General features: G+C 38.7%; 1 protein-coding gene across 1 annotated transcript; it reads right to left on the bottom strand.

The window, feature by feature from the left end:
* Positions 1-39731: 39731 nt before the first annotated feature.
* Positions 39732-110891, bottom strand: LOC150090471 (uncharacterized). The gene is made up of 4 exons (XM_090369146.1): positions 110778-110891; positions 64775-64891; positions 53571-53734; positions 39732-40235 (listed from the first exon to the last, which is right to left on the bottom strand). The coding sequence occupies exons 2-4, from the start codon at positions 64832-64834 to the stop codon at positions 39782-39784; spliced, it is 678 nt and encodes a 225-aa protein (XP_090225272.1). The 5' UTR covers positions 64835-64891; positions 110778-110891; the 3' UTR covers positions 39732-39781.
* Positions 110892-144179: the final 33288 nt, after the last annotated feature.

The raw sequence follows: 144179 nt of genomic DNA, 5'->3' as shown, positions 1-144179 counted from the left end.
ACTTTAATCCGTTATTTCTTAACGACGATTTCAAAGATTCATATATTTCTTCTGCATTGAGTTCGATTATGTCAAGAAAAGTTACCACAAATCGATTCTCGAATAGTACCGTATTACAATTCCCAACATTTTTATAACACTAATGTCATTACGAACTTTCATCGATAATTTAACTGAAGTTTCCATTTCCTAAATCAGGTTTTAAATTATCCACGAAATGTGGTGCTGTAGCATTTTGTTCTTCGCAGTTTGAAATCCTTACTTACCCTACTGTCCGAAAAACGAAAAAACGAAATTCACAAATGTCACTCAAATGATGAACTCCGCAATGCACAGTGCACGGCTGTGATTGATCAACTACCCAATGATCAACTATGATCAATTACCCAATGCACAGCTATGAAAAATGCTACGCTGCTTTCTGCCTTTGCACCATCTGTATCGCAATTTTCTCGAAGGCACTACTTACTCTCTTATGCTGAAAACTAAAGGCGCTTCGTCTTTCTCGCGATTAATTTGCAATTACGATGCCTTTCAATATCCCTTAATTTGGCTGTGAGCGTGCGTGTACAATATTTACAAAAAAACATTTTAAATAATCACCATCTAATTTTCAGAGTCGGTTCTTATATTTATCATCTCTGAGCCATTGATCGCAAAAGTTTCAGAGAAAGGAAGTTGAAGAGTTCTGAGTGATTGGTGCAAATTTATATTATATTTTTTAACGTTATAATCTTTCTCCGATCTGTAAATGATCCACCAACAAATTTTCAGTAAAAGAAATACTGATATCGGAGTAATAAAATTACAAATCAGTCTGTCAAATTGTAACAAAATGCAAAGAATAGTAAAAAAAATATATGATATTAGGGTCCTCCGTAAATGATTACATCCACATATTTATTTTATCTGTAAATTGTGTGTATTCTCTGGTCGATTTGTCTGTTTGCTGGAAGAAAACTCAACACTTTCTGGGAAATAAACTTTGCTATCTACGCTTGAAACGGACAAACTCAGCCACGGAGTGAAAAAGGCCCATTAAAGTTCCTCGCGCCATTGACGGGATTCGAACTGAGGCCTTTTCCACCCGGTGTGCGGAAAGGGAGGTGGCGATACCATTGTGCTTCCCGCGCAGACAAAGAATAGATAAAAAAAATAAAATAAATCTACAGCAATGAGTAACATATTAACCCCAGGGGGCTCACTTCTGGTGAGTATGGGCACATCCAGGGTCCTGAGCTAGATATCCTTCTTCTCTTTCTTGGTGATTCCTTTCTACTTCTCTCTCTCTCTCTCTCTCTCTCTCTCTCTCTCTCAGGGTAACTCGGGTTTTTTTTTTTTTTTTTTTGGCTTGTACAGCATAAGCCTCAGGCTTCCTTGCACCATATGGCTAATAATAATAAACTAAAACTAAAAAAAAAAACTATTATATATTAGGCCACCCGAATATTTAAATTCATCTCCCGTGCATTGTATATTATGTCTGTAAATTGCGTGTGTTCTATGGTCTATTTGCCTGTTTTGCTGGACAAAAACAGTCCAGTTTCTGTGGAGGGAGGGAACCTCGCTATCTACTCCTGGCACCGACTATGACACCCAGCTAATAATAATAATAATACTTATTATTATTATTATTGCTCTTATATTATTTCTCCCGGATTGGGGGATTGCACTCCGTGACGGGTACTGCTACCGAGTACACAGGGTGGTTGTAATGTTTGTTGTTACTGTCGGTCGTGGAAATCTCTGACTATCCTACAGGTGTTGAGGATTGCGACTTTCTGGAGTTCCTTGTAGGTGTTCTCAGGGAGACCTTTTGCTGCTAGGCTGCTATGTAGAGTCTTTGGCACAATACCGGTGGTTGACACGATGATCGGGATGGTTGATACTTCTTGCATATGCCACATCTCCTTGATCTCACGTCTCAGGTTCGTGTACTTCCTAATTTTTCCCTCATGTGTTTTCTGGGCATTTCTAGTGTTAGGCACAGCTATGCCAATCAGATAGGTAGCCTTTTCCTTCTTGTCCACAAGGGTTATGTCCGATCTGTTGTGCGGAATGGTCTTATCCGTTATTATGGCGCAGTCCCAGTACAGCTTGTGGGTTCGGGTCTCTAGTACTGTCTAGGGTTCGTACTTGTAGTATGGTACACTTTCATTGGTCAACTGGTATTTCCCCACTAGCTTCTGATGTATTATCCTGACTATCTGGTGATGCCTATGAGTGTGCTCAGTCTGGGTGATCACCTTGTACCCCGAGGTGATGTGTTGGATCGTTTCTGAGGCCAGATGGCATCGTCGACATGTGTCATCTGACATTCCGGGCTCCTTTGCGATGTATTTTCTATTTTCTTGTGTTGATTTCCTGGTCTTGGATGGCCAGAATAAATCCTTCAGTCTCAGGGAAGGGCGTCCAGCTTGTGGGTCGTGCATTGGAAGCAATGGTGTCGATGTGATCTTGATGGAGGTCATTGTAGTGTCTGCCATGTCTTCTTTGCCCATCTTTCTAACTTTGTTTCTTGTACTGTCTGGGCGGAGGGGTTTCCTCGCTTAGGTTGCGTGGAGTATATCACTTATTTATCTTTTATCTTCCTTATGGCCTGGTGAAGTGATATTTTCTAATCGGCAGAAGAATATCACGATTTGCCGCATTCATCAACTGTAGTAAAAGATGACTTATAGAGGTTACACAAAAGCAGGCGAACACCCTAAATATAGAGGACATACTAAGGAAGCTATCCAGTAAAATCCATTTGCTGGATTTACTAATAGAAATGTACCAATAAAGAAGTTAATGGAAGACCTGAAGACAGAATCAGAAGATATCAAGAAATCAATTTCATTTGTCTCAGATTCCTTTGACAAAGTGCATAAAATCATAAGTAAACTGCAGGACTCCAACACTGCAATCAGCAAAATAATTGTGGATGTGGAAGCTTCATTCAAGCAAAATGAGGAAAATTCCAAGTTACTTAACTTAAGGATTGACTCGACAGAACAACAGTTGTTAGCAAATAATGTAGAAATAGCAGGATTAACTGGATGAGCGGGTCAAGATCTAGAGCTTGTTACACAGCAGCTAGGGCTTGCATTGAAGCTACAGCAGAATAAAGAAGAAGTAGTACACTATTATATACCTAACAATAAGAAAAAAAAATGACAAGCCTACACTAATTGTGACATTTTCAAATCGTGTGGTAAAGGAAAATGGATTAGAAAGCCAAAGGAGGTCTGACTGACTGCAAATGATGTCTATCAGAACAATAGCAATAATCCAATCTTTATAAATGACTACTTAAATCACCTTAGGCAGTGGTTTAGGGGAACTAAACAATTAGTAAAAACTCAGTTACAAATTTTTATGGTTGAAACATGGAAGGATTTATGTGAAGAAGAATGAATCTTCAAGAGCAGTGAGAATTTTGAGTTCAAAGGATCTGCAATATATAAAATAGACTCTTTTATTGTGCATAATTGAAATTTCTTGAAATCGAGACCTAAGTTAAAATTAAGACATCAGGTATGCTTTATGAGGAATCACAGATTTTCAATTCACCTTTACATTTTTTAAATAATCCGAATATTCAAGCTCTTATAATTGATAAAAATCAGTTCTTTCTGGTAACTCTAAATATCAGGTCATTAATAAAAAAATTGGTTTAACTTCTTGCAATATATAAATGCAACGAAAGAATTTATTTCATGTATAGTTTTAACAGAGGTTAACATAAAAAGGGATGAAATTTCTAATTATAACATCAAAGGTTATGACAAGGTCTACATGTATATTGTTTGGTTGATCTAACTTATGCCCTGATTGGATTAAGTGTCAAAATTAATGTGTAATCATTAATGTCTGCTTTCTTATGAACTTTCATTCTGGAAGACATAAGTAAGACTTTTATTTGCAACTTTCACTTCTGGAAGTTGCAAGTCGACTGTGAAGATTCAGTTTTAAATTCCTGGGTATTAGTTGGAGGTTGATGTAGTTCCTCTGCTGTCACTTAATCCTGAGTCAATCATTCTTTGGTTTAGTAACTTATTCGGCTGGTAATGGCACTGTTATTATTACTGTAGCCTTATACCTTTTGTGTAAGGTTTGAGTGTGGTATTTGCATACTTAAACTAATTAATGGTACGGTATATGCTTTTATAATGTATTTGACGGTTATGTTTAATTAGCTTTGATGTTCTGATGTCTAATCACACTGATAGTGTTTTGATAAAGTTGTTATCAAGATTTGAGTAATATATTCTATTTTTAACTTCTTGCTCTGCCTTGTGTTCGACCTGAAGATGTATTGAAATATATTTTAGCCATTCTACTGGCCATCTGGTTAGTTAAGTTGTTTGCTTAAGATGATCTTTAATTTTGAATGTTAACCTGTTTGAATTTGTATATAGAACTACAGATATTGTTGATTGTTCTGTAGATAATTTTGTGTAGTTACTCTTCTCTCTCCACATGATGTTAAACGGCGGATAATGGGAGAAACCCTGGGGTCCGCTAATCAATAAATAAAAAAAAAAAAAAAGAAAAAAAAAGAAATGTTCTCACACCCACCTGTTAAGCAGGCTAAATATAAGAAGCTTTATAGTTTAATGAATGATGGAGTTCCACATTTGATCGCTGATAAAGTACAAAGTGCAGTTATTTTATAAATTTCGTTATTCTACAACCAGTAAGTTGAAACAAAACATGCATGAAAATTTTTTTCTAATCTTCTGTTGCCTTATAATTTCTTTTTAGAATGTAAAAGAAGAATAAAAGCACACAAAGCAGCCACGTTAAAAGGAAAAGGAAAAGAGAGTCCCAGAAGCACTGGCAAAAGAATTTTTCTAGTGCAGTGCAATTATGCTGTTATTCTTGATTGTACACCCGATATCGGCCGTCGGGAACAGGGCCAGATTAAGGTATTCCTGCCCAGGGCAAAAAAGATTATTTCGGCGCCCTTTGCGTATCAAAAAAAAAAAAAAAAAAGAAAAGAAAAAAACCCAAACTATTATATTTAGGCCACCCGAATAATTAAATTCATTTGCCGTGCTCTGTCTTATGTCTATTAATTGCGTGTGTTCTATGGTCGATTTGTCTGTTTGCTGGACGAAAAACCCCAGTTTCTGGGGGAAAAACCTTGCTATCTACTCCTGAGACCGATTAACTCAGCCACGGAGTGAAAAAAGCCCATTAAAGTTCCTCGCGTCATCGACGGGATTTGAACCAGGGCCTTTTCCACCCGGTGTAGGGAGGATGGTGACGTTACCATGTGCTACACGCGCAGTCGTCCTTTGCGTATCCTAGAAATCTGGGTAAAGGCGCCAACTACGAGCTATAATTAGCTTCTATAATATCTGTTAGAAATGATGTAATTGTTATAGTGTAAATATTGTATTGTGTCTGCGCGTGTAGTGGCACAGTGGTATCGCCACTGTCCTCCCCCACACCCGATGGAAAAGGCCCAGGTTTGAATCCTGTTGATGATGCGAGGAACTTGAATGGGGTTTTTCACTCCGTGGCTGAGTTAGTCAGTCTCAGGCGTAGATCGCGAGGTATTCTCCCCAGAAACTGGGGTTTTTCGTTCAGCAACAACAGGCAAATCGACCAGAGAACATACGCAATTTACACGCACAAAAACACATGGGTAGATGTAATCAACTACGGGAGACCTTAATAATTTTTTTAATGAAATCCTTGTAAGAATGACGCCCCGGGCGACTACCCTGTTAGCTTGTGCCTTAATCCGGCACTGATCAGAAACAAACGTTCCGGACAATTCATAAAATTTTATGACAGTTCATGAACGGTTCATAAAATTTATCAATGTAAAGAGCAGTACTGGAAAAAATTTTTGTGCAATGTGCTCAAACAGGAACTCGAAATATTAGGATTAGACAGCACTAATATCCGAGGGCGAGGTTATGGCAATGGAGCTAATATGAAAGGACAAGTTTCAGGCGTTCAGGCAGGACTTTTACAGGAAAATTCTTTTAGAACAATCTAGTTCTAGGAGATATTGCCAAAACCAGTCCTGATGCAATGACCCTTTTTGGGACACTTCAACGTCTGTACATGCTCTTTTCAGCATCAACAAAGAAATGATCATTTCCGAAATGATGTAAAGGGTCTTTCTGTAAATCCTCTCTGTGAAACAAGGTGGGAGTGTGGAATGCAGTGTAAGGTATCAAGTAGGTGATTTCGATGATGCGCTTTTGGCAATAGCGTCAGAAGATGCCCCAGCAAGAAGTGAAGCTGAATCACTAGCTAACCAGATCAAGGAATACAAGTTTCTTGTTTCTTTAGTATTTTGGCATGTTTTTTTTTTTTTTTTTTTTTTTTGTTTAATGTAAGTAAAGAACTGCAAAGTAATTCTACAGATCTTGCTCTTTCTTCTTTCATTTAAAAGGCTCTTTTTTCTTAACTTAAAAACCTTCTGCACTGGATGTCAAAGTACAGAGAGACTGGCTTTAAACGAATCTTAGTTGCTGCCACAAAAAAATTTATTATTATTACCTGTAATTGATTACATAAACCCATATTTGTGTCTGTAAATTGTATGTTCTCTGGTCGATTTGCCTGTTTTTCTGAAAGAAAAAAAACCCCAGTTGCTGGGGGAAAAACCTTGCTATCTACGCCTGAGACTGACAAACACAGCCACCATGAAAAATCCAATTAAAGTTCCTCGCATCATCGGCGGAATGTGAACCCGGGTCTTTTCCATCCGGTATGGGGAGGACGGTGACGATACCACTGTGCTACCGATGCAGACTGGTTGGTGCCATAGAACTTGCAACAGAATTGGAATTCTTCTCTTACAACTGATACATTGTGGAGGGGCCTCCTTGTGAGGGCACTCAGCGAAAACATGACCTCCGTTAGCACAGTGACCACAAGAAACAGTCTTATGTGAACATGACTGCCACCATGTTCAAAACCCAGACATTTAAATCAGTTGTCCACCACCATGAATTTCCGAAACCTATGGGAACCGAATCCAAGAAAAATTCTTTCATTATGAAACAAGTATTTATATAAACGAGGGCTGAAACCAATGATCCAATTAGTTACTTTAGTTCCACATCCAGAATTAAATCTGAATGTTACTTTTTCTTTTGCCTCATTCTGGGGGTAAATTCATAATATTTAAAATTTTTATAGTATAAATCCTTCAGGATTTCGTCCTTTCAAAACTATTTGGGCACTCCACATACAAGCACTGTTGGATCTGACATTTTAGGCCTCTATATCGATAGAACAGTCTCCTTTATAGCTGAAACTTTCCGTATCGTAGTTGCATCTTCTGAGTTTGTGGTTTCTAATAAAAGCCCTTTATTCCTCAGGAGACGAATATTTTTAATCTTCATATTCTTATAATCCTTCTTAATTGCATCTGCCACCGAATTCCTGATGTCTTAGCTCGAAGCCAAAGTAGAATCCTCTGTAGGTCTGAGTATAACAATGTTTTTAGGGTCCGAAATATCCCTAGGACTAACCAGGGAGACAGGCACAACCTTATCTGCAGCTGCAACACCCATTACGCCCCTCACAGTAGCATCCCTAACAATAGTATCACCATCAGAATTCTCGCAAACCAGATTCTGCCTGACTGCATCAGCTAATAATCTGTGAGGAGCTGCTCGCTTCTCCATTAGCTGATCAAAATGATTTGTCCGAATTTCTAGTTCCGCTGATTTAGCTTTTAATTGCTCATTGTCAATCAATAAAACTGTTGTGACTGCCTCCAAATCTGCGCACAAACTACGGATGCAATTTGAGGCCAACTTTGATATTTCTTTTGAATCAGCCGACATAAACTCTCCCAAAGCCTTTCGAATTTTGGCTACCGTTGCATACACAGCAGAAGCCCCAAGGGACCCTCCAAGGTACAAACCCTCCATAAATGACGAATCCTGAACCACATCATTTTCTTTAGAACTATGGCCTTAGTTGCTAATGCTCCTAAAAACCAAACAACAAATCTTTACAATCTATTGACTGCGCAATTGTTAAAGGTGCGTCATTATTCAAGTCTAGAAATTTTTATTAATGGAAAATAAGACATAATTTTAACGAAATCGAATCACAAGTTAAAGAACTAACGGATAAAACATTTGAAGATGATCGCGAGCGAACATGTACAGAAAATCAAAAGGAATTTTTTTACATAATATACTGCACGTAATATGCGATCGCATCCCCCCCCCCTTCCCCCATACTTCACCTTCAACCCATGCACGGTACTAAGTACTATAGGTTTTGATACCTTTCGTGTTTGGGGTGTTCATAATAGCAGAACTGAACAGACGCGGAAAAATCATTGAAAATACAGTATTATAAGTAATTTTAAGAGTTTTTTTCATGTTTACATTGTGTGTAGAAGAAAAGAAAAAATGTTAATTTAATAGAAATGTATAAAGATGTCCTTGATTCGAGTAAATTTAAAGATGAGTTGGAACAGTTTTTAATCTTTTTAGATGAAGAAGACAAGAGATCAATTAATAATATATACAAAAAAGCATTAGATGTGAAAGCAACTTTTCCAAATGTGGAAATTATTTTGAAAATTTTGTTAACCGTGCCAATTTCAAAAGCATCGGGGGCACGCTCATTTTCTTGCCTAAAAAGAGTAAAAAATTATCTAAGAAATTCAATTTCAGAGAAAAGACTAAATAATATGGCTATTTTATATATAGAGAGCGATTTACTTAAAATTATTGATTGTGATGTTAATAAGTTTGCAAAACGAAAAGCAAGAAAAAAAATTTATTTAAATATTTTCACATTTGTAATTTTAATTTCAAGTAAAATTCTATGATTTTTTTGTTCAAATTTCTGATTGTTACTCCTATTATGTATACTATCATTAATTATAATTATACCTTTACATATGTTCAACTATTAGTTCAAAACTTTGTGATTATTATTATACATATATTATATTCAAATTTTATAGGAAATAAAATAGTACATATTTTTTATTTATTTAAAAAAATGGTTAGCATGTATTTTTGTTTTTCCTCTCTCTCTTTTTTTAAGGGGTCCAATATTTTCTTCTGCCCCAGGCCTCAACCGACCTTAATCCGCTTCTGCCCTGCTCACAAAATTCCTGTACATCATTGACAAGACCACATGACCTACTCTGGCAGCCTGTCAGCACTGCTCAGAAATCTTCATATCTGACTGCACAGTTACCCCAGGTTTCTTTCATTCTCCACTAACCTGGATGCAACACCACCCAATTATGGCTAATGGTTTGCTAACTTCCATTGCCACATCCTTTAATATAACTGGATATATCCCACTACCCCAGGAATTTCTCCTCCACTTTGCTCAGATATTACAAAATCATTTAACTTTGTTAGATTTTGATAAACATCTGGCCCTCTCCTTGAATAACTCTTGTGTGAATGTAAATGCAAAATACTCATTATTTTGGCAGCAGTCTAGGAATAATCACCTACAGTCAAACCATTGATATCAAGTGAACCAATCTGATTCATCCCCTTCCTTTTAGAGTTTATATAAGTAAAGTAGTCTTTGCTGTTTTTTTTGCATCCTTTGCCAAAGATTTCTCATAACCTGCCTAACCTCCTGTGACTTGTACCCTTATATGTAATACTTCTCTTTGTCACACACACACATATACAGGAATTTGCATTTTTCTCTAGAAAAGGTTTAGCTGATAAATTTGTATTGAGAGCAACATAAGCAAAAAAAAAAAATAAATAATAATCAAGACATAAGGTAGAACAGTTTTTTATTTTGTTTTTAACATAAGCAATCAAAAAGAAGTTGCTCATTAAATGACATATATTGGTAAATACATATTAGCAAATGCAGCATTACTGAATTCAAGAATTACTCTTATACAATAAAAACAGCCACTACATAGAGAAATGCACAAAAAATAAATGCACTGTCATAAGGAATCTGCAGTACAGTTTCATAAGACAAAACATTTTACATGATGACCTTATAGAGCATTGAATGAAGCATGCAAGCTGAGAGCCATCCATTTCTCTTTAGATTTTTATTTGTAACAAATGGTATAGTTACTTTTAACTGCAATTCAAACTCACAGCACACTTCCTATACTTAATCACTGAAAATGAATTATTGCATTCCCTAAAGTTCTGCATATCTGAATACCAGGTACACACCACAGCACAATTATCGAGATACCATGAAAAATGCATAAATCCAATATTTTCTATGCAGACATACAGCATCAGTTCCAATTTTAGTTTATCAATATATTTTCCTCCTTTCCTTACATGCTATTTTTTTGTCCACAAAATATACAGTATAGAAAATATGCAAATGTGGTATGAAATTGTTATTGGCACAAAGTAACAGAATAGACTTTGGCAAAAGAGAACCACTGTTTTATTAACACAATTCATACAAAAAGTCCAGAAATGAATGAATGCTATATCAATTTATACTGACTTCTCTTACTGTCGAAATCCAAAAGTATATATATTTTTTATTACACGGTGCTGCCACTTCATTAAAGGAAAGTTCCAAAAACTTTTTTTTTTTTTTTTTCACTTTACAAGGTACTAATGAACTCATGCGACCAACAAGTATATCTCTAATCATATAACTTTCCAGAAACTAGACTGTCACCCATAACAATGAAATTAAAGCAATGAACAGCAGCTCAAATCAATTCAAATATGCAACTGTGAAGGTTTCAAATAAGAAATCACACAAGAAAAGTCTAAAAATACGTGACCATTAACAGTATTTACAAATACTATATGTGAATACAAGTCTTGCTTCAGTTCTTTACTTTTTAGGATTTTATTAATTCATTCATTTATTATAAGGAATAACATTCTCTACTAGATTCTTATCAGTGTGATACCACATTTCTGCATAAAAAATGTATGCATAGATACATTTTTTTTTTTTTTTACACATTTGATAGCCTTCATCGCTCACCTGCTCTCTTCCCAACAGAAAAATTCTCTATGGGAAAGGGACATTTGCTTCTAAATTTCACAAATATTAGTCCATATTCACTGCTTATTTTTCACTTGCAAAATTTCTTAATTTTAACAAAAACTGCACAAGGGGGAAAAATATGTAACTAAATATGGATTAATAGTTGTGGAGTTTAGAAGCATATGTTTCGATTTTAGTTCCTATAAAACTAACAATTATTAAAATTGTTTTGCATAACATATTTGAAACTGTATAAAAAAATAATAAATAAAATAAAACGTCTGTTGGTCTCTAGCATGGGTGTACAGATTTACCTTACTGTTAACTCAATGACATAATCAGTCATAACTACAAATATAACTTAAATCCTTTGATTCCCCAAACACAAACTAGAATTTCTATACATTGTTGTATTGATTTGTTTAATCAGACATACTGAGTCAGCTGCGAACAAGTTTAGAAAAATTGATTCAGCAATGTTGTTCCTGAATAGAATTTCTTTCATTGCAGTTTATAAGATTAACAAAAGGAGGAGGATATTGCAAAACTTTTGATGCCTCTTTGATGTTGATAAAGTTATGGAAAAAGACAAGGTTGTACAATTATCACAAACTAGTCTGACAAAACAGCTCACAGGATTCTGTAACCAGGGCTGTTCCAAGCCATTTTAGTACCTGAGGCAAGAATGAAAAATTGCACCCTTGGCATAGCTTTGCTGTTAACGATATACAGCAATTTTGCCAGCAGGAAAGAGGAGGTAATTATCCCATTTGTATAACGCTGCTTCTTGAGTACTACATACAGGTCTGGAAACTTCATTTTAGGAAAGATGTGAATTTATTTAAACTGGTACAGAGAGGAGCAACAAGATTAATCAGGGGTCCAAAAGGGTACTCTTACCAAGAGACACCTCAGTTCTGCAAATTGCAATATCTGGAAAACAGGCAATTGTGAGAAGATCTGATTGAAGTGTTTAAGACTCTAAATTGAAACGAGCAAACTTAGTTGATGGCATCCTTGCTCTTTCTTGGATGATGTGCAAATTTAAACTGAAAAAGGATGGCTGAAAGACAGAATGCAAAAAAACTGATTTCAGTCAGAGTAACTGACTGCTTGAACTAAACTTCCATCTGATGTTGGAAGTGGATAGGTTTAAATATTTTTTTTGGCCGACACTGTTTACCATTACTACTACTAATACAAACAAAACACAATGACGAAAACACTGATGAAGAAAAAAGTAGTAGCAGCGACATGCTTATTCCTTCCACACTATAGAAGCTATGTGGTGCTTTATTGCCACAGACAAATGCAGTTACTGCTGTGTCAGTTCCAAATAACAAAAAGTAATTTACATTAAACTCAAACATTCATATTATAAGTATACCAACACAAGCTGTATATATCATCTTTAGCTTAGTTTGCTTCACATGCTGTGTTAATGAGTATAAGTCGAAAAATTTTGGACATTTTCAAAATAGAAGGCATGGTGTTGCTTTATATATTGGTCATGTCAGGTTGGAGAAAAATTAACAGGTTTAAAAGCAATAGATCCAGTAGATGACTTCAGATGCAGCAAATTTAACAGTCAGATTTACCTGTTGATTATTATATGTATTTTTAAAATGCTGTGTTACTAATGCTATGGGTTTTTGCTTTCGTAAAGGTGACTACAGTGGAGTGAGATAGTATTTAAATTCTATACAGTGGGACCAACTGATGATTTTACCAACAGCAAATTCAAAATGGAAAGCATTCAAATAAATAATCTTGGAAGCTATTAGAATTTTTGTACCAACTAAGAAATGTTAAGATTTAGGCCTAAATGGATTTCACATGAACTAATTAGACATGTGGCACAGAAGCCTATGATAGATATAAGCTGGTCTGCAACCAAGTCACAGAACCGAAGCAGGCAAAAGCAGATTACGAGAAATCTTTGGCAAAAGATGCAAAGAGGTCTTTACTTATGTAAACTCTAGAAGGAAGGGGATGAATCAGATTGGTCCACATGATATCAATAGTTCAACTGTTGATGATCCTGCTCAGGTAGCTAACCAACTAAATGAATATTTCACATCTACATTCACAACATGAGGAGTTATTCAGGGAGGGGAATGCCAGAAGTGTATTAAACTCTGGGTAAGCTAGATAATCTTGTAATAATTGAGAGTAAAGTGGAGGAGAAATTGTTTAAGATAAACATAAGAAAGGCACCTAGGGTGGATGGAATCCATCCAGTTATATTAAAGCAGGCAGCAAAGAAAGAAAGTAAACCCTTAGCCATAATTATGAGAGCTTCCTTGAACTCAGGGGAGGTACCCATGGACTGGAAATGTGCAAATGTGACCCAATTCACAAAGGAGGACCAAAGGGAGTCACAGGTAATTACAGACCTGTTAGTTTAAACTTCTGTTCCAGGGAAATTAATGGAGGCACTGGTTAAAGAAGCATTGCAGGATCATCTAGACAAGACTTCAATCATAGCTTGGAAACAGCATGGGTTTGGTCATGTCTGACAAATTTGATTGGATACTATGATGTAGTCACAAAAGAATTGGAGGCAAAGAATAATTTTGATATCATATATTCGAATCTTAGAAAGGCATTTGATACTGTTGCACAAATTGGAGGCAAATTGCTGCTATAGATAAAGGGATGGTTGAGTGGGAGAAGATTGAGTGGTAATCAATGGACACTGCTCTTTGTGGACTAATGTTATTAGTTGAGTCCCCCAGGGTTCACTGTTGGGTCCATTGTTGTTTTCTGTATTCATTAATGATGGTATATCAGGCTTAATGTCCAAGTTTGCACACGATACGAAGGTCGGCAGGGTTGTTAATGACACTAATGACAGTATGCTGCTGCGACAGGATACAGAAAAGTTGAGCAGATGGGCTGAGAGGTGGCAACTGAAGTTTAACATTGACAAATGTTAAGTACTGCATATGGGAAGCAGTAACCCCACAGTAACATATCAACTGTGTGGTAACACACTGACAGTGGTAGAGAATGAAAAGGATCTGTGGGTAATTGTGCAGGCAAATATGAAGTTTTCTGAGCAGTGCAAACTGTCTGCAAGAGTAGCTCATGGTGTCTTGTCAATGATATACAGGAATTTTTCTAGCAGGGATAAGGAGGTGATTATCCCCTTGTATAAGGCAGTGGTCAGACCACACCTTGAGTACTGTATACAGGTCTGGAGGCCTCATTTTAAGAAGGATGTATAGCTGTTGGAACGAGTACAGAGAAGGGCAACAAGATCAGTGAATGGAACAAAGGGGTGCTCTTACGAAGAATGGCTTAAATTTTGCAAATTACAGTGTCTGGAGACTTGGCACCTATGAGGTGATCTGACTGAGGTGTATAAAGCCTTGAATGATTTCAGCATGCTCAATGCTGATGGGATTCTTCCTCCTGCTCAGAATAATCGCCTGAGAGGGCATAAATTGAAATTGAGGAAAGACAGATGTAGGATAGATGTGCGGATTATATTATTGTGTTTTATGTAGAGTTACTGTTTATCACTTACCTTAATTATTAAATGATTAAACAACTATTTAATATAGTTTGAAAAATAATTTTTTATTAGTTAAAATTTCGAAAATGCAATTTGCGAAAATGCAAAATGCAATGATAGATTTAGCCAGTAGGTGGTTGATTGCTGGAATAAACTTCCATCTGTCATTGTAGAAATTGACAGCTTAAACAGATTCAAGGCAGAACTGGACAAACATTTGGAGCAAGTGAATGGGCGAAATGAGAAGGGGGGGGGGGTGTTTTTTTTTTTTTTTTTGCTGATGCTATATAAGTTTGCTTTCTTGAATCATGTGCCCTTACTAATGCTAATTTTCGTTGCTTTGAATAAAATTGCATTTTCGAAATTTTAACTAATAAAAAATTATTTTTCAAACTATATTAAATAGTTGTTTAATCATTTAATAATTAAGGTAAGTGATAAACAGTAACTCTGATTACATAAAACACAATAATATAAATATTCCATTAATTTACTTAAAAAATGTTTTCGATCAAATAGTTTTGCACATTTAAACTATTTTGCTATGTTGAAATATATAAAATAGGGAGGGCTGTGTCAGCTATGCCCATAAACTAAATTTTCTAATATCGACTTATATATCAGTCAGTATGTTATATGACTTCCAGAAGTATGAAACTAGGTTAACTTGTACTTGAGCATATATGGCAATTTATAATAACTAAACAGAATAATGTAGCAATACAGGTTGGTGTGCATCAGGTGTGTGAAGCAAAGGAGGATATGTAAGTACATGGCATACATGTAAGTACAAACATATTTTGCGCAATACCAAACTGGAATACTTCATGGGGAATCTCAACCTGTACCAGGCACACGAGTGAAAAAGCTTTAAATAGCAGGATTTGAATCCAAGTAGAAAAGCCTTTGTCATGCAAAATTTGAGCATATACATTTCCAAACAAGTAATATGGTTGTCAAATACCCCCAGGGGCTCACATCTGGTGAGTATGGGCTTGGCACACCCAGGTTCCTTAGCTGGATATCATCATTTTTCTCTTTCTCTTTCTTGGTGATTCCCTTCTATTTCTCTCTCTCTCTCTCTCTCTCTCAGGATAACTCAGATTTTTTTTTTTTTTGGCTGGTGCAGCAAAAGCCTCAAGGCTTCCTTGCACTATATGGCTGCTAAAAATAATAATTACACAATTAATGGTATTTAATTATCCTCCCCCATATTATTATGGTCTAGTCTAATTCAGTGTCCATTTACAACATAAATACTTATTTTTATGAATTAATACAATGTATACTACATCTAATGTTAATTTTTAATTCAATGAATGAATAAATTTTTTTTTTTCTCTCCCACCTGGCTGTACCAATACTAATGATATTAGTATCATTCTCTCTTCGAAGTCAGCCTTCAAAGGTAACTTGTTCCAACAGTCAACAACTTTCTGGATAAAAGAAAATTTCCTGTAGGAAGTAATTTAGTCTAAACCCCTTCCCCTGTAATTTGAATTTATGGTCTCTTGTTCTGAATTATTTAAAACAGTGAGAATTATGCCTTCATTCATTTTACTAACCCCTCTCAGAGCCTTATAATCATCAAGCAGGTCCCCCCCCACTCCAAGGTGCCTGGTTGAAAGCTCCGTAGCCTTATATAAAAAAAACCCTACAAAATAAAATTGAATCTCATCCAATGAACACACATGAAAGAAATATGGCATAAACTTGTCCATTACATTACAGTTACTACTAACCCATTTATAGTACCTGTAATGTTGAGATCAATTTGATCCTCAAAAAATTTCTTTTGGAATCAAAAATTTGCATTCAGAGACTGAAAATCTGTAGGCATCTCACATGCAATATATATATAATGTAAATTAAAGTAAGGACAGTAAGATGGAAACCTTATTGTCCTACTTTAATTTATACTATGGTCTAGGCAACAAGTTGGTTACACCAATTAAGCCTCTTATGTTTGCCATTCTCTCTCTTTTTTTTTCCACTTTTATCTCTTTTGCTCTTTATTTTTCTTCCTAACTTATTAATGTAAGCTTTTAGAAAATGAACTTTTGATGCATAAATTACAACTAATAACATATATAAGATGTAAAAAACATAAATAAATAATCAGAAACCACGATCACAGTTCATGGAAGCGCAAGGTATTTCAATTGGCCAGACAAAATTCAGTGCAAGTTCTACAAAAATTTTACTAAAGTATGTTATTTTGAATTGGTAACTTTTTCTATTTTAAATTTTGTACATCTAAACTGAATGGCAGTGGCTTCTGCTATGTGCCATCCTGTTGAAGCCTAACAACACTGTAACATATAACTATGTATAATCTTAATCCTCCAATTTGCAACTCCAGAAGAAGCTACCGCCATTCAGTTTAGATATACAAAATTTAAAACTGAAAAAGCTGCCAATTTAAAATAACATAATTTAGTAAAATCTTGCAGAATTTGCACTAAACTGTCCAGTCAAGTGAAATACTTTGCGCTTCCATAAACTGTGGTCATGTTATGGCTTCTTAAAAGGATAATATGTACCCTGGTTTATGATTAATTACTATTTTTTTTTTTTTTCCCCCACACAATTACTTTCAAGAAGAATAGGCACAACACTTGATGCAGCACAACCCAAAGAGCATGCAGGTTTCATGGCTTAGTACAATGGATCACATCTAAACCGTGCAACAAGTTAATAGAGGGCAGCATGATGAACACAACCTTCCATTATGTATAGCCTTCATCAACTATAAAAAAAAATTCAACTCAGTCACAAAACAAGCAATAATCAATGCCCTAATCAACCACCAAGATGTATACAGAGCTTATGTCAATATTTTCCGAGCAATATACAAAAAGGCAACTGCATCAATATGGGTGAACAATGATAAAGTTCAGATCAACATAGAAAAAAAGGCATCTGACAAAGAGACACAATCTCCCCAAAACTATTCTCTGCTTGTTTAGAAGATATTCTTTGCAAGCTAAATTGGGATAATAAAGTACTTGAGTTAAATGGAGATTACCTGAATCACTTCAAATTTGCAGATGATACCATTCTCTTTGCCAATAATCCAGAATTGCAGCACAAAAGCAAGAAATTCGGTTTGAAGATGAATATCAAGAAAACACAGGTTATGTTCAACAAATTTACCAGGTTAAAGAAAATCAAGGTTGATGGACAAGAACTAGATGTGGAAAGATATGTTTACCTTGGACAAGAATTTTCAACAGATGGAAAGTGTAATATAGCTTACAAGACAAACTTGCTCCTCTGTCTCAAACAAAAAGTTTTTGATCAATGTATCCACCCTGTTCTAACATATGGTTGTGAAACGTAGACACTGAATGCCAAAGCTTTACAAAGACTGAGAATCACACAAGAAGTATGGAGCGCCGATTTTTGAACATGAGAAAGCAATAGAAAAGAATAGAAAGCACAAGACTGTGCTTTCTATTGCCTGCAGTTGCTGGAAACATGTTGAGGAGTCCTGTTCTTGCAGCAGATTGACAATAGCTGAAGAATATGATGATCTAGGCTATTAGTTATAATTTATGCATCAAAAGTGAATTTTCTAAAAGTTTATTTTATTACCACCCTCTGTGCATAGTGCTGGTCGGAGAGTGGGTCCTATATGTTCTACCTATTTGCCAAATTTTCTTACTGATTCCACGCATCAGCCACACATTTATTTTCCCAGTAAAATTTCATAGAAAGCCCTCAAGGCCTTTGCCCACTCCATGGTTCTTCACACCAAGGCAGGTGCACTGGTGTCTCACTGTATTGAAACCCACACTATTTACCCAATCGAGCCAGTAAATTCTAAGAATTCTGATAATTCTAATATAATAGTAATTGTCTGGCTAAGCTTTATATTCAAATTACATAGCCTAACTACATTTCTACAACAACTAAAGTATAATTCCTACACACAATTATTCAATAACCACACATCCATAATGGACTATTGCTGCAGAGCTAACAGTATAAAATGCCAAACAGCTTTGTATGCTAGAGCAGTGGTAATTTGCATGTAATCATGTATGTCAAAGTGATAAAAGTAACAGTCATGGGACATAGTAACGATACCATGGAGTTTCAAAAGAGCATGATTGTGGGAGCTTGTGCGTCAGGTGCTTTCATATTGGAAACAACACGTTTTGTCAGTTGCACATGTGCACTGTGGTTAAGATGTACAATGAATGGTGTCACACAGGATAAACCACCTCCCACTGACAGAAATGTAAAGGATTACACAAGGTGGATGTTCACGGTGAGCAAAGGGTGCAGCATGTTGTACAGGCTCAACAGCAGGTCAATGTGCAAAGTTGACATCACAAAACAATATGGGGAATGCAAGAATAATACCCCAAATGATGATGCACTGCACACAACTTATGGGGTTCCACAGCAGATGACCCAAGGGACATCTCTATCTCTCCTCACCACTGATCATCATCGACAGTGAATGCTGTGGTGTCAACAACATGCTAATCAGACACACTCATTTCCAGATGAGTCCAAACACCTGGTGAAAGAAACTAATGGATGCCCTTGTGTATTGCACAAGCAACACAAGTCCATGGACCCATTATGTATGGTGAGTACTATCCAGGCGGGTGACAGTGGGTTACTTAATATGGGATATGTGTAGCTGGCAAGAACTAGAACCCCTGGTGAGTATGGATCAACGTTTCACTGGTGAGGTATGTGGAAAACATGCAACACCCTGCCATGTTGCATGTTTTCAGGACAGAAACAGGATCTTCCAAAACAATAATGCGGCATGTGATCGGGCCTGCACTGCAATTTTTGGGGAACACAGTGAAGATATCACCCCATCTTGATTGGCCTTCAAATTCAACTGATCTCAATCAATTGAATAATTGTGGGATGTTTCAGAACAAGAAGTGAGACCTATGGACATGCAACCATCATCTATTCCACAACCTGTAGAAAACCCTGAAGACCCCATACAGGTGAAGGAATCTGCAAGTCAATGCCAAGGCAAATAGCAGCATTATCTGTGCAAACAGTGGCCTAACATGGTATTAGGTAGGTGGTCACAATTCAGTGATCATCGAGTATGTATTGTGTGTATATATACAAACACACACATAAATAAAAAAATAAAATAAAATAAAAAACTTGTAAGCAGCAACCAAATATCTAATGATATTAATACCAGGTTAAAAATTTTTAATTCGTGCAGTTTCTAACTTTAGCTCATACAAAAATAAAGACGTATTTATTAATAAGAGTAATAACTAACAAATACAAGTATTAAATGAATGGGGGGGGGGGAAAGTCAAGTTGTACTGATGCTTGACTATACACTGTATAGTAAAGCATCAAACAACGTATGATACATACAGAACGTACAAACCTAGAAAATGAGATTGGGGGAAGGAAATTAACTGAAGAACACACCAAAATTGAAATATAAAAACAACTACCCAAGGATAAGGCAAATATAGCTGGGCAAACAAAACTAGTTAGAAATATGATTTATATCAATACAACAGGTAATTCTGACCTTATATAATTTTTATCTATTTTATTTGTATTATTTTTGTGAGCATGTACACACACACACACTGTGATATCTTTAATTTTTTTTCTCTTTCTCTACTCTCTCCTTACTTATATTTCTTTATTTTCTTTTAGTTATTTTATCTATATAATGAGAGAATTATTTGCTGCTGCCAAGAAGTATATAGGTACATTCACTCTGTCACTCAAAAGACTGCCATTCCATTTGAACAGTACTGTTTAATTAATCAGAAATACCTGAATGGTTATTTCTAATTAATCAGCTCTTAACTACTGAAACAGAGAGATCCTGTTTGAGTACTCAGCATTCTGTTCAATCGCAGCATAACAGCTGTGATTGTGCAGCTGGTGGTCCATTGTATGAAATATTTATGCTATTTACAAAAAAAAAAAAATTGCAGTATTGTTTAAACCAAGCATGAAAGTTTGGTGTGTGGGTGAGAGAAAGGTTCTGCCCAGGGTGGAACAACCACCCCAGGCTGATTGTCATATACAGGGTGATTCACTACCAGTGCGACAAACTTGCAGGAGGTGTAGGGAGCACAAAGACGAATCGGAATCACATAGCATTGCAGTGTCCGAAATGCCTTCGTCATGCGGTAGAGGACATTGAACTGGAGGTTGATTGAATAGCAATCCTGCTGGAAGTCAGCATTTGCGAACCGTTTCTATTGAAGAAACCAAGTAGCAAAAGTCCTCCGGAGTGGATAATCTGTAGGGTCCGATGATTGGACGCGTTGCAGATGTTATGAACTCATTTGGTTTGTTGACAGTATCCTCCATACAGTGGATTGGGAAATACCCAATCATTGGCCTATCGCTCGAGTACTCGTACTCAGATTGCCTTCTGCAAGACATAGGACATTCTCCTCATTGTCTGGCATCCTCGTCGTTCGCTCTCGATTCATGGTACCTCTCGTGAAACAACCATTCTCATGTAACCTTCTGTGCACACATGCAAAAATCTTATGATGAGGAGCACGCCTGTGCGGGAAACGTTCCTGATACAAGTGCAGAGCGGTGCGCCCGTCACAGTCGGCAGTCCATACGCGAGGTGCATGTCGACCAGTTCAACGTTTGAATACTCGTCCATCCTACTGCCTTGGGAACCGGTTCGCAAATGCTGACTTCCAGCGGGATCGCTGTTCACGCGACCTCCCGTTCAACGTCCTCTACCGCATGACGAAGGCATTTCGGACCCTGCAATGCTATGTGATTCCGATTCGTCTTTGTGCCCCCTACACCTCCTGCAAGTTTGTCGCACTGGTAGTGAATCACCCTGTACATGCATCCCTTAATTTGCATGGTAGTTTGGTTCTGCCATACCACTGTGCTGTATGGAAAATGGTGGGAATGGGTTCCTAAAAAAAAAAAAAAAAATGACAGAATTATAATACATATGTAGGAACGTGATTCAAATTCAATTTTGGTTAGGAAATGAAAGTTAAAGTCAAATAATAATGTAAATTCAAGTTCTTCAAAATTAAATTTCACATAACATCCCAAAAATAATCTTTTATTCTGTATTGTTACCGCTTGTTAACAAAGAAAAAATTTTCTTTTACTTTTTTTGATTGAAATTCATTACTGCCGACACTTATTTTTTTCAGCAGAATTTTATTTCAATAAAATCTGTTAATCATAGTTTGCTCTTATTTTTTCCCAATTCTTTATAAATCTTCTGGTATGAAGGTAAGCAGTTTTGTAATTCTCTTTTAAATTTTAAGCTGTGATTCATGTTTGGATCATTATCAAAGAAATAATTTAGACCCTTACTTATCATGTTAATTGAAACTGGAAACTGGGCAGGAAATGATTGTATTCCGGTGCTTCTTATTGTCGAAAAATTACGGTAATATGTAAACCAAGTCTGTTTTGAAGTTCACAAATAATACGCGGGGGCCCTTTGTCAATTGGATGATTTCTTCTGACGGATAGAATGCACCATTTGGAGTCTTTGCTAATTAAAGCTACAGAGTTTTCTCATTAAACCCCAACATTAACCTTTTTACTCGTGAAATTCGTGCCGTAATTGTAACTCTAACACAGACGTCTTCCTCTATATTTGGGAACTCCCCCAATATGAGAATAAAGTTTCACAGAAGATGCCAACATTGGAAGGTAAGAGAAGAAACCGCATTGCCTCTTCTTCCTCCAATTCTGTTTCTTAATTCTTCGAAATTTCTCATAAAAGAGTGGACCGGCATTGTTGCCCAATAAATAAGAAATTGTTTCCTCGGAGTATTGAGTCGCTCTCTGTAGATGCCACCTGTCATTAAATTAATTGAGCCGCTCGAGTTATCAATCCCAGAAATCATCTCTGCAGGATTCTTCTTCAAGAATGCTTTATTAAGAAACTGACTCCGAAGAAAACTACTTCGAAATAAAATATTTAACAAAAAAACTCGAGCAGCGGTGGGGAATTCATCTCTTAAATGGCGAAAGTTTCCCAAGTTAACTTTAATATTTTATCGGCAACTACAGATTGCGTCCATTGGCGCAACTATTTGGCTTGTACAGACTCCCCCTTGTCAAAATCGAACACAAAACACAATAATATCGAAGTTAACGTCACCCTCCCCTTCTTTACAGATGTGTGCACGCCGGCATTCAAAAATCGAATAAAAAAACCATGTGCGTTCTTACAAGAGCAAACACTGGTTTAGGGGTCTTCTTGGTACCTTTCTCGTGCGTGTTTGTGTTTAGAGAAGCCTTTTTATCGCTAAATGCTTTGAGAATTTATTAAAATTAAAAGTTGGGTAGTCAAAGCAAGGAAATCCACGTGGCACAATAGGAAAGGACGATGAATTTTTGAGTGGTTCGGATGATAGGCAGTCGTTCAGTAAAATGAATGTCCCACGTCACCTTTCGGGGGAAGATAAGATTGCTCGATTCTTGTATTGAATCGAGCAGAGCAAGCAAGCCTCCCTACCGCCCGCCAGAAGATCTTTCTACCATAAACAGAGTCGCACTACCTGTCACACGTAAACATTTATCGATCTAAAGGTGAAGGTTAGCGGATGTAAACGCGCAGGAGGATTGTCGCATTATGCAAGCTCGAGCGTTATTCTCTCCGTTTTGGTCTCTGATCACAATTTCCGTTTTCGTTGAAAAGAACTTGGCAGGGGAAATTGTAAACACCTTCAGCAAACAACCACGGGTGAATCCGATGATTGCCAGTTCACCAATATTTCGATCTTACGAGCGATAGATACGGAGACGCTGCACGCGGATGTTCCTAAGGGAGGTCTTTAAACAGCCAGAGGAATTATGCAAATCGCTAAAAAGCAAGGTTGGAATCGCGAAAGAAAGTCTGTAGACAATACTCGAAATGGATAACGCGTCCTAAGCCCACGGTTTCCCTGAGGATTATTCAGCGATTAGAAATTCGGCTACCATTTAGGAACCAAACAGTTTTCTCAGCTAATTATCCGGACCTCAAAATCGGTTGAGTTTTAAAATTGTTTATCTGGGGGTTCCTTGGGACATCGATTATTTTGGTCATATCGAGGCAGTTTAAGTGGTATTCAAAGCGATCTTTATCGGTGGTTATATTTGTACAAGTGTTTTCAAAGGCCGATCTTAATTTTTTGCGAACTGAAAAATCAGGAATAACTGAATGCAAAATTCCTTCTCGGAATTTCTCATTGAAGAGGAATTGAAAGGATTGAAGAGATGTCTGAAAATCCATCCAGTCTCAGATAGGATTTGAAACTAGACCTCAGCAAAAGAGTGGTAAGCTTTGAATCCACTGAACTGCTTATAAAATCCAAGCAGTTCTCTGTAATGGAAATTCACCGAGGATGGAAAAGTTTTCCCCAATGTTCTTTGTTCATATTAACAAATCTGTCACGCTAACATCATTTCTGCTCAACCCCAAGCCCTGCAAATAATTCCTTCGATGATAATAAGTGAACGCTAGCACGAAATAAAATTGCAGTCTTTGAAGAACTAACTCATTTCACTAACCAAAATCCAATTGTTTTTGTCAACAACAGAAAGAGGACGAGGAAACTTTGGACATTTAACTCCCAAAATGTGTTTTCTAAACAAATAAAAAGAGTTTCGCTCATGCGCAGTCCTGTCTTTAGAGGCACTTTATTATTCGTATATGGCTTCCATTAACGCTGCCCAAGAGCATTGATAACAATAGTTATCAATGCTGATGATCATCCACAATTCTTCTTTGTTCCACTCTCTTTCCACCAATTCTTGAATATCTCAAACAGCCAAACTATCTAATCCTTCTCCTCCCACTAGACATGCCAAATCAGTAATCTGGGAATATTCCTTCTCTGCTGGTGGGATACTATTATCAGTAAAAACTACTTCTGGCCAAATTTCTTTCCAGCAGGCATTTAACATTGAGGCTTTTATGGCAGTTTGTGACATCAACCATTATTTTCAGACCCCGTAGAATTGTAAATGTTTGATGGATGCTGGTTATAATGCTATTTTGCTATTCCTTCTCACGCTCTTGACTACATCAGACGAATTTTTTTCATTTAACATGACAAAAATTAAATCTGTTACAAAACTTTCATATGGAATCATGGATTGCCAGTCAAGGGAAGGATTTTACTATGGATGGCATTATTGTGTTTTTGAAAAGGACATTCCATGCAAGGAAAAATTTCAGATCAACCAACACATGAAAACATTGCATATTATGGCCAAGCAAAGGAAATAAAAGGGAAAAATTTCCAGAAGAGTCACTTTTAACCAAGTAATTTACTTCAAAAAAGAGAAAAGTGATTTTGAAAGGATCTGTGTCTTGCCCTGGTAATCACCAATATCCCTCTCAATAAGTTAAACAATTGAGTCTCAAGCAATTTTTTTTTTAACATACAATAAATCAAAATATCCTAGACAAATCTACCTTGGGAAAGAATTACCTTAATGCTATCGATGACGATATTATTCGCAAAATTTTTCAAGATATTAAGAGAAAACTACATTTGTATGTCTGTTGACAAAATGACAGATATTTGTGGCCGCTATACTGGGCATTTTATATGTGGAAAATTAGATGCAGAACCATATTTAATTGCTTGTAAGGCCCTCAAAAAAGTGAGTTACTCTACAATAACAAGATTTTGTAATGATTCTTCGCAGTTATTTCAGAATCGACCCGCAAAAGAGTACATTTTTATTAGTGATGCTGCTCCACATATGGTAAAAGCCGCTTATGCATTACAAGGTTTCTATCCAAATCTGATCCATGTTACTTGCTTAGTCCATGGCTTATATAGGTTGGCAGAAGCAATTTGGGAGAATTTTGGTGAAATTAACAAACATTTTTATTATAGTGCTTTTGAGAATAGCAACTTACCTAATCTTCCTCTCCCACATGATCCTGTTCTCACAAGATGGGGAACATGGTTACAAGCAGCATTGTTTTATGTTAAAATTTTGATTCTATAAAAGAATTTGTTGATTCTTTGACTAGAAAACATTTATTGTTCATTCAGATCCATTTCAGCTCATTATCTAGTTATATAACTGGACCTGAAGAGTGGGGACTTTCTTTGAGCAGCTCAATTGGAGAGATGGAAAATTCTGATAATTAACAACTTAATAGCTGAAGGAAAGCTTTCTGTTACTAAACATCCTGTTTACAATTTTAATCCAATCAGTTTGAGTTTCTGCTCTGATTCTAGTGTTACTTAAAACAGTGAAAATTTTGCTTTCATTCCTTCATTTTGTTACCACTTTCAGAGCCTTATAAACCCCCAGTCGATCCTCTAAGGTGCATAGACTACCAAGCTCTGTAGCCCACATATTCAACATTTTTCCTCATATGGGTACCCTTTTACTGATCTCAACAGACAGTCTATCTGCTCCTAGACTCTGGACCTTTTAAGAACCTCAGTGTCTTTTTTTTTTTTATTTATTTATTTTTAAAGTTTGGCTTCCACACCTGGAAACAGTAAACAGTATTCCAAGTGTGGTCCTACATTAGCCTTACAGAGTGAAATTATAACTTCCCTCTACAAGCAATTCATTGATAAATCAGTGAATATTTCTCTGCAGTTTTTAATTCAAGCATCCAAGTGAGTAACCTAGTCAAGAGTAGATATTTCCCAACTGTAAAACTTTACATTTTCTAGCATTAAAATGTAGTTGCCATTTATCTCACCATCCTGAAACCGAGTTGTTTTGAAGTAGTACTGAATAAATGTGGTGGTCATTAACCACTCTAACAATCTCCAGCATTTGCAAATTTTAATATTGTGCCTAGTACCCATTTACCAATGTTTTTCAACAGTATTCACCATATAGTGCAAGAAAGCCAAAAGCTTTTGCTGCACTGGAGAGGGAAAAAAAAAAAAAAAAAAAAAAGAGTAAATAAGAAAACACAAATTATATGCTTCTCTCCTCACACAGTAAATCATTTAAAAAAATAATCAGAAACATCAGCAGAATCAATCACTGGGGATCCCACTTCTAGCATTAGTCCAATCCAAAGAGTGAATATTAATTACAACCCTTCGCCTTCTGTTATGCTTCTGTACAGCATGCTAATTACAGTATGATACAATAAACAAATAAACTTAATAAATAAATACACACCCCATAATTTTAATTTCTTTCATGCTCAAAATGCTACTGAATCATTTTGATTATTGTGATGCTACTTAATCAGTTCAAGTTGAATTTTTAAACAAAAATATTGACTGCATGGAGCTCTTGTTTACCTATTGGTTCATTCAGAAATAACTAAATTATTTTTTTTTGTTTTTATTCTTCTTTCAAGCTCATGTTAAAAAAGGCGAGTAAAATCTGTAAACACAATGTACTATAGCTGAAAATTAAAATTTAGCTCCTAAAAGTGGTTTATGCCAATTCTGCATCAAAAACAGATGTCTGAAAACAATATGGCATCTCATATTCAAGTTTTTTGAAATGCTACTCTCATTTAAAGAGAAGCAAGTCTGAAATGGAATGGAAGCATTTATATACAGCAAAGCACAAAGATTCAGAGGCAGCATTGATCATTTGGTTCAAACACTGAAGGGCACGGAATGCTTCAATTTCCAGCCATCTTTTGAAACCAAAGGCAGATTCTTTAGCTGCAGAGCTGGAAAATGAGTTCAGCTCTAATCAAGGATGGCCAGAACAGTTCACAAAGAGGAATAACACTGTTTTTAAGAATGATTCTGCATCAAATTGGATTATTTCTATCTTGCATTTTACTACTGAACACTTATGCATCCAAGGATATTTACAATGCAGATGAAACAGTTCCCTCCCTACTCCCAGAGAGAACTTGGGCATTTAAAGATGATCTGTGCTAGGGGTGGGAGAGTCGATAGAATATTACTGTGATAGTAGGTCATGATTCAGATGTTCCTGAAAAGTTGCCCCTGTTTGTGATTAGAAAGTTTTTTTTAAATCCTCACTATTTTAAAGGAATTAAATTATCAGTGGAATACATTGAATAAAAAGGCTTGGATTATCAGAAGTATTTTCATGGATTGGTTAAAGGCATTATATAAGTGCTTTTTATATGAGAACTGTAAAGTTACTTTGATTACTGATAACAGTCCTTTCCATCTGAAAATGGAAAACATTCAGTCTATCAATCCAACCTTTTTTTGACACTAAAAACATGACACCAGAGTATAATTAAAAATCTAAAAAAAAAAATTCAGTATCAAAAATTACTGCTGCAGAAATTCATTTTCAGCATTGAATCAAAACAGGATTTTTGACTCTTTTGGATTCCCTTCACTTGTATGCTGCCTGGATATCAGTTACAGAGAAAACAATTGAAAACCGCTTGTCACTATGGATTCTCCCTTCCACCAGCAAGCAAATGCATTTACAGAGAAAAACAAGAATAACCTAAGGAATGTAATATCTTTGGCCGTGTGTCCTACTATCTTAATGTGTCGGCAGAAGTCAATTACATTAAAGCAGACAACCATACTGCCACTGCACCAAATGTAACCAATAAGAATATGAATACCGTTAGGTCCAGAGTACGAGGAGAGAAAGTGGCCATGACAAGTGACAGTGATAATGATGAAGTGTTGTCCACACCAAGCACATCAGATGTTCTTGGAATGTTAAAAAAGTGTGTCAGTTTACTCAAGGTGGAGAAAATACACATGAAATAATGGATAATTTGAAACAATGGAGATGTGCAAATGTATCCCAAATTAACAAAGGGAGATTAAAAGGTGACATGAGTAATGACAGAACTGTTAGCTTAACTTTTTCCTGTGAAAGTAATCAAATCTCTGGTTAAAGAAGTAATGCAAGACCATCTAGACAGGAATGCAATTATACTATTGTCACAGCATGGATTTCCTAAAGGGCAATTTTATCTGACAAATCTGATTGATATTATGATGCAGTAACAAAGGAACTGAACACAAAAAAGAATTCTGATATCATAGTTGATTTCAGGATAGCTTTTGCTACTGTTGCACATTTAAGACTGCTGTACAAACTGAAGTAGTGTGGCATTAATGGCAAGTTACTGCTCTGGATAAAGGGATGATTGAGGGGGAGATGACAAGAGAATGGTTATTAACAGAATGCTCTTCATGGACTATTGTTATTTGTGAGGTCCCCTGTGTTCAGTGCTGGGCCCATGTTGTTTTCTATATACAGGCAGTTCCTGATTTTACGAGTTAATTCATTCCTAGCATGTGTAAAGCAAGAATACATTTCTAATAGACATAATATTAAAAACAGGGGTTACGTCCTCAACAATGAAATTTGACCACAGTAATGTTAAATAAAGGTCAACAAAATAGTTTATGCTTAAACAATGATTTGTTTATCCACAAAAATGAAAACAACCTTTAAAATAAAGCAAATTATAATAATAAAAAAATTCCCACAGAAATGTTAAATGTTTATTCATCATCATCATCTACTAAACAAACTCATATTAATGGTTCATCACTCATTGTTGGCTCGGCACTCGTTTGTTGGAAACACAAGGGGTAGTCTTCTTCTTTGGAAGTGCTTCAAGAGTTGTTTGTTTCCAAGACAGGTTTTTGTTTTCTTTATAAATTTCCCAATAGCATGCATAAGCATTTTCGAAATCTGTAGAAACTTTTCTAATGCACTCTACTTGACAACAAAAATGAAGAGCAACAAAACCACTTTTTGTAATGTCAGCGTGGTAACTGGCTTATGTTATGTAAGTTAGCGAGACACTCGTCTGCCTAAACAAATGGCGCCTCCATAGCCAGGTGGGCAGGAGCAGCAGTGCGTAGCACATGCTTCTTGATTAGACTGGGGTTCGAGCCCGTGAGCCACCAAATACGGAGGATGCGCAAAGGTCAGGGAATGAATACCGTATATCCCCAGAGCAATATGGCCTTAGTTGCTAATGCTCCTAAAAACCAAATAACAACAACCTAAACAAATGCACACACAGTAGTACTGTATTTATGAATTTTTAGCATTTATTTATTGTAATTAATATTCATACTTTCGATTTTTTTGATACTTGAAAGAAAAAAAAAAGAACCCGTAAACCCAAGAACTCGTAAAGCAGGAACTGCCTGTATATTAATGGTACTGATGAAGGTATATCAAGCTTAATGTTTGCAGATGATACAAATGTTGGTAAGGTAGTTAAAGTCAATAATCAGGGTAAGCTACTGCAACAAGACCTAAAAAAATTAGGCAGATGGGCTGAGAAACAGCAGTTGAAGTTTAAACAGCAACAAATCAAGGTACTGCATACAGATAGCAGTATTCGCAGATTAATATACGAACTGTGTACTGCAGTCAGGGTACTGAAAGGGGGGGGTGAAACTGGGGATAATTGTGCAGTCAGATATGAAGTTCTCTGAACAGTGCAGAGAGGCTACCAGGGCAGCTCGTGGGGCTTTGCCTACGATATATAGAAACTTTGCTAGGGTACACCTTGAGTTACCGTATACAGGTCTAAAAGCCTCATTTTAGGAAGGATGTAGACTGGAATGGAACAGGTGGAAAGAAGGGCAATGAGATGGTTAAGGGAACAAAAGGATAGTCTTACAAAGACAGGCTTCAGTTCTGCAAATTGCAGCGCCTGGAGACTAGGCATCTTTGAGATAATCTGATAGAGGTGTTTAAGGATTTCCATGGATTCAGCAAGCTCACGGTTGATTGTTAGAACAAATTCCATCTGTTGTGCAAGTGAGTAATCTGCCTTCCTTGAATAAATTCAAGAAAGAACTAAAAAAATTATTGGTGGGGATGGGCAGATGTGTTTTTGCTGATGCTTATATAGCATCAGCATTATGCCAATACTACTACTACTATTAATAATAATGACAATGCCATTCAGGAAAAAAAAAGAAAAAAAAAAATTTTGTTACTGGTACATAAAGAAAATTGGCCTTGAGCATTGAAAAGCATAATGTAGAGAATTTCTTAAAACAGATCAGAGTTAAAATAAACTTGAATATAATTACGCATAATAAATACTATAATGGAAAAAATATACAAATTACGAATTTAGTAAAATAGATCTGATAAAAATCAATAAAAGCATTAAAATACAGTCGAGAGCTTTTGAGGTGAGGTGCCTCTTCTTCAACTTAAAGAATGTATGGCATGCTACTGACAGATGCGGGTGTCCCGTGATCCATTGTGAGTTCACGGTATCTCCTTGTTCATGTCTGTTCCACTACAGTAGACAACTTTTGGACAGGGATTCCACAATGAAAAACAGATGCCACTTTCCACTGATGACAGTGGCACTGCTTTAAGTTAACGTATGACCAGTAGTATGATCATATTTAATAGTGCTTGGTACCAACTGATCTGCACAGCTATGGAAACTACATTAATTCTATCATGCCAATGCTGCATGAAGGAATGAGAGGATCACGTGTTTTCAAATCTGCAAGTTTCTACAGCCTTTAGCATCAGTACATAGGTTGTCTTTGAAATCATTCCCAGGGTCTGATGTGCAACTCCCCCAGTATTTCAACCGTCTCTCCACCTTTATACAATTACCACATAATTGAAAATGGACAACTCATAATTTCTTGGATATCTTGGTGTGATGCATGGCAACATGTTTTACACTTCTAGAGGAAAACTGTGCCGGCCAGTTTACCAACTATGGAGTAGTCTAAGCTCCTGGACACCAACACACAGTACCACTTAACCCTTAATTACTTGACCATGGACTTATTCCAGTTCCACTAATGACAGAGACTTGGAGATTTCTAAGGTCAGGCAGAATGCCATACCCTAGGAAAATGATTATCCATCCCATGTCCTTGACAGGTTGAGCTGAAAGCTTGCAACATCACTACCCTTCCGAATTCACCTTCATGTGACCAGTTTGCTACACAGTGTACATCCTTACCATCTGGGCATTTCTAAGCATCTTGCTAGAATTCTACACACTTAAAGTGCTTGTTTACAAGAGACTTTTTACAGGGATGGGGTATACATTTAAATAGAAGAGATGCCTAGCTGATGTAGGTGGCCAAGCAATGCTGAGTCAGTTTGGTATGAAATACACGTTGGGAAAAAAAAAAAAAAAAAAAAAGAGTAGGAGTGTGTTATAGGCCAAATGAGTGTAATGAGTACAATGAACAGCTATACACAAAGTTGGACAGTAAATCAGAATGTCTTAAATGGGGGTTTTAGGTTGATCACTTGTACAGTAATAGAAATTTTCTGGATTTATTGGATGACTGCTTTCTACCACAGCATTTTAGAAAGGTAACAAAGGAAAGCAATACTCTTGATCCAATTATCAGTAGTGATTCCTTGTGCATTAAGATCTCCAGATAAGGGAACTACTGGGCTGTAGTGATTATAATACACTATACTAATATACCATAAGTTCATAATATACTGATGTGGTATCTACTTAGAAACATAACTAAAATCAACAGTAAAGGGAAGGGATTTTGAGATGCTGTTCAGGGTTTACACCTAAACAGATTTCAGATGAAGTGATAAGCCTCGTGACAGGGAATGAAAATACTTGGATTAATTATAAATTATCAGGGAACATGGACACCCACAGTAAATATAAACTAGTCTGCAATCAAGTCACTAAAGGGATTAGGCAAGCTAAGGCATGTTATCAGAAGAAGTAAACCAAGTTATAACTAAGAGCTAAATAATTTTGTGATAACTGAGAACAAGGCAGAAGAAAAATTATTGAAATTAAAAGTAAACAAGTAAAAAATATGGAGTCCACTGTACTGCAGTGCAGTGAGCGCTGGTGTGCCTCTCACAAAAGTTATTTTGTGTCACTGATGTCAGATTTTTCTTTTTTTTTTATGATCTCACTCAGTCATTCATACACATACTAACTATTATATATCCAGGTATGCTATGCATTCTTTTAAGCTGAAGAAGCAGCACCTCACCGCAAAAGCTATTTAATATTAATGCTTTTATGGATTTTATTTAAAAAGACCTGGGGCAATTGCAGAGTTAAATATGAAGTTTTCTGAGCAGCACAGAAAGGCTGCCAGAGCAGCTCATGGGGTCTTGTCAATGATATACACGAATTTTGCTAGCAAGGATAAGGTGATTATCCCATTGTATAAGGCAATGGTCAGGCCACACCTTGAGTACCGCATACAGGTCTGGAGGCCTCAATTTAGAAGGATGTACAGCTACTGGAACGAGCACAGAGAAGGGCAACGAGATTGGCGAGAGGAACAAAGGGTTGCTCTTACCGAGAAAGGCTTAAGTTCTTTAAATTGCAGCATCTGGAAAATACACACCTATGTGATGATCTAATTGAGATGTTACTTGAATGATATGAGTAAGCTCAATGCTGATGGGATTCTCCCTCTTGCTCAGATTATGCACCTGAGGGACAAATTCAAATTGAGGAAAGACAGTTGTAGAATACATGTGTGGAAATTTGCCTTTAGCCAGAGGGTGGTTGTGGAACAGACTTCTATCTGTCGTTGTAGAAGTTGATAGCTTAAATAAATTCAAGAAACGGAAGGGTTTTTTTTTTGGATGATGCTGCATAAGCTTGCTTTCTTGTATCATATGCCTCTGCTAATGAGTGTTATTTTACTAAATTTGTATTTAATTTATTTATTCCATTTTAGTACAGTCGGTCCTCGTATAACACGTGTTTACATTACACGAATTCGATCATACACGATTTATAAATAGAGGAACGTTATCTTATATAACACAAACCAAATTCGCTTATGCACGATTCGCCTCTGTGTTTACAAGAAATGGCAGTCGAACGCGGAATCACCCCAACCGAACGCAACACGATAGCAATGAAGAAGATTCTGAAAATGTATTTATGTATTTTATATCAGTGAAGGGGAAACACATTTCACCATAATAACGTAAAAACCAACACAATTCCAGCTATCGATATAATCGCAAATGCAATTAGATGGAGTTTACTATCAGTTTATAACAGATTCCACTAGCAGAAACGAAACTGGAAATTGTTTTTATTGTTTTATGGTAGTAACCCCCAGAAATGTGCTTTAGTAAAATGTGAAGTGTTAATAGTACTACACATGGGAAACAGCAACCCCAGAGCAACGTATCAACTCTGTGGTACTACACTGACAGTGGTAGAGAATGAAAGGGACTTGGGGGTGGTTGTGCAGGCAGATATGAAGTTCTCTGAGCAGTGCAGACGGGCTGCAAGAGTAGCTCTTGGAGTATTGTCAATGATATACAGGAATTTTTCCAGCAGGGATAAGGAGGTGATTATTCCATTGTATAAGGCAATGGTCAGGCTACACCTAGAGTACTGTATACAGGTCTGGAGGTCTCATTTCAAGAAGGATGTAGAGCTGCTGGAACGAGTACAGAGAAGGGCAACAAGATTAGTGAATGGAACAAAGGGGTGCTCTTACGAAGAAAGGCTTAAGTTTTGCAAATTACAGTGTCTGGAGACTAGGCACCAGCGAGGTGATCTGATAGAGGTGTATAAAGCCTTGAATGGTTTAAGCATGCTCAATGCTGATGGGATTCTTCCTCTAGCTCAGAAAAATCACCTGAGAGGGCATAAATTCAAATTGAGGAAAGACAGATATAGGATAGATGTGCGGAAATTTGCCTTTAGCCAGCGGGTGGTTGGTTGGTGGAACAGACTTCCATCCCTTGTGGTGGAGGTTGATAGCCTAAATAAGTTTAAGGCTCAGCTGGACAGATATTTTGAACGAACAGAGGGGTGAAGTGGAAGTGGGGTTTGTTTTTTTTTTTTTTTTTTTTTTTTGGCTGATGCTGCATACGCTTGCTTTCTTGCATCAAATGCCTCTACTAATGCTAATGCTAATAGTGTATCTCGGCCTTTACGGTGTTGTTTATTCAGTTGCTATACGCGCACAGCTTTGTTTATGTGTATTAAGCGTGCCTACTCGTTTTGTAATTGTGCTTTATTCCCTAAAAATGAGTAAAATACTTAAAAGGTGAGAAAAGGAAGCGTCCTGGCGAAGACACTGCAGATTCAGAGAGAGAGAAAAAAAAAAAGCAATATCGATAAACAGAGGCAGACTGGATCAAAAATTCTTACCCGGGAAAATTTATAGTGGCCTCGTACTATGGTTTATGGCCAAAATCACACCGGCCTCCTGCCCACCGGGATTTCCCGGGTAAGGCTTATGGCCAGTCCGCCTCTGTCGATAGAGAAAAAATATGAAATTGTGAAACGCTTTGAGCGAAATGAAGACCATGCGTATTGCACGTGCTACAGACCTAAATGAGGGAACGCCGAGAATTACAAAGAATGGAGAGAAAACAAAAACAACTTTCATAGCAGGAACATCTCAAAGTGTAATTAAAATCCATTAGATTAAGACACAAAGAATTGGAAGAGATGGAATGGCTGTCATCTGTTTGATAGAAAATCAAACAAAAAACAAGTTTGCTTACGACAGAAGCAAAAGCATTAGCAATATTTTATTACGTAATAGTCGTAATAAAATACTTTTTAGTATTAAAAAATACTAAAAATACTTAACAAAAATATTTATTTTTTATTATTTATTATATTATAATAAAAAAAATATTATATTTTTATTACGTATTTTAATCGTTATAAAATACATAAGTATTTTATAACGATTAAAATTACCCGATTATTTATTGTGTTTGGTAATGTTTTGGTTCCAAATGTGTGTTCAATCTTGGGTGGTCGGCACCTAACCCCACTTTTCCCATAGGGCCTGTTGTTTATATTGCACGAGGGTTTCTAGGAACACAACTATCGTGCTATACGAGGACAGACTGTATTTATTATATAAAATTACACCAAAGCTTATTTTAACTCCATTGCTCATTACATGTTGCAATAAATTTTCTGTTAAGAAAATACCATTCCATTTGTACAGTACCAGGTTTTTGTTTTTGCCTATGTTCATTTAATTGTGATAATTTATTTTGTTAATTATATTCCATTACTGAAACAAGATTAATACAAAATTTGGACAACACAAACTGCTAGTCCTCAGCATTTCAGATTTTATTCTATATTGTATACAGCGGGTTCCACCATATGCAATAAAATATTTTTCCCAAAATTCTGTCTTCTAAAACATGAGTGCATCTTAATTGTGCAGGGGAAAAAAAAGAAGAAAAAAAAAACTGAACTTTTTTTTTTATTATAGGACAAACTATTTGAAGAGCTGCATGCCAGTTTATTTTTATGAGTATCAATCACGGTGAAACACAAATAACATTAATGATATTTGTCACTACTGTGATCATGAACAATTAACCAACATTAGTGTTTTAAGCTCAGTAGCCGAGTGGGCAGGAGTGGGAGTGCAGTAGCACACGCTCTGAGTAGACCAGGGTTCAAGCCCCTGACTGCTAAATACGGTCTATCTGCCAACCCGCACACTGGACCAGCGTGGCAGATTATGGCCCATTTCCCTCAGCATGAATTGTTGAGGAGGCTTCAATCCTGCAGTGGGTTGATATTTACTTTTTTAGTGTTTTAAGAACTGCCGGAAAATACTTGCACTCGGTATAGTTATCTTATATATTATACAGGATGATTCAAAAGATATGCATCCCATAGTACACATTTTTCAGTTTTATTTCGATAATTATTATAAACATAATCATACCAGACACTGTAATAAACATTGAAAGTGTCCTCTTCTGAAATGTAAGTACAAATGCTATTCCCACGTTTAATAATGAGATTTGATGCAGAGTTCGAACAGCTATCATTGAATTGCTGATTCAATATTGACTTAATTCTCCCAATATACAGAATTGTACTACTATATGCAGTAACACTCCTTTTAAATAGTTTGAAACATAAAAATACACGGATCATTGCTGCTCAATTATAAAAATATGCTGTGCCAGGGAAAATGACGTGCTGCATTTATTATACACAAAACATAACTGCACATCTAGTGATGCCCACTGCCGCTACTGTAGTAGTTAGAATTAAATTCCATCAAGTTGCCATTGAAAATTTAACAATTACAAGTTTGGCTGCATGAATTTAAATCATCCTGTACTGGATCACTAGGTAAAGAATTAGGTAATGCTTTTCATTGTCTACATTAAAAGCTTAAAGCATAATACAATAAATTCCCATTTACAGTATCTAGTACTTTGACTGACCCTAAAGCAACCTATAAGCAAGAAAGCATTATAAGCAGGACACTCCCTTTATTGGGAAGGGGTATTTTTTTAATATTTTCCTAGTGTTTTGATAGATAACATGGATTTTTCTGGTTTTTTTTTTTTTTGTTTTACAAAGTAAATAATGAAGTAATTGTTTACAAGTCAGAAACCTGAGAACACAATACTATACTGCTTTTTTTTTTAGTACCTTTGACCTTTTTTCCACGCTATTAAAAATAATGAAAAATTTGAAAGATTTTATTAAATTAACTAAACATAAACTAAACTAATTAAACATATCTTGATTATTACAAATGTGATAAATGTAGTATTAACATGATACTCTGAATTCACACAAACACTGTTTACTGTGCCAGAAAGCAGAAACAATGTTGAATTTAAGAAAAATATACAATAGTCTCTCGATTTTCCGGGATAGACGGTAAAAAACTAATGTCTAATCGATTTCCCGGTTAATCCAAAAATACAAAAGTCCCCGACATACGCAAGCGATACGTTCCAGGACTTCTTACTTCATCGAGTTTTACGTAACTCGGGAACCAGTAATAACATACTGCTACTATATTATTATTGACAAATCTGAATTCCGTGGAATGCTTGGCCATTTTGATACATCCTTATTATAACGATTCCTTAGAGATTTAACAGATGCACCATTTTCAAACTTTTGAATAATTTCAAGTTTTTGTTTAAATGAAAAAGCAACTCTTTTGCGTTTACCCATCATTTTCTGGATTTCTAAACAAAAAAAAAAAAAAAAAATTTGCTATTAAAAAATTCCGATATCCATGACATAAATAACAAAACAAAATTTGTCCTTTTGCGCTGCAACAGAACACAATAATCGACACAACGCACTAAATATTTGGTCTGTCTTTTTTCCTTTTTTTTGAGCGGTGGATGTGAAGACAGCAGGAATTGCAAGATAATAGGCACACTAATCTCCCAATGACGACTTATAATGGCACTTGTCGCTTATTTATGACTTGCAAACTATCTGTTTATACCTATTTTAGTTATTACTTGAATTTTTGATTTCTGGTTGATTTTTTTTTTAATTTGGAGTCTTGAAGTGTCCATTGATAAATGGCTAGACACTAAGTTGCAGAGATGCCTTTCTACTTTCAAAGTTTCAAGTTAAATATGAAATTAACAAATGTCATATTCCAAAACAATTTCTATGAAATAAACAAACTGCACCAACATACAATTCCCAGAATTTCATCTTGAACATCCCTTGCCCAAAACCACAAAGAGGAAAGGTTATATCAGGATTTATTCCTTCTTGAGACCATAAAAAGTGTGATATAAATGGAAAGCATTTTAAGCAGGAGTAACAGACATTAAAAAAGGAATGGTACTTCAAGGACTGACAGTATTTTTTTTGGTAGTTGTTGGCGCATCGGCTTCTGTGGCCATAATGCACCTCCCAAGGTTTTGGCAGTACTTTGATCCCAGCCCAAGGCGGGATTCGAACCCGCGACCTTTGGGTTGCCGGGCAGGCACTTTACCCACCCGGCTAGCCCGGTCGGCTGACTGACAGTAGGGACACAAGAAAAGATCATTAAAAGTACAAATATTACAAGCAGAATGCTATAATCAGAGTTTATTGTACACAGTTTAGCTCTTTCCAAGTCAGTTTGCAGACAAATTACAAATACATTAGGCTGGTTTGGTTTTTTTTTTTTTAGGAGCATTAGCAACTAAGGCCATATTGCTCCGGGGATATACGGTGGTCATTCCTTGACCTTTCCACATCCTCCATATTCGGTGGTCACGCGCTCGAACACCGGTCTAATCAAGAAGCGTGTGCTACGTACTGCTGCTCCTGCCCACCTGCCTACGGAGGCGCCATCATACATTAGGCCAACGATAGCAGAAGAATACAACCTTGAATGGGTTGCATAGTCATATATAGCTTGAAATACAATACTTCAGTCATAAATATTATAGAAAATTAAAATATTTTTATTTTGATGATGTGGTTAGTTAAGAGTTCATTTTTTAGTTTTACGGAATAATGTTATGGTAGACAGCATGGAACTTAATATTATTATGGTACTCTTGCATACTGCTGTTGTTGTTATTGGTTTTTAGGATCATTATCAACTAAGGCCATATTGCTCCGGGGATATGCGGTGGTTATTCCCTCACCCATCCGCATCCTCCATATTTGGTGGTAACGGGCTTGAACCCTGGTCTAATCAAGAAGCGTGTGCTACGCACTGCTGCTCCTGCCCACGGAGGTGCCTCTTGCATATGCAACCAGAAAACAGTTAGATGATCAGATGTCTGGAAATGTACATCGTTAGTGTAAGAAAAGGAAATGGGCTATGAAATGTATGACATTATTTATAAATACTGAATAATTTTCTCTCCCTCCTTTCCCCCCCCCACCTTTTTTTTTTTTTTTTTTTTTAAATGGCAATTTCAAACACAAAGGGGTTGAACTGCTGAACTTTATGAGGATCAACTCCAGTTTTCTACATGGCAACACTAGTGTGTAATAGTTGGTTTAAGTGAATTCTCAAGTTAGATGTGGCACTAATATACAACCCTGCATATATAATTGGCAGGGGACATGTTTATTCAGACCTCAGCTACAAATCATAAAAATCACAAGCAAGTTTCATACATACAGATATTCACACATTGATTTTCCTGTTTTATTACTATAAACTCTTGAGTGTCATAACCTGTTGACAAAAATTTAATGACAATAAAGATCATTATGGTTTTTTTGAACATAGCAACAAAATAGTGTATTCAAACTATCAGAGTCCAATGAACTGCAATGAAAATAACTATTATCTCTTTATATTTTGGGACAGGCATACAATAAAGTATGTAACAACGGCATCGCGGGCATGCATGCACGCACACACACTTGTAAGTACTGAATCAGTACTCAGCTAATACAAATTTCATATAGCAGTTTTGTATTTAACCCCTGCATGCACACGCACATGATAAATTCAAATAAGTAAAGAAATTAAAAAAAAGTTTAAAAGAATGAAAAAAGAAACAAAGCAATGAGTATAAATACAGCTATACTTTGTATATATTTAAAACTTGTCCAACACCAGTAAGGATGCATTTTTTGATCTATTTACATTGCACTGGTTATAAAAGTAAAAAGGGGAAAACATAGTAATTAAAAAATAATTAAAATCCCTATTTGTTTTTGCTTTTTTTTTTTTTAGAAAATTTTTCATCTTTCAAAGATCTTTCTTTTCTCACCGACTTCTGATTATGTAGTGTCTGTTCAATCTTCCTTTCAGATCCGGTTTCTGTCACAGTTTCTTCCTCGGATTTACTTTGCTGCTGATAGTTGGAAAGAATACGTTTTTTTGGAGAAGTAAAAGGCAGCTTAACAACTAATTTCTTATGGCCTTTCTTTGTTGAACCTGATCTTTGTGAAGAAAAGCAGGATGCACCAGATGTTTTCCGCTTTTCCCTAACATTCCTTTTTTCAATCTTTTGCAAGCTTTTTTTTGCCGTGTTATGAGCACATTCACTTCCTTTACCTCGAACAGTGAAGTCAAAGTCCTCTGCTTTTAGATCAGTTGTAATCCGGGAAAAATGCAAAGCAATCTCTGTTTTTGATCTAAACTTCTTTCCTTCAGGGCTAAAAGAGAATAAAATATACAATTAATAATTATACTCATTTTATTTTATTTATTTATTATTTTTTTTTTTGTAAAGGAGGTACTACATATTACAAATATATACATACATGTATGAGCACCTATACATATAAAAATAATAGTATCAAAGAAATAAAACTGTAAAGATACACAGAAGAGGAATGAAGTGTAAAAACCATGAAAATTAATTAAGTTTAGAAAACAAGCAGTAACTATATATATATCTACACTAATTTCTTTTGATAGTATGAACCAGACTTGTAATGCTCAATAAGTTATGTTGATATCAATATTTGTAAAATAATAAGAATTTTACCTCAATATAATACATAGAACACTTCCATATGATACTCTCCACAATTAAAACGAAAAAAAAAAAATCGAAAATCTTACATTACAGTAAAAAATAAATAATTAAAAAACAATTGTGACACAATAAAAATCTATCTAATGCAATTAAAAATTAAATTGATTAAAAGAAATTTAACAAAAAAAAACTGCAAAAACGATTTTTCCCTTCCTGAAGCTGACGACACTTTGACCGTATTTCGTGACCACAGGAATGAAAATTACCAAATAGGGGCGAGTGTGACACTTAAATAGGAATTATTTGTCTTCACATATGCACTTTTTACGTAAAAGCCCATGGATTGGAGATTACAAATGGCCAGTGAACATTAACAGAATTCTCATGTAATTTAATTTCAACAGTTTCTGCAATTAATAGTCTGGTATAATTACATTGGACATTAAGTATTTTGGCCTCGTTAAATAAAAAAGTATGTTTTTGTTAACGGCATGAAAGGCTAATTCTGATACTGCTAAACAAGAAGCACAAACTGGGGACGTGTTGATTTACCGAATACCGGAATCCAGGCCTGGCCAATACAGAAACTACACAATTTTAAATTCAGTATATTTAAAGAATCTGTTAAGCTGTTTGTGCTACTGTTCAACATACGGAACAGAAATAAATTTTATCTTTTATTATTATTATTTTTTTAATATTACGATTTTTGGCTGATGTAGTATTTTTTATCCTATCCCTAGCTTATACTCTAATTCGGTTTATTGTAGCAAGGGGATAACCCCTGTTTAAGAATCTGTTGGTTAATATTTGTATTTCTGAGCCGAAAGCAGATTCCGTCATTGAATATTTACAGGCATTTAGAAATTGATTAAAGATAATAGATCTCCTGTAGGAGAATGGGTGACAACTTTTGTAATGCAGAAGCATAACGGTGTTTGTAGGTTTTCGATAGATGTTAAATTGGATTTTAAACGAGTTCCGAATGAATATTATTAAACAAATGTAAAGTGTCTTGGATAGTACTACTATCAGTAATAACTAGAACATCATCTAAATACCTCCCATAATATGTGATATGAGGTAGAAAAGGCTTCAGACGTATATGCTCAATCCCATCGGCAAACCAAAAATTTGTTTGCATACTTTGCATTGCCTCTTAGTTGGCCTCAACTAAGAGTTTAAGTGAAAAATTTCTTTAATAGGAAGTTTTGTATAATTAATCGGTATTATTTAACATATCCCAAATAATATCTAATGTGTATTCAACGTTTACATTCGTATATAACGAAGTAACATCTAGTGAGAATAAATTATCATTATCACCAAGTCTACAGTCCTTAAGGTTATTAAATAGTGTATCGTAGTTCTTAATCCCAAATTGTATAGCCTGTCTAAAGGGTTTTATAATGCTATATACACGTGTGGCCAAGGATGAAAATGCCAAGTTTCTGTAGGAAACAATAGGCCGAATAGGAAATCCGGTCTTGTGTAATTTTACCTGACCGAAAAGTGCAGAAATATTGTATGTTCTGGCCTTCAATTCCTTTAACACGTTCGCTGCTGGTCACGAGTCAGAATGCTATCATCAATAGCACGCCATAGAAGGAGAAGACTGTCGCCAGAAGCCGACTGTGTTTCCATAATGAAAAAGCTTGAAAATTGGTAATAAGGGATTGTTAGGTATACCATATCAATATTCAAGTGTCGTATAAGCAGTTTCCAAAAGATTTTGAGATTCACGTGCCAGCACGTGACACAAAAACATAATAATATAAATAATAGTATGTAAATAATAAAACAAAAAACATGGTAACATTAAGAAATACATATTATTTCATACCAAACCAATACAGATTATACAAATACTATGTGAGAGAATGTTACTTATGTATAATGTTTGCACAATCTAAGCAATAGCCGGGTGATCCTTCACAAACACTCCAGATATAGATTGTATCCTTACGTTTCCCTTCGGAATAGCAACGTTTGCATTGCTTCCTCAATATCTTTCCACCTTTTCTTTCTTCCCGCGGTTTGAGCACATATTCCAGTCAGGTACATCATGCACAGTATGAGGGAGATCAGATGGCTGTTTCAATAAAGATCTGATCACTGATAACCGGAAGTCATAAAGTTGCATTTTGTTATGTGAATATTTAGTATAGATATGGCATGCATTCATCATCATTAGTTGTAAAATATGCATAAATATTTTTGTACGCCACCTAATGGTTTTCCTTTCGCAAGGATAATAGGCAAGCATTTGATCTTGCTTCTCAAGGCCTGACATAAACCTATTATATTCAATTATAGGCAATGATTTTGATTTCAGTTCGCCTCATTTGTTCTGCATTTCCACCATATCATTTTGGTATTCTGTAGATATGTAACTGACATCTCTTCTGTCCTTCCACTTGGCAATCATTACACCATGGGCACACCTTGATAAAGTTTCCCCTTTCTTCAGCTTTTTTTCTCTAACCTCTTTTGGAAATGTTTTCCTATTACTTCTGATTGTCCCAGTACAATGGGTCTGTCTGTCAGTGAGACACTTAACGAGTTCATAGCTATTGTGATAATTGTCCATAAATATTCTATGCCCGACATCTAACATCCCATCAAGTAAGTTCACAATGACTTTTTGTGCATGTCCTTTTCCACCAGAATCATCCAACATACCGGTATATACTTGAAATTTCATAACCATGCCAGTAGGCATTGTGATCATATATAACTTAATGCTGTACTTATGGGCGTTTGTTTTGAATGTACTGTTGAAAAACAAGCCTTCCATGCCACAACATCATAGACTCATCTAAGCTAATCTCACGTCCTGGATAATATATTTCCGACATTCGTGCATTGAACAGACTCACCATTTTTCAAATTTTATATAGGCGATCCTGTGGACATACCTCCTCAAGGTCCGCAGTAATAATAAGAAACGATTCCTGCTCATGTTATCTGCAAACACATGCTGATGATAAACTGTTGATCCGAACAATTTATCTGATTTCCAATAATCTTGTATGCGGTTCAGTTCAAATGGTTCCCATATGTAAAATCAATCCAAAAAATACCAGCATTTCATCTCTAGTGGTGTCCTTCCATGCATTTATTCGAGAATGTTCTTTATTTTCTCGGGGAAGAAGTATTTCACGAGCATAAACATTTGTTTGTGTAATTATTTCATCCAAGATATTGTTGGTCAATAAATGACAAAAGTAATCTATAGAATTATCACCTGACACGGGTTGCAGCAAAGACTCGGAATTTGTAAAACGAAACTGTTTCATCGATGTTACGTCATTTTCCCACATGACGTTTTCCAACTCAACGGAATCCTGTTGTGGAAGTGTAGCCTCTTCCAAATCCGTAGCGTCCTTTGGACAGATAAAATCTTCGTCATAACTGATGTCACTGGGATATACTCAGATAACTCTTCCAACATTTTTGCAATTTCTTCATCTGTAAGGGATTTTTTATACTGCAATTTTCTTCTTTTTGGGCACGACGGGCCTGCTAAACTATCATCTGCACAACTCATATTACAGGCTTTTCCGCAAGTCACGTAACAAAATGTTCAACACCACATACAACTACATATAGTTATACCCTTTACTTCATGCCTTAAGGGGCTTAGAGGGGAACAGGTATCCTGTGTGTTATCAGACACTCAGCCTAAAACACTGATGGATCCAATATCTCTCCATTACAGAAGATTTAGGAGAAGTCCGGTTGGCCTGCACCCCTAAAATCCATTCAAGCACACCTTCCCGATGGTAAACCCTGTTACGTCACCTAGGTGGCAGCAAACGTGTAGAGTGGTTCTCTTCAAGATGCCTGGTCAGTGTGAAGAAGAAAAGACCAAACCCTCCAGCATTTGACAGCACGACAAAACAAATGGCCCTCAGTCCCCAGCAGCTTTCACTCCCCCTCTTACAGCAGTGAGAGGATCAGAGGAGAAGCAGAGGGTGGTAAGAATCTCTGGTTACGACCAGGCTGCGATGCATGGAAACTGAACTTGGCCTGTTATAACGTAAGATCACTCATCTGTGAAGACAGGTATTAGAGCTGGAAAAGGAATTAGAAAATGTGAATTGGAATATCATTGGTTTGGCTGAAACAAGAAGAAGAAATGAATCACTTATAAATTTATCAAGTGGAAATCTGCTGTACACCAATGGAAACAGTGAAAGGAGTGAAGGTGGAGTTGGGTTTCTGGTCCATAACCATTTTAAAAATAACACTTTGGAATTCAAAAGTACATCACCAAGGTTGTCAAGACTAATACTCAAGATTTCTAAGAGGTACAAGCTAAAGGTTATAATGATTTATGCACCAACATCAAGCCATGATGATGAAGAGGTTGAAGAAATGTACACACAAATTGAAAGTCTTCTAGAGGAGCAGAAAGCACACTACACTATTATTATGGGGGACTTCGATGCTAAAGTTGGAAAAAGACAAAACACAGAAAGGGGAACTATAGGAAATTTTGGAATTGGTGAAAGAAATGAAAGAGGCGAAAGACTTGTGGAATTTTCAGAATCTCAAGGATTGTCAGTAATGAACACTTTTTTCAAGAAAAGGGTGAACAGAAAGTGGACGTAGAAAAGTCCAAATGGATTAACAACTAATGAAATCGACTTCATCCTCACTAACAGAAGATATATTGTGAATGATGTTACCGTCCTGAATAAAGTAAATGTTGGAAGTGATCACAGAATGGTAAGATGTATGTACACTTGATATAGATGTAGGAAAGGAAAGGAAAAAACTTACTCGAGTAAATAATATAAAGGTCTTTGAGGTAACAGCGGAGGAGAAAAAGCAGTATGTACTGGAACTTAAGAACAAGTTTGAGCTTCTGCAGACTGCTCAGGACCAAGATATCGAGGAGGAATATTACAACTTTCTGAAAGTGATAAAGCCCAAGAAATCCAAAGAAGAAAAAATAAGTCAAGAAACACTTGTTATGATGAACCGAAGGCAAAAAATGGAAGAGCAAGATAAACATTGACAAGGAAAAAATTGAGTCTACTGAGTTATGCAAAGCCATTAGAAAGAGACTCAGAGAGGACATAAGAAGATTTAACACAAGAAAAGTAGAACAAGCATTAAGGGAAAACAAAGGATTTAAATCAGCAGCCATGAGCAGTAATACACAAAGACAAATGATACTGAAATTGAATAGCGATAGTGTACTTATAAACAGAAGAGAAGGCATAATTCAAATAGCAGAAGACTACTATAGAGAATTATACAAGGAGCGAGAGAATGATGCCAGCAGTGTGGAAGATGGATTGCAAATTAGCAACATATACCACATACCCGATATTCTTCCTGATGAGGTAGAACATGCATTGAAGAAAATGAAGAATCAGAAAACCCCGGGGGAAGATGAAGTTACTGTAGAGTTGCTAAATTGGGAGGAACAGACATAACACAAAAACTGGCAAGGCCCTTCACAAAGTGCATCAGAAAAGGTATGTTGCCTAAGCAGTGGAATAATGCAATCATAGTTTTACTGCATAAGAAAGGAGATAAATCAGAAATTATAGACCAATTAGCTTGTTATCCCACATCTACAAGTTGTTCACAAGGGTCATTACTAACAGATTAGAAAGAATACTTGATGAGAATCAACTGAAAGAGCAAGCTGGCTTTAGGACCGGATTCTCAACCATGGATCACCTTCACGTAATGTCACAGCTAATGGAGAAAGCAAATGAATATAAAACACCATTATGCCTGGCATTTGTGGATTATGAAAAGGCATTTGACTCCATACAGCATAAGGCAATATTTCGGGCACTGGAAAGACAAGGTATAGATACCCCACATATTATGATTTTGAAGAAAATATGAGAGTGCTACCTCCTTTATTAGACTAGACAAAGACAGTAGCAAATTTAAAATCGAGAAAGGAGTTCGATAAGGAGACACAATATCTCCGAAGCTGTTTACTGCTGCCCTTGAGGAAGCTTTCAGAAGATTAGACTGGTTGCAGAAAGGAGTCAATGTGAACGGAGAGTACCTAAACCATTTACGATTTGCAGATGACATTGTGGTCATAAGCCACGATCCCAAAGAATTAAAGGAAAATCTTAATCAGTTATGCACAGTTAGTAAGGATTTTGGACTGAAAATGAATATGGCTAAAACAAAAGTAATGATGAACAAGTATGCCACAGAAAGGGAAATAATGATTGAAGGAGCAGTAATGAAAAGGTGGAGTCATATACTTATCTGGGACAAGTTATTAGCTGTAATAATGATAAATGGTTGGAGTCAAGAGAAGAATAAATTTTGGATGGATAGCATTCAGGAAATATAGTCACATACTGAAGAGCGATATCCCAGTTTGTCTGAAACGTAAAATAATGAACCAATGTATACTCCCCACCATGACATGGAAGTGAAACTTGGGCACTCACCAAAAGAATGGAAGAGAAGCTGAGAATGACACAGCGAAGAATGGAACGAATTATACTGGGAATCAGACTGTTAGATAAGAAGAGAAACATGGATTAGGCAGCAAACTTAAGTAAAAGACATTCTTATCAAAACTAAAGAACTAAAATGGTCTTGGGCAGGACACATAGCTTGAAGACATGATGACAGATGGACTAAGAAAATAACAGAATAGTACCCAAGAGGAGCTAGAAAAAAACCTGGAAGACAAAGGCGGAGGTGGATAGATGAAATTCATGAGTTTGTGGGTAGTAAATGGATGGCCAGTGCTAAAAACAGAAGGAACTGGAAAGTTGCTGGAGAGGCCTTCATCCTGCAGTGGATTGAAAATGGCTGATGATGACTTGATGCCAAAACAACTATACACAGCAGAAACACAATGCCAACTGAAGTTGAGAACTTCATACTAACGTCTAACGAATCCCGCGCCCACACTTGATTGGCTACTGGGTAATGTCACATCACACGCCTGATTGGCTCTTCAATACTGCTGCGCCATCACACACTGGCATGTGACTGGCAGCGAACGTGTTAACTGAGTCATAGTAATGTAATCATTTTTTCAATTTGATTGACCAAATTGGTAAATAGTGCTGGGTCTACTTCAAGATAAGTGAGGGAATCTGAAACAACTGAATCTAACTTATTAATATAATCATGTTTATTGAGTATTACAACTGTATCTTCTTTATCTGTCCTCTGTATAATAATGTCTTTATTTTCCCAAAATGTTCACGCAAAGCTAAACTGTCATGTGTATTCAATTTAAGAAGTCTCGTTTCTTTTGTTATTCACCACTTGGTTAACTTGTTGAATAAATAAATCTTTTTGTGGAACATTACGAAGTCCAAATTCAATATCAATCACGCACTGTTTTTTAGGTAGATTTCGCTGTGGTAAATTATAACAATCCTTTGGATAAAAGTGAAATCTGGTCCCGTGATAGCGTACATGAGGAAAGATTTGTAACCTGTTGCTATGTCGGTTTGTTCAATGTTGGGCAAGGGGGTGTTCGCGAACTAGTTGACGTATTCTGTGGTAGCACGTTGTGTGTTTGTGGGGATTGTCACCCAAATCTTATGTACTTGGTTGCAAGCCCGCGACAATGTGTTAGAATTCAAATGAACGTGTTTTGACCCTCCTGATAATGAATTCAATTTATTTATCGTGTCTGTTTTTTATTTTTGAGGCCTGTGCTTCATGTCGCAAACCTATTGAGATCTTCAATACAGACCAATTGTTATGATGCAGATAATTTTTTAAGGCCTCCGTAGCCGAGTGGGTAGGAGCGGGAGTGCAGTAGCACCCGCTCTTTGAGTAGACCGGGGTTCAAGTCCCTGACTGCTGAATACGGTCGACCTGCCAACCCGCATTGGACCAGCGTGGCAGATTATGGTCCATTTTTCCTCAGCATGAATTGTTGAGGAGGCTTCCATCCTGCAGTGGGTTGATAATGACTGCATTTTACTTTACTTTTTTTTTAGATAATTTTTTAATTTGTCACAAAGTTTCTAACCTGGGAAAGGTATTTTCATTTATCAGAATACACAGATCTTAATACAAGTTTAACTATATTACGCAATGTGGCAAGTACTAGTTGCTTTATGCCCGAAATTTAAGTTTGCCAGGTTCAATTTAAATCATAAAATTTCGGGCATAAAGCAACTAGCACTTTCCACATAGTGTAATATAGTTAAACTTGCCTTAAGGTCTCGAGGCGCCTCCGTAGCCAGGTGGGAAGGAGCAGCAGTGCGTAGCACACGCTTCTTGATTAGACCGGGGTTCGCGCCTGTCACCACCAAATACGGAAAGGTCAGGGAATGACCACCGCATTTCCCGGAGCAATATGGCCTTAGTTGCTAATGCTCCTAAAAAAAAAAAAAAAATCAAATCAAACCTTAAGGTCTCGATGAAGGTATATCAAATGATATTGATGAAGGTATAACAAAATTAATGTTGTTTGCTGATAACACCAAGGTTGAGAGATTTGTTAATAACAGTAATGACAGTATGCTGCTGCAACAGGATCTGGAAAAACTGGGCAGATGGGCAAAGAAGTGGCAACTGAAGTTTAATATTGACAAATGCAAAGTACTGCATATGGGTAGCAGTAACCCTAGAGATATGTACCAACTGGGTGGTGTTACACTTAGGGTAGTGGAGAATGAAAGAGACCTGGGGTCTTGTCAATCATATACAGGAATTTTGCGATCAGGGATAAGGAGGTGATTATTCCCTTGTATAAGGCAATGGTCAGGCCACACTTTGAGTACTGCATACAGGTCTGGAACCCTCATTTTAGGAAGGATGTAGAGTTGCTAGAACGAGTACAGAGCAGGCTGACAAGACTGGTGAGGGGAACAAAGGTGGTGCTCTTATGACGAAAGGCTAAAGTTCTGCGAATTGCAGCATCTGGAAACTTGGTACCTGCGAGGTGATCTGATTGAGGTGTATAAAGCTTTGAATGGATTAAGCAGGCTCAATGCTGATGGGATTCTTCCTCTTCCTCAGATTACAAACTCGAGGGGAACATAAACTGAAATTGAGGAAAGACAGTTGTCGAACAGGTGTGTGGAAGGTTGCCTTTAGCCAGCAGGTAGATTGCTGGAACAAACTTCCATCTGTGATTGTGGAAGTTGATAGCCTAAATAAATTCAAGGTAAAACTAGACAAACATTTGGAACGAATGGATGGGTGAAATGGGAAGGTTTTTTTTTTTTTTTGGCTGATGCTATATAAGCTTGCTTTCTTGCATCACATGCCTACTAATGCTAATGCCAGAAGACATTAACCACCGTACAATGGAAAGGATGGGGGGGGGGAGATGCCAGAGCTTTGCTCTGAACACCAAACAATGGCGGTCATCTACTACCTAATACTGCATTGTAACACAAAGGGGTAGTATTCTTCCGTGTGTTTTGGGCACCACACATTGACTCCTCTGCTTACATTGTTTCGCACCTCAGTGGTCGCCTCCAATATATCTGGTGCTGTATTTCAAGACTTGCACTTGGGGTTATACCAATTGTTATTAACAGTCCCACTATCATGAAAGTGCAAGTAAATTGCAAATCTGCTTAAAATATGGCTGTCACTGAATGATTGGAATTTGCTGCAATTCAGTCCACTTGACTATCATCTGAATATCAGTTCCATCAGGGTTTTTGACTCCCAGGTAGCAGGCCCCTCTTGGCATACCTGAGAGAATGTCTGTGACAGCCTCAAGAACTCTACTCTAGACTTGAGTTGTTTTAATTTTTTGTTTTCCTTACATTTATTCTATTTGACAGACATATATTTATTTGTTTTCATTCATTTTTAGGTTTATTTCATTATTTCTGATTTTTACTATAAGAACAGGGCACAATCCCTTGGGATGGTGGAACGTATGTACTAAGTTCTCTTTCACCACAGTCTGGTTCCATCCCAAATGTTTCATGTCAAATATGCTGACACAGAGGTGTAACTATGGTATCATTGAGGTTGGGCACATCTGACTCCATTCAGCGCCAGGCAATGAATTTTATGAACAGTAATAATTTTATATTATAATATAATTACATTAATGAAAACAAAGGCACATTACATTCTCTTATTCTAGGAATTTTTAACCATAGATCACTCCTGCCCCTTTTTTTTGCATCCTTTTACAATTTCTACAAACAACTTACAAATTACATACAAATTAACTAGCTTCGAAACGATCGTCTGGGTAGTAGTATCCTCTGAAAATAAATAACAGTAGTCTTCTCTACTAGAGAAGTGTTATTTATTTGAAGTAGTGCAATACCAGCTATCTCGTTGTGAAGGCACCCACAATATGAGATACTATTAAAACGATGCCTTTTACACTACATACTTAGTTCAAATTTATGGGTTAACTATGGTGTATCTACACTGATATTATATAATACAAATTAACATAAATTTATGTAATTAGCCATGAGATAGAGAATTTGTCTCAGTGTTCTAATAATTAGGTTGTGTTACAGAATATTTCATACTTTTCTGTTTTAGCAGTGAGACTACTGTAGTGTCACAGATGGCAATATTCTTTAACATAAAATGAGTCTAGATCTTTTAATAGAACAAACTTATCAGAGAAAAGATCTCACCCTCCCAAACACTTCCTCATTCATTTCACAAATATAGATGGTCTCAATTCCAATCTGAATGATGTCCATTTCCACTTACAGTCTGCCAAACCCCATATACTTTTACTGACAGGATCCCAATTATCGGTTGATTCAACTACATTGCTCATTTCAGTCCCAATTATTCGCTGCATGATTCTTTTCGCTTTAAAGGTGGTACTTGGGCATACATGTGCTGTGATATTCCCAGTCAGAGAATTAGTCATTTGGAATCTGCTCTTTATCTCTTCTGCTTAAAATTTCTCTACCATATTCTGTCACAATGACCTTGACTCTACTGTCCTCCCAACTGCACTAATCACTTTGAACTGTTTGATTTCCTTTTTATTTTATTTTTTTTTGAAACTTGACCTTCTCTACTCCAACTTGCTTAATAGTGAGGTAATTTTCCTTGGAGATTTTAATGTTCACAACTCCAACTGGCTTCTGTTTTCTAGTCATGTGGACCTAACTGGTAAAGATGCGGAGTCTTTTGCAATTATTAATGAACATTGCACAGATTGTTCATTTACCAACCAGGGTACCAGACAATCCTAACCATACAGCCAACATCCTTGATCTTTTTCTGACAAAAAACTCTTCCAACCACACGGCTAAGGTGAATGATCAGTCCTCTAGGGACCTCAGTTCACAACTTGGTGATGGTATCTTCTCCAAGGGAACCTTTCTCTCATGCCCATTCTCAACCTTGTGTTGTTTGTCATTACAACAATTCTGACAAAATCCTAATTATAATAATTGGGATTCTGTCAGATTTTAATTGGAAATGGACATCACTGAGATTGGAACTGAGACCACATGTATTTGTATTTGTGAACTGAACGAGAAACTCTTTGGGAGGTTTATATATTTTTCCAGATAGCTTTGTTCTATTAGTTTGACTATTCATGAAGTATTTAGTAGTAAGAAAAGGTATGTAAGGCATGTTGTATGAAGTAATGAAATTTTTGAATATACACAGAAAGAATAAACCCAGCTCCTTGACATAACCTGGCCTCAACAATGACCCACAGAATATCCACTACTCGGACTCCCTCCAATCGCTATCTGATCTGGATGCCTTCTAGGGATTATCAAGAGGTTCAGTTTGGTGGAAACTACTGGCCAGCATGCAAACACAGTTTTAGAGCTGTATCCTCAAATATAAGACTGGATCTTGCCATGATGCTTATCATAACCTCAAGGGACAATAATCATGCTCCACGACGGAAAATACTGCAGGTTGCCGGAGCTTTGCTCTAGAGCAGGCCCGGACAAACCATGACCCGCTGGCCACACGCGGCCCGCCGCACATTTTTGTGCGGCCCGCAAGCTGTAATTGTATTTTCGAAAAAAGTTTACTTATGTTATGCCTTTTACAATGCAAACATTTTCCATCATGAATTTAAATAAAAATTCTTTACGATCAAGCATCACCGATGAACATTTACAAGCAGTTTTAAGAATCTCAACTACAAAATTAACACCTGAAATTAAAAAAAATGTTAAAAGATGTAAAACAGTTCCATTCATCTCATTAAATTCTTGGTTGTTAGAGAATAATTTTTTATGTTATATTTCTTCTTCATGATAGCAAATATATTTCTAAGAATAGTATTTTACGTGCGGCCCGCCTTCTTTTTGAATTCCTATTGTGGCCCTTCAGCACAAAAGTTTGCCCAGGCCTGCTCTAGAGACTAAACATAGACCACATTTCAAGCTTTCAATAAGTAAAATGATGGTATTGCACAGGTTGAAGTCATCTACCATCTAGTATTATCTGCTAACACAAAGGGATGGCATTCCTCTGTGTAGTGTGGATGCCACACCTTGATCCTATCTTACATTTGTTCACACCTGATTTGTCATTTTCAGTACTGCTGTAACTGGGTTATACCCAAGGTTACTAACAGTCCCACCAATGTGATGGTACAAGCAGAGGATTTAGTTGTAGCAGAACGACCAGACTTTTTGTCAAAATTCAGTCCACTTTACTCAAGCGTCACCTGAATATCAGTTGCATCAGTATTTCAGACTCCCAGGTGCAACAAGTACCATCTTTCAGATACCTGTACCTGGAAGGATGTCTGAGACACCCTGGAGTACTACTCACATTAAATCTTTGTGAACCACAATGTCTTTCTCTCAATGCAATTTGCAATAATAATAATAAAAAAAAAAAAAAAAATTCAGCCGTCACTACTTCAGTGTCTCCCAATGATATCTAACATTTACACCATTAAAGTACTTTGAATTTCTTAAAAAAAAACTATATGCATGGGCCAGCTGGATCTCAAGAAGACTTTAGTTGCATTTCGATACTCATGATCATAACTAAAAATTGTAATGTGGTCTAATAAATTTAGATATGTCTACTAAAGATTTCTAGCACTTACCTATAAATATAAACATCATATTTTCCTGCAGATTTACCGGACTTTCTCTGAACTACTTTTCTAACCCATCCTTGAGGCAGACTTGGGTCCCAAAGCATGGGCTGCTCAGAAATCTCCATTGTTTTCTGCATTGTAATGTCTAACCTTTCCAATTTTATGACAGCCTAAATTAAAATTCGTAGACATATGTAGAAGAATGAAATGTTATGAAATTCATCAGTTCTTATGTCACATGGCCTAAACATTAATAAATTTAATTAATGTTTTTTTTTTTAAAAATGTAACTCTAAACACAAAAGGTTATTAAAAGCAACAGTACTCTAGTTGAGTGTTTTAGTGTTAACACTCAACATTCAACTAGAATTTCAGTAGGTAGCAGTTTTCACTTAAAATAATAATCAGGTTTTCAGGTTTCAAGATTGTTTTGGGCCATCACAGAACAAGTAAATATGCAGGCTATGTTAGAATAACTAAGTAAGAACAGGTGAAGATATCTGTCATCATCATCATCAGTCATTTTCAATTTACTGCAGGATGAAGGGCTCTCCAGCAACTTTCAAGTTCCTTCTGTTTTGTGGCCATCCATTTACTACCCACAAACTCATGAATTTCATCTATCCATCTAAGCCATTGTCTTTCAGGTTTTCCTTTAGCTCCTCTTGGGTACCATTCTGTTATTTTCTTAGTCCATATGTTGTCATGTCTTCAAGCCACATGTCCTGCCCAAGACCATTTTAGTTCTTTAGTTTTGATAAGAATATCGTTTACTTGAGTTTGCTGCTTAATCCATGTGTTTCTCTTCTAATCTAACAGTCTCATTCCCAATATAATTTGTTCCATTCTTCGCTGTGTCGTTCTCAGCTTCTCTTCCATTCTTTTGGTGAGTGCCCAAGTTTCACTTCCATAAGTGGGTAGTATACATTGGTTCATTATTTTACGTTTCAGACAAACTGAGATATTGCTCTTCAGTATGTGACTATATTTCCTGAATGCTATCCATCCAAAATTTATTCTTCTCTTGACTTCCAACCATTTATCATTATTATTATTATTATTATTAATAATAGCCATATGGTGCAAGGAAGCCTGAGGCTTATGCTGCACCAGCCAAAAAAAAAAAAAAAATTTCCTATTACCCTGAGCGAGAGAGAGAGAGAGAGAGAGAGAGAGAGAGAGAGAAGTAGAAAGGAATCACCAAGAAAGAGAAGAATGATGATATCCAGCTCAGGACCCTCGGTGTGCCAAGCCCATACTCACCAGATGTGAGCCCCTAGGGTTATTACAGCTAATAACTTGTCCCAGATAAGTACATGACTCCACCTTTTCAATTACTGCTCCTTCAAATATTTTATCCCTTTCTGTGGCATATTTGTTCATCATTACTTTTGTTTTAGCCATATTCATCTTTAGTCCAAAATCCTTACTAACTGTGCATAACTGATTAAGATTTTCCTCTAATTCTTTGGGATCATAGCTCATGACCACAATGTCATCTGCAAATTGTAAATGGTTTAGGTACTCTACATTCAGCCTGATCTTCTGAAAGCTACCTCAAGGGCAGCAGTAAACAACTTTGGAGATATTGTCTCCTTGTTGAACTCCTTTCTCAATTTTAAATTTGCTACTGTCTTTGTCTAGTCTAATAAAGGAGGTAGCACTCTCATATATTTTCTTCAAAATCATAATATATGGGGTATCTATGCCTTGTCTTTCAAGTGCCCGAAACACTGCCTTATGCTGTATGGAGTCAAATGCCTTTTCATAATCCACAAATGCCAGGCATAATAGTGTTTTATATTCATTTGCATATATATGGTGTGGCGCTCACACTACATGGAGGAACGCCGTCCCTCTATGTTACCAGGCAGTACTAGGTGGTAGATAACTCTCATCAACCGGTGAAATACCACCACTTTGCTTATTGGAGGCTTGAAGTGGTAAAAGCCATGTTTACTCTCTAGAGCAAAGTTTCCGGCATACCCCTCTCCCCATACTTCTCCTTCAACCCATGCACGGTACTAAGTACTATAGGTTTTGATACCTTTCGTGTTTGGGGGTTTCATAAAAAAAAAAAAAAAAAAATCATAATATATGAGGTATCTATGCCTTGTCTTTCCAGTGCCCGAAACATTGCCTTATGCTGTATGGAGTCAAAATGCCTTTTCATAATCCACAAATGCCAGGCATAATGCCTGGCATTTGTGGATTAACCGAAAAGGCATAACCGAATTTAACTGAATCAACCGAAACAGCAAGCTGGCCTTAGAACTAAAGCCAGCTTGCTGTTTCGGTTGATTCTCATCAAGTATTCTTTCTAATCTGTTCGTAATGACCCCTTGTGAACAACTTGTAGATGTGGGATAACAAGCTAATTAGTCTATAATTTCCAATTTCATTTATTTTTTTCTAATGCAGCAAAACTATGATTGCATTATTCCACTCCTCAGGCGTCACACCTTTTCTAATGAGTCTTGCTAGTTTTTGTGTCACGTCTCTTCCTCCCAATTTTAACAATTCTACAGTAACTTCATCTTCCCCAGGGGTTTTCTGATTCTTCATTTTCTTCAATGCATGTTCTACCTCATTAGGAAGAAAATTGGGTATGTCATATGCGTTACTGATTTGCAACCCATCTTCCCCACTGCTGGCATCATTCCTTCGGTCTTTGTATAATTCTCTATAGTAGTCTTCTGCTATTTGAATTATGCCTTCTCTGCTATTTATAAGTACACCATTGCTATTCTCCAGTTTCAGTATCATTTGTCTTTCTGTATTACTGCTCATGGCTGCTGATTTAAATCCTTTGTTTTCCCTTAATGCTTGTTCTACTTTTCTTGTGTTAAACCTTCTTATATCCTCTCTGAGTCTCTTTCTAATTGGTTTGCATAACTCAGTATACTCGATTTTCTCGTTGTCAGTGTTTATCTTGCTCTTCATTTGTCGCCTTCAGTTCATCATGACAAGTGTTTCTTGACTATTTTTTTTTTCCTTTGGATTTCTTTTTACCTATAGGTTTCTTGGGCTTTGTCACTTTCAGAAAGTTGTAATATTCCTTGTTGATATCTTGGTCCTGAGCAGTCGGCAGAAGCTCAAACTTGTTCTTAAGTTTCAGTACGTACTGCTTTTTCTCCTCTTCTGTTATCTCAAAGACCTTCATATTATTTACTCGAGTCAGTTTTTTTCCTTTCTTTTCTTACATCAATATCAAGTGCGCATCTTACCATTCTGTGATCACTTCCACATCTACCTTGTTCAGGACGGTAACATCATTCACAATATATCTTCTGTTAGTGAGGATTAAGTCGATTTCATTAGTTGTTAATCCATTCGGACTCTTCCATGTCCACTTCCTGTTCAACCTTTTCTTGAAAAAAAAAAAAGTGTTCATTACCAATAATCCTCGAGATTCTGCAAATTCTACAAGTCTTTCACCAATTCCAAAATTTCCTATAGTTTCCCCTTTCTGCACTGTTCTTTCATTTTCCAACCTTAGCAGTGAAGTCCCCGATAATGATAGTGTAATGGGTTTTCTGCTCATCTAGAAGACTCTCAATTTTGGTGTACATTTCTTCAACCTCTTCATCATCATGGCTCGATGTTGGTGCATAAATCTTTATAACCTTTAGCTTTTACCTCTTAGAAATGCTGAGTATTAGTCTTGACACCCTTGGCGATGTACTTTTGAATTCCAAAATGTTGTTTTTCATATCTTTATGGACCAGAAAGCCAACTCCACCTTCGCTCCTTTCATTGGTGTACAGGGTGCCTCCGTAGCCAGGTGGGCAGGAGCAGCAGTGTGTAACAAACGCTTCTTGATTAGACCGGGGTTTTCACCCGTGAACACCAAATACGGAGGATGCAGAAAGGTCAGGGAATGACCTTTCCGCTATCCCCGCATATCCCCGGGGCAATATGGCCTTAGTTGCTAATGCTCCTAAAAACCAAATAAGAAACAAACATAAAAATTGGTGTACAGCAGGTTTCCACTTGATAAACTTATAAGTTATTTATTTCTTCTTGTTTCAGCCAAACCGATGATATTCCAATTCACATTTTCTAATTCCTTTTCCAGCTCTAATAATCCTGTCTTCACAGATGAGCGATCTTACACTGTAACAGGGCAAGTTCAGTTTCCGTGCACGGCAGCCTGGTCGTACCCAGAGATTCTAAGCACCCTCTGCTTTCACTCTGATCCTGTCGCTGCCGTAAGAGGGGGAGTGAGAGCCACTGGGGACTGAGGGCCATTTGTTTCGCCGTGCTGTCATATGCTGGAGGGTTTGGTCTTTTCCTCTTCACGCTGATCAGGCATCTTGAAGAGATAGACTCTACACGTTCGTTGCCACCTAAGTGATGTAACAGGGTGGGCTTACCATTGAGAAGGTGTGCATGAGTGGATTTTAGGGAGGCAGGCAAACCGGACTTCTTGGTTGAAAAAAAAGAAACACAAATATAAAATCTAAACTAATAACATAAGATTATTTTTCATGAAGTTCATGTATGGGCAGTGAGTCAAGTCTAAGTTTTAAGCAGAATTGGATGACCTAGTAAAGTGGAAAGTATGGATATTCTGTTCTGTTTAATTTTTTTTTTTTTTTGGCTGAAGCAGAAAAAGTCTGCTTCCTTGCATCATTTGGCTTTACTAATATATATACTTCTCTGGAGTAATGCAATATCAAGTACCTTGTTGCAGAGTTCCACCACGGGATCAATGCACTAAGTAGCAAACCCAGTTAGTTCAACGCCATTCCTTTCATTTATAATTACAAAATGAAACATTTGATTTTTAGACACAACCATTTTTTTTTGTATTGACCTTCAACATCCAACTTTTAGCTTCAGACAATCAATTTTATTCTACTTCCCATTGATTTTATCAAATGGGTGAATATATTAATTGATCTGGTAGTTGTATCAAAAAGTTTAAGACTTGAAATGCATAATACCGTAAGGAGAAACATATGTTTACAATCAGACGGCACATCACAATAGGATGACAAATTACAACAGACTGAAGCATACAAGTTTTTATTAGGCCAACAAACAGGTAAAAGGTAGTTAACAGAAAACAAAAAATGTAGACAAAGGAATATAATTTTCCATTATGCACTTAACTCATCCAGTGGTGAGTCTGCCACAAGTGGGTGGGTCCCTCAGAGTGAATTTTCAGTTGCCAGACAACTATGAAAATTCACTCTGAGGGACCCAGGCACAAAATTTCAGAATTCCATTTTTCCAAGGAATTCTGAAATTTTGTAAAAAATCAAAACACATACATAAATATGCTGTAAAATATTAACATGCTATTATTTGACTTCTCCGCCCAACACTAGAGTAAAACTTAAAAAACAAATCAGAATTAAATGAAGAAAGTTAAAAAAAAAATGAAATAATGAAATGTTTCTTAAAAAAAAAAAAAAAACACATCATTACTATTTTGATGCAAGATTCTCTACATTATTTAGGTATTATTTGATTCAATTTCAAATTCTGCATCTGAATTCCATTACAATTTAAGCCTTTGCAAGTCTAAATTAGACAATTAAAGGTATGATCAACAGATGCTTTGTCATCTGAATTTCAAAGCTATTTTTCTGTTGCCATCTATTTTAAACCATGCTTTAAGACAATTTTATTCAACTGCCCTCTGATTTATCAAAGATTGAATATATTAGTTGATGTGGTAGTTGAATTAAAAAGTTTAAGACCCCTTATATGTATATTACAGCCAAGAGATGACAGCTAACAGATGGCAGAATGTACCAGAAAATTTGAGATAATTTGTACATGAAAGGGACATACGCTGCAGGATTAGAACAAGTTAACCATCAAAAGGGGGTGCTCTTACCAAGAAAGGCTTAAGTTCTGCAAACTGCAGAGCCTGGAGAGTAGGCACCTGCGAGGTGATCTGATTGAGGTGTATAAGGCCTTGAATGGCTTCAGCAAGCTGAACGCTGATGGGATTCTTCCTCAGATTAAGAACCTGAGGGGGGCACAGATTCAAATTGAGGAAAGACAGTTGTAGAATAGATGGGCAGAAATTTGCCATTAGCCAGCAGGTAGTTGATTGGTGGAACACATTTCCATCTTTTAGCATTAGCATAGGCATTTGATGCAAGAAAGCAAGCTATGCAGCATCAACCAAAAAAATTAAAGTAAAAAAAATAAATAAAAAATAACCACTTCCACTTCACCCCTCTGTTCGTTCGAAATACCTGTCCAGCCGAGCCTTAAACTTATTTAGGCTATCAACTTCCACGACAAGGGATGTCGTGGAAGTAAGCCTAAATGATGACAATAATGTTGATAGCCTGATGATGTTCCACCTACCAACCACCCGCTAAAGGCAAATTTTCACACATCTATCCTACATCTGTCTTTCCTCAATTTGAATTTATGCCCTCTCAGGTGATTATTCTGAGCAAGAGGAAGAATCCCATCAGCATTGAGCATGCTCAAACCATTCAAGGCTTTGTACACCTCTATCAGATCACTTCGCTGATGCCTAGTCTCCAGACACTGTAATTCGCAAAACTTAAGCCTTTCTTCGTAAGAGCACCCCGTTGTTCCATTCGCTAATCTTGTTGCCCTTCTTTGTACTCGTTCCAGGCGGCTCTACATCCTTCTTGAAATTAGGTCTCCAGGCCTGTATACAGTACTCTAGGTGTGGCCTGACCATTGCCTTATACAAGGGAATAATCACCTCCTTATCCCTGCTAGAAAAATTCCTATATATCACTGACAATACACCATGAGCTACTCTTGCAGCCCGTCTGCACTAGGCTTTACATACCAACTAAGAAATATTGTTCAAGGTTTACGCCAAAATGGATGTCAGATGAACTAATGAGGCATATGGCAGAGAAGAAAAATGCATGGGATACATACAAATTAACACATGACACAGAAGCCTATGATAGATACAAGTTGATATGCAACCAAGTTACAAAGGAGGTTAGGCAGGCGAAGGCAGATTACGAGAAATCCTTGGCAAGGGATGCAAAGAAAAACAGCAGAGTTCTTTACTAATGTAAACTCTAGAAGGAAGGGGATGAATCAGATTGGTCCACTTGATATTGATGGGTCAAGTGTTGATGATCCTGCTCAGGTAGCTAACAAACTAAATGAATATTTTGCATCGACATTCACACATGAGGAGTTATTCAGCGAGGGGAATGCCACAGGTGTATTCAACTCTAGCAGTAAGCTACAGAATCTTGAAATAACTGGGAGTAAAGTGGAGGAGAAACTGTTGAAGATAAACACAAGAAAGGCACCCGGGGTGGATGGGATCTACCCAGTTATATTAAAGGAGGCAGCAAAGGAAGTAAGCAAACCCTTAGCCATAATTATGAGAGCTTCCTTGGACTCAGGGGAGGTACCCATAGACTGGAAATGTGCAAATGTGACCCCAATTCACAAAGGAGGATCAAAGGCTGACACAAGTAATTATAGACCTGTGAGCTTAACTTCTGTTCCAGGAAAATTAATGGAGGCACTGGTTAAAGAAGCACTGCAGGATCATTTAGACAAGACTTCAGTTATAGCTCAGACACAGCATGGTTTTGTTAAGGGGAGGTCTTGCCTGACCAACTTGATTGGATACTATGATGCAGTCACAAAAGAACCGGATGCAGGGAATAACTTTGATATTATATACTTGGATCTTAGAAAGGCTTTTGATACTGTTGCACATGGAAGACTGCTACTCAAATTGGGGCAGTGTGGCATTGGAGGCAAATTGCTGCTATGGATAAAGGGGTGGTTGAGGGGGAGAGGACAGAGAGTGGTAATCAATGGACACTGCTCATCGTGGACTGATGTTATTAGTGGAGTCCCTCAGGGCTCAGTGTTGGGTCCATTATTGTTTTCTGTATTTATAAATGATACTGATGATGGTATATCGGGCTTAATGTCCAAGTTTGCAGACGATACAAAGGTTGGCAGGGTTGTCAAGGACACTACTGACACTATGCTGCTGCAACAGGATCTGGAAAGGTTGAGCAGATGGGCTGAGAGGTGGCAAATGAAGTTTAACATTGACAAATGTAAAGTACTACACATGGGAAACAGCAACCCCAGAGCAACGTATCAACTCTGTGGTACAACTCTGACAGTGGTGGAGAATGAAATGGACTTGGGGGTGGTTGTGCAGGCAGATATGAAGTTCTCTGAGCAGTGCAGACGGGCTGCAAGAGTAGCTCATGGAGTATTGTCAATGATATACAGGAATTTTTCCAGCAGGGATAAGGAGGTGATTATTCCATTGTATAAGGCGATGGTCAGGCCACACCTAGAGTACTGTATACAGGTCTGGAGGCCTCATTTCAAGAAGGATGTAGAGCTGCTGGAACGAGAAGGGCAACAGGATTAGTGAATGGAACAAAGGGGTGCTCTTACGAAGAAAGGCTTAAGTTTTGCAAATTAGAGTGTCTGGAGACTAGGCACCAGCGAGGTGATCTGATAGAGGTGTATAAAGCCTTGAATGGTTTAAGCATGCTCAATGCTGATGGGATTCTTCCTCTAGCTCAGAAAAATCACCTGAGAGGGCATAAATTCAAATTGAGGAAGGACAGATGTAGGATAGACGTGCGGAAATTTGCCTTTAGCCAGCGGGTGGTTGGTTGGTGGAACAGACTTCCATCCCTTGTGGTGGAGGTTGATAGCCTAAATAAGTTTAAGGCTCAGCTGGACAGGTATTTTGAACGAACAGAGGGGTGAAGTGGAAGTGGTTTTTTTTTTTTTTTTTGGCTGATGCTGCATAAGCTTGCTTTCTTGCATCAAATGCCTCTACTAATGCTAATGCTAAAAGTTCTTTGAATGCTTCCCATTTTGAATTTGCTGTTGGTAACATCATCAGTTGATCCCACTGTATAGAATTTAAATACTGTCTCAGACCACCGTAGTCGTCTTTACGAAAGCAATACCCCTTCCCTTTACCCCTAATGGTAGTTACCTCTTTGAGTAAATCCCACTTCAGAACACTGTGATCACTGCCACCTAGTGGTTCATTTATCTGCAGATTCTTAATGCATGAAGAATCAGTACTGATAATCAAATCAAGAGTATCACTCCCTCTAGTTGCCTCCCGAACATGGTGATGTAGAAAACAATCATCCAATAAATCCCCAACAAAAGCCTTGCTAGTGTGTGAGTGACCAGCCCCCAAATTCCAGTCAATATCTGGGAAATTAAAATCCCCCATAATAAGACTCTCTGATTTACTGGCCCACTATTTCTCTGTACAGTTTCTTATTATACTCATCAGAGTCATTAGGCCTGTAGCACACTCCTACTCTCAATTTTGATCTGCCAATGCTTATGTCACACCAAACTGACTCAACACTGCACTGTCCAGCGATGTTGACTGGCTTCAATTCCTTGGATTTTATGTGTTTCTTAACTAATAGCATAACCCCTCCTCCTTTCCTATCCTGTCTATCCTTTCTGTAGATTTTGTACTCCGCAAATTCCAGTTCTGCATTCCTTATATCTGTGTGACACCACGTCTCTGAATTCCCAACAATATCTGCCTTTGATGTTTTGAGCAATACCTCAAATTCACCAAATTTTAGACTCCTAGCATTTGTGTAAATGCAAGTATCATGCACCTGCTCTTCCTCTTAGCCACCCTAACACAACCCATGTGTTTACTTGTACCGCAATGACTCCCAGCAGTCTCTGAAATATCTTGCATCTTATTTTCCAGGCTGCTGCTCATTCCAATAGAAGAAGTGCAAGAATCACTTTCTCCTCTGCCAGTGGCTACTGTTAATCTATTAGTCCTTGTATTCCCCCAATCTAGCAGTTTTCCGACCCTCCTAACACTGCCTCGATAGCATCAGCAAACATTCTTGCACCCTTTCTATTTAAGTGTATCCCATCCCTGTAGAAGCAGTCTCTCCTGTTAACATGTACAGACCAGGCTGAAAAAAATTCTACCCCTTGAGCCCTGCACAATCTTTCCAGGGCTGAATTGATCGACAGGGCTCTCATCATATACTCCCTCCTATCTTGTCTGGGCAGAATTGCAGACACTTTCAAATTCAACCCTAATTCACGGCTTTTTTTCACCAGTGACCTGTACTTGTTAAGTAATTCCGCCGGTCTCCTACTCTTAATATCATTAGTGCCAACGTGTACAACTATATCACCTTTTGTGCCCTTAAAAGATGATATCTGCTCTACGTCATCAACCTTTGCCCCTGGCAGACATACCCTGGTCCTGTTCCACCTATCCTTTTTACAAAGCATGTTTCCCTGACAATAGAGTCACCAACAACTACTAGTTCCTTTGGGACTAGCGCATTCTGCCTTGGGGGCTGCCGCTGTGTTGCGCGATGACCAAGTGCAAGCTCTGGCATTGGTGTGGGCAGCTGAGAGCTTGATGGGCCCCTCACTTGTAATCCTTCGAGGGCATCCACCCTGTCCTTCAAGCTCTCATACAGGTCCATAACAATGCTGAGTTGACGCCGATTTCCTTACACTCCTTGCATCGGCACATACAAAGACATCCCCCATGGCATTATCATGTCCCATACCTGACTGCTCCGCAAACATCAAGCAAATAGTGCATCTTAAAAGGCTGTGATTCAGAGGGCAACTGGCCCCCTCAGTTCTCCTCTGAGCCACAGCATTCCATTAGCTTGAGCCTTTTGCTTTGCTGCTCTGGTTTGAGTCATGATTTAGATTTACTTTCAATAAAAATTTCAATTTCAGTACAAAATTAAATCCTAAACTTGTATCCCAACACAGTTATAATGCTATATTTATGTTTCAGTAACGAGTGTTATCTACGAAATATTTTGTTGTGGAAGCTGATAGCCTAAATAAATTTAAGACTGAGCTAAACAGGCATTTGGAACGAATGGAGGGGTGAAATGGGAGGTTTTTTTTTTTTTTTTTTTTTTGGCTAATGCTGCATAAGCTTGCTTTCTTGCATCATATGTCTCTACTAATCCTAATCAAAATAAACCTTGATCCAATTATATTATTATTATTATTAGTAGTGGCATATGATGCAAGAAAGCAAGCTTATAAAGCATCAATCAAAAAAAAAAAAAAACCCCTCCTACATCACATGTTCATCTCTTCCAATAATTTGTCTGGTATCCTAACTTAGAGTCTTAACTAGTTCAGTAATTAAAGCAGTTTATACAAAATAAACTATGCAAACATACATGGGCAGCAGTCATCTCTCAATTTACCTGTTTGATCAATATCAAAGCATGTGCTTTCTTCTCCTTCACCACTATCTTTCTGACCATTTTTCTTTTCACATACTTCAATGTAGTGGTTGGACATGACAAGGTAATGATGCTAAGCTAAAGGAAAATTTATATACAAGTTACTGACTTTAATAACAAACTTATAAAAGCAGTAAATTTTAATAAAATATAAAAGGAAAATTATGCCTTATAATATGAATTAAAATTATCCAGTCATAGATGTATTTATTCAACAGTTTTATCCGAATACAATTTTCTTTCCATGTAATCATTTTTCTAAACTTGTCATTTCTTAATTAATCACTAATTAGTAATTACCGGCACCTCCATAGCCAGGTGGGCAGGAGTGGCAGTGCGTAGCACACGCTTCTTGATTAGACCAGGGTTCGAGCCCGTGACCACCAAATACAGAGGATGCGGAATCAGGGAATGACCACCGCATATCCCTGGAGCAATATGGCCTTAGTTGCTAATGCTCTAAAAACCAAATAACAACAACAACATAGTAATTACCCTAATGTAAGAATACGAAAGTCATTAATGCGGAACTGATAATCTCAATAATTCTGAACTTTTCAACTGTTATTAGAATTACCAAGTGGAACTGTATAAAAGAACTGATATCACAGCTGGCTTCTATCAATAAAAGTGGTACCAAACACATTTTGGCCCAGAACCAATGCCCTTCTGTATTATGGCAAATAAATGTTAGAAGACAACATATGATTTTACTTTTGATTTTTATTAATATTGTTGTTCCAAAGAAAAATAGTAGTTTTAATTGTGAGTTTAATTAATTTAATAGAAAGGTTCTTATCAATGTCTATCTACTACGCTATGAAAGATAGGGTATTCTGTTCTTTAGGTTTGGAATTGATTTGTGAATGGTTGTTCTAGGGACATACAAAATTGGGAGGCCGCATTTGATGAATGATAATTATGATTTGAATGACATCAATGAAGGTATATCAGGCTTAATGTCTAAAATTTGCAGATGATACAAAGGTTGGAAGGGGGTTAATGACAGTAAATCAGGGTAAGCTGCTACAAGATCTAAATAAATTAGGTTGATGGGCTGTGAAATGGCAGTTAAAAGTTTATCATTGATAAAAGGTACAATTTAACATTGATAAAACATTAATGAAGGTACTGTGTGTGGATAGCAGTAACAGGATTAATTTACCAACTGTGTGGTACTACACTCAGGGCAGTGGAAAATGAAACAGACCTGGGGTAATTGTCAGTCAGGTGGCTAGGGCAGCTCACAGAGTTCTGTCTATGATATAGGGAACTCTGCTAGCAGGGACAAGGTAGTGATTATCCTCTATATAATAAGTCAATGGTTATGATAAGTCTATATCATAATTCCATGGTTACAATAAGTCTATATCATAAATCAATGGTTAGGCTGCATACAGGTCTCGACCTCTCATTTTAGGAAGGATGTAGATCTGTTGGAATGGGTGCAGAGAAGGGCACTGAAATTGGTGAAAGGAACAAAATAGTGGTCTAACCAACACGAGCTTCAGTTCTGCAAATTGCAGTGCCTGGAGACAAAGTGCCTTTGAGGTGATCTGATAGAGATGTTTAACATTTTGAATAGATTCAGCAAGCTCAATGCTGATGGTATTCTTCATCTTGCCCAGGTTACACACGAGAGAGCATAAATTCAAATTGAGGAAGGATGGTTGCAGGACAGATATGAGGAGGTTTGCTTTCAGCCAGCGGGTGGCTGACTATTGGAACAAACTTCCATCTGGTGTTGTGGAAATGAGCAGTTTGAATAAATTCAACGAAGAACTAGACAAACTGCTGGAAGGGAGGTGTTCTTTTTTGCTGATATTTTATAAGCTTGCTTCCTTTTATCATATGCCACTAATTTTCAGGTGGTAGATGACTTTCATCAACCGGTGAAATACCATCACTTTGCTTATTGGAGGCTTGAAGTGGTGAAAGCCATGTTTAGTCTCTAGAGCAAAGTTTCCGGCATCCCCCTCTCCCCATACTTTTCCTTCAACCCATGCACGGTACTAAGTACTATAGGTTTTGATACCTTTCGTGTTTGGGGTTCTCATAAAAAAAAAAAATAAAAAATAAAAAATAATAATGAAAAAGGTGAGCAACTAGCCCAGTGGCTAAAATGCAAAACTAGCAATATTGTGGACCCAAGTAGAGCGGAAGAAGACCCTGGCAGAATTAGAAGGAATAGACCCCTACAAAGATCTACAACATACCAAAGCAGAAATCCAACAGAATGTGGCAAGTCATAGACCACCTCAATTGGTGAATAATACCATATTATTTCAACAACGAAGTAACACTAAATACCATCCGCACAACCATTTATTGTGTCGCCATAATAGCCACCAGGTAGAACAGAAGAGAAACCAGAAACAAAAACACAAAGACAAGGAATCCCTGGCTTGGGAAAAGAGGCTATAGCACAAGACAAAAGAACTAAGAGTGAAGATAGGCCAACTGACCCAGCACCAATGGGTAAGAGAAGTAAGAAGCTGATAAGAAATGTGAAGACCATCAAAAATAAAGACAACATCCATATCAAACACAAGATCTATAACACTGAACAACAAACTTTGGGTCATATCTTGTTATAGGAATGCAAGTAAGTTTACTTTATAGATTTTGGAGAGCTAAACATGGAAAAAGTTTTTTTATATTCATACATGGTATTTTTTTTAATTTATATGGCAGTAAGATGTACCTACGATTTACTGTGATACTTTGATTAACTGATTATAATCAGATAATGGTTTGGCTGAAACAAGAAGAAGAAATGAATCACTTATAAGTTTATCAAGTGGAAATCTGCTGTACACCAATGGAAACAGTAAAAGGAGTGAAGGTGGAGTTGCATTTCTGGTCCATAAAGATTTTAAAAACAACATTTTGGAATTCAAAAGTACATCACCAAGGGTGTCAAGGCTAATACTCAAGATTTCTAAGAGGTACAAGCTAAAGATTATAATGATTTATGCACCAACATCGAGCCATGATGATGAAGAGGTTCAAGAAATGTACACCGAAATTGAGTCTTCTAGATGAGCAGAAAACCCACTACACTATTATTATGGGGGACTTCAATGCTAAGGTTGGAAAAAGGCAAAACAGCGCAGAAAGAGGAACTATAGGAAATTTTGGAATTGGTGAAAGAAATAAAAGAGGTGAAAGACTTGTGGAATTTGCAGAATTTCAAGGACTGTCAGTAATGAACACTTTTTTAAAGAAAAGGGTGAACAGAAAGTGGACATGGAGGAGTCCAAATGGATTAACAACTAATGAAATCGACTTCATCCTCACTAACAGGAGATATATTGTGAATGATGTTACTGTCCTGAATAAGGTAAATGTTGGAAGTGATCACAGAATGGTAAGGTGTACACTTGATATAGATGTAGGAAAGGAAAAAAACTGACTCGAGTAAATAATACAAAGGTCTTTGAGATAACAGAGGAGGAGAAAAAGCAGTATCTACTGGAACTTAAAAACAAGTTTGAGCTTCTGCAGACTGCTCAGGACCAAGATATCGACGAGGAATATTACAACTTTCTGAAAATGATAAAGCCCAAGAAACCTATAGGGAAACAGAAATCCAGAGAAGAAAAAATTAGTCAAGAAACACTTGTCATGATGAACCGAAGACGACAAATGAAGAGCAAGAAAAACACTGACAGGGAGAAAACTGAGTATACTAAGTTATGCAAAGCCATTAGAAAGAGACTCAGAGAGGACATAAGAAGATTTAACACAAGAAAAGTGGAACAAGCATTAAGGGAAAACAAAGGATTTAAATCAGCCATGAACAGTAATACAGAGAGAGAAATGATACTGAAACTGAAGAATAGCGATGGTGTACTTATAAACAGCAGAGAAAGCATAATTCAAATAGCAGAAGACTACTATAGAGAATTATACAAGGAGCGAGGGAATGATACCAGCAGTGGGAAAGATGGATTGCAAAGTAGGAACACATACGACATACCCGATATTCTTGCTGATGAGGTAGAACATGCATTGAAGAAAATGAAGAATCGGAAAGCCCCGGGGGAAGATGAAGTTACTGTAGAGTTGTTAAAATTGAGAGGAAGAGACATAACACAAAAACTGGCAAGGCTCTTCACAAAGTGCATTAGAAAAGGTGTGACGCCTAAGCAGTGGAATAATGCAATCATAGTTTTGCTGCATAAGAAAGGAGATAAATCAGAAATTGGAAATTATAGACCAATTAGCTTGTTACCCCACATCTACAAGTTGTTCACAAGAGTCATTACTAACAGATTAGAAAGAATACTTGATGAGAATCAACCGAAAGAGCAAGCCGGCTTTAGGACAGGATTCTCAACTATGGATCACCTTCATGTAATATCACAGCTAATGGAGAAAGCAAATGAATATAAAACACCATTATGCCTGGCATCTGTGGATTATGAAAAGGCATTTGACTCCATACAGCATAAGGCAATGTTTCGGGCACTGGAAAGACAAGGCATAGATACCCCATATATTATGATTTTGAAGAAAATATATGAGAGTGCTACCTCCTTTATTAGACTAGACAAAGACAGTAGGAAATTTAAAATCGAGAAAGGAGTTCGACAAGGAGACACAATATCTCCAAAGCTGTTTACTGCTGCCCTTGAGGAAGCTTTCAGAGGATTAGACTGGTCACAGAAAGGAGTCAATGTGAACGGAGAGTACCTAAACCATTTACGATTTGCAGATGACATTGTGGTTATAAGCCACGATCCCAAAGAATTAGAGGAAAATCTTAATCAGTTATGCACAGTTAGTAAGGATTTTGGACTAAAGATGAATATGGCTAAAACAAAATTAATGATGAACAAGTATGCCACGGAAAGGGAAATAATGATTGAAGGAGCAGTAATTGAAAAGGTGGAGTCATATAGTTATCTGGGACAAGTTATTAGCTGTAATAATGGTAAATGGCTGGAAGTCAAGAGAAGAATAAATTTTGGATGGATAGCATTCAGGAAATATAGTCACATACTGAAGAGCAATAACCCAGTTTGTCTGAAACGTAAAATTATGAATCAATGTATACTCCCCACCATGACTTACGGAAGTGAAACTTGGGCACTCACCAAAAGAATGGAAGAGAAGCTAAGAACTACACAGCGAAGAATGGAATGAATTATATTGGGAATCAGACTGTTAGATAAGAAGAGAAACACATGGATTAGGCAGCAAACTCAAGTAAAGGACATTCTTATCGAAACTAAAGAACTAAAATGGTCTTGGGCAGGACACATAGCTCAAAGGCATGATGACAGATGGACTAAGAAAATAACAGAATGGTATCCAAGAGGAGCTAGAAGAAAACCTGGAAGACAAAGTCGGAGATGGATAGATGAAATTCATGAGTTTTTGAGTAGTAAATGGATGGCCAGTGCTCAAAACAGAAGGAACTGGAAAGTTGCTGGAGAGGCCTTCATCCTGCAGTGGATTGAAAATGGCTGATGATGATGATGATGAATCAGATAATCAAAGAATACCTGGACAACTTCAAGTAGAACTTCCTGGCTCCTAGCTTAGATAGAATTTTTGCTGATATAGGGAGTGCCACAAGAATACAGACAACCAGATTTTTTGATGAAAGCCAGAGAGCCTTCTACAGGAACTTTGTATAACAGGAGGATGAGAACAATCCCTCCCCCCAAACAGAAGGCACTAAAGGAGTTCTGGCGTAAAACGAGACAGCAAAGTTAGCCATAACAGCCATGTCCTTGGACAGACATAGAATAGAAGAAAACCAAACATGTACAAGAGATGTACAACAGAATGGGAGATTAGGAAGGAAGAACAATTTATCAGGTTCTTTTGTATTTTTATGAAACCCTCAAACATGAAAGGTTGTTCCACAATTGGCAAACCCCAGAAATAGATAAGATCCACAACTACTGGTACGAGAAGTTCAGTTGCACAAATATGCACATAGCAGAGCAGTTCACCAAGATTATAAGGCAACCCAACACAATTCCAGATTCTCTAACTCAAAAAATCATCTACCTAAGGCCAAAGACACAGCACATCTGGAAAAGTAAAGATCAATCACCAGTCTCCCAAAGATGTACAAGATCCTGACGAGCTGTATAACTAAGAAGATATCGGATCACTTGGAGAACCAGAACATCATAGCTGAAGAGCAGAAGTTCCCGAAACATTGCCTCATGCTGTATGGAGTCAAATGCCTTTTCATAATCCACAATAGCCAGACATAACGGTGTTTTATATTCATTTAATTTCTCCATTAGCTGTAACATTACGTGAAGGTGATCCATAGTTGAGAATCCTGTCCTAAAGCCAGCATGCTCTTTCGATTGATTCTCAACAAGTATTCTTTCTAAACTGTTAGTAATGACCCTTGTGAACAACTTGTAGATGTGGGATTACAAGCTAATTGGTATATAATTTCCAATTTCTGATTCATCTCCTTTCTTATGCAGCGAAACTATGATTGCAGTATTCCACTCCTTAGGCATCACACCTTTTCTAAAGCATTTTGCGAAGAGTTTTCTAATGCATCTTACCAGTTTTTGTGTCATGTCTCTTCCTCCCAATTTTAACAACTCGACAGTAACTTCATCTTCCCCCGGGGCTTTCTGATTCTTCATTTTCTTCAACGCATGTTCTACCTCATCAGGAAGGATATCAGGTATGTTGTATGTGTTACTAATTTACGATCCATCTTCCCCACTGTTGGCATCATTCCCTCACTCCTTGTATAAGTCTTTAGGCATGGACCCCTACAAAGTAGTCTCCTGCTATTCGAATTATGCCTTCTCTGCTATTTATAAGCACACCATTACTATTCTTCAGTTTCAGTATCATTTGTCTTTCTGTATTACTGCTCACGGCTGCTGATTGAAATTCTTTGTTTTCCCTTAAAGCTTGTTCTACTTTTCTTGTGTTAAATTTTCTTATGTCTTCTCTGAGTCTCTTTCTAATGGCTTTGCATACCTCGGTATACTCAATTTTCTCCTTGTCAGTGTTTACCTTGCTCTTCATTTGCTAATGCCAGGGAAGAGAGCCTAAAACACTTCAAGGGTTATGTCATCATCATCATCAGCCATTTTCAATCCACTGCAGGATGAAGGCCTCTCCAGCAACTTTCCAGTTCCTTCTGTTTTGAGCACTGGCCATCCATTTACTTTTAATTGTTTATATAGTAATGTTAGAAGTGTCGTCAATAAAATGAGCGAATTCGAACTGCTGGTTAAAACAAAGTAACGCGGAGATAACAGAGCTTACGGAGAACGTGGTGCCACCCGGAAATTGGGGATGATGACTTTCAGTACGGCTTGTATAATGTATTTAGAAAGGATAGGGTAGATACAAGGGGTGGTGGGGTAATGCTTCTTATCAGAAGCAGCCTGAGTGCGACAATAGCTTTCCTGGATTCAGACGTTTCACATGCTAGTATAGAATCTGTATGGTGTGAGATAGCTGGAAACAAAAGTATAATGCGAGTAGGAGTAATCTACAGACCAGGTGATTGTGAAGATTATGATGAAAGCCTCTACGTGCAAATGAAATGGGCAAGTAAGCTTCAATGTCTTATTATGGGCGATTTCAATTTGCCTCTAATTGATTGGAGTAAATGGGAAGGAAACTCGACATGGGGAATAAAATTTTTAAATCAACTAGATGACTTATTTGTATCAACATATCAGGGAAAGTACTAGAGAAAAGAATATCCTAGACCTCATCATCACCCATGAATCAGATGACATAACAGGTCTGACAGTAGTGGAACCAGTAGCAGGAAGCGATCACTGAGTTCTATGGTGGATGATGATGAGAGAGGTAGCAGCAGTAAAAGGCAAAGGAATTGGTTTTAATTTGAGAAAAGGAAATTATGATACCTTAAGGTACTACATGGCCTCTATTAACTGGGTAGATATCGCACAGAGAATGAATACAATTAAACCGTGGTATGCTTTGAAAACATTAATCACAGATGCCTTGAATGCGTATTTAGAAATTAAAAAAAAAAAAAAAAAAAAAAACACTCCACGAGGAGGGTTCCAAGTTGGATGAGTAGTGAAGTTGCCACCTTACTTGAGCAGAAAAGGTGGCATGGAAAGGTTACAGAGCAATAAAAAGTACTGAACCCTATAACAGCTACAAGATGATCTGTAATAGAGCCACAGAAAAGGTTTGACAGGCAAAGGCAGTTTATGAGAAATCACTACCAAACAGAGCAAAGAGGGGGGATAAAGAATTCTTCACATATATAAATGCCAAGAAGAGCAGGACATACCAGATCGGACCTTTACATAAGGGAAAGGGGATAGTATTAAATACCCTCTCTGGTTGCCTCTCGAACATGCTGCTGCAGAAAACAATCATACAATTAATCCACAAAAGTTTTACTAGTATGCGAGTAACCAACCCACAACTTCCATTCAATATCTGGTATGTTAAAATCCCCCATTATAAGACATTCTGATTTACTAGCCCACTATTTCTCTGTACAATTGTTCATTGTACTCATTCGAGTCATTAGGCCTACTACACATTCCTCCTCTTATTTTTGTTTTCACAGTGCTTATGTCATACCAAACTGACTCAACAGTGCACTGTCCATCTATATCAACTGGATGCACTTCTTTTGATTTTATGTTTTACTTAATTAACAGCATTACCCCGCCTTCCCTTCCTATTCTGTCTATCCTTTCTGTACACATTGTATTCCCCAAATTCCAATTCTGCATTCCTAATATCTGTGTGACAACACGTCTCTGATATCCCTACAATATCCGCCCTTGATGTCTTGACCAACACTTCAAATTGTTCAAATTTATTTACTATACTTCTAGCTTTAGTATACATGCAAGTATACATGCACCTATTCTTATTCTTAGGGCGGAAACACACTGCTATCACTTCACGAGACTTCACTTGTATACATGTCTAACGTCAAATGTGGGGGGACTATATTTACCAATTAGTTTATTGCTCAGAGAGCACTGTTGTCATTGGCTTTATTAACAAGATAACACATCGGGTTCCAAGGCCGAATGACATTGTCAGTTGCTCAGAAATTTCGTTAGGCATGACCATGTGACAAGAGGAAATGCAAATATAAAATTAAATTTGAAGTAAATAATCTGTTTTGAGCGCAGAAGTAAGAATATCCGAAAACAAATAACAACAACATCAAGGAGATTGCTCCTGTGCCTATTCCAAAACACCCTCCACTTTGACCAGCTACTCGGCATACTCACCGCAAATGTCCAGTCACAGGGACGCTCAAAAATGGCCAAAGGAGGAAAATAGACCAACAAAATTACAATTAACAAATTGAAAGGACGAACAAACAATCATTTCAATTATCACAACTGAATAATTTCTTACAAGTTCAATTTTTAGGTTTGAGAAGCAGTTTTTTGTTTGTAATTAAATTTCATTAAAAATTTTTGTTTTGTATTTTGACAGAATAAGTCCTTATTCAAAATTAAACTTGCAGTATTTTAACTTTCCTTAAACATATAACTAATTTTCCTTTAGCACTGATTGAATTTCGAAATTGCATATTTGACCTTAAATGTCATCCTTAATTGGATTATATAGGAAATTAAATTCTTCTTTATTCATCCGTAAGTACATCTTGAAATGATTTTCACCTTCTTCTTAAGTCCTGCAGTAAATGATGGAATTTGCCCTTTTCTGTTCTCTTCTAGTTTGTCGTGTATCCATTGCTTACTCTCTTTTGTTTTCTCGGCTATAAGAAAAGCACATGCGTTTTCTAAATCTTCTTCAAAATCTGAAGAGGAGGTTGAACTGTGGCAATTCATTTCACTTCAGTATTTCTCAAAGAGAATGACACATACAAAGTTACAGGTTGCCAGACGTACCCCTTTTAGAATTATAATAAAATTTCCAAGATACCCCTTTTTTAACATTTGAAATGGGGAATTTGAAAAAAGCAGAAATCATAACACAACCTGTTGAGATGATTATTTAGGAAGAAAGAATTAACTGACGATAAAGTTGTTGAAATGCACCCATAAAGACTCAAAAAACAACATTCTATCCTATTTACAAAGAGGGTTGTAGAATATTTATATTATGCTTACTTTGTAACCTTTTACATTCTACTTGACTTCTTTTTTATTTCGTTGTAATGGTTTAAGGCTCGGGCAACAAACTTTTTTTATTTAAAATTCCAATATCAAGTATCGATTTGCTGTATGAAGAATATGTTCTGTTGAAATCATTCCGTAGAAATATTGAGTCAAAAGACCTCAAAAACAACACATATGTTTGGATAAAAATTAAATGCGTACAAAATATTAATTTTGTTTTTGCTTTGCCTCACTTAAATGCAACGAGTGAGAAAGTATTTAGCTCAATGTTTAAGGCTTGAAAAAAGGATAGAAATAAATTAGACCTAAAGAATGTTGAAGGAGAACTGTTGCCGAAAACCAATCACAATATGTCATGCAAAGAATTTTACACATATGTACTAAAAATTGAAAAACTGTTAAAGAAAATTCGCTCAAATGAGAAGTATTGCTAGGTAAATATTTTCTTTTTGATAAAATAAATCAGGTTTACTGAATGTGTATTGTAAACAATTATGTAAAACATTTGATGTTAATATTTATAAGAAGTTTCCTTTAATGTTTATAATTCTTGCAATAAAATTTTTCAAATTAAACAAATTAAAGCACAGGCTATAATTCGGTTAATTTTATTAAAATTTGACTAATTTTGTAATCCACGAACTTGTAAAAATCAACAAAATATAGAAATAAAATGGATGTTATTAAAATTGTTCAGTTTTCTTAAGATATAATGCAAGTACCCCTAAACGAGGAATGAATACCCCAAACATAAGCATGAGTGCCTTGAGATCAAAGCTTTAACCTGGCCGCCCTACGTTACAGTCACACTTCTTATCAGACTGACTTCCCAGTTTACACTAAACAGGGACATGACGAGAGTCCCATGACATGATAATAGTGTGTTTCCGCCTTAAGCCCCAGGCTTCCTTCCACCATATGGCTAATAATATGGTAATGTAAACTTTAACCCACTCGGTTAAAGTTTACATTAGTTATACAAGGTAATGGAAAGTTTAACCATCACTGGTGTTGAACTGTGAAAGCCCATTGAAGTTGTCAGATTTAAGCAGCAATCTCTTCGTTTTCCACACACAGAATCTCCCCACATTCTGTTTAGTTTACACAACAACATGACGAGAGTCTCGTGACATGATAATAGTGTGTTTCTGCCTTTAGTTACAATAACACATCCCATACACCCACCTGTTTCACAATGACTGCCATCAATACCTGAACCCCCAGCATCCCTCGCTCCAGGCCTCTGCTTATTCCAATAGAAGCAGTGCAAGAATCACTTTCACCTCTGCCAGCGGCTACTGTTAATCTATTAGTCCGTGTATCCCCCCCCCCCAAGCTAGCAGTTTTCCAACCCATCTAACACTGACTCGATAGCATCAGCAAATATTCTTGCACCCTTTCTATTTAAGTGTATCCCATCCCAGTAGAAGCAGTCTCCCTATTAACAAGCACAGATCGTGCTGAAAAAAAATTCTACCCTTTCAGCCTTGCACATTCATTCCAAGGCCGAAATGACTGACAAGGCTCTCATCGTGTACTCCATCGTTTCGTGTCTGGGCATATTTGAAGACACTTTCAAATTTAACCCTAACTCATGACTTTTTTTTGCAACATTGACCTGTACTTGTTAAGTAAATCTGCAGATCACCTACTCTTAATTTCATTGGTGCCAACGTGTACAACAATATCACCCTTTGTGCCCTTAAAAGATGACATATGCTTCACAACATCATCAACTTTTGCCCATGGTAGACATACTGTGGACCTGTTTCATCTATCCTTTTTACACAATATATTCCTCGTCTCCCTGACAATAGCATCACCAACAATAACTAGTTCCTTTGGGACCAGCACATTCTGCTTTGGAGATTGCTGCTGTGTTGCCTGATGCCCAGGAGTGAGTTCTGGTGTTGAGTTGGGCAGTTGAGAGCTTGACGGGGCCCTCATATCAATTTATTCAAGAACATCTACCCTACACTTCAGGCTCTCATAGATGCCCATTAGAACGTCGAGTTGATGCCTAATTTCTAGACGCTCTGCACCTAGCAAACACAAAAAAACATCCTCCTTTTGTGGGCCACAAAGATGATATCTAGACAAGACTTCAGATATAGCTCAGACACAGCACGGGTTTGTTAAGGGGAAGTCTTGTCTGACCAATTTGATTTGATATTATGATGTAGTCACAAAGGAACTGGATGCAAAGAATAATTTTGAAGTCATATATTTGGATCTTAGAAAGGCTTTTGATATTGTTGCACATGAAAGACTGCTGCACAAATTGGAGCAGTGTGGCACTGGAGGTAAATTGCTTCTATGGATAAAGAGGGTTGAGTGGCAGAAGACAGAGTGGTAATCAATGGATACTGCTCTTCGTGGAATCACCCAGGGTTCGGTGTTCGGTCCATTGTTGTTTTCTGTATTCATTAATGATATTGATGATGGTATATCAGGCTTAATGTCCAAGTTTGCAGATGATACGAAGGTTGGCAGAGTTGTTAATGACACTAATGAGAGTATGCTGCTGTAACAGGATCTAGAAAAGTTGAGTAAATGGGCTGAGAGGTAACAACTGAAGTTTAACATTGACAAATCTAGAGTACTGCATATGGGAAGCAGTAACCCCAGAGTAACGTATCAACTGTGTGGTACTACACTGACAAAAGTGTAAAGTGTATTCGTGTCTAGTGGCACCGGAGGTTTCCCCCAACTCCGCGTTGCTTTCATTGTAGGTGTAACAGTTCACTGTAAAGGCCAGAGATTTAAAAGTGTATGGATTTTGTAAGTTTAGTGTTGTGTATCATTGTTCTTCTGGCCATTTAGCCGCTAGACCCCTGCTGGGGCCCAACGTTGTCCACACTTAGCCTCGTGGAGGCAGACCAGGTACCCAGTGGTTGATATTTTACGCTGGCAGGCCCTGCCACCTAGTTTCCTGAGATTTCAGTGGCTAGGGCCTTAAAAAAAAAAAAAAAAAAAAAAAATTAAATAAAAAAATAAAATAATCGCTGAAAGAGGTTTAAGCCGAAAGAGTTTTGCGTGCACGGTTTCAATTTGGACATATTTTAATTTTTTAACATTGCGTGGGATGATCGCTGGTGTATAGACAGAGTAGAGGAGGGAGACTAAAGACTGGGGAGAAAAGCCAGAAGTATGGGGACAATAGAGTAGGTGTCCCCAAAAGCAGTGGGTCAGGCCCATGCCCCACCAGAGGTAGAGAAACGGGGAGTAGCAGGGGGGAAACAGTAAACCGTCTCCCCCCTGCCTGGTGATTGAGAATTAAAGGTGAATAGGACTAGGGTGTCCTATTCATACTGCCATATGGCGTAATGCAAGTAGTTCCTGCATTTATGTCCAGTCCGGGCTTTTTGTCACTTGGTTTGTTTGCATGTACTCATCTTCGTCGGTTAGTTCCTATGGCTGTGTCTGACCAGGTTCCTTGTCACTTTGCTATTTTCTTGATCTTTGTAGGGTCCTGTTGGGTCCTTTGATCCATTTATGGCCTCACTTTGGTAGGGGTTGTCTTCTTCCACGCTCATTTTGATTTCCTCTAACTCTTTGCAGTCTTGTGGGGTGGTCGATTTTCTTCGAGCATGTAATTTACTTTCATTCATTGTGGATGGCAATTTCCGTTCTTCTTCGGTCGAAGACTTCTCGTGCAAATTGGCTGAAAGCCGCGCAGTCGTCTTCTGTGTCCAAGAGATGGTGTTCTTTATTTTTAGGTATGTACTGTATTTTAGTTATTAGCAGGCTTCTGTGTTCCTCATAGCACTCACAGTCGTGCATTATATGATGCCATGTTTCAGGCTCACCACAGGTGCAAGTCAGCTCCTCCGTTATACCCAGCATGTTCAATTTTGCCTTGAATGGGCCATGGCCCGTTAGTAAGTACGTTGCATTTAACCCCGGGTTAAACCACGGGGGGGGGGGGGCTTTTGAATACGTCTTGGCAACCAGTGGTATGAATCTCTTTGTCACTTCGCCTTTATTTGATGCTGTCCATCTGTCCTGCCACAGCTGTAGCAGGTGAGCCATGATTCTATGCTTTTCTGCTTTGCAGTTGTTGTTTGGTTCTAGGGTGAGTCCATAGATGTCAGTGGGTGTTCCCTTAGACAGGTGGTACATGAGCCCGCAGTGAATCACCTCCAGGTCCAGTGGGAGGACTCCTGTCAAGACCTGGAGGGCGTGCGTGCTCACTGTTCTGCATGCACGGGAGATGATGAGCATAATGCTACGCTGGATTGTGTCCAGGTGTCTTTTATTTACTACTGTTCCTGCTTTTTTGTACCATATCGGGGATCCGTAGGTAATGGCTGGGAAGAAAATTGCTTTGTAATACAGGGACAGGGTTTTTCTGTTTAATCCCCAGTCCCTGCGTGAGACTCTTGCTATTAATGCTGCGTAATTCCTTAGTTTTTCTTTCAGGTGGATGATGTGAGGGGTGAAGGATAAATTACTGCCGATTGTAATTCCTAAGTATCGTATTTGTTTTGCAAGTTTGATGGTTGCTCCTGCTATCTTTATTTGTGGTGGTCTGTGGATGTCAAGCACTCTTTTCATTAGAACAGAGTTCGTCTTCGTGGGTGAGATCTTCAACATGTGTAGCTTTGCCCAATCCTGTAACACCTGTCTTGCCTGGTTTGTATGAGTCTCCAGGCCCGATCTGGAGTCCGCCTCCACCATCAGGACCAAATCGTCAGCAAAGGACTGGCAGCTCACTTCGCCCAAGTCCTGAGCCAGGAAGTCATCAAAGACAAAGTTCCACATGAGTGGCCCCAAGACTGAGCCCTGGGGGCAGCCCCTGCGGACCCATCGAGCCACTTTTCGAAAAGGTGTTACCACCTCAATTCTTCGGTCAGTTAGGTAATCCTTTATACACTTGTAGAGGTTTGTTGGGAGCGCTGCCTCCGGGAGCCGGCCGAGGACGCTCCGCCACCACAGGGTGTCGAACGCCCCTGCGAAGTCTACTGCAATGACTAGGGAGTACTTCCTGTCGCATTGGGTTGCTTTGAATATAAGGTTTTGGACTGCTTCTATGGTTAATAATCCCGGTTTGAATCCGTATTGTTTTGGTGATTCTAGGTTTGCAGCTTTGTAGTGGTTCATAATTCATTTGTGCAACAGCCTTTCATATAGTTTACTCAGGGTAGTCAGTAAAGCTATCGGTCGGTAGGAATCCGGTTGTTCCGGTGGCTTGTTAGGGTTCTTCAGGATGAGTTTCAGATTTGCGGTTTTCCAGGAGGTCGGAAATTTCCCCGCTTGCAGGCAGCAGTTTAGAAGTTTGAGCAGGAGGCCAGGTATGTGTTCCACAGCCTTTTTGATCAGCTCCGGCTCCAGGAGGTCCGGTCCCGGGCATTTCTTATTTCGCATCTGTGCTGCAGCATTTTGTAGCTTCTCCATGGTGAAGGGCGGCTCCATTTGTTGCGATGCATATGCCTCGTTCGCTTGGGAGATTTCTTCTTGCTTGTCACTGAGGTTGTCTGGGGGTTCTAGAATGATTGTATTTAGAATATTATTAATTGAATCATCCCATGTTTTAGTGAGGGATCCTTCAGGCGTTTTTGTTGCCGTCGTTATTTCTCCCCTGGGGAGCTTATTTGTGGTTACTTTGTATACAACCCCCCAGGGGTCCTCATTTCCGGTCGCAGAGACTAGTCGCTCCCAGGAGGCTTTCTTATTTTTCTTTATTTTTTCAGTGTAGGCATTGCGTAGCTGTTGGTATTGATGTCTTAGATAGGCTACCTCTGCGGGTGGCCAGGTTCTCCGCGCCCTCTGGTATTCTTTTCTCTTTATTTGAACTTTCTTTCGTAGTCTTTGTAACTCCGGGGTCCACCACGGCATGGCTCCTACGGAGGGTATCTTCCTTTTCATCGCCATTTCCGCTGCAGTGGTTATAATGTGGGTGACTTTCTCCTGCATCCTGTCTACGTTTTCCATCCTGTCACTTCCTCTTGTGCTTTGCGGATCAATTGTTCTTGAAAGAGCTCCCAGTTTGCCTTTTTGATGGCGAACCTGCTCGCCATGTATTTGCCATTTGTTGGTCTTGGCATCGTTCTCTTGATATTGAAGGTGATTGTGCGGTGATCCGATGTGGTCCAGGCGTTTTGCACAGTCCAATCGGTCACATGAGCTGCTATGTTTCTTGTGGTTAGCGTGATATCTATGGTTGATTCCCATAAGGTATTGCAGTATGTTGGTAGATTGAAGGGTTGATTCTTTACAGTTAAGATAGAATTTGCTAGGAACTCCTCAAGCCTCTGTCCATTCCTGGTACCTCGTCGGTCTGGTGTAGTGCTGTGCCAGACTGGGGAGCGGCAGTTTACATCGGCGCTGATTATGACTCTTTGTCCTGCTAGGGTTTCTTGCACTGTTTGTAGGTAAGTGATAGCGAAATCTATTTCTATTCCGTGCAGTACAGCGAGATCATATACAGGCTGCCAACAGAGCTAATAATATGGGCACATGCTGCCCATGGCGTGCAGAGTTGTGGTATTTTTGTTGTGGTTATCTCCGGGTTCCGTACTATCACCGCCGCCCTCGGAGTGTCTTCGTTGCATTGTACAATTTTATATCGGAGCGGATAGCCCCTGACTTGCCCTGTGTGAGTGTAGGGCTCCTGTATCAGGATAACATCTGCGTTTGCCTCATCAGCGCTTTGCAGTACTTGGTCGGCCACTGCTCTGGCCCGCTGCACATTTATTTGGTGCACCACAAGGATTCCATTATTAAATTTCTTATGGTGTATCCCCATAATTGATTCGTGACTGGTATGAACTCTTAGCTTTCTGGTAAGTGTGGTAAGTTGGGCAGTTTGTGTCGCGTGTGGAATGGGCATGATCTAAAAGATCCTACCTGCAGTTGGTGCAGATAGGATCTTTTTCTTTCTTTGGGCAGCTGCTGTAATTGTGGCCCATTTCAGAGCAGTGGCCACATGTTGCTTCTTTTTGGGCGCAGGTGTGTGTTATGTGGCCGTACTTGCAGCATCGGAAACACCTTGGTACATCCACACGTTCTCTAAATCTACGACTGCTCCACTCTATGTATATGGTGTTTTGCATTCGTAGGATCTGCCATGCTTCGGGGGCCAGCTCTACCACTCAGTTGCAGTTTCCACTATTTCTAGATTTTGTTCTGTACTTGGGTATGATTAGCTGTTTTTCATCCTTGTCAGGTAATTGGTTTAAGAGGTTTTTTCTGTATATCTCTTCCCTTACACTTTCAGATGTCATATCCTGGTCAATATCAAAAATGATTACAGATGGCCCTTTTCTTTTGGGGGCCTCCGCGGTAAGGCCTAGGGTGAAGATCTTGGGGTTTGTTATTATCTGCTGTGCTTCTTCTCTGGTTGCTGTTTCAATAACTATTCCGGGGTTCCTGGTTTTTCGGATAGCTTTGATTCTAGTAGCGCCGAAGTCCTCTTTCAAGTTCTCTGTGACTTTCTTCTTTATTTCCTCACTGGTGGATTTTTCATTCCCTACTGGTCGCACAACCACTATGTTGGGTGTGGGCAGAAGGGTTTTTCTTTTGACCGATTGACTTTTGGTCAGTACATTTGTTGGTTTCCCCAGCGTTTCTGCGTAAGTGGATGCCAGCTGTGGCATTTGTTTTGCCCCACATTCCATGTAGGCCTCCAATTTGGCCTTATTTGTTATTTCTTCTACGTGGACCTTCTGTAGAACCGTTTCCAGCTTGGTCCAGATGGTCACAATTTCTCCTCTGAGGGCAGTGGTTATTCTGCTAGAGGATTCCTTCAACTTGTTTTCGAGCTGCACCCGGAGGACCAGCATCTGGTCCAGAACAGAACCTTAGGGCAGCGTAGGGTCCATGGGGGGAGATTCCGCATTTTTTGGTGCGTCATTGGCATCCCGTTTGTCCTCTGTAATGTCATTCTGTGTGGCAGCTACTTCATTTGTCTCCTTTTGCTCGGATTGTGAGCGTGTTTTCCTTTCTGATTTCGGAGCAGTCATTTTCCAATTTTTTCCTTTGGTCGGGGGAGCTCCTGGGTGGGGATTCTCCACCTCTTCTTGGTTTTCTATCAATATCGAATCATTATTTTGATCTTGTTCCCCAGCGACGGTAGTTCTGTCCGATTTTCTCTCCATTTTGTTGGTATTTCGGATTTAAGGGGTTTTCCGGATTATCGGGTTTTGGGCGTGCTAGTTGAAAGTAGGGCTCCAAGAGCTGTCGATGGACACTAACCACAAGTCCGTAGGTTTATTACGAGTGTTACAACTGTTAATTGCAAATTTAAGTTCTTCCGTTGGTCACGTGGTGGGGGAGGGAACAGCCAAGTGCTAAAGTGCAACCAGAGCGAGGGGATTAGTTCCCTGTTGTGTTTTCGGGGAACGCCGAAGACGATGGTGACATCACGATTTCAATGTCTCGCACGAGTAAGAAGTTCACGCGTCATCATGGAAAGTTTATGGTAGGGGGGGAAGCACAAAAGTTACTACACTGACAGTGGTAGAGAGTGAAAAAGGACCTGGGGGTAATTGTGCAGGCAATATATGAAGTTTTCTGAGGAGTGCAGACAGTCCTGCAAGAGTAGCTCATGGTGTGTTGTCAATGATATACAGGAATTTTTCTAGCAGAGATAAGGATAAAGCAATGATCAGGCCACACCTTGAGTACTGTATACAGGTCTGGATGGCCAATTTTAAGGATGTAGAGCAGCTGGAATGAGTACAGAGAAGGGCAACAAGATTAGTGAATGGAACAAATGGTTGCTCTTACGAAGAAAGGCTTAAGTTTTGCAAATTACATTGTCTGGGGTCTAGGCACCTGCGAGGTGATCTGATTCAGATGTATAAAGCCTTGAATGGTTTGAGTATGCTCGATGCTGATGGGATTCTTCCTCATGCTCGGAATAATCTTCTGAGAAGGCATAAATTCAAAGTGAGGAAAGACAGTTGTTGGATAGATGTATGGAGGTTTGCTTTTAGCCAGCGAGTGGTTGATTGCTGAAACAAACTTCCATCTGTCGTTGTAGAAGTTGATAGCTTAAACAGGTTCCAGGCAGAACTAGACAAACATTTGGAGTGAGTGGATGGATGAAATGAGAAGGGGAGTGTTTTTTGTTTTTTTTGGGCTGATGCTATATAAGCTTGCTTTCTTGCATCTTGTGCCCTTGCTAATGATATTGATCTTATTCAAATGAGTGGAATAAGGTAATCATCATGTGCCCTTGCTAATGACCTTATTCCACTGACTGGAAATCCTATCCATAGTTTTGCCAATGACAGCACACTGCATTCCACTTTCCATTTTGAGAAACCTTGCCCTGCTCAATCAGCTTCACCTTCTCAAATATCCACTACCAATTCCTTAAATGCCAATCTCCAGTGGGGCAAAGACAACTTAGTTGATTTCGATCCAACTAAAACTCAGTATTGTCTTATATATCGCAAAAAGGATTCTTCTGCTCCTATACTTATCTTTGGTGATGCTCCGATTTCTAGGAAAGATCATATATCTCTTTTGGGGATTACCCTGACTTCTAATCTCTCCTGGCACAAACACATTACAAATACTGCTTCCTCTGGATCTAAAAAACTTGGCTTTCTCTTTCACTCTTGGTGTTTCTTTTCTTCCAAACAGTTGTTTACTCAGTAGAAATCACAAATCCGTCCTACCATGGAATGTTGTTCCCACAGCTGGGGCAGTGCTCCCAAAACCTCTCAGGCTTCTAGATTCCATCAAAAGAGGGCAGTTATATTAATTAATGTCTCATCTGTAACAGTCTCTCTCCACTCTCTGTCTCAGACATTGTTTCTGTTGCATGTCTTTTCTACAGATATTTCAATGGGCACTGTGCTTCTGAATTGGCTTATATAATTCCCACTCTTTCTCTTTCAAAACAGTCCGAACACGTGCCACCACCAGCCAACATCCATTTAATGTCCAACTTCAAACTCACAGAACCAACTTTTCATCTTCCTTGTTTATTCATTCAACTGCAGTTTTATGCAACAATCTTCCTTCATACATATTTCCTTAAAATTACAGTCTACAGAAGTTCAAGTCTAATGTCAATAAATACCTTCTTTCATCTTCTCAACCTCCAACCCAAGCACAGTACTAAGTACTATAGGTTCTAATACCTCTCATGTTTTGGGTTTTCATAAAGTTTGTTGTTATTTGGTTTTTAGGAGCATTAGCAACTAAGGCCATATTGCTCTGGGAATATGCGGTGGTCGTTCCCCGACCTTTCTGCATTCTGGTGAAGGGCTCAAACCCCGGTCTAATCAAGAAGCGTGTGCTATACACTGCTGCTCCTTCCCACCTGGCTACGCCTTTTTCATAAAGTATACATGCTGTTCTTACTCTTAGTTACCCTAACACAGATCATGTAGTTACTTGTTCCATAATGACTTGTTCCTCAGTTGATGAAATCCTCAGCATGCTTTTGAAGCTGCTGCTCATTCTAATAGAAGCACTGCAAGAATCACTTTTGCCTCTGCCTGTGACTACTGTTAATCTTTTTGATTGTGAGTCTCCCAAAGCTTGCAGTTTTCTGACCCACCTAACCAGATATACACTGCCTTGATAGCATCAGCAAATATCGTTACACCCTTACTATTTAAGTGTATCCCATCACTGAGAAGCAGGCTCTCCTTTTAACAAGCACAGATTACGCTGAAAAAAATTCTACCTCATGAGCCTTGCACAATCTCTCCAGGGCTGAATTGATTGCCAAGGATCTCATCATATACTCTCTCCTAACGTGTCTGGGCAGAACTGCAGACATTTTCAAATTTAACCCTAACTTGCAACATTTTTTCAACACTGATCTGTATTTATTATTAGCAATGGCCACATGGTTCAAGGAAACCTATGGCTCACAACAGGTCCCCACAGCCTGCAGATGTGCAAATGATCAAAGGGTGACACGAGTAGTCAAGGCTGCCCAATGTAGGTGTGCAGGTTGTGCCCCGCACAAAGGATCAGGAGGGACGAACATTTCAAGACTATATATAATAGTAAATTTTTATACAATGCTCTTATTCATGAAGTAAAACGTTACTACATAGATTGCAAGACTTAAAATAAACAGTAAGGCGATAAAAAAATGAACAGTAAACTCAACAACCAATTAGCCACTTTGCTTTGACGTACCGCTTCATGAGTGGTGCATCAAAGCAGATTTGAACATGGTCAGTGCATCAATATGTGATCCACACACTCTGCATTCTCAGAAACAACCTTTGTTTTGACTACTTTCAGTAACGCGAATAATGCCATGGGCCACGCCACCCCAACGTGTGTAATGCTGAACTGAAATTTTCAGTGTAGTCGCATTGATATAGCCACATTGTATAAGCAACACTTTTGTATATTCCAGGGCGGCTGGCACGGGACCTGCAACATTGTTGAATGTCTTAGCGCTCGATAACGATGTTTGGGTTATACCAATGTTATGTTATGTTATTTTTGGTTTTTAGGAGCATTAGCAACTAAAGCCATATTGCTCCGGGGATATACGGTGGTCATTCCCTGACCTTTCTGAATCCTCTGTATTTGGTGATCACGAGCTCGAACCCCAGAAGCGTGTGATACGCACTGCTGCTCCTGCCCACCTGGCTACAGAGGCACCCAGGTTATACCGAAGGATGACATAAAAACAATAAAGCTGGCATTGTATGATTTTTAGTTCAGGTATAGATTTAAACATGTGTTAAAGTATAAGAAAGGCATTCGATAGTTAACCCTACGACTGTTCACTTGTATTTCTTTGGTTCTTCACAATTATACCTATTATTCTTAAATATAAATAAGTCGTATCGTGTTGAAACAAAGTGCAAGTTACTTCCTGGAATTTATGGAATAAACACTGTATGTAAAATTCTATATTTTGTAAAAAAGAGGTATTTTTTGTTGCAAAAATGATTAATTTTGTGAAAAAAGAAAATATATATTTTCTTAGATAATATGTAATTTAAACCCTAGATGTCCAAAAAAAATGTCAAAGAAGTTATTTGGAGTCCAAAACAGAAAATCAGATCGAACATAAATTAGCCGGATCGCTGAACAAATTTCTGACTTCAGTACCACCAACAGCAACTGTTAAGAAACAAAGAACGGAAAGCCTTGATGAAGCAAGCACTTCGAGCACCTCTACTTCAAAGGAAAACACTGAAGAACGAAGATAAGTTACATACTTTTATACAACAAGATAAGTTTGAAGAAACTGATATATCTAATGAAGATGAAAACTGGCCTCACCACAATTTCACCAGAAGTTGCAGTTAAAGAAATCTTAGATTCTGATACAGAGAAACCCAAAACTTCGAATTTTACTTTAAATTTTAATGCTAACAATCCAGGTACTTGGCCAAAACATGTAATCATAAATATTAGAGATTGTTTAGTTGAAAATTGTCCTCATCAAGAAGTTAACAGGAGACGAATCGGGTCGCAAGTTTTCCAAATCATATTATTATCGAATGTTACCAAATGGAGAACAAATTACCAGAAGTTTAGTTTATTCAGAATCGCAAAATTCGGTTTTTTGTTATCATTGTAAAATATTTGGTGATCAAAATACGCAACTTACTAATGAATACAGTTGTAATGATTGGAAACACTTGAGGCATATATTAAAAAAATCACGAAACAAGTTCAGCACACATTAAAAACAGTTCAAAATATAGCGAACTTAAAAGGTCGTTAAGTAGTAAATGTAAACAAAAGTGTTTAAGGGCAAAGGCCTCATGCTACAAGGTAGAATGACTATAATGTAGGTTAGTGCAATTGTTAGAAAACTATTGTTATTTATTCGAGGTAGTACAATACCATCGCAACTCGTTGTGAAGGCATTCACAATATGAGATATAACCAAAACGATGCCAATGTAATTAATCAATTAATTAATTAATTCAACTACTTTGGTAGATAGCTATGCTAAAATGATGCATTTGCACTAACCTACATGGTAGTAAATGTACAATTGATTCAACACAACAAAGGTTATATGAAACTGAGAAAAAATTTGGCAATCTGTTAGAGACAGTTAATCTACATAATACAATATTTGTCGAGACAGTGTACAGCTTTTAGAGGTTCCTCAAAGAATCTATTTGATAATGATAACTTTTTAAAATTAGTGGAAACTGTCGCTAAATTTTACTTGATAATGGCAGAACACTTGCATCGTATCCAAACACCACAAAAACAATGTTGCTCATTATTTAGGTGACAGGATACAAAATGAAATCATTCATATTATTTCTGAAGCCATAAAACAAAAAATTTTAGAAATGGTTAAAGAGTCAAAATACTATTCTTTAATTATTAATACTACCCCGGACTTGAGCCACACAGAACAATTAACTATTGCTATTAGATTTGTTTATCTTAATAAAGATATAAATATCGCAGAAATTCGTGAAAATTTTTTGGGTTTTCAGTCTGTAGATGATGCTTCTGGTCAGGAATTATTCAAATTTATTATAAATCTTTTAAAATTACTAAATATCAATATTTCAGATTTACATGGACAAGTTCCTCAAAGAATCTATTATCAAATAGATTCTTTGAGGAACCTATTGGACAATGGTGCCAATATGCGAGGTAAACAGGACGGACTCCAGCAAAAAAATCATTGAGAAATTCAAGAGCTTTTTTCATTCCATGTGCTGCTCATTCTTTAAATTTGGTAATTAATGATGCAGCTAAAATTTCATTTGAAACAGTTAATTTTTTTGGGGTAATACAGGAATTGTCCAATTATTTTTCAGTATCTATGAAGTGTTGGGCTATATTAAAAAAACATATTCAAAATTTAAGTTTAAAACTGCTTTCTACTACTAGGTGGGAAAGTAGAATTGAAGCAATAAGGCCACTAAAATGTAACAACAGAGAAATTTATCAGGCTCTTTGATATCACGGAAGATGATACTAAAGTTATCGATACTAGATTTCAGGCTGTCAACTTAATTTCAAAAATTTGTTCATTTAAATATTTGCTCTATTAATATTTGGTAAAAAAAAGGGTAAAGTGCAGCCATTATCAAGCCACTGCAGGATGGAAGCCTCCTCAACAATTCATGCTGAGGGAAATAGACCATAATCTGCCACGCTGGTCCATTGCGGGTTGGCAGATCGACCGTATTCAGCAGTCAGGAGCTTGAACCCCGGTATACTCAAAGAGCGTATGCTACTGCACTCCCTCTCCTGACCACTCGGCTACTACAACATCTTAAGTCTTGTAAATTTTGTAAGTAAAATGATGCAGAATCCAACATTAAATTTACAAACAGTTACAGAAAATCTCGATCTCAATACAAAGGATTTGAAGAATCGCAGGACCGATCAAAAATTTGAAAACATTACTTCTGCAAAGGAAGTGGCAAACGCTTTTGATGAGTCAATAAACAATGCTAAACAAAATTTTAAAATCCAATTTTTTTTTGCGGTTTTAGACACCACAATATCATCAATTACAGAAAGATTTGTACAGTTGAAACAGCACAATGAAGACTTTAAACTTATCCACGACATAAGCAAATTAAAAGAATGGAGTGAAGAAGATTTATTGAAACACCGCAAAGATATACACATAAAACTGAACGACAATAAAAATTCGGACGATCGGGATATTGATGGTATGACTTTGTTTGAGGAATTAAAGACTGCAATATTTAATAAAAAAAAAATGTCTCCTCACGATGTTTTAAACTATATATATGAAAATAAATTAACCAATAAGTATCCAAATACTGCCAGTGTACTGCGTATTATTTAACGGTACCTGCATCCGTAGCTTCCGGGGAAAAGCAGTTTTTCAAAACTAAAATTAATAAAAAATTATTCGCAATCAATAATGTTAGAAGAACTTGTTACTGATTTATCAATAATACAATAGAAAATAATGTTATCGATATTTTTGATATAAAAGATCTAATTAAGAATTTTTTGAGGGCTAAAGCTAGAAAGATAAATATGTAATAAATGACATATCATATATATCAGGAGTGGACAACTTAATTTGTGATGCGATCTACTTTTTTCCTTCAAAATGTGCCGCAATCTACGATCTCAAAAATTTCATTGCACAAGGTGCACAAATCGACCGAAATTAAATCCGCGATTGACTGGTAGATCGTAATCAACTCGTTGGCCACCCCTGATATATAAAAAGTCCAAAATGTATTACTCTGTTGTGATTTTTTTGATAATTGAAAAGAAAAAAAAAAATATATTTCTTTTTGAGATGCTCTATTTTAATGCACACATGTATATCTTGTACTTATATAGTAAATAAATAAAAAAAAATTCTTGATGAGTTATTAATTTAATTTATAATTAAATTAATATTAATATTAATATAAATTTAATTTATAATTAAATTAATAACTTGAAATTAATTTAATTTGCAAATTCTATTTTATGGGAGCACCGAAATATAACTTTGAACAAAGGCGACCCCCCTAACCCACGAGGCGGCACTGTGAGTAGTTATAGATTGGTTATTTTAACTTGTTTCGGGAAAAATAATGGAGTCACTGGTTAAAGAAGCAATGCAGGATCATCTAGAAAAGACTGCAGCAATAATTCCGATACAGTACTGGTTTGTTAAGGGGAAATCTTGTCTGACCAATTTGATTGAATACTATGATGTGGTTACAAAGGAACTGAATGTAAAAAATAATTTTAATATCATATACTTGGATTTCAGAAAGCCTTTGATGTTGTTGCACATGGAAGACTGCTGTACAATTGTGGCAGTATGGCATTATAGGTAAGTTGCTACAATGGATAAAAGGATGGTTGAGTGGGAGAAAACAGGCAGTGTAATCAATGGACTAATATTATTAGTGGAGTCCCCCAAGGTTCGGTGTTGGGCCCAATTGTTCTTTTGTATATTTATCAATGATATTAATGAAGGTATAATCAGGCTGAATATCCAAGTTTGCAGATGATACAAAGATTGGTAGGGTTGGTAATGACAGTACACTACTGCAACAGAATCTAAAAAAGTCGGGCAGATGGGATGAGAAGTGGCAATCCAAGTGTAACATTGAAAAATGCAAAGTAGAGCATATGTGTAGCAGTAGCCCTACAGTAACATACCAACTGTGCAATACCTACACTCAGGGTAGTGGAGAATGAAAAATACCTGTGGTATTTAAATATTGTGCAGTCAGATGTGAAATTTTTTGAGCAGTGCAGACAGGCAGCAAAAGTTGCTCATGGGGTGTTGTCAATGATATATATGAATTTTGCTAGAAGATATAAGGTGGTGATTATCCCTTGTGTATGTTAGGCCACACCTTGAGTACTGCATACAGGAGTGGAGGCATCATTTTAGGAAAGAGGTAGAGCTGCTGAAACAAGTAAAGCAAAGGTCCACAAGATTAGTGGGTGGAACAAAGAGTTGCTGTTGCCAAGAAAGACCTAAGTTCTAGGCACTTGCGATGTGATCTGATAAGACAATGGTTTGAGCAAGCTCAATGCTGGTGGGATTCTTGCTGTTTCCCAGATTAATTACCTGAGGGGACACAAATTCAAATTAAGGAAAGACAGTTGTGGAATAGATGTGCAGAAATTTGTCTTTAGCCACTGGGTAGTTGATTGCTAGAACAAACTTCCATCTGTTGTGGAAGATGACAGCTTTTAATTAAATTCAAGGCTGAACTAGGCAAACTTTTGGAGTGAACAGATCAGGGAAACGGGATTTCCTCCACCCCCCCCCCAATGGTATAGAAGCTTCCTTTCTTGCATCATATTGCTAATGCAGATGGAACGGGCAAGCAAGAACCAATGTGTCATTAGCATTAGTGGAGGCATATGATGCAAGAAAGCAAGCTTATTCAGCATCAGGCAAAAAAAAAATACACACCACTCCCATTTCACAGCTCCGTTCGTTCGAAATACCTGTCCAGTTGAGCCTTAAATTTGTTTAGGCTATCAACTTCAACAACAAGTAGTGGAAGTCGGTTCCACCAACCAACCACCCGCTGGCACAAGGCAAATTTCCGCACATCTATCCGACATCCGTCCTTCCTCAATTTGAATTTATGCCCTCTGAGGTGATTATTCTGAGCAAGATGAAGAATCCCATTGGCATTGAGCATGCTCAAACCATTCAAAGCCTTATACACCTCTATCAGATCACCTCGCCAGTGCCTAGTCTCCAGACTCTGTAATTTGAAAAATTTAAGCCTTTCTTCGTAAGAGCAACCCTTTGTTCCATTCACTAATCTTGTTGCCCTTCTCTGTACCCGTTCCAGCAGCTCTACATGCTTCTTGAAATGAGGCCTCCAGACCTGTATACAGTACTCAAGATGTGGCCTAATCATTGCCTTATACAAGGGAATAATCACCTCCTTATCCCTGCTAGAAAAATTACTGTATATCATTTACAAGACACCATGAGCTACTCTTGCAGTTCGTCTGCACTGCTCAGAGAACTTCATATCTGCCTGCACAATTACCCCCAGGTCCTTTTCATTCTCCACCACTGTCAGTGTAGTACAGCAGAGTTGATACGTTGCTCTGTGGTTACTGTTTCCCATATGTAGTACTTCACATTTGTAAATGTTAAACTTCATTTGCCACTTCTCAGCCCATCTGTTCAACCTTTCCAGATCCTGTTGCAGCAGCATAGCGTCAGTAGTGTCCTTAACAACCCTGCCAACCTTTGTATCATCTGCAAATTAGGACATTAAACTTGATATCCCATCATCAATATCATTCATAAACACCGAAAACAACAACGGGCCCAACACTGAACCCTGAGGAACTCCACTAATAACATTAGGCCACGTTGAGCAGTGTCCATTGATTACCACTCTGTCTTCTGCCACTCAACCATCCCCTTATCCATAGCAGCAATTTGCCTCCAATGCCACACTTCTCCAATTTGTGCAGCAGTCTTCCATGTGCAACAGTATCAAAAGCCTTTCTAAGATCCAAATATATAATATCAAAGTTATTCCCTGCATCCAGTTCTTTTGTGACTACATCATAGTATCCAATCAAATTGGTCAGGCAAGACCTGCCCTTAACAAAACCATGCTGCGTCTGAGCTATAACTGAATTCTTGTCTAGATGATCCTGCAGTGCTTCTTTAACCAGTGCCTCCATTAATTTACCTGGAACAGAAGTTAAACTAACAGGTCTATAATTACTTGTGTCAGCCTTTGATCCTCCTTTGTGAATTGGGGTTACATTTGCACATCTCCAGTCTATGGGTACCTCCCCTGAGTCCAAAGAAGCTCTCATAATTATGGCTAGGGGTTTGCTTACTTCCTTTGCTGCCTCCTTTAATATAACTGGATAGATCCCATCCACCCCAGGTGCCTTTTTTATGTTTATCCTCAACAATCTCTCCTCCACTTTCCTCTCAGTTATTACAAAATCATCTAGCTCACTGCCAATGTTTACTTTACCTACGTCATTCTCCTTCCTGAATAACTCCTCATGCGTGAATGTAGATGCAAAATACTTGTTTAGATTGTTAGCCACCTGAGCAGGATCCTCAACTGTTGAACCATCAATATCCAGTGGACCAATCTGATTCATCCCTTTCCTTCTTGAGTTTAAATAGTAAAGAACTCTTTTCTGTTTTTCTTTGCATCCTTTGCCAAGGATTTTTCGTAGTCTGCCTTTGCCTGCCTAATTTCCTTTGTGACTTTGTTACAGACCAACTTATATCTATCATAGGCTTCCATGTCACCCATTAATTTGTATGTATTCCATGCATTTTTCTTCTCTGCCACATGTCTCATTAGTTCATCTGACAACCATTTAAGCCTAAATGGTTGTCAGATGAACTAATGTTAGTAGTAGAATTAGTAGAGGCATATGATGCAAGAAAGCAAGCTTATGCAGCATTAGGAAAAAAAAAAAAAAAAAAAAAACACTTCCATTTTAACCCTCCGTTCGTTCGAAATACCTGTCCAGCTGAGCCTTAAATTTATTTAGGCTATCAACTTCCACCAACCAACTACCCGGTGGCTAAAGGCAAATTTCCACACATCTATTCTACATCTGTCTTTCCTCAATCTGAATTTATGCCCTCTCAGGTGATTATTCTGAGCAAGAGGAAGAATCCCATCGGCATTGAGCATGCTCAAACCATTCAAGGCTTTATACACCTCTATCAGATCACCTCCAGACACAGTAATCTGCAAAACTTAAGCCTTTCTTCATAAGAGCAACCCTTTGTTCCATTCACTAATCTTGTTGCCCTTCTCTGTACTCGTTCCAGCAGCTCTACATCCTTCTTGAATTAAGGCCTCCAGACCTGTGAACAGAACTAAAGGTGTGGCCTGACCATTGCCTTATACAAGGGAATAATCACCTCCTTATCCTTGCTAGAAAAATTCCTGTATATCATTGTCAAAACACCATGAGCGACTCTTGCAGCTTGCTTGCACTGCTCAGAGAACTTCATATCTGCCTGCACAATTACCCCCAGGTCCTCTTCATTCTCTACCACTGTCAGTGTAGTACCACAGAGTTGATACGTTACTCTGGGGCTACTGTTTCCCATATGTAGTACTTTACATTTGTCAATGTTAAACTTCGTTTGCCATCTCTCAGCCCATCTGCTCAACCTTTCCAGATCCTGTTGCAGCAGCATAGCGTCAGTAACCCTGCCAACCTTTGTATCGTCTGCAAACTTGGACAATAAGCTTGATATACCATCATCAATATCATTTATAAATACAGAAAACAATAATGGACCCAACAGTGAACCTCAGAGGGACTCCACTAATAACATTAGTCCACGATGACCAGTGTCCATTGATTACCACTCTGTCTTCCCCCCTCAACCATTCCTTTATTCATAGTAGCAATTTGCCTCCAATGCCACACTGCTCCGATTTTTGCACATGCAGACTTCCATGTGCAAAAGCCTTTCTAAGATCCAAATATACAATATCAAAGTTATTCCCTGTATCCAGTTCTTTTGTGACTGCATCATGGTATCCGATCAAATTGGTCAGGCAAGACTTTCCCTTAACAAAACCATGCTCTTGTCTAGATGATCCTGCAGTGCTTCTTTAATCAGTGCCTCCATTAATTTTCCTGGAACAGACGTTAAACTCACAGGTCTATAATTACTTCTGTCAGCCTTTGATCCTTCTTTGTGAATTAGGGTTACATTTGCACATCTCCAGTCTATGGGTACCTCCCCTGAGTCCAAGGAAGCTCTCATAATTATGGCTAAGGGTTTGCTTACTTTCTTTGCTGCTTCCTTTAGTATAACTGGATAGATCCCATCCACCCCAGGTGCCTTTCTTGTGTTTATCTTCAACAATTTCTCCTCCACTTTACTCTCAGTTATTACAAGATTATCTACCTTACTGCCAGATTTGAATACACCTCTCCCTGAATAGCTCCTCATGTGTGAATGTCGATGCAAAATATTCATTTAGTTTGTTAGCTACCTGAGCAGGATCATCAACAGTTGACCCATCGATATCAAGTGGACCAATCTGATTCATCCCCTTCCTTCTATAGTTTACATAAGTAAAGAACTCTTCGCTGTTTTTCTTTGCATCCTTTGCCAAAGATTTCTCGTAATCTGCCTTCGCCTGCCTAACCTCCTTTCTAACTTGGTTACAGACCAGCTTATATCTATCATAGACTTGTGTGGCACATGTTAATTTATATGTATCCCATGCATTTTTCTTCTCTGCCATATATCTCATTAGTTCATCTGACATCCATTTAGGCCTGGTGACTTTAGTCTGCCCTAGACTGATTGGAATAAGTGGAAGTGTAACTCAACGTGGTAGAAAAATATTTTAAAAATAAACTTTATTATTTGTATCAGCACGTTAGAGAAAGTACTATGTGTGAGAATATTCTTGATCTTAGCATAGCTAACAAGGCTTAAAGTATAGGAAGTGAATACACAATATTCAATTGGAAGATGATGAAAGATCTCGTACTAGTTAAAAGTAAAAGTAAAGTTAACTTCAGAAGAGGGGACACTGATAGTTTAAGGCACTACATGGAATTGGGCAGATTGCAAAGGGCTGGCGAAAAAGATAGAATGGGATACAATATGGTTAGGGAAGGACGTTACGTGGTTGTTTTCCATTAAGGTTATTATTATATTAAAACCACTCTTATACCACATGAATATTAATATTATACTTTATTAGGCTGTTCGCCTACATTACTATGCATTAATATTGTTTCGGGTATCTTACCAATATCCATCATTAGACAAAGCTGTTGTGTGAACAGAAAAGTAAAGTTACAAATTTGAGTATTTTAGAATATTACAATTACCAATATTATAATTAAAATTTACAAATTATGTTTGTAAAGTATTAAATTTTAAGTTACCATTACAATAGAAAACTGGAAATCTAAGATGATTAGCCAAAAGTATAGTGTAAAGTTTTCATCGTGGATTTGGGGTTCTTAGAAGCCTGGGATGACTTTTTCTCTAATAGTAGTTAATCCCTCTAATATAAATTAAATGCTGGCAGGAATCTGGCTTGTATGCACACCTGGTATCTGGGAGCATAAGCAAGAGGAGTCTGTCAGCAGGTAAGAATTTAATCTCTTTGTAATCATCTTAGATTTCCTGTTTTCTATTAGCAGTAGCAAGGTCACATGATGCAAGAAAACAAGCTTATATAGCATCAGCAAAAAAAAAAAAAAAAAACACACCCTTCTCATTTCACCCATCCACTCGCTCCAAATGTTTGTCTAGTTCTGCCTTGAATCTGTTTAAGCTATCAACTTCTACAATGACAGATGGAAGTTTGTTCCAGCAATCAACCACCCGCTTGCTAAAGGCAAACCTTCTCACATCTATCCTACAACTGTCTTTCCTCAATTTGAATTTATGTCCGCTCAGGCAATTATTCTGAGCAAGAGGAAGAATCCCATCAGCATTGAGCATGCTCAAACCATTCAAGGCTTTATAAACCTCAATGAGATCACTTCGCAGGTATCCAAGTCGTCCAACACTGTAATCTGCAAAACTTAGCTTCGTAAGAGCAACCCTTTGTTCCATTCACTAATCTTGTTGCCCTTCTCTGTACTTGTTATAGCAGCTCTACATCCTTCTTACAATGAGGCCTCCAGACCTATATACAGTACTCAAGGTGTGGCCTGACCATTATACAAGGGGATAATCACCTCCTAATCACTGCTAGAAAAAATTCCTGTATAACACTGACAAGACACCATGAGCTACTCTTGCAGAATGTCTGCACTGCTCGGAAAACTTCATATCTGCCGGCACAATTACCCCAAGGTCCTTTTTACCCTCTACCACTGCCAGTGTAGTACCACACAGTTGATATGTTACTCTGCAGTTACTGCTTCCCACATGCAGTACTTTACATTTGTCAATGTTAAAACTTCAGTTGCCACCTCTCAGCCCATCTGCTCAACTTTTCTGGATCCTGTTGCAGAAGCGTACTGTCAATAGTGTCATTAACAACCCTGCCGACCTTTGTATCATCTGCAAACTCGGACATTAAGCTTTATATACCATTATCAGTATCATTAATGAATACAGAAAACATCAATGGACCCAACACTGAATCCCAGGGGTCTCCACTGATAACATTAGTCCACAAAGAGTATTGTCCATTGATTACCACTCTGTCTTCTCCCACACAACCATCCCTTTATCCATAGCAGCAATTGACCGGATTAGCCAGGTGGGTAAAGTGCCTGCCTGGAAACCCAAAGGTCGCGGGTTCGAATCCCGCTTCGGGCTTGGATCACAGTAAAATGCAAAAAACTTTGTGTGGTGCGTTATGGCCGCTGATGCGCCAACAACTAACAAAAAAAAAAAAAAAAAAAAAGCGGATCAGCAGTGGGCCTACAGTTTTAGATGGGAGTGCTGTGACTCAGGGGAGAACTGAGGGGGGCAGTTGCCCTCCGAATCTCAGCCTTTTAAGATGCACTGTTTGCTTGATGTTTGCGGAGCAATTGGGTACGGGACATGATACTGCCATGGGGGATGTCTTTGTGTGTGCACGATGCAAGGAGTGCAAGGAAATTAGGCGACAACTCGGCGTTGTTATGGGCCTATATGAGACCTTGAAGGACAGGGTGGATGCCCTCGAAGGAAATAAATTGAGGGGCCCATCAAGCTCTCAGCTGCCCACATCAACGCCAGAGCTTGCACTTGGTCATCTTGCAACACAGAGGCAGCCCCCAAGGCAGAATGCACTGGTCCCACAGGAACTAGTAGTTGTTGGTGACTCTACTGTCAGGGAAACGGGGAACATGCTTTGTAAAAAGGATAGGTGGAACAGGACCAGGGTATGTCTGCCAGGGGCAAAGGTTGATGACGTTGTAGAGCAGATATCATCTTTTAAGGGCACAAAAGGTGATATAGTTGTACACGTTGGCACTAATGATATTAAGAGTAGGAGACCAGCGGAATTACTTAACAAGTACAGGTCACTGTTGAAAAAAAAGCCGGGAAGTAGGGTTGAATTTGAAAGTGTCTGCAATTCTGCCCAGACACGATAGGAGGGAGTATATGATGAGAGCCTTGTCGATCAATTCGGCCCTGGAAAGATTGTGCAAGGCTCAAGGGGTAGAATTTTTTTCAGCCTGGAATGTACTTGTTAACAGGAGAGATTGCTTCTACAGGGATGGGATACACTTAAATACAAAGGGTGCAAGAATATTTGCTGATGCTATCGAGGCAGTGTTAGGTGGGTCGGAAAACTGCTAGCTTGGGGGGAGACAAAGACTAATGGATTAACAGTAGCCACTGGCAGAGGTGAAAGAGATTCTTGCACTGCTTCTATTGGAATGAGCAGAAGCCTGAAAAACAAGATGCAGAATATTTCAGAGACTGCTGGAAGTCATTGTGGTACAAGTAAACACATGGGTTGTGTTAGGGTAGCTAAGAATAGAAACAGATGCATGTATACTTGCGTGTACACCAATGCTAGGAGTTTAGTAAATAAATTTGATGAATTTGAGGTATTGCTCAAAACATCAAAGACAGATATTGTTGGGATATCAGAGACGTGGTGTCACACAGATATAAGGAATGCAGAACTGGAATTTGGGGAGTACAATGTGTATAGAAAGGATAGACAGGACAGGAGGGGAGGAGGGGTTATGCTATTAGTTAAAAAACATAAAATCCAAGGAAGTGAAGCCAGTCAACATTGATGGACAGGGTAGTGTCGAGTCAGTTTGGTGTGACATAAGCATAGGAAAATCAAAATTGAGAGTAGGAGTGTGCTATAGGCCTAATGACTCTGATGAGTATAATAAGATACTGTACAGGGAAATAGAATGGGCCAGTAAACAAGAGAGTCTTATAATGGGGGATTTTAATTTCCCAGATATTGACTGGAATTTGTGGGTTGGTTACTCACACACTAGCAAGGCTTTTGTGGATTTATTGGATGATTGTTTTCTACACCACCATGTTCGGGAGGCAACTAGAGGGAGTAATACTCTTGATCTCATTATCAGTAGTGATTCTTCATGCATTAGGAATCTGCAGATAAAGGAACCACTGGGTGGCAGTGATCACAGTGTGCTGAAGTGGGATTTACTCAAGGAGGTAACTACCATCAGAGGTAAAGGGAAGGGTTTTTGCTTTCGTAAAGGCGACTATGATGGTCTGAGACAGTATTTAAATTCTATACAGTGGGACCAACTGATAATGTTACCAACAGCAAATTCAAAATGGGAAGCATTCAAGGAACTAATCTTGGAAGCTACCAGGCTTTACATACCAACCAAGAAATATTGTTCAAGGTTCAGGCCTAAATGGTTGTCAGATGAACTAATGAGACATATGGCAGAGAAGAAAAATGCATGGGATACATACAAATTAATGGGTGACATGGAAGCCTATGATAGATATAAGTTGGTCTGTAACCAAGTCACAAAGGAGATTAGGCAGGCAAAGGCAGATTATGAGAAATCCTTGACAAAGGATGCAAAGAAAAACAGAAAAGAGTTCTTTACCTATTTAAACTCAAGAAGGAAAAGGATGAATCAGATTGGTCCACTGGATGTTGATGGGTCAACAGTTGAGGATCCAGCTCAGGTGGCTAACAATCTAAACGAGTATTTTGCATCTACATTCACACATGAGGAGTTATTCAGGAAGGGGAATGTCGTAGGTGAAGTAAACATTGGCAGTGAGCTAGATGATTTTCTAATAACTAAGAGGAAAGTGGAGGAGAAATTGTTGAGGATAAACATAAAAAAGGCACCCGGGGTGGATGGGATCTATCCAGTTATATTAAAGGAGGCAGCAAAGGAAGTAAGCAAACCCCTAGCCATAATTATGAGAGCTTCTTTGGACTCAGGGGAGATACCCATGGACTGGAAATGTGCAAATGTAACCCCAATTCACAAAGGAGGATCAAAGGCTGACACAAGTAATTATAGACCTGTTAGTTTAACTTCGGTTCCAGGAAAATTAATGGAGACACTGGTTAAAGAAGCACTGCAGGATCATCTGGATAAGAATTCAGTTATAGCTCAGACACAGCATGGTTTTGTTAAGGGCAGGTCTTGTCTGACCAATTTGATTGGATACTATGATGTAGTCACAAAAGAACTGGATGCAGGGAATAACTTTGATATTATATATTTGGATCTTAGAAAGGCTTTTGATACTGTTGCGCATGGAAGACTGCTGCACAAATTGGAGAAGTGTGGCATTGGAGGCAAATTGCTGCTATGGATAAAGGGATGGTTGAGTGGCAGAAGACAGAGAGTGGTAATCAATGGACACTGCTCAACGTGGACTAATGTTATTAGTGGAGTTCCTCAGGGTTCAGTGTTGGGTCCATTGTTGTTTTCTGTATTTATAAATGATATTGATGATGGTGTATCAGGCTTAATGTCCAAGTTTGCAGACAATACCAAGGTTGGCAGGGTTGTTAAGGACACTACTGATACTATGCTGCTGCAACAGGATCTGGAAAGATTGAGCAGATGGGCTGAGAGGTGGCAAATGAAGTTCAACATTGACAAATGTAAAGTACTACATATGGGAAACAGTAACCCCAGATCAACGTATCAACTCTGTGGTACTACGCTGACAGTGGTAGAGAATGAAAAGGACCTGGGGGTAATTGTGCAGGCAGATATGAAGTTCTCTGAGCAGTGCAGACGAACTGCAAGAGTAGCTCATGGTGTCTTGTAAATGATATACAGTAATTTTTCTAGCAGGGACAGGGATGTGATTATTCCCTTGTATAAGGCATTGGTCAGGCCACACCTTGAGTACTGTATACAGGTCTGGAGGCCTCATTTCAAGAAGGATGTAGAGCTGCTGGAACGAGTACAGAGAAGGGCAACAAGATTAGTGAATGGAACAAAGGGTTGCTCTTACGAAGAAAGGCTTAAGTTTTGCAAATTACAGAGCCTGGAGACTAGGCATCGGCTAGGTGATCTGATAGAGGTGTATAAGGCTTTGAATGGCTTGAGCATGCTCAATGCCGATGGGATTCTTCCTCTTGTCCAATCAAATTCGTCAGACAAGACTTCTCCTTAACAAACCCATGCTGTGTCAGAACTATAGCCGAAGTCTTGTCTAGATGATCCTGCACTGCTTCTTTAACCAGTGCCTCCATTAATTTACCCGGAAAAGAAGTTAAACTAACTGGGCTGTAATTACTTGTGTCACCCTTTGATCCTCCTTTGTGGATTGGGATCACATTTTCACATCACTAGTCGATGGGTACCTCCCCTGAGTCCAAGGAAGCTCTCATAATTATGGCTAAGGGTTTGCTTATTTCCTTTGCCACCTCCTTTAATATAACTGGATAGATCCCATCCACCCAACGTGCCTTTTTTATGTTTACCTTCAACAATTTCTCCTCCAATTTGCTTTGAGTTATTAAAAAATCATTTAACTCACTAACATCGTTTAACAGACCTCTGGTGTTCCCGACTCTGATTAACTACTCATGCATAAATGTGGATGCAAAATACGCATTCAGTTTGTTAGTTATCCGAGCAGGGTAATCAACAGTTGGACCATCGATATCAAGTGGACAAATCTGATTCACCCCCTTCATTTTAGAATTTACATAAACAAAGAACCCTTTGCTGTTTTTCTTTGCATCCTTTGCCAAAGATTTCTCATAATCTGCCTTTACCTGCCTAGCCTTCATTGTGACGTGATTACAGACCAGCTTATATCTTTCATAGGCTTCTGTGTCACCTGTTAATTTATATGTAACCAATGCATTTTTCTTCTCTGCAACCTGTCTCATTAGTTCGTCTGACATCCATTTAGGTTTCTTTGTTTCTTTGTTTTAGGGTTTTATGGCGCATTAGCATCTAAAGCTATAATGCGCCAAGTCAAAAAGATGTAGAATATAAAATTATAATATTACAATTCTTTGTATTTAAATTGTAAAAGGGTACACGATAATAAAACATTCATAAAGCATAAAACGATAAAAATATTCTAGGTAGAATTATTTAGATTATTAAGTTGCAAAAACTTAAAAATAGCTGACACTTGTCATTGTCCGATAAAAGCTGTCTCTGTGTATAAGGTTCAGACAGATGGCTAAAACATAAACGACATTCAATTAAAATATGATGGACATTCAATTAAAATATGACACTTTTTTTTTTTTTTTTTTTTTATGTAAACCCCAAACACGAGAGGCATTAGAACTTATAGTACTTAGTACTGTGCTTGGGTTGGAGGTTGAGAAGACGAAAGAAGTTATTTGTTGACATTGGATTTGAATTCTGTAGACTAATTTTCAGGAAATATGTATGAAGGAAGGTTGTTCCAGAAAACGACAGTTGAATGAATAAACGAGGAAGATGAAAAGTTGGTTCTGTGAGTTTGAAGTTGGACAGTAAATGGATGTTGGCTGGTGACGGCACGTGTTCGGACTGTTTTGAAAGAGAGAACGGGAATTATAGAAGGCAATTCAGAAGAACAGTATTCGTGACATTTCTCAGGAACATAACCCCGCGAATAGCAGGAGTTTACTGTACTAAAAACAGTTGTCAAACCATAAGATGGAAGCGTGTTTCGAAGACCTTTATGCCAAACACGATCGAAAGCCATTGAGATGTCAAGAGCAACTAATTGTGTTTCACCGAACCTTTCCACTGAATTAGTCCATAAATGGGTAATATAAGCCAGAACATCACCACTGGATCGACACTGACGGAATCCATACTGGCAATCGTTGATTAGACAGAAGGTTTCTAGGTAGTTTAAGAGTTGGCGGTTAATTGATTTCTACATTACTTTAGAAAGAGCAGAAGTAATTGCAATGGGGCAATAATTGGATGGGAGGGATTTGTCACCCTTTTTAGGAACTGGCTGGATATGAGCAAATTTCAAAGCAGAAGGAAAAACACCTTTGGAATAAGAAAGTGAAAAAAGGCGGCACAGAATAGAAGTAAGTTTGGGAGCAAGTGGAGAAATATCATCGGGACCTGGAGCTTTCTTGGCATCAAAATTCGTCAAAATCCTACTGACATCTCTTTGACGGAAGACCACAGGAGGCATTGAATGGAGCGTGTTGGGAATGGTGAGAGGTGTTTTACCAAGATCATTAATATACGAGTTGGAAGAAAAATGTGATGCTAGCAGGTCAGCTTTATCCTTGGCTGAAGTGACAACAGAACCATCTGGTTTGGACAGAGGTGGGAGCAGAGATCGGCAAAAGTTGCGGCCAATAGCTTTGGCAAGGGGCCAGAATGCTCGGCTACCATTAGGGCAAGAAACAAGTTTTCTACTCTTAGCCTGTTCAAACTCTAGTTTGGACTGATTAATAACTGCTTTATAATTGTTGCGAGCTTTGGTGTCGGCAGAAAATGACACTGAAGAATTAGAAACAAGCCAATTACGGTATGCAATGTTCTTCTCTTGAACAGCCTTAGCACATTTATTGGAAAACCAAGGTTTAGATAAAGGATGAGCTTTTAACCTGGAGTGTGGGATAAAGGATTCCAATCCTGCAAGAATAATTTCACTGACACAATCTGAGGAAACGTTGACATCAGAAGTTTTGAAACAGTAATCCGACTAAGGAAAAGAAGAAAAAGAAATCTTGCAGGTCATCCCATTTTGCATTCTTGTAATGCCAAACAATACGAGATTGGGAATAGCCATGAGATAAAGGCTCCATTGGAGAAGAGAATCACCAAGTTGTGATCTGAAGTGCCTAAAGGACCTCTCACTTCAACCATGTACTTAGAAGGGTTATTTGTGAGAAAAAGATCAAGCGTGTTGGCTGTATGATTAGGATTGTCCGGTATTCTTGTAGGTAAATGGACAATCTGTGCAAGGTCATTAGTAATTACAAAAACCTTCAGCATCTCGACCAGCTGGGTCGGTGTGACTAGAAAACAGAAGCCAGCTGCAGTTGTGAACATTAAAATCACCAAAGAAAAAATTACCTCACTGTTAGGAAAGTTGGACTGGAGAAAGTCAAAAAGCTCCAAGTGATTAGTGGAGTTGGTAGAACGGTAGAGACAACAGATGAATTTTACACAATGAGGTAGAGCGATTTTAAGCCAGAGAAGATCAAAGAGAGTAGATTCCAAATTGCCAAGTCTCTGACAGGGAATATCAGAACGGACATGTGCACAAGTACCACCTTTGAGGTGAAAGGAATCATACAGCGAATAATTTGGGCATCTGAGATGAGCAATAGTTGAATCAACCGATAACTGAGATTCTGTGAGAAAAAGTACATGGGGTTTGGCAGACTGCAAATGAAAATGGACATCGTTACGATTAGAATTGAGACCACGTATATTTGTGAAATGAATTAGGAAGTGCTTGGGAGGTTTAGATCTTTTCGCAGATAAGCTTGCTCTATTCATGGTGTATTCGATAGTAAGAGAAAGTGGGTAGGACATGCTGTATGAAGTAATGAAATTTTTGGATATGGCATACACATGGTAAGAATATACCCAGATCCTTGATATAACATGGCCACGACAATGCTCCCCGCATACACACTACTAGGACTCCCTCCAGTCACTATCTGGCAGAGTAGAGGTAGCAAGATTATACACTAGCTGATCCGGAAGCCACCCAGAGAGTTACCAATACGTTCGGTCCAGGTTACATTTCGAGGGTACAGTTCTAAATCGGTGTTCGGCCTGCGAACATCGTTTTAGAGCTGTACCCTCGAAATGTAAGGAATATTGGATCTCGCCACGATGTTCATCATAACCTCAAAAGTCATCAATCTCTATCACCATATCTCTTCCATCATACTGCATAATGGAAGAGATATGGTGATAGGCTGTTAAAATGGTGTCACAATTTCTACACATAGGACGATCGTCAGCCCTCAGCAGATAGCAATGTGTCAAGTGACAATGTCCAATGCGGAGCCAAGATAGAACAACTTCCTATATTCGGTTCCTACGCAGACTAGACTGCCAATGTTCAATTACAGGCTTAATCTCAAATAACTTGTTTGCAGCCTGTCCATGCCATGAGTGTTGCCATTGGGATACCAGTTTCTTTCGAATTACTTGCCTGTAGTCTGTACAAGGGACTAACAGGCACGAGTTAAACGAGGTTCGCTGATTTGGCTGCAAAGTCTGCCATATCATTTCCTGAGATCCCAATGTGGCCTGGGATCCAGCAGAAAAGAACATCAAATTCGGATTGTGCAAGGAAATGAAGCTTCTGCTGTATCCAGGTCAGGACAGGATGAGGGTTGAACCTCATTGATGATAAAGCCTGCAATGAACTCAGAGAATCGGTATATATAATATATTTTTGGTGGTTGGTGGTTTGTATCGATCTAAGGCTAGCTCAACCGCGTGCAGCTCTGCAGTGAACACACTGAATTCGTTGGAGATCTGCTCAGATACTGTGGTGTCTGGGAAAACATCTGCAGATCCGACAGACATTTCTGCCCCGAGCCATCTGTGTAGATGGGCAAGAAGTCAGCATGTTCCGTGCGCTGTGCTAAAAAGAGCTGCAGGTAGACTGTGGATGGAGTACTGTCCTTTCTCCAATTGTTAAGGGAAAAGTTGCAGTTTGGGACACGAGCATGCCAGGATGATGGGGCAACATTGTCTAATGTGACATTGAAATCATTGAGTAGCCTTTGGATACGAATACCGAATAGTTGATTGGCAGTCTGGCGAATGTTGTACAGATTTTCCCGAAGTGGCTCAAAAACGGGTGTCCACGTTGGACGGTCTGGCAGGGATTTCAGTTTCAAAGCATACTGTAGAGACAACTGTTTCCTGTGAAGCGATAACGAGGGCTCATTCACTTCGACATATAGGCTATTAGCATTAGCATTTAGCATTAGTAGAGGCATTTAATGCAAGAAAGCAAGCTTATGCAGCATAAGCCAAAAAAATAAAATAAATAAAATAAAATAAAATAAATAAATAAAAAAAAATAAAAAACCACTTCCACTTCACCTCTCTGTTCGTTCGAAATACCTGTCCAGCTGAGCCTTAAACTTATTTAGGCTATCAACTTCCAAGACAAGGGATGGAAGTCTGTTCCACTAACCAACCACCCGCTGGCTAAAGGCAAATTTCCGCATGTCTATCACACATCTGTCTTTCCTCAATTTGAATTTATGCCCTCTCAGGTGATTATTCTGAGCAAGAGGAAGAATCCCATCCGCATTGAGCACGCTCAAACCATTCAAGGCTTTATACACCTCTATCAGATCACCTCGCTGGTGCCTAGTCTCCAGACACTAATTTGCAAAACTTAAGCCTTTCTTCGTAAGAGCACCCCTTTGTTCCATTCACTACTCTTGTTGCCCTTCTCTGTACTCGTTCCAGCAGCTCTACATCCTTCTTGAAATGAGGCCTCCAGGCCTGTATACAGTACTCTAGGTGTGGTCTGACCATTGACTTATAAAAGGGAATAATCACCTCCTTATCCCTGCTAGAAAAATTCCTATATATCATTGACAATACACCATGAGCTACTCTTGCAGCCCATCTGCACTGATCAGACAACTTCATATCTGCCTGCACAATTACACCCAGGTCCTTTTCATTCACTACCACTATCAGTGTAGTACCAAAGAGTTGATACGTTGCTCTGGGGTTGCTGTTTCCCATATGTAGTACTTTATATTTGTCAATGTTAAACTTCATTTGCCACCTCTCAGCCCATCTGCTCAACCTTTCCAGATCCTGTTGCAGCAGTATAGTGTCAGTAGTGTCCTTGACAACCCTGCCAACCTTCATGTCATCTGCAAACTTGGACATTAAGCTTCATATACCATCACCAATATCATTTATAAATACAGAAAACAATAATGGACCCAATACTAAACCCTGAGGGACTCCACTAATAACATTAGTCCACAATAAGCAGTGTCCATTGATTACCACTCTCTGTCTTCTCCCCCTCAGCCACACCTTTATCCATAGCAGCAATTTGCCTCCAATGCCGCACTGCTCCAATTTGTGCAGCAGTCTTCCATGTGCAACAGTATCAAAAGGCTTTCTAAGATCCAAGTATATAATACCAAAATTATTCCCTGCATCCAGTTCTTTTCTGATGGCATCATAGTATCCAATCAAATTGGTCAGGCAAGACTTCCCCTTAACAAAACTATGCTATGTCCGAGCTATAACTGAAGTCTTGCCTAGATGATCCTGCAGTGCTTCTTTAACCAATGTGCCTCCATTAATTTTCCTGGAACAGAAGTTAAACTCACAGGTCTATAATTACTTTTGTCAGCCTTTGATCCTCCTTTGTGAATTGAGGTCACATTTGCACATCTCCAGGCCATGGGTACCTCCCCTGAGTCCAAGGAAGCTCTCATGATTATGGCTAAGGGTTTGCTTACTTCCATTGCTGCCTCCTTTAATATAACTGGATAGATCCCATCCACCCCAGGTGCCTTTCTTGTGTTTATCTTCAACAATTTCTCCTCCACTTTACTCTCAGAGATTACAAGATTCTCTAGCTTACTGTCAGAGTTGAATACACCGCTGAATGACTCCTCATGTGTGAATGTCGATGCAAAATATTCATTTAGTTTGTTAGCTACCTGAGCAGGATCATCAACAGTTGACCCATCGATATCAAGTGGACCAATCTGATTCATCCCCTTCCGTCTAGAGTTTACATAAGTAAAGAACTCTTTGCTGTTTTTCTTTGCATCCCTTGCCAAAGATATCTCGTAATCTGCCTTCGCCTGCCTAACCTCCTTTGTAACTTGGTTACAGATCAACTTGTATCTATCATAGGCTTCTGTGTGTCACGTGTTAATTTGTATATATCCCATGCATTTTTCTTTTCTGCCATATGTCTCATTAGTGCATCTGACATCCATTTAGGCCTAAACCTTGAACAATATTTCTTAGTTGGTATGTAAAGCCTAGTAGCTTCCAAGATAAGTTCTTTGAATGCTTCCCATTTTGAATTTGCTGTTGGTAACATCATCAGTTGGTTCCCACTGTATAAAATTTAAATACTCTCTCAGTCCATCGTAGTTGCCTTTACGAAAGCAATAACCCCTCCCTTTAGCCCTAATGGTAGTTACCTCTTTGAGTAAATCCCACTTCAGCACACTGCGATCACTGCCACCTAGTGGTTCATTTATCTGCAGATTCTTAATGCATGAAGAATCTGCTAGTGATAATCAAATCAAGAGTATTACTCCCTCTAGTTGCCTCCCGAACATGTTAACGTAGAAAACAATCATCCAATAAATCCACAAAAGCCTTGCTAATGTGTGAGTGACCAGCCCCCAAATTCCAGTCAATATCTGGGAAATTAAAATCCCCCATTATAAGACTCTCTGATTTACTGGCCCACTCTATTTCCCTGTACAGTTTCTTATTATACTCATCAGAGTCATTAGGCCTATAGCACACTCCTACTCTCAATTTTGATCTCCCAATGCTTATATCACATCAAACTGACTCGACACTGCACTGTCCAGCGATGTCAACTGGCTTCACTTCCTTGGATTTTATGTATTTCTTAACTAATAGCATAACCCCTCCTCCCTTCCTATCCTTTCTTTAGACATTGTACTCCCCAAATTCCAGTTCTGCATTCCTTATATCTGTGTGACACCACGTCTCTGAAATCCCAACAATATCTGCCTTTGATGTTTTGAGCAATACCTCAAATTCATCAAATTTATTTACTCAACTCCTAGTATTGATGTACATGCAAGTATACATGCACCTGTTCTTTTTCTTAGCTACCCTAACACAACTCATGTGTTTACTTGTACCCCAGTGATTCCCAGCAGTCTCTGAAATATCCTGCATCTTATTTTCTCCCAATGCTTATGTCACACCAAACCGACTCGACACTGCACTGTCCAGCGATGTCGACCGGGTTCACTTCCTTGGATTTTATGTATTTCTTAACTAATAGCATAACCCCTCCTCCCTTCCTATCCAGTCTATCCTTTCTGTAGACGTTGTACTCCCCAAATCCCAGTTCTGCATTCCTTATATCTGTGTGACACCACATCTCTGAAATCCCAACAAAATCTGCCTTTGATGTTTCGAGCAATACCTCAAATTCATCAGATTTATTTACTAAACTCCTGGCATTGATGTACACGCAAGTATACATGCACCTGTTCCTATTTTTAGATACCCTAACACAACCCATGTGTTTACTTGAACCGCAATGACTCCCAGCAGTCTCTGAAATATCCTGCATCTTGTTTTTCAGGCTTCTGTTCATTCCAATAGAAGCAGTGCAAGAATCTCTTTCACCGCTGCCAGTGGCTACTGTTAATCTATTAGTCCTTGTATCCCCCAAGCTAGCAGTTTTCCGAACCACCTAACACTGCCTCGATAGCATCAGCAAACTTTCTTGCACTCTCTATTTAAGTGTATCCCATCCCTGTAGAAGCAGTCTCTCCTGTTAACAAGTACAGTCCAGTCCGAAAAGAATTCTACCCCTTGAGCCTTGCACAATCTTTCCAGGGCCGAACTGATCGACAAGGCTCTCATCATATACTCCCTCCTATCGTGTCTGGGCAGAATTGCAGACACTTTCAAATTAAACTCTAATTCACAGCTTTTTTTCAACAGTGACCTGTACTTGTTAAGTAATTCTGCCGGTCTCCTACTCTTGATATCATTAGTGTCAACGTGTACAACTATATCACCTTTTGTGTCTTTTTGGAACAAATGGATTTGTAAAATGGGAAGGATTTTTTCGCTTTTTTGGCTGATGCTGTACAAGCTTTCTTTCTTCCATTATATGCCTCCATTAATAGTAACAGAGGCATGTGATGCAAGAAAGCAAACATATGAGCTTATGTTGCATGAACCAAAAAAAAAAAAAAAAATCACATAACCATTCCTTGTAAAAGTTTGTCCAGTTCCTCCTTGAATTTATTTAAGCTATCAACTTAAACAACGGCCAATGGAAGTTTGTTCCAATAATTAACCGCCCGTTAGCTAAAGGTGAATTTCCGCACATCTATTCTACAGCTGTTTCCTGAATTTGAATATATGCCCCCTTAAATTCCTAATATGAGCAAGTTAATGATTTCCCAGTTGAATCATAAGCCTAAAGTGGAGCTCCCATTTAAAATACAATTCCAATTAAGTTGAAGATGTTACATATTTAAAATACTTACTGCACAGGTAGCATTTTTTTTTTTTTTTCACAATTATGAATCTGTGATAACCCGTTTTCTACTGGCATCATGCTAAGAGAAATACATCAGATGAGTTATAATCAAATCTTTAGTTATATCTCCGTTCAGTAACTCTGAATTTAACATAAAACTGTTAAAGATATGAACAGCTAACTCCGCAAAAAGCAATTTCTACCTATATTTATTTCTTTTCTTTGTTGATACGTAGAAGCAACGGTTAACAAAATGCCATTACACTACAACATAACCTATTGTATGTCAACCTAAAAATTAAAGAATCAACGTAGAAATTATTACCGTACTAACCTTTTTACAAATAACATTTGACTTTATATAATGTCACATTGAAATGAAATACGAGAATATTCCACTGATAAAAGTTGAAATGTCCAAAACTGCAGAAAATGAACAAGTAACTACGGTTATTGCGGAATCAAAGCGACATCTTGAATTTAAGTTAGGCGGTTGTAATAATATTATAATAATCTTAATTGATCAAAAAAATAATACGTGATAAATGATACTTAATTGATCCAAAAATGATACGGGATAAACGATACTTAATTGATCCAAGAAATTATACATGATAAATGATACCTAACTGATCCAAAAAATCATAAAAATGATGCTTTTACTTGATCCAAGAAATGATACAAATACAGCAATACAATCACATTCACCGTGCATCATGTTTCTTCACTGAGCTACATGTTCAAATTTTCATATTTCTCAACTAAGCTATACAATGAAATCTTCAAATTTTTGCACTAAGCTGCATTTTCAAATATTCATATATTGTTAAGGTAAATATCTTTATTGCAATGTAGAAATAGAAATAATATGGTGTTACATAGAATACTGGTGTAATACCCGATAGCAGAAGAAATGCCGGGGCCGTCCTGGGTTGATAGAATAACATGGCAGAATCGCGATTCTCTCCACACCGGGTGGAAAAGACCTGAGCACCAATCACTTCGATGGCGAGAGGAATTTTTTATGCACCACGTTTTCACAATGTGGCAGAGCTAGTCGATCAGAGGATAGTGTACCCTGGTTTCTTCTCCCAGAACATCCAGTTTTATGTCCAGAAAACAGCAAATCGACCTCACAACACAAGCAATTTACAGTCAATATACACGTAAAATATGGCCTTAGTCGGCGATGCTCCTAAAAAACTCAACAACACGACAAAAATACTAAAGGTTATTTCTTAACTAAACTACCTATTCAAGTCATATTATTTTCTCAGTACCGTACATATTGTAATAGTTAAGGCTAGGAGGTAATATTATTATTAGCATCAGCATTAGCAGTAGTAGAGGCACATGATGCAAGAAAGCAAGCTTATACAGCATCAGCCACAAAAAAAAAAAAAAAAAAAAAAAACTTCCCATTTCATTGATCCATTCGTTCCAAATGTTTGTCTAGTACTGCCTTTAATTTCTTTAAGCTATCAACTTCCACAACAACAGACGAAAGTCTGTTCTAGTAATCAACTACCCGCTGGTTAAAGGAAAACATCTGCACATCTATTCTACAACTGTATTTCCTCAATTGGAATCAATGCCCATCAGGTTCTTAATCTGCGCAAAAGAAAGAATCCCATCAGCATTGAGCCTGCTCAATCCATTCCAAGCCTTATACATCTCAATCAGAACGCCTCTCAGGTGCCTAGTCTCCAGAAGCTGCAATTTCAGAAGTTAAGCCTTTCTATATATGAGTACCGCATTGTCCTATTCACCAATCTTGTTTCCCTTCTCTGTACTCGTTCTAGAAACTCTATATCCTTCACAAAATAAGGCTCCCAAACCTGTACTCAAGGTGTGGTCTCACCATTCCTAGGGAATAATTACCTCCTTATCCCTTCTTACAAAACTCCTTAAATTCCTTTATATATTTTCTGAGCAGTACAGACAAGCACTGCTGAGAAAGGTTTGCAATTAGCATTAGCATTAGTAGAGGCATTTGAGGCAAGAAAGCAAGCTTATGCAGCATCAGCCAAGAAAAAAAAATAAATAAATAAATAAAAAATAACCACTTCCACTTCACCCCTCTGTTCGTTCGAAATACCTGTCCAGCTGAGCCTTAAACTTATTTAGGCTATCAACTTCCAAAACAAGGGATGGACGTCTGTTCCACCTACCAACCACCCGCTGGCTAAAGGCAAATTTACGCACATCTATCCTACATCTGTCTTTCCTCAATTTGAACTTATGCCCTCTCAGGTGATTATTCTTTTTTTTTTTTTTTTTTTTATGAGAACCCCAAACACGAGAGGTACTAGAACCTATAGTACTTAGTACCGTGCTTGGGTTGGAGGCTGAGAAGACGAAAGAAGATATTTGTTGATATTGGACTTGAATTTCTGTAGATTGTAATTTTCGGGAAATACGTATGAAAGAAGGTTGTTCCAGAAAACGGCAGTTGAATGAATAAATGAAGAAGATGAAAAGTTGGTTCTGTGGGTTTGAAGTTGGACAGTAAATGGATGTTGGCTGGTGGCGGCACGTGTTCGGACTGTTTTGAAAGAGAGAGCGGGAATTATAGAAGCCAATTCAGAAGAAGAGGGCGCTGACTCTATTTAAAAGTTACAGCTGACAGTTACAGGCTCCGCAAAAACGATACGTGTTTGCCTTTTATTTACATGATTGTTGTTTTATATTGTACTTAATACGTAGTCATATAGTTATAGTTACGCTGGTTATTTTTTATTTTAATTTAGATAAAGAGTTTTTGTGGATTTTACTTATGATAGGTAAAACCGTTATTTTTGTTCGATTTTTGTAGCCATTGTTTTTGTATATAGGGAATTCAAAGTTTTTGTAGGGAATTCAAATTTTTTAATTGAGGTAGCTCTACCGCATAATTATATAGTAATACGCTTCACTGTTTCTATTTCATAGTTTCTATTCAAATACTACTGACATTTAATTTATTGATTTTATTAATTTAAACTACCATGCCCCGAACTAGAGCAGCAAAGCAACGGGCACAAAGTGGCAGGAGTGTTGTGACTCGGGGGAGAACTGAGGGGGGCGATTCTCCAACGCGTCACAGCCTAAAAAAATGTGCAACTTGTAAAATGTTTACCGAACTCTCTGGAACGGAACATGATATTGCCATGGGGGATGTCTTTGTGTGTGCGCGATGTAAGGAGTGTAAGGAAATCAGGCGACAACTCAGCGTTGTTATGGGCCTATATGAGAGTTTGAAGGACAGGGTGGATGCCGTCGAAGGAAATAAATTGAGGGGCCCATCAAGCTCTCAGCTGCCCACATCAACGCCAGAGCTTGCACTTGGTCATCACGCAACACAGCGGCAACCCCCAAGGCAGAATGCGCTGGTCCCACAGGAACTATTAGTTGTTGGTGACTCTATTGTCAGGGAAACGGGGAACATGCTATGTAAAAAGGATAGGTGGAACAGGACCAGGGTATGTCTGCCAGGGGAAAAGGTTGATGACGTTGTAGAGCGGATATCAACTTTCAAGGGCACAAAAGGTGATATAGTTGTACACGTTGGCACTAATGATATTAAGAGTAGGAGACCGGCAGAATTACTCAACAAGTACAGGTCACTGTTGAAAAAAAGCCGAGAATTAGGGTTGAATTTGAAAGTGTCTGCAATTCTGCCCAGACACGATAGGAGGGAGTATATGATGAGAGCCTTGTCGATCAATTCGGCCCTGGAAAGATTGTGCAAGGCTCAAGGGGTAGAATTTTTTTCAGCCTGGACTGTACTTGTTAACAGGAGAGATTGCTTCTACAGGGATGGGATACACTTAAATAGAAAGGTGCAAGAATATTTGCTGATGCTATCGAGGCAGTGTTAGGTGGGTCGGAAAACTGCTAGCTTGGGGGGATACAAAGACTAATAGTTTAACAGTAACCGCAGGCAGAGGTGAAGGTGATTCTTGCACAACTTCTATTAGAATAAGAAGCGACCTGGAGCGAGGGGTGTTGGGGGTTTCAGGGACGGATGGCAGTCATCCTGGAATAATTGGGTATATGGGATGTGTTAGGGTAACAGGGAATAGGCATAGGAGCATGTATGCTTGCATGTATACCAATGCTAGAAGTATAGTAAATAAATTTGATGAATTTGAAGTGTTGGTCAAGACATCAAAGGCGGATATTGTTGGGATAGCAGAGACGTGGTGTCACAAAGATATAAGGAATGCAGAACTGGAATTTGGGGAGTACAATGTGTACAGAAAGGATAGACAGGACAGAAAGGGAGGAGGTGTTATGCTGTTAATTAAGAAAAACATAAAATCAAAAGAAGTGCATCCAGTTGATATAGATGGACAGTGCACTGTTGAGTCAGTTTGCTGTGACATAAGCACTGCAAAAGCAAAAATAAGAGTAGGAGTGTGTTATAGGCCTCATGACTCGAATGAGTACAATGAACAATTGTACAGAGAAATAGAGTGGGCCAGTAAATCAGAATGTCTTATAATGGGGGATTTTAACTTCCCAGATATTGACTGAAACTTGTGGGTTGGTCACTCACACACTAGTCAGACTTTTGTGGATTTATTGGATGATTGTTTTCTGCAGCAGCATGTTCGAGAGGCAACCAGAGAAAGTAATACTCTTGATCTGGTTATCAGCAGTGATCATTCGTGTATTAAGAATTTGCAGATAAAGGAACCACTAGGTGGCAGTGATCACAGTGTGCCGAAGTGGGATTTACTCAAAGAGGTAACTACCGTCAGGGGTAAAGGAAAGGGTTTTTGCTTCCGTAAACGGGAGTACAGTGGTCTCAGACAGTTTTTAAATTCTGTACAGTGGGATCGACTGACGATGTTACAAACAGTAAATTCTAAGTGGGAAGCATTAAAGGAATTAATCGTGGAAGCTACTAGACTTTTCATACCGATGAAGAAATATTGTTCAAGGTTTAGGCCTAAATGGTTATCAAATGAATTAATGAGACTCGTGACAGAGAAGAAAAATGCATGGGATGCATATAAATTATCAGGCGAAGCAGAAGCCTGTAGCAGATATAAGCTAGTCTGTAATCAGGTCACAAAGGAGGTTCGGCAGGCAAAGGCGGATTACGAGAAATCTTTGGCAAAAGATGCTAAGAAAAACAGCAAGGATTCCTTTACTTATATAAACTCTAAAAGGAAGGGGCTGAATATGATTGGTCCACTTGACATCGATGGTTCGACTGTTGATGATCCTGCTCAGATAGCAAACAAACTGAATGAGTATTTTGCATCTACATTCACACGTGAGGAATCATTACAGTTTGAAAATGGAAGAAGGTTATCAAATTGTAGCAGTGTGCTTAATGATTTTGTAATAACTGAGAGCAAAGTGGAGGAGAAATTGTTGAAGTTAAACATAAGAAAGGCACCTGGGGCGGATGGGATCTATCCAGTTATATTAAAGGAGGCGGCAAAGCAACTAAGCAAACCCTTAGCCATAATTATGAGAGCATCCTTGGATTCAGGGGAGGTTTCCACGGACTGGAGATGTGCAAATGTATCCCCAATTCACAAAGGAGGTTCGAAGGGTGACACGAATAATTACAGACCAGTTAGTTTAACTTCTGTTCCGGGTAAAATAATGGAGTCACTGGTTAAAGATGCATTGCAGGATCATCTAGACAAGACTGCAGCAATAATTCAGACACAGCATGGGTTTGTTAAGGGAAAGTCTTGTCTGACAAATTTGATTGGTTATTATGATGTGGTCACAAAGGAACTGGATGCAAAAAATAATTTTGATATCATATACTTGGATTTCAGGAAAGCTTTTGACACTGTTGCGCATGGAAGACTACTGTACAAATTGGAGCAGAATGGTATTAAGGGTAAGTTGCTACAATGGATAAAAGGATGGTTGAGTGGGAGAAGACAGAGGGTGGTAATCAATCGTTGCTGCTCTTCGTGGACTAATGTTATTAGTGGAGTCCCATAGGGTTCGGTGTTGGGTCCACTGTTGTTTTGTATATTTATCAATGATATTGATGAAGGTATATCAGGCTTAATGTCGAAGTTTGCAGATGACACGAAGGTTGGCAGGGTTGTTAATGACAGTAATGGCAGTGTGCTACTGCAACAGGATCTAGATAATTTGGGCAGATGGGCTAAGAAGTGGCAACTGAAGTTTAACCTGGACAAATGCAAAGTACTGCATATGGGTAGAAGTAACCCCAGAGAAACGTACCAACTGTGTGGTACTACACTTAAGGTGGTAGAAAATGAAAAAGACCTGGGAGTAAATGTGCAGGCAGATATGAAGCTTTCTGAGCAATGCAGACAGGCTGCCAGGGCAGGTAATGGGGTTTTGTCAATGATATATAGGAATTTTACTACCAGGGAAAAGGAAGTAATTATCCCTCTGTATAAGGCAATGGTCAGGCCATGCCTTGAGTACTGCGTACAGGTCTGGAGGCCTGATTTTAGGAAGGATGTAGATTTACTTGAGCATATACAGAGAAGGGCAACAAGATTATTGAGGGGAATGAAGGGATCCTCTTATCAAGAGAGGCTTAACTTCTGCAAATTGCAGTGGCTGGAGACTAGGCACCTGCGCGGTGATCTGATTGAGGTCTATAAGGCCTTGAATGGGTTGAGCACGCTGAATTCTGATGGGATCCTCCCACTTGTTCAGAATACGAACCTACGGGGACATAAGTTCAAATTAAGAAAGGATAGATGTAGAATAGATGTGCGGAAATTCGCCTTTAGCCAGCAGGTGGTTAATTGCTGGAACAAACTTCCATCTGTCGTTGTGGAAGTTGATAGGTTAAATAAATTTAAGGAGGAACTGGACAGGCAATTGGAGGGTATGGTGTGATTTTTTTTTTTTGGCTGATGCTGCATAAGCTCCTACACTTGCTTTCTTGCATCAAGTGCCACTACTACTACTACTACTACTACTACTACTAGAACAGTGCCCATGGAAGTATCTGTAGAAGAGGCATGCAGCAGAAACAGTGCGTCTATGAGAAAGCGAGTGGAGAGACTCTGTTAGAGATGAATCATTAAATAACCTAACTGCCCTCTTCTGAATGGAATCAAGAAGCCTGAGAGAGGTTTTGGGGGCACCACCCCAGATGTGGGAACAATATTCCATGGCAGGGCGGTTTTGCGATTTATACAGAGTGAGCAGCTGTTTGGAAGAAAAGTGACATTAGCATTTTAGCATTAGCATTAGTAGAGGCATTTGATGCAAGAAAGCAAGCTTATGCAGCATCAGCCAAAAAAAAAAAAAAAAAAAAAAAAAGTAACATAAATAAATAAAAATAACCACTTCCACTTCACCCCCCTGTTCGTTCGAAATACCTGTCCAGCTGAGCCTTAAACTTATTTAGGCTATCAACTTCCACGACAAGGGATGGAAGTCTGTTCCACCCACCAACCACCCGCTGGCTAAAGGCAAATTTCCGCACATCTATCCTACATCTGTCTTTCCTCAATTTGAATTTATGCCCTCTCAGGTGATATTTCTGAGCTAGAGGAAGAATCCCATCAGCATTGAGCATGCTCAAACCATTCAAGGCTTTGTACACCTCTATCAGATCACCCCGCTGGTACCTAGTTTCCAGACACTGTAATTTGCAAAACTTAAGCCTTTCTTCGTAAGAGAACCCCTTTGTCCCATTCACCAATCTAGTTGCCCTTCTCTGTACTCGTTCCAGCAGCTCTACATCCTTCCTGAAATGAGGCCTCCAGGCCTGTATACAGTACTCTAGGTGTGGCCTGACCATTGCCTTATACAAGGGAATAATCACCTCCTTATCCCTGCTAGAAAGATTCCTATATATCATTGACAATACACCATGAGCTACTCTTGCAGCTCGTCTGCACTGCTCAGAGAACTTCATATCTGCCTGCACCACCACCCCCAGGTCCCTTTCATTCTCTACCACTGTCAGTGTAGTACCACAGAGTTGATACGTTGCTCTGGGGTTGCTGTTTCCCATATGTAGTACTTTACATTTGTCAATGTTAAACTTCATTTGCCACCTCGAAGCCCATCTGCTCAACCTTTCCAAATCCTGTTGCAGCAGCATAGTGTCAGTAGTGTCCTTGACAACCCTGCCAACCTTTGTATCGTCTGCAAACTTGGACATTAAGCCTGATATACCATCATCAATATCATTTATAAATACAGAAAACAATAAAGGCCCCAATACTGAACCCTGAGGGACTCCACTAATAACATTATTCCACGATGAGCAGTGTCCATTGATTACCACTCTCTGTCTTCTCCCCCTCAACCACCCCTTTATCCATAGCAGCAACTTGCCTCCAATGCCACACTGCTCCAATTTGTGCAGCAGTCTTCCATGTGCAACAGTATCAAAAGCCTTTCTAAGATCCAAGTATATAATATCAAAGTTATTCCCTGCATCCAGTTCTTTTGTGACTGCATCATAGTATCCAATCAAATTGGATACTATGATGTATCCAATTTGATTGGATACGCCGAGAGCGAAAGAGAAAACCAAGTTTTTTAGATGCAGAGGAAGCAATGTTTGTAATGTGCTTGTGCCAAGATTCATCAAAATCCTTCTGATGTCCTTTTGACGGAAGACCACAGGAGGCATTGAATGCAGCGTGTTAGGAATGGTGGGAGGTGTTTTACGAAGATCATTATTCCCCAAAAGAGATATATCATTTTGCCTAGAAATCGGAGTGTCACTAAAGATAAGCATAGGAGCAGAAGAATCCTTTTTGCGAGACATAAGACAAGACTGAGTTTTAGAAGGGTTGAAATCAACTAAGTTGTCTTTGCCCCACTGGAGAATTACCTGAAGATCGGCATTTAAGGAAGTGGCAGCAGATTTTCGAGAACTTGAAGCTGATTGAGTTGGACAAGGTTTCTCAAAATGGAAAGTTGAATGCAATGTGCTATCATCGGCAAAACTATGGATAAGATTTCCAGTAAATGGAAGAAGGTCATTGATATTCAAGAGGAAAAGAGTGGGGGAAAGAACTGAACCTTGGGGGACACCGGCATTAGTGGAGCAGTTAGAAGACAGAGAGCCATCTACCATCACCCTCAGTGAGCGATCAGAGAGAAAACTGGATAACGAATTACTAAAAACAGTTGGCAAACCATAAGATGGAAGCTTGTTTAGAAGACCTTTATGCCAAATACGATGAAAATCCTTTGAGATGTCAAGAGCAACTACTTGTGTTTCACCGAACATTTCCATTGAATTAGTCCATAAATGGGTAACATAAGCCAGAATATCACCAATGGATTGACACTGACGGAATCCATATTGGTGATCGTTGATCAGACGGAAAGTTTCTAGGTAGTTTAAGAGTTGGCGGTTAATTGATTTCTCCATTACTTTAGAAAGAGTAGAAATAATTGCAATGGGACGATAATTGGATGGGAGCGATTTGTCACCCTTTTTAAGAACTGGCTGGATATGAGCAAATTTCCAAGCAGAGGGAAACACACCTTTGGAATAAGAAAGTGAAAAAAGGTAGCAAAGAATAGGAATAAGTTCAGAAGCACAGGTTTTGAGAACAAGTGGAGAAATACAATCAGGACCTGGAGCTTTCTTAGCATCAAGATTCATCAAAATCCTTCTGATATCCTTTTGTCGGAAGAACACAGGAGGCATTGAATGCAGCGTGTTAGAATTGGTGGGAGGTGTTTTACCAAGATCATTAATACATGAGCTCGAAGAAAAATGGGATGCTTGCAGGTCAGCTTTATCCTTGGCTGAAGTGACAACAGAACCATCTGGTTTGGAGAGAGGTGGGAGCAGAGATGGGCAAAATTTGCGGCCAATAGCTTTGGCAAGAGACCAGAATGCTCGGCTACCATTAGGGCAAGAAACAAGTTTCCTACTCTTACCCAGTTCAAACTCTAGTTTGGACTGTATAATAACTGCTTTACATTTGATGCGAGCTTTGGTGCTTAGAGGGGAACAGATATCCTGTGTGTTATCAGACACTCAGCCTAAAACACTGATGGATCCAATATCTCTCTATTACAGAAGATTTAGGAGTAGTCCGGTTGGCCTGCCACCCTAAAATCCACTCATGCACACCTTCTCGATGGTAAGCCCTGTTACGTCACTTAGGTGGCAACGAACGTGTAGAGTGGTTCTCTTCAAGACGCCTGGTCAGCGTGAAGAGGAAAAGACCAAACCCTCCAGCAATGAGAGAACAACAATACAAATGGCCCTCAGTCCCCAGCAGCTTTCACTCTCGCTCTTACGGCAGCGAGAGGATCAGAGTGGAAGCAGAGGGGGCTAAGAAACTCTGGGTACGACCAGACTGCCATGCATGGAAATTGAACTTGGCCTGTTATAATGTACGATCACTCATCGGTGAAGACAGGATATTAGAGATGGAAAAGGAATTAGAAAATGTGAATTGGAATATCATCGGTTTGGCTGAAACAAGAAGAAGAAATGAATCACTTATAAGTTTATCAAGTGGAAATCTGCTGTACACCAATGGAAACAGTGAAAGGAGTGAAGGTGGAGCTGGGTTTCTGGTCCATAAAGATTTTAAAAACAACATTTCGGAATTCAAAAGTACATCACCAAGGGTGTCAAGACTAATACTCAAGATTTCTAAGAGGTACAAGCTAAAGATTATAATGATTTATGCACCAACATCGAGCCATGATGATGAAGAGGTTGAAGAAATGTACACTGAAATTGAGAGTCTTCTAGATGAGCAGAAAACCCAATACACTATTATTATGGGCGACTTCAATGCTAAGGTTGGAAAAAGGCAAAACAGCGCAGAAAGAGGAACTATAGGAAATTTTGGAATTGGTGAAAGAAATAAAAGAGGTGAAAGACTTGTGGAATTTGCAGAATCTCAAGGAATGTCAGTAATGAACACTTTTTTCAAGAAAAGGGTGAACAGAAAGTGGGCATGGAGGAGTCCAAATGGATTAACAACTAATGAAATCGACTTCATCATCACTAACAGAAGATATATTGTGAATGATGTTACCGTCCTGAATAAGGTAAGTGTTGGAAGTGATCACAGAATGGTAAGATGTACACTTGATATAGATGTAGGAAAGGAAAGGAAAAAACTGACTCGAGTAAATAATACAAAGGTCTTTGAAATAACAGAGGAGGAGAAAGAGCAGTATGTACTGGAACTTAAGAACAAGTTTGAGCTTCTGCAGACTGCTCAGGACCAAGATATCGACGAGGAATATTACAACTTTCTGAAAGTGATAAAGCCCAAGAAACTTATAGGGAAACAGAAATCCAAAGAAGCAAAAATTAGTCAAGAAACACTTGTCATGATGAACCAAAGATGACAAATGAAGAGCAAGAAAAACACTGACAGGGAGAAAATTGAGTATACTGAGTTATGCAAAGCCATTAGAAAGAGACTCAGAGAGGACATAAGAAGATTTAACACAAGAAAAGTAGAACAAGCATTAAGGGAAAACAAAGGATTTAAATCAGCAGCCATGAGCAGTAATACAGAAAGACAAATGATACTGAAACTGAAGAATAGCGATGGTGTACTTATAAACAGCAGAGAAGGCATAATTCAAATAGCAGAAGACTACTATAGGGAATTATACGAGCAGCGAGGGAATGATACCAGCAGTGGGGAAGATGGATTGCAAAGTAGCAACACATACGACATACCCGATATTCTTCCTGATGAGGTAGAACATGCATTGAAGAAAATGAAGAATCGGAAAGCCCCGGGGGAAGATGAAGTTACTGTAGAGTTGTTAAAATTGGGAGGAAGAGACATAACACAAAAACTGGCAAGGCTCTTCACAAAATGCATTAGAAAAGGTGTGATGCCTAAGCAGTGGAATAATGCAATCATAGTTTTGCTGCATAAGAAAGGAGATAAATCAGAAATTGGAAATTATAGACCAATTAGCTTGTTATCCCATATCTACAAGTTGTTCACAAGGGTCATTACTAACAGATTAGAAAGAATACTTGATGAGAATCAACCGAAAGAGCAAGCTGGCTTTAGGACAGGATTCTCAACTATGGATCACCTTCACGTAATATCACAGCTAATGGAGAAAGCAAATGAATATAAAACACCATTATGCCTGGCATTTGTGGATTATGAAAAGGCATTTGACTCCATACAGCATAAGGCAATGTTTCGGGAACTGGAAAGACAAGGCATAGATACTCCATATATTATGATTTTGAAGAAAATATATGAGAGTGCTACATCCTTTATTAGACTAGACAAAGACAGTAGCAAATTTAAAATCGAGAAAGGAGTTCGACAAGGAGACACAATATCTTCGAAGCTGTTTACTGCTGCCCTTGAGGAAGCTTTCAGAAGATTAGACTGGTCGCAGAAAGGAGTCGATGTGAACGGAGAGTACCTAAACCATTTACGATTTGCAGATGACATTGTGGTCATAAGCCACGATCCCAAAGAATTAGAGGAAAATCTTAATCAGTTATGCACAGTTAGTAAGGATTTTGGACTAAAGATGAATATGGCTAAAACAAAAGTAATGATGAACAAGTATACCACGGAAAGGGAAATAATGATTGAAGGAGCAGTAATTGAAAAGGTGGAGTCATATACTTATCTGGGACAAGTTATTAGCTGTAATAATGATAAATGGCTGGAAGTCAAGAGAAGAATAAATTTTGGATGGATAGCATTCAGGAAATATAGTCACATACTGAAGAGCAATATCCCAGTTTGTCTGAAACGTAAAATAATAAATCAATGTATACTCCCCACCATAACGTATGGAAGTGAAACTTGGGCACTCACCAAAAGAATGGAATAGAAGCTAAGAACTACACAGCGAAGAATGGAACGAATTATATTGGGAATCAGACTGTTAGATAAGAAGAGAAACACATGGATTAGGCAGCGAAATCAAGTAAAGGACATTCTTATCAAAACAAAAGAACTAAAATGGTCTTGGGCAGGACACGTAGCTCGAAGACATGATGACGGATGGACTAAGAAAATAACAGAATGGTACCCAAGAGGAGCTAGAAGAAAACCTGGAAGACAAAGGCGGAGATGGATAGATGAAATTCATGAGTTTTTGAGTAGTAAATGGATGGCCAGTGCTCAAAACAGAAGGAACTGGAAAGTTGCTGGAGAGGCCTTCATCCTGCAGTGGATTGAAAATGGCTGATGATGATGATGATGATGAGCTTTGGTGTAGGCAGAAAATGAAACTGAAGAATTAGAAACAAGCCAATTACGATATGCAACATTCTTCTCTTGGACAGCCTTAGCACATTTATTGGAAAACCAAGGTTTAGATAAAGGACGAGATTTTAAAGTGGAGTGTGGTATAAAGGATTCCATTCCTGCAAGAATAATTTCACTGACACGATCTGAGCAAACGTTGACATCAGAAGTTTTGAAACAGTAATCAGACCAAGGAAAAGAAGAAAAGAAGTCTCGCAGGTCATCCCATTTTGCATTCTTGTAATGCCAAACAATGCGAGGTTGGGAATAGCCATGAGATAAAGGTTCCTTTGGAGAAGAGACAATCACCAAGTTGTGATCTGAAGTGCCTAAAGGACCTCTCACTTCAACCATGTACTTAGAAGGGTTGTTTGTGAGAAAAAGATCAAGCGTATTGGCTGTATGATTAGGATTGTCCGGTGTTCTTGTAGGTAAATGAACAATCTGTGCTAGGTCATTAGTACAAAAGCCTCAGCATCTCGACCTGCTGGATCGGTGTGACTAGAAAACGGAAGCCAGCTGGAGTTGTGAACATTAAAATCACCAAGGAAAATTACCTCACTGTTCGGAAAGTTGAACTGGATAAAGTTAAGTTGCAAAGAGAGGAAGTCAAAGAACTCCAAGTGATTAGTGGAGTTGGGAGAACGGTAGAGACAACAGATGAATTTGACACAATGAGGTAGAAAGATTTTAAGCCAGAGAAGATCAAAGAGAGGAAATTCCAAATTGTCAAGTCTCTGACAGGGAATATCAGAATGGACATATGCACAAGTGCCACCTTTGAGGCGAAAGGAATCATACAGCAAATAATTTGGACATCTGAGATGAGCAATAGTTGAATCAACTGATAACTGAGATTCAGTCAGAAAACGTACATGGGGTTTTGAAGACTGCAAGTGGAAATGGACATCGTTGAGATTGGAATTGAGACCATGTACATTTGTGAAATGAATTAGGAAGTCCTTGGGAGGTTTAGATTTTTCGCAGATAAACTTGCTCTATTATTTTGACAATTCATGGTGTATTCAAGGTAGGAAAAAGTGGATGGGACATGCTGTATGAAGTAATGAAATTTTTGGATATGACGTACATGTGGTAAGAATATACCCAGATCCTTGACATAACGTGGCCTCGACAATGCTCCCCGCATACACACTACTCGGACTCCTTCCAGTCACTATCTGGCAGAGTAGAGGTAGCAAGATTATACACTAGCTGATACGGAAGCCTCTTAGAGAGTTACCAATAGGTTTGGTCCGGTGTACTATCTAGCGGCCGGCCTGCGAACACCGTTTTAGAGCTGTACCCTCGAAATGTAAGGAATATAGGATCTCGCCGCGACATTCATCATAACCTCAAAAATCATCAATCATCCTGCATGATGGAAGAGATAGGGAATTCTGAGCAAGAGGAAGAATCCCATCAGCATTGAGCATGCTCAAACCATTCAAGGCTTTGTACACCTCTATCAGATGACCTCGCTGGTGGCTAGTCTCCAGACACTGTAATTCACAAAACGTAAGCCTTTCTTCGTAAGAGAACCCCTTTGTTCCATTCACTAATCTTGTTGCTCTTCTCTGTACTCGTTCAAGCAGCTCTACATCCTTCTTGAAATGAGGCCTCCAGACCTGTATACAGTACTCTAGGTTGCCTTATACAAGGCAACCTAGAGTCACCTCCTTATCCCTTCTAGAAATATTCCTGTATATCATTGACAAGACACCATGAGCTACATTTGCAGCTCGTCTGCACTGCTCAGAGAACTTCATATCTGCCTGCACAATTACCCCCAGGTCCTTTTCATTCTCTACCACTGTCAGCGTAGTACCACAGAGTTGATACGTTGATCTGGGGATACTGTTTCCCGTATGTTGTACTTTACATTTGTCAATTTAAACTTCATTTGCCACCTCTCAGCCCATCTGCTCAACCTTTCCAGATACTGTTGCGGCAGCATAGTGTCAGTAGTGTCCTTGACAACCCTGCCAACCTTCGTATCGTCTGCAAACCTGGACATTAAGCTTGATATACCATCATCAATATCATTTTTAAATACAGAGAACAATAAAGGACCCAATACTGATCCCTGAGGGACTCCATTAATAACATTAGTCCACGATGAGCAGTGTTACTTGATTACCGCTCTCTGTCTTCTCCTCCTCAACCACCCCTTTATCCATAGCAGCAATTTGCCTCCAATGCCACACTGCTCCAATTTGTGCAGCAGTCGTCCATGTGCAAGAGTATCAAAAGCCTTTCTAAGATCGAAGTATATAATATCAAAGTTATTCCCTGCATCCAGTTCCTTTGTAACCACATCATAGTATCCAATCAAATTGGTCAGGCAAGACTTCCCCCTAACAAAACCATGCTGTGTCCGAACTATAACTGAAGTCTTGTCTAGATGATCATGCAGTGCTTCTTTAACCAGTGCCATTAATTTTCCGGGAACAGAAGTTAAAATCACAGGTCTATAATTACTTGTGTCAGCCTTTGATCCTCCCTTGTGAATTGGGGTCACATTTGCACATCTCGAGTCAACGGGTACCTCCTCTGAGTTCAAGGAAGCTCTCATAATTATCGCTAAGGGTTTGCTTACTTCCATTGCTGCCTCCTTTAGTATAACTGGATAGATCCCATCAACCCCGGGTGCCTTTCTTGTGTTTATCTTCAACAATTTCTCCTCCACTTTACTCTCAGTTATTACAAGATTCTCTAGCTTACTGCTAGAGTTGAATACACCTCTGGCTTTCCCCTCGCTAAATAACTCCTCATGTGTGAATGTCGATGCAAAATATTCATTTAGTTTGTTAGCTACCTGAGCAGGTTCATCAACAATTGACTCATCGATATAAAGGGGACCAATCTGATTCATCCCCTTCCTTCTAGAGTTTACATAAGTAAAGAACTCTTTGCTGTTTTTCTTCGCATCCCTTGCCAAGGATCTCTCGTAATCTGTCTTCGCCTGCCTAACCTCCTTTGTAACTTGGTTACAGATCAACTTGTATCTATGATAGTTTTCTGTGTCACGTTTTAATTTGTATGTATCCCATGCATTTTTCTTCTCTGCCATATGCCCCATTAGTTCTTCTGACATCCACTTTGGCCTAAACCTTGAACAATATTTCTTAGTTGGTATGTAAAGCATAGTAGCTTGCAAGATAAGTTCTTTGAATGCTTCCCATTTTGAATTTGCTGTTAGCATTAGCATTAGCATTAGCATTAGTTGAGACATATGATGCAAGAAAGCAAGCTTATTCAGCATCTGCCAAAAAAAAAAAAAAAAAAAACACACCACCCCCCCTTTCACCCCTCCATTCGCTCGAAATACCTGTCCAGTTGACCCATAAATTTGTTTAGGCTATCAACTTCAATAACAAGTGATGGAAGTCGGTTCCACCAACCAACCACCCGCTGGCCAAAGGCAAATTTTCGGACATCTATCCGACATCCGTCCTTCCTCAATTTCAATTTATGCCGTCTGAGCTGATTATTCTGAGCAAGATGAAGAATCCCATTGGCATTGAGCAGGCTCAAACCATTCAAAGCCTTATACACCTCTATCAGATCACCTCGCCGGTGCCTAGTTTCCAGACTCTGTAATTTGCAAAACTTAAGCCTTTCTTCGTAAGAGCAACCCTTTGTTCCATTCACTAATCTTGTTGCCCTTCTCTGTACCCGTTCCAGCAGCTCTACATCCTTCTTGAAATGAGGCCTCCAGACCTTTATATACAGTACTCAAGATGGGCCTAACCATTGTCTTATACAAGTGAATAATCACATCCCTGTCCCTGCTAGAAAAATTCCTGTATATCATTGACAAGACACCATGAGCTACTCTTGCAGCTCGTCTGCACTGCTCAGAGAACTTCATATCTGCCTGCACAATTACCCCCAGGTCCTTTTCATTCTCCACCACTGTCAGTTTAGTACCGCAGAGTTGATACGTTGCTCTGGGGTTACTGTTTCCCATATGTAGTACTTTACATTTGTCAATGTTAAACTTCATTTGCCACCTCTCAGCCCATCTGTTCAACCTTTACAGATCCTGTTGTAGCAGCATAGCGTCAGTGGTGTCCTTAACAACCCTGCCAACCTTTGTATCATCTGCAAATTTGGACATTAACCTTGATATCCCATCATCAATATCATTCATAAACACCGAAAACAACAACGGACCCAACACTGAACCCTGAGGAACTCCACTAATAACATTAGTCCACATTGAGCAGTGTCCATTGATTACCACTCTCTGTCTTCTGCCCCTGAACCATCCCCTTATCCATAGCAGCAATTTGCTTCCAATGCCACACTGCTCCAATTTGTGCAGCAGTCTTTCATGTGCAACCGTATCAAAAGCCCTTCTAAGATCCAAATATATAATATCAAAGTTATTCCCTGTATCCAGTTCTTTTGTGACTACATCATAGTATCCAATCAAATTGGTCAGGCAAGACCTGCCCTTAACAAAACCATGCTGCGTCTGAGCTATAACTGAATTCTTGTCTAGATGATCCTGCAGTGCTTCTTTAACCAGTGCCTCAATTAATGTACAGAAGTTAAACTAACAGGTCTATAATTACTTGTGTCAGCCTTTGATCCTCCTTTGTGAATTGGGGTTACATTTGCACATCTCCTATTAGGGTTACATTTGCACATCTTCTCTGCCATATACCTCATTAGTTCATCTGACATCCACTTTGGCCTAAACCGTGAACAATATTTCTTAGTTGGTATGTAAAGCATAGTAGCTTGCAAGATAAGTTGTTTGAATGCTTCCCATTTTGAGTTTGCTGTTGGTAACATCATCAGTTGGTCCCACTGTATAGAATTTAAATACTGTCTGAGACCATCATAGTCGCCTTTACGAAAACAAAAACCCTTCCCTTTACCTCTGATGGTAGTTACCTCCTTGAGTAAATCCCACTTCAACACATTGTGATCACTGCCACCTAGTGGTTCATTTATCTGCAAATTCTTAATGCATGAAGAATCACTACTGATAATCAAATGAAGAGTATGCCTCACGAATATGGTGAAAACAATCATCCAATAAATCCACAAAAGCCTTTATAGTGCGTGAGTGACCAGTCCCCAAATTCCAGTGAATATCTGGGAAATTAAAATCCCCCATTATAAGACTCACTGATTTACTGGCCCACTCTATTTCTCTGTACAGTTTCTTATTATACTCATCAGAGTTATTAGGCCTATAGCACACTCCTACTCTCAATTTTGATCTCCCAATGCTTATGTCACACCAAACTGACTCGACACTGCACTGTCCAGTGATGTCGACTGGCTTCACTTCCTTGAATTTTATCTGTTTCTTAATTAATAGCATAACCCCTCCTCCCTTCCTATCCTGTCTATCCTTTCTGTAGACATTGTACTCCCCAAATTCCAGTTCTGCATTCCTTATATCTGTGTGACACCACGTCTCTGATATCCCAACAATATCTGCCTTTGATGTTTTGAGCAATACCTCAAATTCATCAAATTTATTTACTAAACTCCTAGCATTGGTGTACACGAGTTATACATGCACCTCCTCTTCCTCTTAGCCATTTGCGTGTATTATATGGAAGATTTCCATGTTTTTCGGAAAAATACACCGGTTTTTTCGGAAGAACAAATAATTGTCACATGAGATGCATTAATTCTGCCATATGGTGGAAATTCCCTTAAAATTCCTCATTCTAGAGATTCCATGTCAATCCTTTTAGTCTCAGTAGTGAACGTAATGAAAGAAGTAAGCATGAATGGCATCATCAGCCAAGAAACATTTTACAAATACACATTCTTAAATAATTTCTAGAGTTTTCATAAAATTTATTCAATACGATTGAACAACACCAGATAGAAGTTTGGTCCCACAAAAACTATCTTGGCTGAAAGAAAATTTCCGAAGTTCTATCCTGAAATCATCCTTCTTCATTTGAAATTTTTCCCCCCCTTATTTGTGTTGTTTGAGCAAGACGAAGTATTCCCTCTTTAATTCTATATTTAGCTTGCTGTAATCGTTATAACTCCATCAGTTTATCTTAATCCATTCATTATTATTCCATTCATTTAGCATAATCCCTTCAAATCCAGACATATAAGTTAGTCCAAATGCATCGTATCTATACACGAGAAGTCTGCACTAACCCGGGACTGGCTTTCCGGCCAGATAACGCAAAACATGTCCGGCTACGGTCGGGTTCAAATAATCTTAATAAATTGTTATTTCAAACATTTAGGACTTTTTACGGCTCATTCTTCCATATATTTTATTAAATTTTTTTTTATGTATTTGAATTTTTTAATATTTTTTAAAAAATGTGTATTAGTTGTCTGTTGACACTTTTAATTGACCAAAAATTCCCAATTCGCCAACATAATCAACTTACAAAGGATAGCCAAGAGAAGGCAGATTGCGAGCAATTTTTGGCAAAAGATGCAAAGACTTCTTTACTTATGTAAACTCTAGAGGAAAGGAAATTAATCAGAGTGGTCCGCTTGATATTGATATTTCGTCTATTGATGATCCCGCCAGATATCAGACAGACTGAATGAGTATTTTGTATCCACGTTCATACATGAGGAAATATTCAGGGAGCAAAATGCCAGAAGTTTATCAAACTCTGGAAGGGAGCTAAATGATTTTGTAATAACTGAGAGCAAGTGGAGGAGAAAGTAGAAGGAAAGTATAAGGAAAGCATCTGGGATGGATGGGATCTATCCAGATAGATTAAAATGGGATCTCGATAACAAGAGTAGCTCCGCGCGGGCGAAGGTTTTACGGCTCCAGCTAATAAAGAAGTTTTTTTTTTAATTTTTTCAGTTTTATTGATTTAAATTGGCATTTTAAAATATTTTCTAGAAGTAGCTTTATATTCCTAGTTATATTAGATTGATACACCATCATCAATATCATTTATAAATACAGAAAACAACAATGGACCCAACACTGAACCCTGAGGAACTCCACTAATAACATTAGTCCACGTTGAGCAGTGTCCATTGATTACCACTCTGTCTTCTGCCACCCAACCATCCCTTTATCCATAGCAGCAATTTGCCTCCAATGCCACACTTCTCCAATTTGTGCAGCAGTCTTCCATGCGCAACAGTATCAAAAGCCTTTCTAAGATTCAAATATATAATATCAAAGTTATTCCCTGCATCCAGTTCTTTTGTGACTACATCATAGTATCCAATCAAATTGGTCAGACAAGACCTGCCCTTAACAAAACCATGCTGTGTCTGAGCTATAACTGAATTCTTGTCCAGATGATCCTGCAGTGCTTCTTTAACCAGTGCCTCCATTAATTTTCCTGGAACCGAAGTTAAACTAACAGGTCTATAATTACTTGTGTCAGCCTTCGATCCTCCTTTGTGAATTGGGGTTACATTTGCACATCTCCAGTCCATAGGTACCTCCCCTGAGTCCAAAGAAGCTCTCATAATTATGGCAAGGGGTTTGCTTACTTCCTTTGCTGCCTCCTTTAATATAACTGGATAGATCCCATCCACCCCGGGTGCCTCTTTTATGTTTATCCTCAACAATTTCTCCTCCACTTTCCTCTCAGTTATTAGAAAATCATCTAGCTCACTGCCAATGTTTACTTCACCTACGACATTCCCCTTCCTGAATAACTCCTCATGTGTGAATGTAGATGCAAAATACTCGTTTAGATTGTTAGCCACCTGAGCAGGATCCTCAACTGTTTAACCATCAACACCCAGTGGACCAATCTGATTCATTCCCTTTCTTCTAGAGTTTACATAAGTAAAGAACTCTTTGCTGTTTTTCTTCGCATCCCTTGCCAAGGATCTCTCGTAATCTGCCTTCGCCTGCCTAACCTCCTTTGTAACTTGGTTACAGATCAACTTGTATCTATCATAGGCGTCCGTGTCACGTGTTAATTTGTATGTATCGAATGCATTTTTCTTCTCTGCCACATGTCTCATTAGTTCATCTGACAACCATTTAGGCCTGAACCTTGAACAATATTTCTTGGTTGGTATGTAAAGCCTGGTAGCTTCCAAGATTAGTTCCTTGAATGCTTCCCATTTTGAATATGCTGTCGGTAACATCATCAGTTGGTCCCACTGTACAGAATTTAAATACTGTCTCAGACCATCATAGTCGCCTTTACGAAAGCAAAAACCCTTCCCTTTACCTCTGATGGTAGTTACCTCTTTGAGTAAATCCCACTTCAGCACACTGTGATCACTGCCACCTAGTGGTTCATTTATCTGCAGATTCCTAATGCATGAAGAATCACTACTGATAATCAGATCAAGAGTATTACTCCCTCTAGTTGCCTCCCGAACATGCCGGTGTAGAAAACAATCATCCAATAAATCCACAAAAGCCTTGCTAGTGTGTGAGTGACCAACCCACAAATTCCAGTCAATATCTGGGAAATTAAAATCCCCCATTATAAGACTCTCATTTCACTACCATTGTCAGGTAGTGAAATGCAATCGTCAGTTGGAAGATGAAGGAAGATGTTGCTGTATTTAAAAGTAAAGGTACAGGTTTTAATTTCAGAAAAGGGGTCTTTGACAGTTTAAGTCAGTAGATGTCATCCATTAATTGTGCAGATTGCAAAATTAGGGCAAATACATTTGAATTATGGAATACTTTTAAAACAAAAATTACAGAAGCCATGAAAGCATACATATCATTACAATCATATTGCAGGATCAGGATTAAGAAATGGGCGAATTCAGAGCTGGCGGGTCAAATAGAAAAGACAACACTGGTTAGTTACAGAGCAGTGAAAAGTACTAAAGCCACAACAGGTACAAGTTGATCTGTAATCCTATCACAAATAAGGAGCGCCAATATGGCGGCCGTTGTGATCGGACGACGATTCATCGCTCAGTAAATTTTTAATCAAAAATGTGTTTTAACTATATTTTAAAATTCACAGTGTGTTCTCACAAGAGGATAAACAGTTCAGGAGTCCCTTGGTGAGAAACGTTTGGTATTTTATTGGGTGGTTTGCCAGATATAAGCGTCATTAACTGTATCCTTTGTTGCCAGACCGCATGGTCACCATGTGGCTGACGACAGGGCTATAGAGAGGCAGCCGTTATTCGCGGCTGCCACGTTTCTTTCTGGCTCTTGACTGGTTGTTTGTTTTGTGTTGTTGTGTTTTATTTGGTTTTTAGGAGCATTAGCAAATAAGGCCATATTGTTCCGGGATATGCGGTGGTCATTCCCTGACCTTTCCGCATCCTCCGTATTTGGTGGTCACGGGCTCGAACCCCGGTCTAATCAAGAAGCGTGTGCTACGCACTGCTGCTCCTGCCCACCTGGCTACGGAGGCGCCTCACTTGACTGGGGGTGGTGTCCCAAACAGTGTGACATAAGACAGAACCTATGTCCCAAAATTTTCGACGTGTTGTGTGGGCTTAATACAAAGAACAACGACTTTAGTGTTTCCTCCACTCACTTTCTGCCATAGACTTACCATGAACAGAACGTATCACCGCTTTTTCACGTGCAGTGATAAAACTAAACTCAAAATTGTCACCTGCCGTATAGAAACGCCAAAGTAGTCTGGACTCTCTGGGGCTATTTTTCAACTTGGATGTTCCCCTCCATGGATAGTAGGGGTTAGCCCAAAAATTTACAGGCATTCTGCCAGCCTTCTGCTTTAGCTACGAACTTGTGGCGGTCTTCCTTTGCCATAACTCTCGAAGCGTTACCTGACAGAACAAAGCAACCCCTTTAAACCGAATAGTCTCGTTTTTCAGAATATTGCTAAAATGGAGGGTTAAAATAGAGAAATCCAAAGATCCCCTGCAGATCCAAAACAATGACTGTATCACGATACTAGACCAACAGGAGGATTCTGGAGGCCCTCTTTCTGGGGCCTTTCAGACCGGGAAGAAAAAGAACAGGAAGCCAACGATCCTGAAATTGGAACGGGAAACGCGTTCCCAAACCGAATTAAAGGACACACAAGAGAATTCCACAAGTTCAAAGGAGGCTAGCGAAGAGAAGCAGCAGGAGCCAACTCTGGATCCTACCCTGCCAGAGAGTACGATATATGAAAAGTCACTATTTCTAAAAACAGCTTTGGAAAACATTTTCAAAGAACAGACAAATAGAGTTACTCCCGGGGTAGGGCACAAATAGTGACCATTTGGAATAAACTGGACACGCTCTGGTGGAGGCCTACCTCTAGAGTAAACGAGCAAACGCAAAACTTCAGGCCTACATTGATTGTGCGGCAAAAGAAGTGGCACAGCGTGCATTCATATGCCCAAGTGGCGAGGACCACTTCTTGAATACCATATCCCAAAAACCACAAATGACAACTACAACAAATGCAAGACTCTTGCCGACACCGCACCTGTTCATTCTCAAACCAACCTCAACTGAGGAGCACTGCACCAGCGAAGATGTTAAGCAAACCATAATAAAAAAACGTTCACAGGACTTAAAAACTACAAAGATAAAATCTGTCCGTAAGAATACAGGTGTCATTATTGAAACGCAAACTAAGGAAGACGCTAACAAAATTCTGAACAACCCAAAGATTTAGACACTCGGCCTGGAAGCTGCGCCCCCTAAAATAAAGGGCCCGGCATTGTAATCTTCAACACCGACAAAGATCTGACGCCAGAGGCCCTGAGGGAGAAACTGTACACCAGAAATCTCCAGCATGAGCATCCGGAAATGGAACCAGCCACTTTGATAACCCCTAAGTATCGATCAAAGTCCAAGACAGGAGGCAGCACAGACTTGGTAGTGAAACTCACACCTGAGCATGGAAAACCATCAACCAAACAAAAGGAATCTTCATACACTGTGGCAGCCACCGCTTTAAAGAGCACGTGCCTGTCCCCAAGCGTTACCAGTACTGCCGTTTTGAGCATACCACACACACCTGTGTCCAGACGGAGGCAACCTGCGGCCACTGCGCGGAGAGCAACCATGAGTTCAGCACATGCCCCTAAAAAGGAGGAACCGCCAATCTGCGCCAATTACAAATCACAGAAGCTTCCAGCGGAGCACTCACTTAGGGACAACAAGTGCCCTGTCTACTGCAAAGCTAAGGGTGCAAAGAAATTGAGAATGGATTATGGCAATACGCTTTAAACCATTCAATCTCAACAGGGTCAATTTTGCGCAACTAAACGCGCAGCGATCAAAAGTAGTAGCTGGACAATTTACCAAAAACGCAAATGAAGAAAATATAGACATTCGCCTTATCCAAGAGCCATACGTACACAGCAAGAAAGTAAGAGGATATCCCCTGGCTTACAAAATTGTACAGGACAACAGAAAGAATCCGTGGGCATGCATCATAGTCAGAAACCCGGACATCACAGTCACTAAAATCCCCAGCTATTGTACATCATGGTCCGCCTGTGCCCACATTATCACTGCACTTGGCGAGTTTTATACAGTCTCGCTGTACTGCCACCCAGGGAGGGATATCCTCCCAGCTATCAGGTACCTGCAGAATATTCTCACCGATTTCCAGAACGCTAGGATCGTCGTGGGTGCTGACATCAACTGTCGATCCCCGGTGCGGTTAAGCGAAACCACAGAGAGGTCAGATGCCACAAATGGGCAATGCCTGGAGGACTTCCTGGCAAACAATTCTTTTACCATTCTCAACCCGCCAAACAACCCTACCACCTTTTCCAGTACGATGTGGGAATGCACGATCAACATTACATTGGCCTCAAGCTCTCTGGCGGGCCATATCTCAGCGTGGACAGTGAGGGAAAGCTGGACCACGTCGGATCATAGGGTCATAACTTTCGTATTCCACCGCACCATAGTCAAACAACAACCAGTTCGAGAAACCCAAAACAGATATGCTATTGAGAAAGCAGACTGGCCATTATTACAAACGATGCTATGCGAAACAGCCCAAACTGTTCAAACGGAGGAATTAAACTTTGACCAACATCAAGCCGCTGTAGTGGGCCTGATCACCGCGACTGCAAACCGCTGCATTAAAAGGATAAACTGTATTCCCGGGGCTGTCACCTGGTGGTGCGCGCAACTACAGCTGCTCAAACATGATGCCAACAGAAGGAGAAAGCTATTCCAGCGAGCACGACGTTCCTGGCATGCAGCAGAAATAGACCAGCTTCGAGAGCAATATCGCGAAGCAAGAAACCAGTATATTGCCCTGATCCGTCGGGGGAAGCAGCACTCTTTGGAGCAACTAGTCTCTACAATGGGTAACGACGACCCCTGGGGGGGGGGTCGTATACAAAGTTACAACAAATAAACTGCCGAGGGGAGAAGTGAACCCCGCAACCAGGACGCCACAAGGGACTTACACCAAGACATGGCAGGAGACCATAAACAATATTTTGGACAGCATGTTCCTAGGACACCTTACCCCATCTACTCCGGAACAAATATTATTATGCCAGGATAATGACACCTATTCCACCATCAACATGGAAGAGCCACTCACCAGAACTCAACTTGATATCGCCGCTAGGAAGCTACGAAACAAGAAATCACCGGGTGCCGACCTCTTGGAACATGAGATTGTTAAGAAGGCCGTAGTAGCCGAGTGGGCAAGAGCGGGAGTGCAGTAGCACACGCTCTTTCAGTAGACCGGGGTTCAAGCCCCTGACTGCTGAATACGGTCGATCTGCCAACCCGACTGGACCAGCGTGGCAGATTATGGTCCATTTCCCTCAGCATGAATTGTTGAGGAGGCTTCCATCCTGCAGTGGGTTGATAATGGCTGCACTTTACTTTTTTTTTTTTACTTTAGAGCCCATTCCCGAGGTGATACTTAACCTATTTAACCACTGTCTAAAGGAGGGATACTTTCCACAAGCCTGGAGGGCTGCCAGGATGCTCCTTATCCTCAAAAATCCAAACAAGCAACAGGACCTCCCGGAATCATACCGACCAATAACGCTTCTCTCTGTGTTAAGTAAGCTCTTTAAACACCTTCTCAGAGACAGAATTGAAACTCACTACTCGACTTCAGGTCTGCAGTCACAAAATCAGTTTGGTTTCAGGCATCCTGCTCCATCCAGGACGTTCTGGAAAACATTTCTAGAACTACATTTCCTTTCCCATTTATTTGTACACACAATTATTTACAAATTATATACAAAACTTACAAAGAAGATATACATACAATTTTATATACATTAGCATTCTCATTATACATATATAAGATACTATATTATGTTATACATTATATATGAACACGTGTGTGTGTTTTACCTGTATCAAGGGTGGCTCCTAGGCCTAAGCCCAACTCCACCTTGCACGTCAGTGTTGGTACAGAGACTCTGTAAAGATTTATGTATTAGTGTACGGTGTGTCGCTTGTGTCAGTCCACCTCGCCACCAGTGAGCAGCCAACACCTAGGCAGACGCTGCCCATCCCTAGGCACAAGGAGCCGAGCCTGGGTCTACTATCACCTTTAGTGCCTTGTGCACAAATCCCACACTCACCGGAGATAATGCAAAACCAGTGGGTGCCAGCAGTCCCGTCCCCAGGTTGCCCAAACCTGGAAACCAACAAAAAAAAAAAATAAAAAAAATAAAAAACTAGTGGAAAAATATACAAGCCAATTTGAAAAACTTCAATAAACTTAGCGAAGTAAATATTTATATTTGTACAAGATAATAGAATTTTAACTCTAAATCATAACAATACAATTAAATTTACATATCTTACAACAATCATTTTATTTATATTTAATGGGATGCAAACAGTGGCGGATTTAGCACTTGAGTATCCCCAGGCGCAATTCAATTTGAGGCTCCCCCTCTAAATATTTTCGATACCACTACATTCTACGCACACATTTTTACTATAGCGCGCGCTCTAGATTTGGTGTTGCGGTTTTACTCATTTTGGTTGCCCAATTCTTTCATACATATTTTAACTAAAATGTTTAAATGAAAAAAATTGCACAACTAAGCATTAATGATAATACGTATTCTACTTCAGATTCACTTAGTTCGCGTAGATATTTCATATAATATGTAGGGATATTCGCATAAGAGTTGACTAACTTCTCATCTTAAATTATAGTTTTATTCAGTAACGGTAATAATGATGAGTATAAAAATTAAAAATGAAACAATTTTATTTTTTTTGAGACCTGAGATTTGAGGCCCCTCTATTTAAGAGGCCCCAGGCGCGCGCCTCGTGCGCCTGTGCGGAAATCCGCCACTGGATACAAACATATATATTAACTTTTCAGCTGTCAGATATCTATTCGAATTTCGATTTGAGTTCTTAGTCCAAGTCTTTTCTTAACGACCGATTTTGCAAGGATCTGGAAAGTCTCATAGTTTGTTTCGTTCTCAACTAGTATTTTTACATTCACCTCAGCTAGACCTGGAACCTGATTAAGTAGCAATACTCGATGGTCTGTGTATTGCGGACAAAATAGTAAAACATGGATCCAGTCCTCCCTTTGACCACAGGTGCAAAAAAGGATCCGGCTCCAAAACTCTGGCGAAAAGTTTGGCCCTCAAAGATACATGGCTTGTTAATAAATACGTCGTAAACATGCTTGGTGAAAACCATAAAACAGAAGGTTGAGTAGAAGCAAACTCAACATTTTCAATATACTTCTTTGTGACTTCACCATGCACAGACTCATTCCATCTCCTTTGTCAAATACAAACCACTTCATTCCATAATCTTTTCCATTCTGTCTTCAAGTTACTAACTGGGTCTGTTGTAATTCCCATAATAGATACCTGCAGTCCTTTCTTATGTTTATAAATCATGCCGCGGTATAAGATAAATAAATCAAAAAGCAGTTCTCCTCCAAGGATTTGGAGAGCATTGTTTGATACTGTACGAGAGACATTATTCAGTGCCAGAAGCACTGTTCTTTGAATTGATAGTAGCTTATTTTTGATTTTCACCTTAATGATGTTCTGGTGCCAAATGCCTGCTCTGTACGAAACAATAGGCATTAATATTGCTTTATAATATAGTTTCGTGGTCTTTTTATTCAAACCCCAGTCTCTTTTTCAGATTCTTATGACCGAAGCAGTATATTTTCTTATTTTTTCTTTTAGTTTGGTGGCATGAGGAAGAAAGGTTAATTTATCATCGAGGATTATGCCGAGATATTTGTTTTGAGGAACATAAGGTATCTATGAACCATTCAGTTGAATTCTTGGTGGTCTTCCATAATTAAAGTGGTTTTTAAATGTCATGAAATTTATTTTACTCAGAGATATCTTGAGCTTGTTGATTTCGGCCCATGCCACTAAATCATCTAAGACAGGTTGAATTTTGTCCTCTAATACCTTACGTGACCTTCCTTCTATAGCAATCACGATGTCATCAGTGTAGGCCACCTTTAGAGAATCCTCGTGTGTTCTCGTGAGCCACCGATCTAATACGGCATTCAAGAGGAGAGGTCCCGACACCGACCCCCTGGGGGAATCCTCTCGAAACTTGAGCATTATAAGACAGATGCTTTGCCTTGACCATGATGCCTTGACCAAGGCCGCCATAGCCTAGTGGTCAGGTGCGCGGGTGCATAAGTACACGTGCCTTGAGTGGCCGGGGTTCAAGCCCGTGACTACTGAATACGGTGCTGTTTCTTGTATTCTGTCTATCTTGTGAACTCCTCTGACCGTTTGGTCGTCCCGGAGTATAAACAGAAAATTTATTTATTTATTTATGTATCTCTCATTAAAGTATGACCTCAGTACCATGTACACTGATGATATTTTAATGAGTCTTTATGTGCTGTGATGTAATGACTAGATCGTGGATATAGCTTAGCCTAATTTTGCAGCACTCACCTCATAGTAATCCGCTTAGTTGGTTGAAAGTTTTGCCACGTGCATAGTGGTTAAGAGATTCTAATAACTTGCGGGATTATAAATTTAAAAACTAAGTTATGGGCTTCAAAATTTTTTCTAAGAGAGGAAAGTGCACCTTCCATTCAATGGTTGTCTAATTAAAATAAATTAAATGAAGTGAGATAAAAGCTAATAGCTGCACACGAGCGACTTTCGAAATCGTCTTCAGTTAGCTAGTGGGGGGGAGAGAGCGCGCGAGTGTGCTATATACAGGTTGGGTTCCCGAAATGCATTTCAGTGCACGCAGAAACTTAATATGTGCTAAATTACAAATAGGGGAGAAGTTGGCAGGAATATTTTTGTTTAATATGTAAAGTGATGTGTGGCGCTTAAACCACTCAATGACGAGGGCCTCGTTTTGAAGGATTTTATAACTGGAATTTAGTTTAACTATTGTGATCGCTGAATCGATGAGTGGGTTGATTATAAGATTTAACTTGTTGTGTTAGTTCTGTACTTCAAGAAAGGGACCTCCCTTTCTTGAAGCCAAACTGACAGCTTGAGCATAATTGGTTGTCCTCAAATTTCTTTGGTAATCTGGAAGCCAGAAGATGTTCGAATAACTTTTCCAGATTAACAAATAAGGGAATTGGCCTGTAAGCACAGGGATCAGATGTGTTTTTCTTTGGCTTGTGAGGAATCTTGAGCAATGCCAATTTCCACTGATTTGGAAAGTACCCTTCCAGGAGGCATTTGTTCAAGAGATTTAGCAGTGGTTTGTGGGTATAAGTCGAAAAACTTGACGATAACAAGGTTTTCCACGAGGTCAATTCCTGGGCATTTCTTGCTGTTTAGTCCAGCTATGGCAGAACCCAACTCCAACAGATTAAAAAACTCAATATCAGTTGAACCCGTATACATACTATTTTCAAGATGTATCTGATCTTGCTCCAATGCATCCAACTCTTGAATATCTTTAGGGAACAGACTTGGCACTATAGCATGTACCGTAGAGCTCCAGTCCTCCGATTCTGCTCCATTTATTCTTACTATATCGTACACTTCTCCACAGATTAATTTGTTTCTGGAGAGTTTGTAAACTTATCCCCACGGTTCTGAATTCCCAACCTTGCCAACAAGCTATTTCCTTGTGGTATCTCCTCTGATCTCTATAAGAATCCTTGTATGCTTGAACATCCTGTTGAGACTGATGCCTGTGTTTTTGATATTCCTTCCTTGCGTTTTGAACTTGCGATCTTAAATTTGAAAGATCTGAGTTGTTCCTCCTGTCCCTTGGACCGACTTAGATCTTTCAAATTTAAGATCGCAAGGAAGGAATATCAAAAACACAGGCATCTGTGTTTTTCCTTCACTGCATAATTCGTGGCCAGATACAACTGGGTTTAAACAAAATCAACAATCTCCTCAGCCATTAATATATTAAGGGATTCGATCATTTCTGTCGTAAAGACAGCAGAGAGAAAATTCCATTCAATACTGTTAATGGAAAATCTCCTAAGATCAGTAAATTGAAGGTCACCGACTCCCTGCCCAGGAAGAAGGCAATAAACTATGGCACGGTGCTCATTGTTGATTAACTCTGGGACAACATCCCAATGAGAGATACAACAATCAATTTTGACAGAGGTCAGAGTAATATCAATATTGCTTTCATCGTTGATGGTCGAAAAAGTGGAGGGTTTATTATGCAAATTTTGGACAATAAGTCCATGAGCAAGAATAACATCTTCCAGGGTCGAACCATGAGCTACAGAGAAAACTAACCAAAAAATACCTTCTTGTAATAGCAAAAGATTTTGTCGAGGCATTTGACATCTTGTGGTGGTCAAGCATTCTCGGTTGACTTCAGAAGGGCAACATCCCAGCAAACGTCTTCCAAAGCATAAGGACGTAACTTATTAACAGATTGGTCATTGTTGAGGCCCCATACTGCTCCATTACTAGAGAGATTTTCAGAGGTTGCTCTCGGGGTTCAGTCTTGGGACCGGTCCTCTGGAATATGGTTCTTGACGGCTTTCTGAACTGAGACCTTCGACGCAACGCATCCCAGGCGTATGTGGATGATCTTGCCCTGGTACAAGGGAGGATACCAGAGCCATGCTAGAAGTTTCAGGAACCCATGCAATTACTGTCTGCAGGAAAAGCTTACAATAACCTCCGCATATCCTCTGCCAAAACCAGTTCAATACTACTGAAAGGAACACTAGATTAGCATTAGCAGAGGCATATGATGCAAGAAAGCAAGCATATGCAGCATCAGCCAAAAAAAACCACTTCCACTTCACCCCTCTGTTGTTCGAAATATGTCCAGCTGAGCCTTAAATTTATTTACGCTATCAATTTCCACAACAAGGGATGGAAATCTGTTCCACCAACCAACAACCCGCTGGCTAAAAGGAAATTTCCGCACATCTATCCTACATCTGTCTTTCTTCAATTTGAATTTATGTCCTCTCAGATGATTATTCTGAGAAAAAGGCATCAGCATTGAGCATGCTTAAACCATTCAAGGCTTTATACACCTCTATCAGATCACCTCGCCGGTGCCTAGTCTCCAGACACTGTAATTCACAAAACTTAAGCCTTTCTTCGTAAGAGCATCCCTTTGTTCCATTCACTAATCGTTTGCCCTTATCTGTATTCGTTCCAGCATCTCTACATCCTTCTTGAAATAAGGCCTCCAGACCTGTATGGTGTGGTCTGACCATTGCCTTATACAATGGAATAATCACCTCCTTATCCCTGCTAGAAAAATTCCTATATATTATCGACAATACACCATGAGCTACTCTTGCAGCCCGTCTGCACTGTTCAGAAAACTTCATATCTGCCTGCACAACCACCCCCAAGTCCCTTTCATTCTCTACCACTGTCAGTGTAGTCCCACAGAGTTGATACGTTGCTCTGGGGTTGCTGTTTCCCATGTGTAGCACTTCACATTTGTCAATGTTAAACTTCATTTGCCACCTTTCAGCCCATCTGCTCAACCTTTCCAGATCCTGTTACAGTAGCACGGTGTCAGTAGTGTCCTTGACAACCCTGCCAACCTTCGTATCGTCGGCAAACTTGGACATTAAACTTGATATACCATCATCGATATCATTTATAAATACAGAAAACAATAATGGACCCAATACTGAACCCTGAGGGACTCCATTAGTCCACGATGAGCAGTGTCCATTGATTACCACTCTCTGTCTTCTCCCCCTCAACCACCACTTTATCCACAGCAGCAATTTGCCTCCAATGCCACACTGCTCCAATTTGTGCAGAAGTCTTCCACGTTTTTTTTTTTTTTTATAAAAACCTCAAACACGAAAGGTATCAAAACCTATAGTACTTAGTACCATGAATGGGTTGAAGGAGAAGTATGGGGGGAGGGGGATGCCGGAAACTTTGCTCTAGAGACTAAACATGGGTTTCACCACTTCAAGCCTCCAATAAGCAAAGTGGTGGTATTTCACCGGTTGATGAAAGTCATCTACCACCTATGTGCAACAGTATCAAAAGCCTTTCTAAGATTCAAGTATATAATATCAAAGTTATTCCCTGCATCCAGTTCCTTTGTGACTGCATTATAGTATCCAATCAAATTGGTCAGGCAAGACTTCCCCTTAACAAAACGATGCTGTGTCTGAGCTATGACTGAATTCTTGTCTAGATGATCCTGAAGTGCTACTTTAACGAGTGCCTCCATTAATTTTCCAGTAACAGAAGTTAAACTAACAGGTCTATAATTATTTGTGTCCCTTTGATCCTCCTTTGTGAATTGGGGTTACATTTGCACTTCTCCAGTCCATGGGTACTTCCCATGAGTCCAAGGAAGCTCTCATAATTATGGCTAAGGGTTTGCTTACTTCCTTTGCTGCTACCTTTAATATAACTGGATAGATCCCATCCACCCAGGTGCCTTTCTTGTATTTATGTTCAACAATTTCTCCTCCACTTTACTCTCAGTTATTACAAGATTCTCTAGCTTACTGTCAGAGTTGAATACACCTCTGGCATTCCTCTCGCTGAATAACTCCTCATGGGTGAATGTCGATGCAAAATATTCATTTAGTTTGTTAGCTACCTGAGCAGGATCACCAACTGTTGACCCATCGATATCAAGTGGACCAATCTGATTCATCTCCTTCCTTCTAGAGTTTACATAAGTAAAGAACTCTTTGCTGTTTTTCTTTGCATCCCTTGACAAAGATTTCTCGTAATCTACCTTCGCCTGCCTAACCTCCTTTGTAACTTGGTTACAGATCAACTTGTATCTATCATAGGCTTCTGTCATGTGTTAATTTGTATGTATCCCATGCATGTTTCTTCTCTGCCATATGCCTCATTAGTTCATCTGACATCCATTTAGGACTAAACCTTGAACAATATTTCATATTTGGTATGTAAAGCCTAGTAGCTTCCAAGATAAGTTCTTTGAATTTGCTGTTGGTAACATCATCAGTCGGTCGGTCACACTGTATATAATTTAAATACTGTCTCAGTCCATCGTAGTCTCCGTTACGAAAGCAATAACCCTTCCCTTTACCCCTAATGGTTGTTACCTCTTTGAGTAAATCGCACTTCAGCACACTGTGATCACTGCCACCTAGTGGTTCATTTACCTGCAGATTCTTAATGCATGAAGAATCACTATTGATAATCAAATCAAGAGTATTACTCCCTCTAGTTGTCTCCCGAACATGCTGATGTAGAAAACAATCATCCAATAAATCCACAAAAGCCTT

Source organism: Mastigoproctus giganteus, chromosome 2 (assembly GCF_048544385.1).
Source record: "Mastigoproctus giganteus isolate SK-2022 chromosome 2, ASM4854438v1, whole genome shotgun sequence".
NCBI classification, from domain to species: Eukaryota; Metazoa; Arthropoda; class Arachnida; order Uropygi; family Thelyphonidae; genus Mastigoproctus; species Mastigoproctus giganteus.
Note: the sequence above shows the minus strand (reverse complement) of the source record. Positions and strands in the feature narration are given on the sequence as shown.

Coding starts and splice junctions, on each gene's coding strand:
- LOC150090471 (XM_090369146.1), bottom strand. CDS start 64,834: ATGGTCAGAAAGATAGTGGTGAAGGAGAAGAAAGCACATGCTTTGATA. Junction 53,735..64,774: donor CTTTGATATTGATCAAACAG/GTAAATTGAGAG, acceptor ATTTTAATTTAG/GCTGTCATAAAATTGGAAAG. Junction 40,236..53,570: donor TATGATGTTTATATTTATAG/GTAAGTGCTAGA, acceptor ATTCTCTTTTAG/CCCTGAAGGAAAGAAGTTTA.